At 37.0% G+C, this 144,179-nt stretch overlaps 1 protein-coding gene across 1 annotated transcript; it reads left to right on the top strand.

Annotated features, from left to right (window-relative positions):
* Nucleotides 1-23,558: 23,558 nt before the first annotated feature.
* Nucleotides 23,559-106,981, top strand: CDH7 (cadherin 7). Its single transcript, XM_063165583.1, has 12 exons — nucleotides 23,559-23,623; nucleotides 32,357-32,763; nucleotides 63,013-63,307; nucleotides 70,628-70,747; nucleotides 73,032-73,199; nucleotides 74,560-74,747; nucleotides 85,739-85,992; nucleotides 89,677-89,813; nucleotides 91,699-91,820; nucleotides 93,173-93,290; nucleotides 95,361-95,612; nucleotides 102,861-106,981. Exons 2-12 carry the CDS (start codon nucleotides 32,554-32,556, stop codon nucleotides 103,352-103,354), a joined length of 2,358 nt encoding a protein of 785 aa, XP_063021653.1. The 5' UTR covers nucleotides 23,559-23,623; nucleotides 32,357-32,553; the 3' UTR covers nucleotides 103,355-106,981.
* Nucleotides 106,982-144,179: the final 37,198 nt, after the last annotated feature.

Here is a 144,179-nt window from a genome sequence, read left to right as displayed (position 1 = left end):
ATTCCCTGTTCATCAGGCATACCAATCAGCAAAAACCATTAGAACAGATGTTACTATGTTTAAGTGGCTTTAAGAGAGAAGACACTGAAGAGCTGAACTACCTTGCAGAAATTTCCAGATGTGAAAGGGTCTAATGCACATCACTTTCTTGACGTTCCTAGCCTGTGTATAAATGAATTTTATTGTCTGCTCTTGCCAGCTTTGCATTTTTAAAAAAATTAAAAAATAACTTGAGGGAAAGCAAGCATAGTAACAGATAACAGTACTCAAACTGTTTGGACTGTTTCAGGGGATAACAACAGGGCAAACAAAAAAACCTATGCTAATGTCTCAAAATACCATTTAATTGTCCTGTTATGGTTGTGCTAAACATAGAAACAGAAAAATTAATCTCAACAAGTTATGTAGTTTTGCAGAAAGGGCATTTACTGAAATGTGAAGACACTACATCTGGCTTGCTAAGTAAGTGTATAAATAAATAAACCTGGATATTGGATATCGAACTCATAACTCCTGTCTTGTAACAACAAGATCATCTCTCTACTCTGCTTTGCACTGCAAAGCTTATATAGTAATGTTTTTTAATAGTGTCATTACTGATAGTACTTATTACTCAAAAGATTACCCTGTGTTGTAGTACAACTGCCAGTCAAACTGTATCTGCTTATACCAGAACTGAATCTGTTTTGTACGGCATTAGAGAATCTGAAGCACTTCAAGCATGCAGGCAGCCCTGACCAAATACAAATTAGGAGATTGAAATACAAGTTTTGGGTTTTTCTCCAGGTAACTCTCCCTATCCTCCCCAAGAGTAAAAAGCAGTCTTTCAAATTATTTCATTTTGAGGGCCTACTATTGGCTTGAGCATCCTCTAACAAGGTCTTCTAAGGTATCTCCTTCCAAGAATTGAAAGGTTATGGCTTACTACTCTTTCAAAAATCAGCCATCATCCCAGTCTAAAGAAGTTATAGCTTTCCAGCCTATGCAGAGAGTACACTGCAGATTTCTATTTATATTTATACCTCCTGAATTTCTATCCTTGTCTTTGACCATAGAGAAACTCCTCTTTTTCATTATTGTGTCGAGAATTAAAACGTGGCAATACATTCAATGTGGGTTCCATAGTCAATAAACAATTATCAATAGCAACTTGAAATATTCATTTAGGGCCTAAAGTAAATTTAATAAAAACTGCATAAGAATTAATTAACATAAAACACCCAAATGCAAAATGGATTAAATAAACTAAAATAAAGTTCATGTTTTAATCAGCAAAGCCTTGTTGCTTAACAGCTCCTCCAGGCTTAATGTTCAGCTTAGTTTCTGGATCACACTCTTTTAAATTGCTCCACAGAGACATAAATCTGACTGCAGCTACTGTATACTCTTGTGAGAGTGAGTACATGTGTATATGTCTGAGTGGGAATGTGAAATATAGTGTGCTGATGCATTGCATGTGAATTAGTCCTTTCTGTATTAGGGAAAATACATTGCAGTACTACTCTTAAAGAACACTGCCAAATATTTTAAGCTTTCTTTTGTTTCGGGATATACCAGATAAATTCAAGAATAACATTGGACTCAATTAGATAGTATGAACAAAGAATAATGTTATTGACTTCATTGGAATTTTCCAGAATAGACACCAACATGTTTCACCAACATGTTTGAAATCTTACATTAGCACAAAGTTCCCTCCTTTGGCATGCCTTCACAGCAGTATTTCTCTTTCTTGAGGCAAAATAAAAAAAAAAAACCAAACATTTCACAATCTGTTAATCCATAGATTTAGGACACATGTGTTTCAAAATAATGTCCAAACTTAAAGCCATGCAACTAGATAAGTTGTCTGGATTATGTCACGTGTTAGCCTGCTCTGATCTACTCTGGCTCATCATGCAATCCTCTGAATATGAGTGAAAATGCAGCCTGAGATATCTTTTCCTCCTCTGCTTATTTATTAAGGTTCAGCAAAACTTGACCACATCACGCTCTAAACATTACGGCTACTGTTGCTTGACAACATTGAGCAACAAAGCAACCAACACACTAGCCAGAGATTTCTTGGATCTAAAGCAAGTGGGAACTCCCAGCAGATGCCCACTGGCCCTCCTGGGACCCTGCTCTCACTTCTGGGAACATGAAGAGAGAAATGTTTCGTACTATTATCTGTGACACTGGGTCCGGGATGTATCAGACAAGTATTCTTTTTGTATGCTCAAAGACATGTCTAAATTTTCCTGACAAACATAAAAAACCTGTAGGTTTTGTTAATAACTACATGGAAATTAACTTGCATGGTCCTAGCTTATATGTTTATTAATAATTTACTCCATCGTCCAGTGTGTATTCTGCTAAGGACTTCTAGCTTATAAATTATCAAAGATTTTTTTTCCCTAAATTTCTCCATCTGTAAATCATAACAATGTTATTCTGTATTGCAAAGCTTGTGAAATAAAAGTATCAGGAAGTATTTTCTGAGCCTCAGGTAGAAAGTTTCACACAAGTGGAAAGCATCTTTTTTATTTTCTGAAGTCTATAAATGAATCTGCAGCTCAGAGCAGAGTTGTGAAAAGCAATTCTTTGTGGCAAAATAGTTCACATGGTCCCACATAAGACAAGCAAGTTCTTTTGAGAAAGTTGTGTTCTTCAAGTACAGCTAATTGAATTCTAGAAATTTTTATGTGGGAGGAATTACTGAAAGAAATCCTGTTAATATTCATCATTAACATTAAACACAGCTTGTTGGGGTTTTTTAAGCAGTACTGATTTTCAAGTGTCTTGCTAAATGACTAAAGATCACTATTAAAGAGTCCCTCTGACAGGCCCGTGGCCACTCTATCTCAAAAAGAACACTTGTGGAAAAAAGGATAGTCATTCTTTCACTATTTAGATGACTTAGAGAGTCACTGCATGACAGTTCTAGGGTTAATCACAAATTCAATAGAAAATGTTTTTAAGGGTGAAATATTGCAACGTGTTGGACAGCCCAGAAAGGACAAGCCCTCAGGTACACTCTTGATATAAAACAAACTTGTTAAAATGCAAAGTTTTGATGTTTCTATGTTGGAATTCTTTCTCTGGAATAAAGGACTGCATCCATATCTCACTCCTAGACCCACAGAGTTAAACTGATTTGATTTTGATGATGTGAAGAAAGTTGCTCAGTCTTCTTCAGATATTACTTCTTAAAACTTTTCTTTGGTAAAACTTTTAAAACTTTTTAAAAAAAGTTTTAAAAATGAGACCTAAATGGTTGCCAAATGGGTCTAAAGGCATCACAAACCAGAGGAAGATCATGAACTTCCAAAGTAACTATTAAAACAGAGCTGGGGTTTCCCTGCTGCAGAGGGTTTGCCCTGCCTGAATGCTGGAAACCCAGCAAAGCTTCTCTATCAGTCCCCTTTCTAAGTGGAGCTGGGGAAAGAACTGTAACTGAGGGTTTATAGATTGAGATAAGAACTAGGAAAAATCACTCACCAAACACCATCATGGACAAAACAGACCTGAATTAGAGATGTTAATTGAATTTATTACTAACAAAATCAGAGCAGGAGAATGAGAAGTAAAATAAGACCTAAAAACCACCCTTCTCCTATTGTATTTGGATTGCCCCCAGATGGAGGAAGGAAGGAACGATGAATCTGACTCCATGTTCTCAGAAGGCTAATTTATTATTTTATGATACTATATTATATTAAAGAATACTAAACTAAACTATACTAATGAATACAGAAAGGATACTCACAGAAGGCTAAAAAGGTAATGATGAAAACTTGTGACTCTTTCCAAAGCCTTGACACAGCTTGACCCTGATTGGCCATTGAGTCCGAACAATTCACATGAAACCAATGAAACCACCACCTTTTGCTAAACAATCTCCAAACACATTCCAAAGGAGCAAAATACAGGAGAAGCAAATCAGACAATTATTGTTTTCCTTTTCTCTGAGGCTTCTCAGCTTCCCAGGAGAAAAATCCTGGGCAAAGGGATTTTTCAGAAAATGTGAATGTGACATTCTTGCATCCTACCTTACTTCCCATCTCTCCCTCCTCCCCCAAGAAGTGCATGGAGACAGGGAATGGGGGTCATAGTCACTTCATGACGCGTTGTTTCTGCCTCAGCTCAGGGAGAGGAATGTTTCTGCTGCTCCAGCGTGGGGTCCCTCCCGTGGGATATAGTTCTTCATGAATTCCAACATGAATTTATCCTGTGGACAACCATTCTCCATGAACTGCTGCAATGCAAGTCAATGGGGTGCAGTCCCTCAGGCACGGGCTGCTCTGCTCTGGGTCCCCCACAGCGTCACAATTACTACCAGGAAACCTGATCCAGTGTGGGCTCTTCTTTCCACAGGTCTGTGGGTCTCTGCCAGAAGCTTGCTCCAACACGGGTTCAAAGCCTCCCCTCAGGTTTCCAGTGCTCCAGCGTGGCTGTCCTTCAGGGGCTTCAGGCAAATCTCTGCATCCTCATGGTCCTCCATGACCTGCAGGGGCTCAGCTGCTATACCATGGTCTGTTCCACAGGCTGCAGAGGAATCTCAGCTCCTGCCCTTCCTTTTCCACTGACCTTGGTGTCTACAGAGTTGTTCCTTTCACATATTCTTACTCCCCTCTTCTCTGGCCACAGCTATATCTGTGCAATAACTTTTTTTTTTTTTCTTAAATATGTTATCATGGAGGCATTACCACCATTTCTAATAGTCCCTGTCTTGGCCAGTGGCACGTCCATCTTGCAGCCAGCTGGCGTTGTCCCTGCTGGACGTGGAGGAAGCTTCTGGCAGCTTCTCACAGATGCTGCCCTGTATTCCCGCCCCCATTACGAAAACCTGGCCATGCAAATTCACTACACCTGCCTTGTGCCCTGTGATGCAAATCTCTTTTGATGGTACAGTGAAAACTAAGATGAGTAATATTCTACAAAAGCTAGTATTTTTTTGGGGAGATTTTAGTGACACTTTTTCTGGGGGGGCTTGTGTTCCTCTTTTTTGACACTTCTTTTTGTTGCCATTTATCACATAAGCAAGGGTGGTCCTGGTTAATGTGCCCAAGAAATTGTGGCATGGGCTTTAAATCTATTTCAAGGTTGTTTAGATGCACTTTAAAAGGGCAAGAATATCCACCCCATACCTTGTGCTTTCTCTCCACTGAGTTCAGCTACAGGGCAAGCTGCTGCAAAGAAAGTGTTGCTGCACATTTGTCAGTAAAATGCCCCCAAATCAACATGAAATAGAGGTCAAAACAAAAGTGAAGGGCAAATCAGTTATTGAGCATTCTCTAAAGAAAACCAAGGCCAGGGTAAATGCAGCTTATGTAAAAAGAGGAGATTCAATAAATTTATGGAGCTAAAATCCTGATTCTCAGGTTCAAGCAAATGAGAGCTGAGTGGAGAATACATTTTATTGGTATCAGTCTTCAGTGCTGTGCCACAGACAACCGACCCCATGCATGACTTGAAACACAGTTCTATTAGTCATTGGATCCTTCAGTTCCTGTGATTCCTTACGTGGGATCTCTGCCCAGAAGAGCATTTTATGTTTTGAAAGATTGTTCATCAGTTATACGAACAACTACCCGGAGTGAAGTAGAGGATCTCTCTAGATAAGAAAAGGAAGCTAATATTAAAAAATATAAAAAGAAATTTGAAACTCTAAATGACTAAATTTAGATGCTCTACAATTAAAAATAGCATGATTTCAGAGGACTTGCATTGTTTGCAGAATTATTTCAACATACAAACTGCATACTACTCATTCATTTGAGAAGCTATATGTGCAGACTAGTTAATGCATTTAGATATCTATATTGTATTGCAATTTAACCCTTTTACACTCATTTTACAAAGCCGTGTGTTGATTCAGCATCTACATTAATTCTGAAGTGTAGAGTTATTGATTTAACTTGTAACATCCAAGCAGATCGGTTTGATGCATTTCTTCTTCTAAACTAAGTAAACTGACTTGAAAAGTGACTCTGCATGTTGGTTTCCGATTACATCTCAGAACTACTGGTGATGAACCAAGCAACTAACTGAATTTTTCATTTTCTTACTCTCCTAATTTTCAATGTGTATTTGCATTCCAAAATTTGATAGCAAAGTGTGCAATGTATTCCCCAGATGTATAGAATCCACTGTAAGAACTAAAAGTAGAATGAATGAGGTATTTTTATTTTAAGAAATGAAGTATCATCTACACTTCATGAGTCTGTAAATCTTACAGTATTGGCATTCTTACTGTAAACAAGCTCACCTAAGTATGAACAGGTTTGCTAGGGACAGAGTTAGGTTCAGGTTTAACAAATCAGTACAGTGTTTCACATAGTTAAAATGAGTTTTAAAAATCAGGATTGTAGCACACATTTACAGCTGTAATACTGTAATGCTCATTCCATCCAGCCCCAATGCTGAGGTCTTTGTATTCATAGTTTACAAAGATTATCATTTTATACCCAGGGAATTAAAAATTCACTGTGGATATTAAATTACTTTATTGCTACATAATAGAGAATCCTTCCTTCCTTCCTTCCTTCCTTCCTTCCTTCCTTCCTTCCTTCCTTCCTTCCTTCCTTCCTTCCTTCCTTCCTTCCTTCCTTCCTTCCTTCCTTCCTTCCTTCCTTCCTTCCTTCCTTCCTTCCTTCCTTCCTTCCTTCCTTCCTTCCTTCCTTCCTTCCTTCCTTCCTTCCTTCCTTCCTTCCTTCCTTCCTTCCTTCCTTCCTTCCTTCCTTCCTTCCTTCCTTCCTTCCTTCCTTCCTTCCTTCCTTCCTTCCTTCCTTCCTTCCTTCCTTCCGCCACTTCCTTCCGCCACTTCCTTCCGCCACTTCCTTCCTTCCTTCCGCCACTTCCTTCCTTCCTTCCGCCACTTCCTTCCTTCCTTCCGCCACTTCCTTCCTTCCTTCCGCCACTTCCTTCCGCCACTTCCTTCCGCCACTTCCTTCCGCCACTTCCTTCCTTCCTTCCGCCACTTCCTTCCGCCACTTCCTTCCTTCCTTCCTTCCTTCCTTCCTTCCTTCCTTCCTTCCTTCCTTCCTTCCTTCCTTCCTTCCTTCCTTCCTTCCTTCCTTCCTTCCTTCCTTCCTTCCTTCCTTCCTTCCTTCCTTCCTTCCTTCCTTCCTTCCTTCCTTCCTTCCTTCCTTCCTTCCTTCCTTCCGCCACTTCCTTCCTTCCTTCCTTCCGCCACTTCCTTCCGCCACTTCCTTCCGCCACTTCCTTCCTTCCTTCCGCCACTTCCTTCCGCCACTTCCTTCCGCCACTTCCTTCCTTCCTTCCTTCCTTCCTTCCTTCCTTCCTTCCTTCCTTCCTTCCTTCCTTCCTTCCTTCCTTCCTTCCTTCCTTCCTTCCTTCCTTCCTTCCTTCCTTCCTTCCTTCCTTCCTTCCTTCCTTCCTTCCTTCCTTCCTTCCTTCCTTCCTTCCTTCCTTCCTTCCTTCCTTCCTTCCTTCCTTCCTTCCTCCCTTCCTCCCTTCCTCCCTTCCTCCCTTCCTCCCTTCCTCCTACCCTTCCTTCCCTTCCTTCCTTCCACACAGATTTCTTTTGGATGTTTGTATAATGTATTAAGATATTCTTTTATTTCTTCAAGATAGTACAATGTATTTTTACTCAAGGTTTCTTCATTCCACATTACAGGAATATAGATGAGTGATTTAATTGTTTTTATACATTTCATTGTCTGATAGATAACTATAATTTTTGAAAATATAGAGGACATTGGATATCCAGTTCAATTCCTTCATGCTTCTAAGAAAGTAGTAACCTCCCCAGACATCAGTTTTTTTGCATCATTCTTCTTTTCATTTGAGAATAAATGCTGTTTTGAAACATTTTTTTTAAAGCATTGTGACAAGCAGTAGTGGTATGCTCTTTGCCATAATCTCTTTAATTACAAATCATGCCTGGGACAAAGGGGCTCTGTGTAGCCATGATATTTCTTAAGAATAAATTTAGTTTGTGTGCTCTTTGGGTCCTTTTCTGTATTTACTGCTGCATTTACTGGACATAAAACAACTAGAAAAATAATGCTCATGCTTTTTCAAGGGGGATACTTTTATCAATTGAAAATACCAATTGAAATTAAAAAACTCTAAAAATATTTTCTCTTCCTCCACTTCATACAAATAAGTTTTCTTAATCTCTCTCTATATAAAGATTTCAGGATGCCATAAATATTATTTGGGTGATCAAAGCCAAATTCAGAATTTAGTTTCAAGAAAAACTCAAAACTCACTCTAAATGAATTTAATTGGATATGCAAGTTTTCACGGCTTATTCTTTATATGTTAAGACTTTTAAAGGCTGCATCATAATTGAACTATGACTTACTCCTGTTCTTCTTTTATAGGTTCATTCTGTTAAGTTATAGCGCTCTTTTCATTTAATTTTCTACTTTTCTTTTTTTTTTTTTCAAAATCTAAGGACTGCTGTTGGATCAAATAATTCAACTGCTAAGGGCCAAATATATTTGGATGGGAATCTATAGAAAATTTCTTCTACAGTTATTCTGTGAGTGCATTGTGCCTGATGAGAAGGTCAGCCAACCTGTGTATTCCTCAGCTATTCTACAGTGGCAAAATTATAAAGTGACAAATTTTATCAGATTTATTTTGTTACATCAGAGTACTGATATATTTATTAAATAACACTTCATATATCTTGTACTGTAGGGTTTTTTTTGGGAATTGCCTTTTAAAGTGGAATTTCTCTAAAAATTTGTCATTTGAAACAATATTCAAAAACTTTTGTATACTCTAGGTAAGAGCACAAAATAGTTTGGAGGTTTCTAAGCTGATAAGTAGTTACATCCCTTTTGTAATTGCCTCCTTATATAAAAGTATCCAAATATCCAAATTATACTTTCAGTCTAATCAAACTCAGAACAGTGTTTTACTCTGAACTGAAAATAGCAAAAAGGGGTCCAAAACCACAGTTCAAGCATTTTAAGAAGTGTGTTATCTCAGGGTGACTTAGTCTCACATTATTCTACAGCTTGTTGTGGGGGTTTTGTTACTTACACCTCTTTTGTCTTTTTTCTTTTTTTTTTTTTTTTTTTGTTTTTTTACTTGAAAAACACTAATATTTCATAAGGTATGGAGTGAAGTCAAATTTTAATGACTGTAAATTAGTATAATAATGAAAATTTCTGGAACGGAAGTGAGCTTGTTCTTGTTTTTTTGTGATATGGTTATTTTGTGATATTCAACTCAGTGACATTTTCAAGCTATGCAGCCTGGGGAAGTTGAGGAATATTACATTATGAAACAATTCATCTTGGGGAGAAATCTGCATACTAGTCTTCAGCTATAGCTAATAAAATTCTTTTTGACTCTATAGTGAGAGCTTTGATTAAATAGCAAAGGAACTATCCATATTTATATATATATATACACACATGCACATACACACATAGATACAAAACCATACATATGGAATCATAAATATAGATTAGGCAAATCTCAAAATATGATAAATAAAAGGGAAGAAGGATAATAAAAAAAAATAACATGACTGTCAGATTTTAGAACTTATGAGGGTACCATTTTGGCTGCCAAGAACTACATTTAAATTCAACAACAGTGAAATGCTTTTATTTTAAGATGTTCGTGGTGTGATCCCATCAAAAAGGAAGGTGAAGACTTTAAAAGAGTTTTATAGGAAATTATAAGCATTGTTCTTTTCTTGTCTGTTCAAGTAAAATAGTTAAGAGTAATTTACAAATAGAAAATTATATTAAAGTATATTCTATTAAGTATTAGTTAGTTCATGCTTACAAAATGCTTTGAGAATGCACAGCATTACATAATATCAGACTTATTTTTACCATAATATCATGCAACTCCTTTAGCTGTTTCCCACTTTCAAAATATATCACTTAAAACTGTTCAGTAATAGATACAGCCTTCCATCCTGGGTAACACTTGTGTGAAAGGTGCATCATTGAATTGTTCTAGAAAGGTAAAGACAGGAACTCTATGTTCACACTATATACACTTAGAAGTGTTCCTGCAAAATTGTGACTAGTTCTGTGACCATCTTACATTATTATTACACCGGAATTGTGATATTGATTCAGATCCAAAGCCTGTCTTGAGCAGAATAACTATCTGAGAAAGTGGCCAGTGTCAGGTGCTTTGAAGTTCTGGAGCCCTCTCCACAGGCACTTCATATCACATAGTCTGCCTCCACTTTTGATATTTTTTGGTTGCAACCAGAGATTCAACCCTGAATCATGAAGCACTTCAGTATGTCTCTATGTACAAAAATATTTTACTTTATGTATTGTGTGCAAAAAAAGCTAAGTTCTCCAAGTAGATGTGGGTGAAGAAAGGTTTTTGGCAGTTGAGCAAGGAAGGAATTGAGTGAACCAGTGGGCTGCCCTAACTCTTACAATTGTGCAAGGGTTTCTCAGATAAAAATGCTGTGTGCAAACAAACTCCAACCCTTAGCTCCTTTCCATCTCCTAAAACCTTCATTATCTCTGTTATTCATGATCTTATTTTCAGTCAACTCTTTTTCATCCATGTTCTGACTCTATTTCTCTGATGTTTTATTTCTATATCAGGGGATTAGTGTGCAGTGCAACTTTGTGTTTATGCTAATCCTCTCACCCATAAATCATTTCTTTATTCTGGGTTTAAAACTAAATCAAGATAAAAACTCTTCATAATATTTTGTTTTGTCTTTCATTTGGATAATTTTTGATAGACCTTAAAGATACTGGCAAGAGACTAAAATGATACTGCACAAACCAGAATGAATGAAAACATGGCTGAAGTGATTGCAAAATCCTTGATTATGCTCCTTATTTGTTAACATTTCAGTCCATATTCACTGTATCTCTTATCAGGTTCTGTTCAGTTTTAAAAAGAAGGAGGATAGCAGATCCCTGTTCAGTAAAAAGCTTCTTACTCTGTAGAGAAGTTCCTTACCTTAGGCTCCTCACTTTATTAGGCACCTACCTGCAGTTTGTGGCCTCAAGGACCAAGCAGAGTGAGGCTTGTGAACTAAACTGAGGTAATGAGTTGTTGCTAGGGCATCCTCTGCAGCCAGCGTGGCATTATGAGGATCAGCCTTCCCTTCAGCATGGCCATATGCTATTGGGTGCCAGGGGTCCTGGTTAGCAAATAATCACTACTGAAGGGAGTGCCATGAAGGACTAGAAAGGGACAAAATGGGCATCATTTGCCCTGAACTGTTCCTGAGGATACATAGTGGGAGAAATCTCTGAACTGCTGCCTAGTCTTCTTGACAGCCCTGGAATTGCCAACATGCCAAATGTTGGTACTGCATGTAAACAAGAAATTAGTCAGGTCGTCATCTTGCATGCCAACTACCACCAGTGTAGTTCTCTGCAGAGAAAGAAGCCACTCCAGAGCTGAACACTTCCCTTCAGTTTTCACCAGTTTTCTTCAGGTAGAAAAAGAAACGCTATGCCAGTCTTGAGATTTCCTTTTTACTTCTTTCTTCCAGTAAACTATTTAAAAACAAAACTAAAATTCATGATATTCTTTGGAAGTTGAAGATCACTCTATGTCAGTTGCAGTGAAAAAGGAAAGGAAGTTTTGAAATAGTGTTTTGATTTATTTTTTCTTTAAATTATAAGGATACTGGAGAACAATGAGTGCAGTTTTGTGCAAATAAGGTTTGCTCTGGCACTGCTGTGTAAAAACAATCACTCACTTCTGGGTTGTGAGCTGGAATATATTCCTACTCTGTGTTCTGTCTTCTAATTAGTTTTTTAATCCATGACATGACTGTGCATCATTCCCTCTCATTGCTTAATATCCTCAAAAGAAGAAATCTTTCAAAAGGCTCTTGAAATTCTAAATCAGTTATATTGCCTGCTTCTATTATGTATTTTGTTAACTATTCCAAGTAGTACTAACCCTTTACGAATGTAAAAATCTCTGTAACAATAAGCTTTGTAGGATTTTTTCCTTTTCATGTCGTAATTATCAGAGACTCTTAGAGACCTTTGGTCAGTGCTACCAATTAGGAGGGATACACATACAGGAACTCAGACTTAGATCTGTATGGTTCTTGCCAGTTCCTTTCAGTACTGAAAGTGCCAGGAGAACAACTAATATGATAAGGATGGTAACTTTATTAAAACTTGGCATAGCAATAACCATTCATGATTTCTCTCTAATGAGGAGGTCTTTAAAATTTCTTTTCTCCAGTAGCTTATCTGTTTAAATTCCGAGGGCTTGAATATTTTAGGTTTAGGTTACATTCTGCTGAAGCATACATACACACACACACATGTGTGTATATAACTCTTTCGTATGTCACCAAAACAATGTGCACACCTGAATACTGACACCTGTACCCTCAAAATTAATGAACTGATATTATTTTTTTAAATAGGGTGTGTTGTCCAGAAAGGCCAGGCACAAGCACTTGCACACTCACTATTATTTTATTTTCTTTTATGCACAAGAAGAAAATGTGTAGAAGCCCAAATGAGAATTTGCTTCTATCAAACACGAATCTAGTCCATTTCTATACCCTGGTGCCTCTCTTATAAAAGCCAGTATCACATCAGACTGACAACTGGCAAATGCCCATACCCTTTCTACTGCTCTCCTCAGCAGTGCTTGACACTGTCAGTCATACATTCCTGCTCACATGCTGTATAAATCTGGCAAGTGTAGGCAGAAGCATGCTGAAGTGACTCTGATCTTTCTTGTCAGATTAATCCCAGAAGGCTCCACTTCCATCTCCAGAACTTGGCACTGAAGACCTTGGTAAGGTTCAATTCCTTCCCCATTCTCATTTGATATCTGTATGTCAGGAAACTCTGACTTGGCAGTGGCTTGGAAACAGACCAGAAGGGAAGACCAGAAGAGCATATACTCAACCAGAAGAATGAGATCAAATCCAGACAATAAAACAGCAGATATGCTCAAATACCTTTTACATTATGCTTCCCAAAGAAGGAACCTTTGAAAAGTTTCTAAAGGAAACTGGAAGTGTAAGTTTAATTTGCTTGTTCCTGCCCTCTTGTCCCTACTCTTTGTTCTGCACAGTTACATATGGATTTAAGCTGTGAAGCTGATCAGGGAAACAATACATGTTAAACAAAATTAATTGAAAAATTCTCTTTTTTTTATAGCTTGATTTAACTTGAATAATTGAGCTGATCTATTTTGTAGGCTTACTCTCTGTTCAGCTGGGGTGACATCACATGTGTGAATGCCAGCGCCGGGGGTAGGAAGGAATGAGAAGAGGAATGTCTCAGCTGGCTTTGTTATCAGTGGCACTGAAACACACAAATCCACCCCTTGCCTAGCTGAAAACCACATATTACAGTTGGGAATGAGTTTTCAGATGCAGCTATTTAAAGCTCATACACTCATTATATGTAATGCCTCAAAGAAAAGAAAATTTTAAGAAGTGGTATGAAGATTTCATTATATATATATATATATATATATATATATATATTCACGTACTTAATGTTTTTAACAGGAATAAAGTAAGTGAATTTTCTGTTGAAGCTACAACTCCTCCCGATCTTCTTTCAAAACTTTTCTTTGAACATGCAGCTCTCTTTTTTTCTATTTTTTTAATTGATAACAGTGGCAAGTAATAGGATGAAATTCTAATAAAGGAAGATTGAAATGTATCTCAGTTTTTGGTCCATAAGTCAAGTAGTTTAAAGATATTTTAAATTTCATTTTTGTTTTTGTGCAGTCCTCTATCACAGATTCTAGTATACCATTTGGACACTTTTCTACATCTCAATTTTTTTGAGTTAGAAGGCAGGGGTTTTGCATATATTTTCCCTTAAATTCTGTTTCTATATCTGCTAATTAAGTAAATAGTAAGATCTTTCTTCTTCAGCTTACTAAGCTACCTCTTGGATAACTCTACTTCAAAGGCCGTGTGCTATACCCAGCCATTCCATCTAAATGCAGAGCCAGACTAAATGCTGTAATTCCTAATTTCCCCTGATCTTAAATCCACAGTTTTATGAATTAACATTAGCAGTCATTTTTTTTGACCAGTCTGGTAAAATTACCTATCTGTAGAGATTTTGCTTTCATTTCAGAGGCATCAAAGCATGCTTTCTTTTGAAGTGATAAGTGCTTGATGTTGTGCCTTAATGCAGGACTGAATTGTTTTGCTTGGCCTCAGACTCGAAAAGCTGCTGGCCTGATCCTTCACACAGCAGAAAATATTGTGATCTGATAGCTGAGACTGAAGCAAGTAATGCAGGAGCTTGCCTGCATAAGGCAGAGGGAGAGGGTTTTGCCTTCACCTTTCCCTGCTAGTGCCTGTTTTGTGCTATTATCTCCTTTCACAGATGGGAAAGAATTTTAAAAGAGGTAAATAACAAACCTTTTTTTTTTGCTCTGTTTTATTTTTTTCTTTTTTCCCCCTTTTGGTAGCAGCTATGTAGCCACTTCCAGTCACTGAAACAGGTTTATAATTATGGTATTAAATAGCGCTGTTGATTATTCTTCTCTTTAAACTGATCACAGAAACAGTTTAGAGAACTTGCATTTAATGTTTCAAACAATATTGTGAGTGGGATGATGGTGCAACCGATCTTGAATCCTACTTACGTCAAGAATATTCTGCCAGGGGTTAAACAGCAAGTCATTCCCAAGCCTGAACTGCCAGTATTACCATTTTAAATGTTCCCCAATTAAATAATTAGGTGTAACTTAATAAATGTTTGAACACCACTTTGTTCCCTCTTCTTTCAGTCCAACTGTCTTGTAGTTTCTGTCACTATGGCCGACTTTTCAGCAAGAGCATGTCTTAATATTGACTGTATCAAATTAATCCTACGGTTTATTGTGGGCAGCCCCAGTTGGTCCTGTTCTAAGGCTTTCCCTCCCTTTCTGGTGGAAAAGCACTTGTACCGTGGCCCTGCTGGTGGGCTGAATCACCTCAATTTGTTCTAGCAATCAGAGGCAGCTGCTCCCAGTGAAAGGAGCGTGGACCACTGAACAGAGCATTAGGGCTGACCTCAGGCTGAATGCAAAAGGCTCAGCCTTTTCGGCGAGGCCAGTCGAGCATGTGCAAACAGATTTGCTGAAGTACAAAATGGTCCAGTGATTTAATGCAAGTTTTCTTCTCCCTTTCTCTCTCTTTCCCTTTCAGAAGTGAGACAGGATAGAGGATAGCCTGGGTACAATCTTAGCAACATCTGTTGCCTTTCACTAGGGTCTTGGCCAAGGCCAATAGCTATTCAAAGAGATACTGACACTTTACTGAAAGAGAAGAAAGGCTTAAATGGAGAAGTGTTTGGACATGTTTCCCAACACATACAGTTGGATCTTTTTGTGGGTCAGAATGCTTTTGGAGAAATACTTCTCCACTCCCTCCCCCACTCCCCCCTTTTCGGGTGAAAGTGTCAGAAAACAAATCTTCAGCAAATTACAGAGCTCAGTGGGCCTACAACACTGAAGAACAGTTAAATTTTCCATTCTTTGCTTTTATTGTCTGAAATAAAGGGTGTTTGATGACCAAAATCCTAACCACAGTTAATAGAAGTGTGAAGGAATTTATGCTTAAGATTGCTTCACATCTGTTACTTTCTAATTTCCACATCAATTTATCTTTTAAAGTAACTAGTAATAGCAGTGGAGCAACTGCAGCATTTTAGCTCTATTGAGATGACTGATATTGTATGAAGAGATATTTTACAAAGTTATTTCTTATGTTTGTTTTCCTGTGTGCTCTCCCCCCCTCCCTCATAAACATTAATTTCATCCAGCACTTAGGAAGAGGCAGTTACCTGTTTCTCTCTCCCTTTTTTCCTCACATAGCTTTTCACAGGCAATTTTGCTCTGTCCATCCATGACATGCCTCCATAAAAATGACAGATGAAGCAGCAGAGTAACTGGTGGGTATATTATCCTCCTGCAGGCATCTGCTGCTCAAAAGGCACCTATTCTTTTGTTTGCCTTGAGACAGAGGATGTATATTGCATCTCATACATGAAGTCATTCTTATCAGCCTTCCCTTATTTTGAGGATAATCACAGTAAATTAAATAAAAGCTACTCAGAGGAAGTCTCGTAGAGTTATTCAATTACAAATATTTGCAATGAAGCTTGATGTAAGTACATGTCTGTAGACACAAAAGATATTGCTAGAATCCTCAAGGAGAAATACTGTGGAGCTTCCAGTTTTACTGAATTTTTGTTTTGATCAGGCCATGCTCATTAAATTCAAAGCAAGATGAATATCTGTGGATGAGCACAAGCTTCATGATATGGGATGTCTTAGAGCAGCTGACTCATGTGTATTATACTCACGTGTGTAGTAAACTATCCGTATGGTAGTACTTCACACTGAGATAAAGGTGCTTGTGCTCTGTGTCTCTTGACTGACCTAAAAAACCCCTTGTCCCAGAAAGTTTCCAACAGAAATATATATGACAAACTTCAGTGACTCAGAGGAAAATAAAAGCAGTACTTTTGAAATAGCAAGGCTTGCAGGGCTGGCAACACCAAGGTCAGTGTTGCTGAATGACTAGGCACAGCATCCCAGTGACCAGCACTGATGTCTCCAAAGGGCAGATTGGAGGAAATATGATAAAAGAGGGAAGGGGATTGAATGAATTGCTTGTGGTGCTTGGGCATTACTAACCTGCTAAGTGTGGGAGGAAACAAGTTCCACAGAACTGCTATTTTCTTTCATCTGCCCTTGGCAGTTTTTCTCCTTCACACATATAGCCGTGGGAAGAAGTAAAAGGAAAATAAGGATTGATCAGGCTCTGGTTTTGTTCTTGCAGCACAGCCATTGCTGTAATGCTTTGGGACTTGCATCTTCATCTCCACCATTTGGGACTTTTAAAGATTTCCACCACTTTCTGCAGGAGTGGTACAAAATGTTGTGCTTCATATTCTGAGCTAGTTTTCAAACCAACAATGACATAGGTTTTTCATAAAACTTATTTTTGTCTCATTGACTAAACAATGTTTTCCCACTGATTTTAATGAATGCAGAATCTATCCCAAGGAAAGGTAGAAGTTGGATAGGATTAAGGGATGTATAAGCTTTTAACATTTTAAGGATAAAAGTAATGTCTAAGTTGTCATTTCTAAGGAATAAAAAATTTGATGGATACATTAGCTGGGTGGAAAATTGACATATGAAATTACGTCTCCTTCAGCACTCACACCAAGTAATTTTGAGAGTGGGCAGTTCAGGATGATGAAGATAGTGACATTTTTTTTCTTTAACTCTCTTAGAAGACATTTCCATCTGCTTCCTATACAACTGCTTACATGCTGGTGTAGAATTCTTTCTACATAAATATTCAGGTATAGCAGATTAGCATTTTGTTTAACATCCAGACTTGAAAAGTTGGATTGCTTGAAGGGGAAAAGGGAGGGTCATCATCATGCTCCTCACTTTTAGTGCTTCTTGTGCTTATAATACTCTACATTTTGAAAATGTGTTTTGTGGTTGTTAGGGACTTTTAGCCTTTTTTTTGTCTCCAGTCTTGGGAGGGTTTTTCTGAAAGAGAGACTGCTTGTCCAATTTTTGCTGTGGTCAGGGGAAAAACCTACAAATAATAATAAAAAAAGTTGCTTACTAAGCTGAAGTTTTCACACAGGGAAGGTTATGAGCATCTTGAATACCAGTTATGATGCAGAAGTATACATAATTCAGGCCATTTATTCAAAAAAGACTTCAAAATTGTAGCTGTAATGGATGATTTTGTTTGTGCAAGTGTTCAAGCTTGTCTTGACAAATCACAATGGAATACTGAAACCCGGTTTGGGTTTAGAGGTCAGTGGAGGAATTATTCATACTAATTTTGTATAGTTGATGTAGAGTATAGGGTCTGACCTAAAGACAGATATCCTTCTATGTATGGGAAGTTACTGGTTTAATTGTGTATATATTGGCATTTTTCACAAGTAATTTAGCTGCAGATTTTCTGATGGATGCCACACAGTAGCAATCTCCCTGAAGCATGCAAAACTCCCTGAAGTCAATTGGACTCCCTATGTATAGCTTTTCATAGAATCAGACAAATTGTGATTCTCTATCACAATTCCTCTGAAAAAATGACATCAGTTGTACCACAGTATGAATGCCTGGCAGAATTTGTCTTAATATACAGCAGAAATGCATCTAACCTATTTTTTTCAGCTTATATCAAAAAAGAGAGGAATGCTGATTCTAAGCAGTGATGCTTCTTCTCCACCAGCAGGATCTTTCCGTCATGACACATCAATCTGACACTCATGTGATTTTTTGTACACAATTTGAATGATTTTTGCTATCAAGACATGCTTGTAAAAGCAGCTACATGACATCTGATAGTGAGTTACTGTTTAACTTAGCACCATTTCAATGTTAGTGCAGGTCCAAGGATACAAAAGTAGTTGGCATTTTGCATGCTCTTCTCCATCCAGACAATCCAGAAACTGAATTCTCTTCTGCTCCTGCCCTGACTGCATTTTTGATCATTTTTTGTTTGGACAACATTCTTGAATGAAATAGAATAAAATAATATTTTAATGATTCTGCCTCCCTTTTAATCCTCTCATTTCCTATCTCTTATTCTTAGCCCTCCCCTCCCCTTTTTTACTTAATTCTAATATTTTAAAATCATATTCACCCTTTTATTATTAACATCTTTCTTTGTCTGCTGCTGAGTTCTTTTTTATTCCTCTATTGGTAATCCATACTTGCAGAGCACTCACTGCACCACACTGCCAGCTTTGTCACTCTGTATTGTATCTCAGTGCTGGCCAGCTTGGTACATCCACTTATAATATGATGAATAGCATCTGGAGCCTGGCCACACAGCCTCCATTCTGGTCCTAGTGCTTTTTTAAGCCATCTATCCTTGCTCGTACAAATAGCCCATTCCTGTGTGGCCATAATGAAATTCTCAGTTTTTCTTTTCAGTCTTCTGACAGCCTACCTGCCATTTGCCATCGTCCTTTGACATTTGCAAATTTTTTCCATGTTTTTGTTCTTTAATTGGTTTATTCTTGTGCTGTTCTTACTGGTGCATGACTAATAAATTACTCTCAATAGTAGAATCTTTTAATTTTGCGGCTTCCTTATGATTAAACAAACTTTAAGTTCAGAGTTTTTTAACTTTACAAGTTCCCTTCCTACAACTCCCTTTGTTGCTATTCTCTGTTATACCTGACAACATTTTTAATTGCATTCACTTTTATTACCTCAGGCAACTTTGACTTCCTCTTACTTGTACAGTTTCATTGCAGATTAACCAGATTTACTTTTAAAGAATACCACTCTTGCAAATATATCAGGTACTCAGATTTGCCAGTATATGTGGACCAAAAACGTCATCAAAAGAGTGTGGAAACTCAAGGGAGGATAGAGAGGAGCCAAAGGGGGACAGATGGAGCCATGACAGTAATGTTTAATTGATAAGGTAACACTTCCTAAGCAGAATGGGTGGTTGTGGATACCCAAAGTGACCTCATAAATTCCCCAATCGAATCACCACTACTAATTACTATAATTTAGTTCATATTATGATATCATTTTGACTGACACATTTTTAGAGGATATTCTGCAAAATATATTCTAAAGAACATGTTGAAGAACTTGCTATTGTTAGGCATGTCCCCTGTGGTTCTACATTGGGTTGAAAACACTCTTAGAATATAGAAACATTGTAATTGTCTCAAAAATGTCAAACTTTAAATAGGAAAATAAACCTGTGAGGACACAGAAAGACAGAGACATCCCTCTGTTAAATGACTTGTCAAAGGCTGTGAGTGTCTTCAATTTCAACAGGCTTTTTTTTTTTTTTTGCCTTCTGCTATTTACAGAAAAAGGTACTAAACTGCAAGCTCTCCTGCTTGCTTTATGAAAGACCAATATCCACATAAATTTTTAGGAAAAAGAAAAGTTAGCATTTTGCATCTTAGCATACTACATATTCATATTGAAGGAACTCTACAAGCTATTGCTAAGTGCATAATGGAACTTGCTTCTTCCCACACAGTGAATTACCAGGACCCAGGTAGCAGTTACCTGACACTGCTCTTTTTCAGAAGGTGTATAATGAGTGTACAGATAGACATGTTAATATAGAGAGACAGTCAGAGGCTCAGGGGACTGAATACAACCACTAAACAAATTTGTTTTGCGTTTCTGGTCAAAATCCTCCATAAGCAGAGGCCACCAAAGCTCTCACAGTCTAAGAAGTATTTAAGAACATGCTTCAGGACATGCAGTTTCAGGTTTTGTGGTCCTAAATCTGCCTATGGATCCACTCTACAAAACAGCAACGTGACTTGTAATGTGAAGAGGCATCCTTGATAGTTCCAGAAGTGAACAGACGGGAAGGGTGCCAGTACCAATGTGTTTTGATGCCTGCAGTTACTCTTTACAGCACGTACCTAAGACACAGTCTAGCATGGTCCAAGGTTTGTTCTGTAGACTTTCCTCTGGAAGTGCTAACACTTCCACTGGAAGTGCATAGAAAGAAATGCAACAGTGCTGTAGGTGTGCATTGCTGCCAAAATGATCCATTCAGTGCTTTGGAATGGACTGAGTCATTGGCAAAAACCCACAATCAAGACAGTCGAGAACAAAATGTATTAAAAAACATACATTTGCTTATGTTACTAAAAATGGTAGATTGCCAAAAGTGACTAAGAATAATTGCTTCTTTATATTTCATTCTGCCTGTGCAATGAAATTAAATTGGTCTGCTTAGTCACATATTTTGCTTGGAGTCACTGTTTTACTCCCATGAAAGTCAAAGGGTTTCATACATTTTATTTTGATACGACAACATAAGCATTTAGAAAAAATAATAAGACAAAAATATCTATCCTATTTTCAACAGTGTAAAAATAAGTTCAGATGTTTTCACTGACACACAGTTTAATGAAAGGTTTTGCTTGAGGGACTAGATTTTTGGAACATAAAGCACATCCTTGAGAGAGGTCTGTTAGGAAGAAAGTCGTGAAATACTCCGTGAAGCTACACATGAAAGGTTTTTAATTGGGTGATAATTGACTATTCTATTTTTCCATTAGTAATATCTGGATCAGAATCAAAATGAATAAGAAAGAATCCTTCCTTTATAATGATTTTAGGTGACTGTAAAACTATTTAGTCCCTATTTTGAACCTGAAGAGCAAATAATAAGTTTGAGGATATTTGCTGAAGTTTATGAAGCTCAGGACCTCTTCTAGATTCTTTTTTTATGCCATCCTATTTGCAAAGATTTTTTTTTTTCTCTGTTTTTAACTGTTCTGTTTTCATCATTGAAGTGGTGGCTACTGAATTAAGTGGTAAAAAGATAAATTTTCATGGTTACATCTCTGAATTAATTTGAAAGAAGATAAAGCAGAGGTATTTATGATATTTCATGATAGAAAAAAGATAATCTGTCCTTGAACCTTGTCCTCTAAGGATCAGTGCAGAGAGTCTTATTTTGATTAACTTGTAAAAGATGAATTAGGGATTGGGGGAAGGAGAACAAAGGAAAGGCGAATCCTTAATTACAATCTTAAGCAACTGTGTGCAATCATGTTTCAGGATTTTCTTGCCTGAATACATCTTATTAAGTTGGAACCATGCACTCAGACACTCCACAACTTGGAGAATGTAGATTGCTTCTAGTTGCTCTCTTTAAACCACTACTTCAGTTCACAAATGCCATGTTGAATTGCCTCCCTCTGATTAGAAGGGTGACATTGGAAATCACGTCTGAAAGTGAAGCTTAAAGACAAGAAAGACATAGCAAGTAGATATTACATTTATTAAAAGAGTTATGCATGCTGCATTTGTGTATTCAAAGACTAGAAACTAATTCAGAAATGAAAATTATTTTTACAAAACCTTTGTGATCCAAACCAATTGTTTTATAGCTGCTTTTTTTCTCATTGAAGTGACTTTATCCGCACATTACTTTATTAGTGTTGACAGCACACTTCATAGTATAATGTATAGTAGGAATGAAAAGTAATTATATATTCACATGGTTAGTTTGTTTATATCATGTCGAGAATGCTTTTCTGGTAAATATAAACCAAAAGTCATTGGCCAAGGTGCATCTCTTACAGTTGCCCTTGGTACAGTCCATTGTTCTAAAAACAGTAGGTGTTAAAAATATTTTTGTCCGTGAAAAATGTCAGTTCAGCAGCTCTGCCAACATTTGGAACCTCTGCTTTTTTTTTTTTTTTTTTTTTTTTTTTTTTTTTTTTTTTTTTTTTTCTTCAGGAGGCGTGCTGACTCCTGGCTGATCACGTTTCAGCTGTGGATCTGTTTCGTTCTGCAGACCCAAACGGCTTCAGCAGTACTGGAAGGAGGCAGAAAGTTAGTGCTGCCGCTTTCCCAGCCGGACCACGTCCGAACAAAGCAGGTACTCATCCCCCAGCGCGGCTGCCCCGAGCAGCTCCGGGGCTGCGGGGCTCTGCTCCAGCCCCAGCGTGACACCGAGCCTTCTCCTGCTGCCGGCGCGCACACTCCGCTCTCTCCACCCTTTATTCTGGGAAAGAACCCGGTTCAGTTATTCATCGTGTTTTTTACTTTTTTAAAATCCTCCTCTCCCTGCTCACCACCACCCCGCGGTATAAAGAGCGGGCAGGGAGGCGTGACAGCAGCTCTAGGGAGACACAGGGCAGCAGGGCTGCGAGGTTTTAAGTGCCCCGAGCAGATCGGTGGCGGCTCCGTGCCCTGCCCGGCGACCAGGAGAGGGACGGGGACCCCTGCCCAGCCCCGCGGCTGCCCCACGCCGGGCAGGAAGGGGCAGGGAGCGTGGGCTTCACAAGCTGCAGGCTGAAAGGGCAAAGCTTTGAGGCAGGGACTCCGCAAGTTCGGTTTAGTTTTGCGACTTTGTCTTCACGCCTCGAAAGCTCAGTCGAAGCTTGTAGGACAAATTGCGTGGTGGGTTGTGGGGTGGGGGGAGAAGTAAAAAAAAAAAAAAAAAAAATTAAAAAAAAATCTTGAAGTCTCTCCTTCAACTCTCTGTCTCAAATGCAAATAGGGAGAGAGATTGGTTCCCGCCCCACCCCCTAGCCCGGCTCCTGATTTTTATCCAAAGGACTCCATCTGTATATCCTGTCAAGGAGGAGGAGGAGAAGAGGCGGGGGGTGGGGGGGTAGTGGGGCCGGGCAGGCTGCTGGCTCCCTGGATCCCGCTTCAATAGCCACCGCTGGGTCTCCGGGAGCTACAAAGAGTCCCTGTGCCGCCTCCGCGCGCCCTCGGACGGAGCCGGCAGCCGGCTCCAGCCACCGAGCCGTGATATCCCCTGCCCAGAGCACCATCCCCACCTCCTCTGCTTTCTCCCTCCCACCCCGCTCCTTCCCTCCCTCCTCTTCCCCCTCCTCCCGCAGCCACGATCCGCACCCAGTCGGAGCTGGGCTTGGCACCGGCACCCACTTCTCCCATCGTGTGCCCGGCGGCTGCCTGTGCAGTGCCGCGCCGTGCCGTGGAGGAGGAGGAGCGGAGCAGCGGCCGCGCTCCCATCCCCGTCTCCGCGGGCGCGGGCGAGTGCGCGGGCGGGCGCGCAGCCCCCATGCCCGGTGGGCGCCCCGCCGCCCGCAGCCCGGCCCCCCCTGCTTGGGAGCATCCCGCCTGCACTTCGCCGCGGAGGCACCTCCGGCCCTTGGAATTAAAATACTCACCACGCTGGGCAGCCGAGGGAGAGTGGGAGCAGGTAAGTGCCGGCTGCACCTGTGCCTTTCCTCGCTTTCCTTCCCCTCCCCGTTCCCCTCCCGTGTGGGCAGAGGGCGGTGGGAGCAGTGGCAGGAAAGGGCTGCGCGCTGCTCCTCCGCGCCCGCTCGCCCGGAGCGGCTGTGCCCGGAGCGGAGCCGCCGCTCTGCGGAGCCGGCGGGGGCGGCGCGGCCGCGGCCGCAAGTTTGGCGTTCTCCGGGCTGGGGGCGGCCGGGACCGGCCGCGGGAGCGCCCAGCGCCAGGTGTGGCGGGGAAACCGTGGAAAGTGAGAGCACTGGGACTATAGGCGCGTGTGCACCTTCTGAGAAATAAGAGAACAATAGCATCACTCTTGACTCTTTGGAGAAGTCTCACAGACAAGTGGGGACGAGGGGTGGGGGAAGGGAGTACCACAGACTTTACAAAATGTAGGCAGCCCAAAGTCCTGACTGTCTCAGTCCTTTCTGCCAAGCCAAAGCGGCTGTCTTGCTTGGGCTCGAAGTCTGGCGGTGATGCTACAGTGCAAAATATTATAGAGACAATGAAATTTCCTGAGTTGTTTCCCAGAGCTTTTGTCCTTCTATGTCAAAGATGTTCTAGAGTTTGCAAATGTAGAAATTATGGGAGCTGTTTCTTTGATTAGTATTCAGCTGGTAAGGCTAGCTCTGCAGTGCTTGGCTGATGCTGACCCTTCCCCCTCCGCCCTGTCCCCCAATCCATCCACATATCCACACACGGGCATGTCCTGCTTTCCTACAATAGGCTGTGTACACCAGTAGCGAGAGGTTTGTCATCTGGATTCTCAGACTTCTAGTTGCTAATGGAGGCAAAAATACCCCTTGTTGAGATACGGTTTAGCTTTTATACTGCTTTCAAAAGGTGAAGTAGTTCAGGTGAGCCAAGATTCTACAAACGATGCCTTCCCCAGGATGTGGGAAAGGATAGGAGATGGATAATTGTGATGTGCTCTGAATCTGGGAACTGAAATGCTGATACTTTAATCTTCCCCCCTTGCAAGGATAAAATCTTGTGTTCTGATAGATAACTTGCTCAAGCCAAACCAGAGACTTGAAAGGGCAGAGTATACTTCATAGTCTCTCTAACAAGACATACTGACTTGCAGTTTTTCAGCTAAAACATAGGTGTTTGTGCAGCTTTGCAGAAAATAAATTGCTTTTCCGGGACAAATAAATTAATACATAAAAGAGCCAAACTCTTGAGCATGCCTGTTTCATAAGCAGTCTCTCCTTGGCTTTGATGCGTGACTTTACTTCTCTATCTTTATTATATCTACTAATTGTTTCTGTGTTGCATTATTTGAGTTTGCTGGGAATTGTTACTGGTGAAAGCTATGTACTTTGTTTCTGAGAAAGGTGGGTCTACACAACCCCAGGTGCAGAGCTGTTCAGATGGGCAGCAGCATGGAAGTTGCATAACTAAATTAAGTTTGCTTACCCTGTAGCTTCTGAAGGTACAACAGGTCAACAGATAAAGATCAGCTACAAAGTGATGCTGATTTTTTTCTCAGTAATATTGTATCAGTTTTAACAATGCAAAAGTGAAGTGAGTATATTTGGAAATGGTACGATTGTGCCTCAATAGAGCTAGTTCAGTGCAAAGGGTGTGTTACCACCTTTGGAGGAAAAAAAGAACACAAAAACCACTTAACAAACCCAGAACAACTATCCAAGGACTAAATGTGCTATTATTTTTAAGTCCTTTTGTACAATTTTATAGCTTTTCAGTCTGCAGCTACCAGGGGATCTAATCTAGACATCTAGACACACATTTACTTTATTATATTTATTATTTATTTATATGTAAAATTCAAAAAACAATTGCAGGAAAATCCACAGTAAGGGAGGGCCTAGCTCTGACAGCTTTTAATATTAAGTATGTGCAATATCTAGGGTTTGAGTACTGAATAAAGGTTTAAAACTACCAGGAATATTAGGAATATATCAAAGGTAATATTCTGAGCTACCACTGCATGTTAGAAATGTGTGTCAGTTAATGTGAGTGAAAATACAAACATCAGTAATATAGCCTATTTTCTTGCAAAAAGCCATTAAAGATTACAATTTTAATCAAGGAACATTTCACCCTTATAATGGGAGAATTTACTGTAATTAAAGGCTGATGTGGGTCATTAGAACAGTGTTAAAAGTCAGATGACAGCCTCACAACTCTCCTTAGTCTACTTTCATTGATTTAATAGCAAGGCACTATTGATTATTTGCTACTGATTTAGTAGGAAAATATTTTTAAGTTTTCATGTAAAAGTGTAATTGTAAAGCATTTGTACAGCAGCAGAATTTTCTGATGAGAAGAATGGATATAATATCCACATAGATTTTCGCCTATCCTTTTCACGTATGACTGTGTATACGTACACATTCCCACATTTTTCTGTGTTTCTTCAGCAGTGAGAGACTTGACTGAAGAAAATCATTACTAATGAAAGACCCTATATTGTTCTACTCCAACTTAAATTCCTACTTTGCTATAAACCTGGCTAAGCCTTTTCTCAAAGGGATTCAACTCACAAATTGACTCCCATGTGTGATGAAAATAGAAAATATTTTAAACTTCAGCTGGTTTACAGATGAAGATAGTGCTTGGGAGTCAGTCCTAGTGATGTCTAGTAAGTTTTTGTGAGTGTTTTCAGTCTATTGACTTCAGTATCTGATGTGTTCAGCGGTTCTTCAATGAAGGCCTTTCTTGAGCCATTCCTTTTCCTTTAGTTTATCACACACATTTTTTTTTCATGTACGCTTTCATGCTGCTACTGGGTATTGTTTTCTCGTGGCTATAAAAATCATTAAATTCTGTCTGAGGCAGGGTGCATAAAATAGATGGTTACTTCAGTTCTTCCTGTCAAACCAGGCTTAACTCTAAGCAGTAATGCAGGAGTGCCTCCTCTGGGAATTCAGCAGTTCTGCAAGAAAGTCATCCCTAGGCATTGTGTGACGTTCTTCAGCTGAAATGAGGCTGCAAAAATAAGGCTCGTGGAAATTTAAATATTTGCCTTGATTGGTCCCAGATCCAAAAATACTGCTGGTGTTTCTTTTCAATAACTGATCAAATTAGCATAATCCTTCCCATCCGCTTAGATCTTTCAAATGCACCATGGCAAGGTGAAAAACCAATAAAACCCTTTCACATGGAGAAAATGATCTTAGAAAAAAGATCTTTCTTCTGCTAATTTGTATGGGGAAGAAAACAAACTTACCAAGAACCCAAACAATTTAGCACTCTAGACACGTGCAATCTTATGATCAACTGCAGAGCAGTGTAAAAGACCAAAAGCTGTTGCCTGGTTTTCTTTACGAAATTTTTTAAAGCCATATAATTTATTGCAGTGTACCTCGTGTTTTTCTATCATCTCATCAGGTCCTTTCACCTGAGTCAGAGGGTATTGGAGCCAGTTTAGTGTAACAGTGCCATATGTTTGGAGCAGTGATAGTTTTTTGCTAGATAACCAGATGCAGACTGCAGGATGTGCACTACATTTACAGATCTCCCATGTGAATATTTAGGCCAGTTAGCGGCAGGAGGTTGTGGTCTGTAGTTGTAATGTCATCTGGCACAGGGAGTTAATAGGTTTCATCGTACTGCCTTGACTTGCAGAGCTTCATTTCATCACAGGGTCCCCACCTCTCTTGCTCCAAGGCACCCTCCTTTCCTTTTTTTCTTTCTCCGAAAAAAGTGATAACCAGACACTGCAATTTACACCGTAATTAGACGTGTTATCTTCTCAAAACCTTTTTGTCTCAAGGATCACATTCCTGTTCATGTGCCTGTGGAGGAGTCCCCTGTAATATTTAAGATGTGTGACATGGAGGAGCTGCAGACTTGTAACAAAGGGGAATTTTCTCTGCCACTAAATGTAACACCCTGTCCAATGGGCATTGTAAAATTGAATGTCAAAGCATAAATATTACAGTGAGGGCAGTCCAGCTGTCAGGGGGCTCACCTGCTGGTTCTACTTTGTTTAAGGGATCATGGTTCAAGATCCAGTGGCAACAGTCACCCTTGGAATTATTTCAACACCCTGGCTCAGATTTTACTGAATGACTAAAGTAGAGAAAAAACAAAAAGCCCCATGGAATAACTATGCATTGTTGACCAAGCTAATGCAAAATTTACTTGCAGGTGGTGGCTGCTCAGTCAGTGAGGTCCATATTTTGGACCTCAGTAAATTTTGCAGTGGTATCAAAAAATTAAGAAATTCGATGAAAGGAGAATAATGGGGCCGGGGGGACGACAAGGGAAGAGAAGGCAATAAAATAGGAGTGGTAAATTCTTCAGTTACAACTCCAATGCATGGCTGACAGTGAGATTTCAAACTAGAGTAATGCAATCCAGACTGGTGGAGTTTAGTAATGGAAAAGGGTTTGGATTTCCACTTCTTCCTGAAGCATTTTACACATTAGAAACACTCGAGGACAAAATATGCTGAAGGACAAAATCCTTAGTTGGGTTGAAGAGGTTGACAGGAAAATGATATGGTTCATAGATTAGGCTGGCACTGTGACACTGGTAGCAATGTGTGAGCAGAAGTCTGCAGCAATTTGCATTTTGGCTGCAAAGGTTAGGTGGTGCAAAGATGATCTCAAGAGCATTCAGCAAATTGCCCTACAGGGCTGGGGAAATCTCAGATGTGGGGAAGGAGGGCTTCCATGATACTTCTGAGACTGAAAACTTGTCCTTATCTGCTGGTGCTCATTGTGACACGCAAACAACGAACACTAGACTTGATGAGCTGTTTTAGAAATTATGGAGTGAAGCAAAATATTCAGAGAGATTTTCAGTGGGTGTAAATTACCCTTAATTGCTTGCAGTGAGGGGGACTATTCCTTTAAGTTGAGGATCTTATTCATGATCTGATTGTTTTCAACAAATCAAGATTGCCCCTTGGAGACAGTGCATAATAGTGTCTTTTTGACATTAGCAGATTGTTTTGGAAAAGTAGAGTAGTAACATTTTTCAGTTTAGCAGTGTATATCAATACACTGTGGCTTAAATATAGGGTTTGTTTTTTTTTTTTTTTACAGCAGATGGGAGAAAATGTAAGGTTTATGATGTATATTGAATGAAAAGGTTATTATGTTTTTTCAAACGTGTATTATTCAGTCTGAGATTTTATATATCAGCCATCTATTTAAGAACATAAGCAATTTTTTTTTGTTTAGTTTTTTGGGTTTTTTTGGGTTTTTTTGATTCTTACAGCTGTTCACTTGGACAACATGTTACTGCTTAGTTGAGACATGCTACCTGCACTGTCCAGATCACATAACATACTCTCCAAATTACACACCAGTTCTATTACTTTGTATTTTTCATATTTGTTATTTCCAGGACTACATATAAAGCAAATAGGGAAAACAAACTTAGATATGAAAGCTAGAGCTTAATGCTTTAAATGCACTAGCAGACAATTTTAATTTTAAAGGCCTAAGTTACTTTTTATGTTGGCAAGTGTGAATGGGGAGATATGATTTGGTTTACCCCTATTTGGGAGGGCAGTAGCATTTGGGAGATCAGAAACAAGATGTAAAGGTACACTTTTATTCTAGGGTAGTTATTATATCAAAAGTGTAAATATTTCTCAGGTTCTTTTTATATTCTGAATCTTATTTGTGCAGAAAGAGATAGCATTTCCTAAAAGATCATCTTTAAACAAAAAGTACTGAGTGGTTGCAGGTCAGTTTTGCCATCACACTCAAGTCAGTAAACACAGATGACAGTGAAGACACTGGAATCAGAGCTCTGTCACAGTCAGTGTTAGTTTTATCCACTGCTGCAAGTGCAACCCTGAAATCTCAAGCTGTGACTTAATGAAGAAAAAAACACCAACAGTACCTCTTAGTTTTCAATTTTATGAATGCTGTGACGTTGCTTACGTGGTCTTGTGGACTTGATACTTATGGACATCATAGAACAGGTGATGTTGAAGGGCTAGTTATGCTTGGACAAAAAATCTGTATAAAATTATCTGTCTATCTATGTATCTATCTATCCATCTATCCATGCATCTAAGTAAGAAGGGTAATGAAATGCAATTTAATAAATAATTCTTCCCAAAACAGAAATTATTTTTAAATATAAAAGGGCTTATGCTCTTGGAGGTATCACATATAAAAGGCAATGTGCTGGAAGAACTATAAATAAAAACCTTTAAAAAAAGGGCTTTGAGAGGAATAGGAAGACTTATCCTGAGGAAGAGAAAAAAGGGAGGGAAGAGTGTTTCAGAGCAGAAAGTGCTGCCACACAGCTGAATAAAAATAATTGGAATTTTGGAGTCTGTGTGGTGAAAGTATTTGAGAATGAGTAAACCACAACAACATTTTTTTTCCAGGAGGTGTGAGTATTCTGCTTTTCATCAGATTGTGCTGTCTAGCATATGGACTGTTTTTCAGTTGGTATTTTGGGTGCGTTTTTCAGTTCTGTGCTGTGGTGTGTGGCTGGGGACCATGGCACTCCATATGGTGGCTTTCATACTTTCCTGCAGGTGTAAAAGAAAGGATATAAGAGAACACTGTTCGAGATAAAGGTTAGAGCAATTCTAGGTTTGAAATGTCTGTTCTGAGCAAGAACAAGACATTTCAAACTGCTTAGTGAAAAGACTCTAACATATTGTAAATGTTTTACTGACATTTCTTAAGAAAATCCATTTTGTATTTTTATCTCTGTTAAATAACAATCTGCTGCCTCTTTGAAATAAACTGACAGTTTATCAATATCAGATGTCTTTAACATGATGTAACTTAGACACAGAGAGGGGAAATCAAGGATGCATAAACAGCCTCTACTACAAACAACACTTAATGTAGCTGAGCAGAGCAGTAGGAAGTGAACATATCACAGGGAAAGCGCAGCTACTTCCTTAACACTCATTGGCAGCCCTCTCAGTAATTACTGTCATATGGTCATGATTTACCCAAAGGGCCAGATCAAAACTGAGTTATGACTAGTTGGGATTAATCATTTCAACCTAGGCTCTTCTAACGAGGATGACACCCGCTTGTTAATCCTGCTGTGAAAAGAATTTTGGTCCATGTTGAAGTGACATCTTATAACTGTAGCATCATGTTTTCAAAATTAGTGTCTTTAGGTAAGGCTTGCTTATTCTTTTCATTTTGCCTGTAGGGAGACACTGGATTTTCCTATTTGGAAGCTTTCAAATTGCTTCTGCTTAGCAAACACGCTCAGTGGGTTTGTGGTTTATCCCACCAGCCTCTAAGCAAAGCCTTTCTGGTGCAGGGCAGTACCACAGAAGGGATTACAATAAAAAGGCTTTACATACAGTCTGTAATCAGAAGAGCTTTTTATTTGTTTCATGTTTCTGCCCTCTAGGTACCTTTGGCAGCACAATGCACAGGCGTTCTGCAGCTGAAAGGGCCTGACATACTGAAAACAGATAGTGGATATCGCATTTCACTCAGTTTTAGTAGTAATGGGTAGGACTATGATAATCAGTCGAGAGTGTTTAATGTGTATGCGATTTAATGTCTAGCCTTTTTAGATTAATTAAAAGTATAAAGGATGAAATCTTCTTTCTTCCGTGGCTTCCTAAGTAGCAGCAGTTCACTCCAAATTAATGCCGTTATCTATTTTAATTTCATCCTTATTTCCACTTCATGTTTGGCACTTCATGAATGCTTCTTGTCTCCCTTATTGCTCACTTGGACAAGGAGGATGTCTGTTTAGAAGACAGCTTTGCTTATCTGGTGATTCTTCTAAAAGGCAAAGCAATGTTTGGTTCTGACTGACAGAATTTATACTTTTAAAAACATTATACTAAGTATATATTTTTACATGGGCAGAGGAGGCTCACAGTCATAAAAAGCAGAAAACAGTCTTGTTTAAGTATTGAAGTTTCTCTTTCTAAAAAAATAAATGGTTTTTTATTAGTAATTCCTATTAGTTATGAAATGATTAAATTTTTAAATAAAAACTGATTTAAATTTGTTAATTCTGGAAAATCATTTATAATTAAATCAAGGTTTCAGAGAAAATACAAAATGACATTATCTTCTGATCTTTCTGGGCATATTTCTGTATAAATATATAAAGTAGTCTAACATGTTTCTTACAGTGCCTGACATTTGCTTTAGGAATGTAGTGAAATTGAGTGGGGAGACTCAGGGCCTTTTACCAGGTCAGATTCAGATAAGAACACATCATAGCATCTGGTGTACTGTGACTAAGAATCAATCAAATTGTTCCGATTCATCTTATGCACCTTCGTTTTACTTTTGAGTTATATGGAAGAGAGTTAATCTAGGATGTATCCCTGCCATTTTTACAACTTGGTGCCTCTAGCTGGTTTGTAATTATATCATAGTAATGTCAAGTAAAGGAGACCATAGCAGACAGAAGAGAAAATATCAAACCAAATGACTGTAAATAATAACTACACTTACTTTGATTGTTTTAAAGAGGAACAATTTTAGCATTTATACTGGAAAAAAAAAAACAAAACCCTGGTGTATTATGAGAACATTTAGGAGAAAACTTTATGGCTATAAATAGAGTTGTATCAGCAGTAGTAATGCCATCCAAGAAGTTCGCTATAAACTTGGAGAGATTTATGTAAACTCATTGGTGTTGATGAGGAGAAAAGTAATGAATAAACAGTTTCCATGCGTGATGTGAAAACTGCAAAGAATTTGCATTCTCTAAAAAAAAAAATTAAAATTCTGACTACAGTTCTTGTCTTTTTCCTGGATAGGTACCCATTACACCATTTCTTTGGTGAAGGCTGTTCAGCAGTGGTGACATCTTCCAATCGGCCACTCTGCAGATTATTATCTCTGGACTCCCAGCTGACACCCTGCCGGAGGCTAGAGCTACTGAGACAACTGGAATTGTGCCTGCTTTGGTCAAGGCTTTTTCTTTCACCGAGGAGAAAAAAAAAAAAAAAAAAAGATGAAGTTGGGAAAAGTGGAGTTTTGCAATTTTCTTCAGATACTCTCTCTTTTCCTGTGTCTTTCTGGGATGAATCAAGCAGAGATCACAAGGTCCAGGTCAAAGCCCTATTTTCAATCAGGGAGGACGAGAACCAAACGCAGCTGGGTGTGGAATCAGTTCTTTGTGCTGGAAGAATACATGGGTACAGACCCACTCTATGTAGGAAAGGTAGGGGATTTAAATAAACTTTGGAGGGTGCAGATGCTTGCTTGTTGATGTGTTTATATGATGCAATCTAAAAATTGTAATTCTGTTAGCTCAGAACAGCAACACATTGCATTCTCGTAAGAATTCAAGGTTCCTGTTGCAATTTTCTTTAAGACCTCTGTATATTAGCACTGCTTGTTTAACAGAGTACAGTAATGAAACTATTTCACCACCACTGATAGGAAGAAAATATTTATTCCTTATACTAGGTTTTAAAACAGAGGAACATAACAATGAATATTCTTTTTTAAGAGTTAGCAGGTAGTCCCAGAAAAGAAGTTCTGTATGTTACGTTGTTTGCTCCCTAAAACTCAGCACTACTGAAAGCAAGAGAGAAAGAATCAGGCCTCTGTGGGTGTGATGAGTGAAAAGGAGGGCATGTCTGCATTACTGCTTTTCTTTGACATTGCCTGGCTGGCAGATTGTCACCTTGGGGGCCTCGCTGTCCTCTGTGCACAGCACAGCCTTGTGGCTTCACCTCGCCTGTGGTGGGCACGGGTCCAGTAGAGAGCCAGCCCTTTTACATCAAGGCATCCCAAATGGTTCTCTCTGAGCGCCCGTCGCTGCACATGGAGCACACTGAGCACAGCTGTGAATCCGGGACTTAGCTCATTTGCTGCCTTGTGCTAGTGGGTAATGCGCTGCCTTCAGCAATTATGCAGGGGAAAAAAAAGCCCACAAAACAAAACCCCCTCTTGTGTTTCTCTGTAACATTTATGTGTAATCATCTTATTGAAAGGAAAACCCATTTTCTCGGTAATATCAGAATCAATAAATAGACTTTCTCATTAAAATACAGCAAATGCATAGAAAACAAGGGAGTGACAGCTTTTGGCACAACAGCACGCTTACAGAAAAAGAGATGAAGTAATCTGAAATCCACTGCTTCAAATATACCAGTGCAATGAATTTCAGCTTACTTAATTCATCCTACTGAGACAAAACCTTCATGTTTGTGTTAATGCAGTTAAGCACTTAGAATTTAATCATGCCAACGGAATAATCAAGTTAAATAGGGAACTGCTTTCATGATTGCAGCTGTCTTTGTGGTTAGGTGCTTTTCTGAATTGGGACTGGTACTTTGCATTATTGAACCCTTAAGAAAGGTGAACTGGAATCATAAATGTCATCTTGTGGTGACGTTACAGTGGTCTTGAAAGTTTTGGTAAAGTTTTACATTAAGTAGCAGTATCCATTCTGATGCCACACAGTTGCTGGTTGCCTGTGTGGGTTTGTCTTTTAGGCAAATTTGTCCTCAGGTTGGAGTTTGTCTTGTGGCTCTGGAAATGGCCTATTTGGCATCCTTTCCTATAGATAAAAAAAGAAGTGTGGCTTGCAAATTTGAATTTCTCTCCTGGAAAGGAAGTGTCTTGAAATACATGAGTGAAGACTAGTTTTGATCTGTAGTAATTCTCATATTCAGTCGATTGCTATATTATGGCAAAAAAATGCTGTGGTAGTGCTGTAGTACATGATATTTGCATGCATGTGGTTATTTTTATCTTCACAGTCTGCTCTTTCCTGTCCTTTGCAAGAGTCCTAGGATTCACAAGCAGATATCTTCCAAAACACAACCTTTTTTTTTTTCCCCTGAAACATTCTGTGCCCAGTCTGCTTTTGTATCAGCAGTATGAATTGTTGGCTCAGGAATTTGTACCAGCAATCCATTTTGTAGGAAAAGCAGATAAAAATTTTCACTTACAAAAAGAAGCCCATCTTCCTGGAAACATAGTCCTTGCTGAGCATCTTGTAAGATAAGATGTGCCCAGTTCCTAACCTTTTCACTGTAGAGGCTTTTCACTGTGTGGCTCCTGAGGTGCAGTCATGACCGAAGCCACATTCCCACACAGGGGAGCAAAAAGGTGAATAAGTGAATTTCTTTCTGTGTCTTAACGTATTATGTGTAGCACCACTACAAGCGTGGCTGAAGTGAGCAGCAGTCGCCTTCCTCCCCTCTTCTCTTAAAAACATTGTTGCTCTTGATTCAAATCCTTTGCAGGCAGGTAGGGACAGAGGAAACCGAGATTTGGATAGGAAGGATGGATTTTTTTTCCTCTCTTTTTTTTTTTTTTCCCTTGGTAGGGAAGCTGCAGCAAGCAAAAAGCTCTCATAACTCACTTTTCTCATCAAATGAAGTGGAAGCAGGAACCAAACTCTGCAGAGTGCTCTGCTTCTGGGGAGGCCAGCCCTGCCCTGCCTTACGTTCAGGATGCTTTGCAGGGTGCCAATCTTAGTGCACATCCAGGAAGGAGGGACCTTTCTCCAGCTTTTAAGGGCTGTGAGATAAAAAGGCTTCAGAAACACTCCAGCAAATGGAGCTGTAATGGGAAATGCTGTCTCCTTGCCACTATTCAATTTTACAAAGCCCTAGGCAATTCTGGTTGGATGGCAGCATTTGGGGGATGTTAGGGTTACATGGCAAATCATTCAAGAGTTGTGAAATACCAATGTTAATTCCGTGTTCAGCACTAGCTCTGTCCTCCTGGGTGTCTGCCTGCTGACACTTTAATTACATGATCATGCTGGGTAAAATCCTATTCCTTGTAAATAATGTAGTAGGATTCCTATTCATCTCAGTAAAACAAGTCCTTCCCTTAATTTTTCAGCGTTTTCATGTTTGTTTAACAAGGCTTCATATCTATACCTGAGCATCTCTACTGCAGCCTTCCTTCCTGATAGCCTTTTTTCGCTTTCCTAAATGCATATGTATTTTTTTTACTAAGGCAGCAGGGCCTGTTTCTCACGTGACTCTGGAGAAACCTCTGGAGGAGTTCCATTAATTTCACTCTAATAGGAGTCAGAGGTGACAGAAGTTTGGTGCCTTTTTTTATTCACTTCTTTTAAAATTTAGGTCCTTCCTCTCTATGATATGAATTTGAATCATCTTGGATGTAATTTCGAGCACTTCTTGGGAGGTGCTTAACATGTAATCAGACTGTGGACTGAAGCATATACAGTTCTTTTCTGTCGGTCAGCACAACACGTGTTATGCTCACTCGAAGGGCTGAAGCATTTAACTGTTTAACACATTAAACTGTTTGGATAGGCACTGTTCTTCTCCAGACATGCCACGTAGGAGGTGAGGCAGTTAACTGTGATGCTTATTGAGCTAGAAGCATAGCTGGCTTCTGTTTTCTGGAAAATGTTTACTACTGCTTGGTAATATGTTTTTGTAAAATGCCTTACTCTATATTTTCCTTGTAAATTATGGTAATGGAGAATCTATTTCGAAAAAAAATAGTATAGAGCAGTTTTAAGTGAAACATAAACACCTAAAATTAGGAAAAATTTTTTTGAATATGCTATTATGTTGAATATTTGAAAAGTTGCATACAGTCTTGCGATTGAAGTTTCCATGGGTACACATTGGCAAAAAGGGGTATAGTAAAAGTAGAACTTGAACATTTTGTTGGTCCTTTTTTGGTTTTGTTACATAACTATCAGACATCCAGGGTTTGGAGGTTTTTTGGTCTGATGGGTTGGGGTTTTTTTATTATTATTTGTTTTAATCTGTTTTCTGCTGCAAGAGTATCAGTCTCATCAAAGGCATTATAATGACACAAAATCTCTGCCAGTAATAATTTCATTTTTCTTATTAGAAAGTTTAGAAAATCCCAAACAAACAAAAGAAGCCACAGACATACCTGAAGAAGCGAAAAAGATCTTTGAACTCCATGTGAGATGCTGACTGATAGCTGGCTTCACTGTTTTCTTTAGGATCCAAACCAACTCTCCTTTTCCAATGGCTCTAAATTTAGGTATAGGTAAAGGGCCATTTCAAGCTTTTTGCGGAATTGAACTCTTCCCTTGAGATCTTGCTAACATATGAACGATGAAAAATAAAACCTAGAGACTTTTGACCGAGCACAAACCCAATAAATTAGTATGTAACTTTGAGAGGCTCATTGGCAATTCTCAAAAATAATGCTTTGAACTCATAAGATGCCCTGAGTGTTGTTTTTTATTTAGAATGTAAGAGAAAGTAAAGCGTAAGTCCTAACCTGCATTTTCTATATTGTAAAAGCAAGAAAAGGTTAAATGAGTGAACTAAGAGCCCATAGTTTCCTAGATCTCAGAGTCATTGCCTTTGAACACAATTTTACCTGCCTCTTCTGACTGTTTTAAGGTAAATAAACCTGTTGGATTCTATTTGGACAAAAGTGCATAAAAGCTAATATTTGCATTATTATTTCCCAGAGTAGTACAGAATGAGGTGCATGTGAAATAAGAAATGAAGTTAAGCTTTTCTTAAAAAAATATGTCATATAAGAGAATTTGCAAGTTCTACAAGTTTTAAGAGAACTTAAAGGAAGGATGGGTTTTTAAAGCACCCATATAACAAGTTCATGTTATTATTAGCATAGAGAGTGGGTAGTTTTTTTTCCAGTCTCCTCATTTTGGAGGGAAGGAGGCTGCATAGGAGAGGATACTGGGGTTTTAGATTAATGCTTTGTTTTTCAAAGGTGCTGGTGAATATTTCAATAAGGTGACAGAATTACTCACATACTATATTTATCTGTGGTGTGACCTTGTCTCAGGCCATACAGATGCAGTCAGCAGTAGGGCTCTTTTCATAGAATCATAGCCTGACGATTTCAGATGTGGCTGATGAATTTTGACTGAGTTGGATAATAAGTGTCTTTGCTAAAATACTTTAAAGCAGTGAGTACTGTGGAGGTGCTGCCCCCTCAGTCAAACTAGACTGAACAGTGGGAATATTACTGGCATTTAGGGAAATGGAGAGGACATGGGGTGATATTACAAAGGCTGAATATAGGTAAAAAGGACTGGGCTGCCTCACTTGCTCATAGTGAAGAAGGAGATTAGTCAGGTGCAATTCCCTGGAGGGATCTGACCCTCCTGCTGCTTCTAGAGGCATCCAGAGGGACTAAGGCTCTCTGCTCAGCTTCAGTCTGCTTTGATTTTTTTCTCTAAGCATCCTGTGCAATGTAAATGTTCATGCCTGTTCTGCAAGTAAGCTCCTGGTTGAGAGTACCCATAGCTCTGCAGATTTTTGTTCATTTTCCACCCCAAGAAGTTTTGGAAAAAAACCCTATTCAAACACACCAAACTCAGAGCAGCTATTTTTCATCTTTGTGGCCTCTGTGTGGAAAACAGACAGCATAATAACTCAGAAAGAAACTTCCACTTTGTAATATTTTTTTCTCACTTTCTATTTGTGTTATCTTTACTTTTATCATAATCTTTGAAGCACTGTTGTTTTATATACTCCCAGAAGACCATTTACGGAAGGGAAAAAGAAAATCTGCTGTATTTCTGATATTTATCCATCTCAGGAACTCTTTGCTTTTCTGTGCTGTGAAAATTGATAACAGTTGACCTTTTAAGTAAAATGGGACAAACCATTCTTGTCAAGTATTTTCCTACCACAAGTGCTCCAAGTGGAATGAATGAACAGACAAAATAATTAAGTCCTGCTTACTTGCTTTATGTACTGAATAGGTCTTGGGGAAGTGATGCTTCAGTTTTACTGCACATGTATGACTTTACTATCTCAACTTGTTCTGTCCAGTCCCAGTACCACACCCTTTTCTTCACTGGGTAGTCAGTGTGGGCTTTGTGTGCTATTTCCGTGCTATAATTTATGTGGATTACCCTGAATAACTGAGAGATGACTGACAATCCAAATGTTCCCTCCTTAGCATGCAGGGCTAAAGTGTCTCTGGGGACAATGGTGAGATTAAGGCACACAGGAAGAATTATCCAAAAGGATAACCTAAAATCTGCTGCCTTTTCCTGGTTGATTTTATCAGCCTGAACAGCTGCAGTACAATTTCTTCTCTCCCTTTTTACTGGAAGTCCTCTTCTCTCATAGCTGAATGGATACTAGAGAAGTTTTTATGTCAGGGATTTAAAGTGATGACAATTTCACAAGCCCAAGCACTAAAAGACAATTTAAATGTAATTTCATTATTAAAAGTTATAATAGAGTTGAGAGACTTATGGTTGGATACTGAACCAGAACATGTAGCTTTTTGATCTTTCTATAATGTGGAACATTGATCCTTAACATGTGCCATTACAGAAGAGGAAGGTTAGTGAAGGTGATGACAACATCAGTAAATTAGGTAGCCCTCATGGCAATTTTTCGTTCAATGGCACAGCCATGCTATTTATGTAATCCTGTAATACCATTCCTGTATTTCAGCAGAGTGAGAGGCTCTACCTGCAGTGCAGTGCTCTGGATGTCTTTTGGGCATTGTTTAAAACTAAATTTTATGAGTCTCTGACAAAATAGAAAAGCAATGGTAAAAGCTAATTTTGCAATTATATGTAGATGAGAGGCTCCTGTATGCTTGGCTGGTTATCAGAAAATGCCTTATCTTCAGGAAAGAATGAGATTTGAAGCTCTGATGTCAGTCAAGCTGACGCTGCTTCAGCTGACGTTCCTTCTCCTTTTTGTCTTCAGAGAATGTACTTGGTCCCTTAGTTCTTGTTGTTGGCTGTCATCCAGCATCCAGTTTTATGTCCGTCCTCGTGTCTCACAGTTCTGTGTTAATGGCATTAGAAATACAGCGCTGTAAAACCGTGGCTATCTGGGACTGTGAGTATTTGCATTGTTCTAAGACAAAGGATTCCATTCATGAATTATTTTCCTATCTAAAATGCAAGCAAACACAACCCCTGCTCTGAGGCAGTGGTCTTGTAAGGTGAGAACTAATAGCAGATTAAGAAGCAGTGACAGAATTCAGAGAACTACAGTGTTAATCAACATCTGAAAATAGTTTGAGAACAGTGGGTCACTAGTGTTCTTTTTGATGAAGATAGAATATTTCTTTTCTGAAAATGAGACTCATGAAACATTTTAAAACATTATGAACATATAATTGAGAGCTCTTTCCTGCCTTTACTTCCCAGTATTTATAGATGACAAGTTTTTTGAAACTTTTAAGTGCAGATCTGTTTAATATCTATGTTAGTACAAGGCTACATCTTCTTTCAGACCAGAAAAGATAAAGGATGTTTTCCAATTGCTTTCAAAATATCAGACTGCATATGCTTTATAGTTTTACATCTTGTAGCCTGCTGTCACACTACCTTTTTCATGTTGCCTTTTTTCACGTATACATCTTCTGTTAGCCATAAGTGTCTGTCTGCAGACTCATTGGGCATTCATTTCATATATTAAGTATTTTCCACGTGTCACCATCTAAAAGTGCTGCCAGGACTGTTACTGCCTTGCCATAACTCTACTGCTGAATTTCTTCTTTGCTTCACATTTGTTTTGAAATATTATACTGCATTTCTTAATTATCTGGCTCCTCTTTCCCCCCCCCCAATAATCATGTAATAAAACAGCACCTGTGTACATACGTCAAAGTTTCAGTGCTAACTTCAACCACTTAAAGGGATAACCTGGGACAAATATATTAAAGGATTCTAAAAAAAATCAGAGAATGCAATAAGCTGGCTTTTACATAAATGCACTGATGATAAGTGCTGGAAATCTCTTTAGTGTTATCTTATTATCTCAACACGATGCATCTCCTTGGAAGAGGTAACTGAGCAAAGTGCTAATGGTGGAGCTGCTGAGAGAGGAAAGATGTTAATACACTAAGTTGCTCAGTTCTTTTAGAATAACTATTAGCTACCTTATGCTATCAGCATCTTCTCTGTCACTTTTGCACTGGAAGAGATACTTACTGTCATGTAAATTAGAGACGAGTAGCTCTTAGAAAAGGCAGTGCAGTGTGTGCTCTAGGAGAACTCTAATTCTGTCCCAACTGTTCAAACCATGGTCATGGTATGAGTACCAGCCTATACCAAGAGCAGAAGTTTGAGGATGTCATAATGCTTTATCTTTCATAATTTCAAGGTTATAAGAAGGAGAATTAGCCAGTTAAAAATAGGCATGGGGGTTGTTTACTTGATATATAAATAAATGTTATGAACACCTAACTATAATTAATTTGAGCTCAATGTATAAATGGGAACCCTTTTAACCTTTCCAGGCAAGTGTAAACTTAGCCAATGAAGAAGCTCATTGGCAACAGATACCTATCACCAAAATCAGTAAACAGGTTCATAAAGTTGAAGAATATATTTAATATTATTTCTTCCAGATGTTCTTGAAAAAAAAAATACTACCATTAACAGTTCTGTCGGTGTAAAAATATTTGGTGATGTTACAGCCCTGTGCTGTTGCAAAAGTAATATTGTTATTTATGTAGGTGTAAGGCACATAGTATGGTAGTAGCACACTACAAGTCATAAACATAGCAAAGAATAAGCCTTATTTTTTCTTCCAGATAAATAGGAATGCCAAGAGAGATACAGCTCTTTTGCATACAGAAGTTCATGCGCCATTACTCATGTACCAGGAAACACAAAATATGCCTTGCTGACTTGGTCTCAAGCTGTCTTTTTCAGAGTCCTCCCCTGGGAGAAGAAGCTAATTCTAAACATTCAAGAAGAAGGCTAAAATTTTTTTAATATGTTTTGATTATTAAATTATACTGTTCATAGAGCAACTGAAGATTTAGTCCAAAATCTTCAGATCAGTTTTATTCACACTTGGAGACCATTTGAGAGTATTAATGTTGTAATACAAATGTCTGGTCATTTCACAATTGAATATTTAACTGATATTTTATTCTGTAAGTTAGTGAAAGAGGAATACTGAAGATTGATTTGCAACATACATGAACATGTTCCACATTTTGTGAGTGAAGAAATAGTGGCTTCCATTCATATAGTACTCTAATGTTCCTATAGCAGCAAAGGGGTTTATTGTGACATTGTGTGTGGGTCAAAAGGTATATGCTAAGAATAACAAAGGACACTTACATAGTAAATGTTTTACCTACAACACAGAAAATTCTTAGTCCCTCTCTGACTAGAAAGAAAGAAATTTAATGTAATTTTCTAGGTGATGTAAGATTTTTCTGCATGATTTCCACAAAACATTGCCAGAGTCACACTGTTTCATTTAGTTTTCCTGTTTCTGTAAATCATGAGAAATTACCTTAGGGTTTAACAAGACATGCAATTCTGTTGCTGTGGAGTATGTGTGAGAAGAATTGAACCCAGAAAGTTGTTTTTCATTTGAAATGCTTCCAAAATATGGAAAATCTGGTAGTTGGATTGTTCATGTGTAAGGATGATAAGCTGCTTAAGCACTTCATACTGAGGTACCAAATTGTTACCCTGCTGACTAGGCAATCAGGCAATTCATTTTCCTTACAAGGTAGGCAGGTGCTGTATTACGTGAATTTTACCTTGTTATCCTGTAACAATGAAAAGTTTCCAGACACAGCTGGGAAAAGCAGATGGTCATTTCTTAAGTTTCCATAATCATGGTATAAACGTAATGCCATAAATTAGCAAAATACTTAACTTGTCTTTCTTTCACAATCTATACACATTATATGGGCAGAGCAGGCATTTCGAAAAGTGCTTGGCATGTTTTTATGTTTCTTTTTAAACTGGCAGGGCTGTAATTCTACATAGTCTACATATTAAAAACTGCTTAAATAATTCCACTTGCTCCTGGATGTTCATATCCTTATTGTATATGCAGAATGTTATCCTTCCCACCATCTTTCACCCTTTAGCACTTAGCTGTTGCTTAACCAAACAATACTTCTAAAAGGTTTTCCTTTTGAGTCTACACTGTAGTCTTGTGTTCATCCATACTGCTCTTTCATTCATCCCCTCCTTTTTTGAATATGTTTTTGACAGTGAAAAGCTGTTAACAAAAGCACTCTATTGTTGCTTCATCTAAACAGGAAATAAGCCAAGTGAGACTGTTACTTCCTTTCTCATTGTAAGATTCAAATTGCACTATTCATGTTTGTTTCTTTCTTTACAAATTCATGCCCACTACCATGCTGAGAATCTTAAAGCCTTATTGCTTTTCTGGGTTTTTTTATCTTTATGCTGAATCAAGCATGCTTCTGAGCAAGTATCAGTCCCAAAGCAATGGAAATAATAGTTGTTTGAAACATGAACCATGTTAAACAAGGTTTTATGGAGCAAACATGCAGGAATTAGAATAATAGCACTGATGAAGCATATACACAAGTGAGTATCTATGTCTAGGAAGCAATGAAGGGACCTCACATTGAGGAATAGTTCCTGCTTATACTGACACATTTATTTAATTTATATTTATCTTAAGATTCAAGGAAAAGATAAAAATTCTAGCCTATATTGGTTTTAGTTTGGGAACATACAGATTGAAAAAGTTAAAGAGAAGAAAAAGTAGGCCAAAGATTAAGTGTGAGATGGGAAGGGACATGATGAAGCATTTTACTTGGTTTTTATCACTCTAGAGCCTGATATAAAACTGAAATCAATGAGAAAATAAATTTAGATTAAGGTGTAACAGTCTAATCACAGAATGGCTCAGGTTAGGAGAGAACACAGTGGGTTGTCTGGTCCAACCTCCCTGGTCAAGCAGGATCATCTCAGAGCACATGTCATAGGATTGTGTCCAGACAGCTCTTGAATATTTTCAGTGAGGGAGATTCTACAACTCCTGTGGGTAGCCCATTCCAGTGTGTGGTCACCTGCACAATAAAAAAATTCTTCCTTGTGTTCAGATGGACCTTTCTGTGCATCCGTCTCTGCCTGTTATGTCTTGTTCTATTGCTTGGTAAAGAGTCTGGCTCCATCTTCTTGGCATCTCTCTTCAAAATCTTCTAGACATTGGTGGGGACCCCTTTCAGTCGTCTCTGCTTGAGGCTGAACGGGCCCAGTTCCCTCAGCCTGTCCTTGTAAGAAAGAAGCTCCAGTCCCCTAGGCATCTTTGTTGCCTTCTCTTCGACCTGTTCCAGGAGCTCCATGGAGCTCTCTCTTGTACAGAGGAGTCCAGAACTGGACCCAGCACTCCAGATGTGCCTCACCTGGGCTAAGTAAAGGGGCAGGATCACCTTCCTTGACCATCTGGCAGTGCTGTTCCTAATGCACCCCGGGATCCCACTGGCTTTCTTGGCCACAAGAGCACACTGGCCCTTGGACATTTTGCTGTCTACCACAACACCCGGGTCCTTCTCCAAAGAGCTGCCTTCCAGCAGGTCACCCTCTGTCTATCCTGGTCCATGGGGTTATTCTTCTCCAGGGGCAGGACCCTGCACTTGTCTTTGTTGAATTGCAGACAGTTCCTCTCTGTTCATCTCTCCCACCTGTCGAGGTCCCTCAGAAGGGCTGTCCAGCCTTCTAGGATATTGGCCAGTCCTCCAGGCTTTGTGTCATCACTGGACTTACTGAGGAGACAGCTGCCCTTCCATCCAAGCCATTGATCAACAAGTTAAATACTGGGCATAGTTTTGAACCTTGGGAGACACCACTATGACAGGCCTCCAGGTACACCCTGTGCCACTGACTGCAGCCCTCTGGTTCAGCCAGTTCTCAGTCATCCTCACTGTGCACTCATTCAACCCCCACCTCCTGAATTTGCCTGTCAAGATGTTGAGAGATACAGTGCTGAAAACCTTGCTGAAGTCAAAGTAGAAAATACCTACTGCCCCCATCCCTCCAAGCAGTTTCATTACAGAAGGCAATCAGGTTGGTCCAGTGTGAATTAGCATTAATGAATCCATGCTGACTACTCCTGATCGCCTTGTTGTCATCCACATGGATAGAGATGACAGAGGTCTTTTGAATGAGGACAGGGATTGAGGTGAGGATCACCTTAAGTGTAGGTCTTGATTCCCTGTGCTCTTTGCTGAAGAAGCTACATGTGTCTGTATGAATCACACATTGGTTTAGGTCGCCTCAATCCACCCCATGGGTTCTAGAAAGCAGACCTGACTTGGTTATGTTAGCACAGATGGAGAAGGAGGGCAGGTGGCCAGGTTTTAGAAATATACAGGGGAGTAGGTCTGTTAACTAGTAGATGTATTTGAAAGAGATAAAAAAGGTAAGTAAAGTTCATTTTTAATCAAAAGAGGAAAACTCTGTGTGAAGCAAGGTAATCTGTGATGCAAGACATCAAAAGCAAATATCATCAAGACAAAAACCTAGTAGAACAAGTTTTTATGCTTCTTTAATGAGACTAAGGAAGCAATGAATAGAAAATGAGAGATGTAAATATTTCTTATAAAACATTACAGAAAGGGCTGGAGAATTTGGAATTTGTTAAAAAAAAAAGCCTAAAACATGAACAGCAGAGTGCCAAACAGCCCAGGACAAGACAGAATAGCATTCTATACATAGAAGTTCCAAGAATTACTGGGTCAAGATAAAGCATGGGTAAGTAAAAACCAACATGAAGATCTGGAGGAGTCCAAGCAAGTCTGAGCTCTCAGCAGACGGATGGAAGGATGCAAATATGTGCAGCTGTCAGGGAAGTAACTGGACCATGTCCAGACTGTTTCCAAATTAAGAGCCAAAAATCAAAATGATGAGTTCTCTGGTCTACCATTTAAGAAGGCAGCTCACACCTTACAAAGCAATTTTTTCTTGGGTGCTAAAGGGATGTAATAATGTCATCCATGGTTTTCAGAACTCTAGTAGGCACCTTTCCTTCTAGACTGGTATTTTGACATTGATCATTTCATGTAACTATATTTCCTCCCATCTGTTTTCAGGCTGCATGAGATTTTTTCATGCAGACTAATTTCAGTGACCTGTCAAAATTCGATGCTGTTCCACACTATCTAAGTCACAGTATCACATTCAACAATTGCCATTCATCTCTTATTTTAGTAAGCAGAGATGGGTAGACAATGATGGTCCATTCTGCTAGTCTACTGACAAAGTCATCTTTCTGGATTTTTGGGTTTTTTTGGCAATTTTACTTCTAGTAGCACAAAGTGAAGTCAATGAGTGCTTTGAGTGTGGGATGATACAGACTGAGGGCCCAGGTGCTTTGTCAGGCTTCCAAAATACCTGCCAAGCAGAAAATTAGACTGTGAGGAAGATGGAAAGATTAAGACGTCCACCCTGATGACAGATCCTTCTGATTTAAAGATATAAAGGTCTGTATCTATATACCATATTAAAAAGGGAAGATATTTACCTTTGCTTCTGAAATTATGTTGTCATATGTGTTTTAGACAGTGGCCAGTCTTCCAGCTCTGATTCTTTGATGAATGCTTTGTATTATACTTAAAATGCAAATACCGTTTTGTAACACAGTTTGAGGCTTTAGCAGGATGTGCTAACAATTTTTGTCTCAGATTATATTTTTTGGAAAATTACTTGTAAAATAATTAGCAGGATAACGGGGAGACTTTCACCTTCAGGGTTAGAAGAGTTAAATTTATTAGTGACCAAAATGATCTGCAGTATCACAAATTTCCCTGGAATCAAACATTCCTGTACATGTAAATGACTTTTACTGATAAGAGAACTTCAGCAGAAATTATATGTGTGACATTGTAGAGAGTCATGGAGTGAAACCAGATGCTTTTTCTTCCATAGTAACTTGAATCTGGTGAAAATACGGATACAACTGAGGATGAGCACTACGTTCAGTGTATGCTCAAGATCAAAATGCATCTTTGGTTTACAATAGAACTAGTGCAATAAAATAAGGTAGATTTTCTTAAACATTAAAGGTACTATTTAATGTTTGGTAGAAGATAACATCACCTTATAAATGATGTCTTGTAAGGCAAGGTAAGAGTTTTTCTTTATGTGTTACTGAAGTAGTATGTCTCTGTAATCAATAGGCCCTCCCTGATATTTTCCTGTAAGTTTGGGCTCAACAAAAGCATTGATAAATCTTTTATCTCAGTATTTAAATACCTTCAGGGTGGAGTGTCAGAAAAAGCAGTAGGTTGTCACATGGCAATGGCTACTCAGGGCCCTGAGTCTTCACATAGGCTTGGAAACTCATACAAACAATATGATGGTTTAATATGTGTCTGATGGTTTACAGACTAGCAGAAAATTTGCTCTTAAAAGAGACTGCATAAAATTATACTGTGTTACTCAGTAGATGAATTCTATATGTGAGTCACACCCGCCTGTTCCAGTGGTAATTTTTTTCTCACTTATTATTGCCATTAGTCCCGCTGAGCTAACACAGCTGAGAGACAGCAAACTGAGTGTCATCCTCAGACTTGTTTATTATGTTTCACTGACTTGCACCTGCAAAATCCTATTGTAAACTATGGGGCCCTACATTTTTAAAATTAGAACAGAATCTGAAGATAGCAGGGGCTTTACTTGCTTTTGTAATCAGGGCAAAGACTCTACCAAGAGTGCAGTATGAACAGCTTGCATGTGACCCGTCCACTGGGTATGAAATGCAAGACAAGGAATGGAATTGCTGGTTTAATGCTATTACTTTTTATCATGATGCATACTAATAGAAGGTCTTTTACTGTCCCAATGCATTTTTTAAATTATTAAATTGGCTTGGTTGATTAATTAGTTTTGATTTTTACCAGTTAATATTGAATTCACTAGATTTGCTGGTGCGCTACCATCCTTCCACTTGTACCACTATTTTTGTGTATATATGGACACAAAAGCATGGTTTTATAAGTGAACTGGCATGCTTTACCTTTGCTAAAATTTATTACAGAATTTAATAATGTATTCTAATTTCTTTAGTCTTTTATGTAGGCACTGGTTTTACCTTCTAGTCTTCCACAAGTTTTAAAAGTAGCTGCAGAGCAAACTGAGGGGTATTCCTTATCATGAGTGTCATGAACACTGACCACCAGTGATTGATGACTTCTGTGAACAACAAGCTTTAGAGTTTCTCATGTATTCTTCACTGAAAACAAATTTTCAAAAATCTCTGAACAATTTCTTTGCCTTCTCATGAATTTTATTGGGCAAATATGAATAGAGATTAATGGAGAGCAGAAAAGTGGAAGAAGTGATGAAAAGGATGTATGTAAGAAAAAAATATGCCCGCTACAAACTCTCAGAAGAGCAGGGGGTACTATTGGACAATGAATTCAACAGATTGGAATATGTGGTGAGAGTGTGGCTGAAGAAACACAGCGACCTTTGAACTTGTGCATAAACTAGAGACAGGCAGAGAATATAAATTCTATTAGTGAATCACTAGTGAGATTAGGAAATAGAACTTTCTGTCCACTTCAGAAAGTTTGATTTTAGTGATTTGAAGTGTGTAGATATTTCATTAATTTGACTAATCTGCTTGTGACTTTTCTTTGCAGAAGCTCTTATTTGTTATTTTGTTATTTGTTATTTTTACAAGGTAACTTTCAGCTATTTGTAAACAACATAACTATTTACTAAAATGCTGTTGTGTTTATATGACAACTTGTGTAGTTTTGAAGGGACAATTTACAGCAAAATAGCATAAATAAGATATTTTCATGTGCAGAAACAATTAATATTAATTAATATTTACTGAAAATACCATTTTTCTTTTAACAAGTATAAAAGTTTGGCATTATCTATTAGTGTAGAAGGCTCAGAGGCCAATTAATAGGGATATAATTAATTATTTTTCCCCTTAAAGCTACGGGATCCTCAATTAATAGAAACTGTACCTTTCTTTCAGTGCACGGAGCTGTGCTGATTTACACCAAGCTTTATAGAGCTTCCCTAAGGGGACTTTCTTAAATGAAATGCTCATTTTAATGGACCACACAGAAGGTATGAGACAAGAGTGGAAATGCCTTGAGTATAAAGTTCTGAACATTACAATTGGTGACAGAAGGCCTATCAATGAGACAGTAATCCTATAAAAATACAAAAAGATCAGATTGTTTGTCGAATTAGACTTGCTTTAATATGGATGCATGGAAGGGAGCTGGAAACTTTGCATCTGTTTTGTATACAAAGTGATTAGATTGTGATCACTTAGTCCAAGAGGATAGAAATGATGCACAATTTTGCCAGGATGAGACATGCAAATTGGATCAATTAAGCTTTGAGAGCGCTCAGACAATCTGGTAGAGAAGTTTACATGCTGTGTCAAGTGAAACTTAGCAAAGATCAGTCCTGGATGCTGGGGGCAAGTATTATAGTGATTTAAACTCTAATCTCTAAGAGTAATACATTGTTTTCAGATTTAGTTATAAAATGGATCATATACTATAATGAAACAATCAGATACTGTAATAAGAGATCCCTTATGGAGATGCTTGGTGGTACACCAGAAGTATGACAGAGAAAATAGTAGCAGTCATTTGAGTTGCAACATTTGAGGTAGAGGTGAGTAAATTCAGATGACTGATCTTGTTTGCAGAAAACAGAATGCACAAATCTAGTAACTCCTGTACCTTCGTGTTCACCACAATGTTTCAGAAGCAGGGAGTATTCTCATAAGTAGCTCACTGTGTGCATTATTTTCGTTGAACCAAAGCCCTCTCAGAAGGGGGTCAAGAAGAAAATGATCATTAGGTAAGAGTGCTGTAATTTCTTCAGAGACCATGTAAGAATTTTAATTATGCACCTTTTTCAATGTCCTTTACAGTGTTCAAAGGACATGTTGTTTTAGATAATCAGAGGGGTCTCTATGGAAATTGAAAATTCTCTATATATGTAAAATACTAAAAGCCTCAGAAATCAATTTTGAAAGAAGACACTAAAATTTTCAGTAGAATCCAAATAGCTTACAGAATTAGAAACAGGTGTGCATAATTTGAATTTTAAGGTAGATTCAGCAAGTATATATGAACAGTGTAAAATAACACCTTCCATTTCACTATTTTCTCAGAATTTGTTTATTAGTGGCACATACATTGCCTGTATCACCAGCATTTAATGGCAATGAGTAAGAAATACAGTAAGAATATGTAATGGTGAAAACAGATGAAAAAAAATCTCAGCATCATCATTGTATATGGCATATCTCATATCCTTGTTTGTTTGGTTTTTTTAAATACAAGTGAAGTTCAGTTTTACCTCATAAATATCTTCTCTCATCATCTGAAACGGCAACATATGATTTAAGGAAACAAGGTATAATGACTGCAGAGAAATTTGGTGAGATTTTCTTTGTTAAAAGCTTGTTGTAAACACCAGCATAAAAAAGGCACTAGGAGAGCACTGCCTTTTACATAGAACTGTTAAAATCCTTCTAAGCTGGGAGGATTTACAATTAACCTAGTATTGTTCATGTTAAGGCAGTTTTTATGGGTTTGAATAAGGCATTATCCTCCCCCTCAAATATTTTCTGAAAAACAAGTAGAAAACCTGGGCATTAAAAGCATTTATTTCCCAGCACTTAATCCTGTGAAGTTTAAATGCCTATCAAGATATGAATTAGTATCTTGAGATCAGCTGAAAATCCTTGCAGGCCTGCAAGTTTGAATGGTTAAAAAAAAAAAAAAAAGCTAGGGAGAAATCAAAGTTCTTAAAGTATCTATCCACAAAAGATCACTTTAAATGATCTGAACAGTTTCAAGCAGACTTTCAAGTGTCCATATTTACTGAGCATACTCTGCTTCAGCTTGTTCTGAATACTGAGAAGCTACTGTGTGAATTTATGTAAGGAAATCTCTTAATCTTTCAGTTCTGCTTCTTATAATTAGGCATATGTGACACACATGTTCATTAAAGCAACCTTCCTCTTAGAGCAGGGGTTAAGGGGTTGTTTCAGAAAGATACTTAGACATATGCTTAGTACCAGCTTTCATGACTGTTAAGCAAGTCCTGACATGATCCACGTGGATAAGGATGATTTCCTAAGTTAGAAAATTCTAAACCAGGTTTAATGTGGTGTTAGCACCAGGTTAAATTTCCCCAGGTTTTGAAGCGAATTTTAAACAATGAGCTGTGAATTACAGGCCAGTATATATATGGGTGGATGGATGGACTTGAGAAATATTTTTGGGTAAAATTCAATATGATAAGCTACCTTCAGTGAAATACATAATAGTAGGGGAAAGAAAATAAAAATTTTCCTCTAGTCTGCTGAAAAAGAGAGCGCTTTATTTGTCATTCAGTGTTTTACCTTTACTTTTATATTTACTGCAGAGTTAGAAATGGGTCACAGCAGTTAATGGAAAGTATTAACAGAAATATTATGGTGTTTATCAAGTCAGACTCTAAAAGAGATTGTAAATGAAATGTAAACACATAGCAACAGTAACCTGTGGTTTATGATTACAAATTAACCAAGAGATTATTTTGCTCTTTTTTACCTGAACTCATTTTACAACATAAGTGTCTACATGAAGGTATCTAATACTCTCCACTTTATTTGGCCATGTACTGGTTTTTCATCTTACATTGTCATACTAGCAGGGAAACAATAATGCTTTACTATAGATATTCATTCCTACTCTTTACATATGCAACAATTCACTCATTTTAAAATGCTATAGTAAAATTTTGTGTTTAAATTCTCTGTTACTGACTTTTCTCCTTGACCCACTGTCAGCTCTGGGCACTTGTGACTTTCTCCACAAAGTACCTTCCAAGGTACTAATTATATCCAATGTGGGCATTGTGTCAAAATTCTAATTTTGCTCTTTGGGTCTAAGAGTAGTCCCTTTGATTTTAGTGAGAAGATCTATGGATTAATTTGTGAAAATGCTTTGGGAAATACCTGGATGGTGTGAAATATTTTATAACATATAACCAATTTGTTCATATGGAGAATTGTCAACTTAAATTGGACTATATATCTTCCTGAAAGTCAGCATCAAGTATTGCATTCGAACATACAGAATTTTATAAAGAAAGACAATGGGAATTTAGTTTTTTAAGAAGAAAACTCAATAACAAGCACTGTTACTCTGACATTTGTACTATCATTTTTGTTAAAAATTAAAATTTTTACTTAGACCAACATGTAAATTCTGTTTTGTTCCGACAGGTTCTTTAAATATTGATTAACAAGTCCATAGTTGTTTTCAGGAAATTAAAGATTAGTGAGTATGTGGACCGAGTTAACTACATTTTTTCTGTACTGCAAGTCTTTAATCACTAAAATGATCAGATCATACTCTCTTATGTAGTCCAGTACGTTATAAACTTCTCCAGACACTTAATCCTAGTTACTGACACTGTTTTACAGTTAGGTATTTTACCATTGTCTTCCAGTCTCTCAGTGTGTCAGCACTTCCAGCTAACACACAAGGTAAGATTATGAGTCGATCTTTAGTAGCATTAAACTTTCAAAAGCAAATTAAATGTGAGGAATTGATACAACATAAAACCAAAACAAAAGCAAATGAAGAAAGCTCTGCACCCTCTGGGTGTCTATTCCTTGGTACTAATGTTCTTTGGAAGCAGGTTCCTATGAGAAAAATCATTATCAACAAAGCAATGCTGCAAGCTATTTTGGATAGTTGAAGCAGAAAGAGGATAATCACTCTAAACTATAGATCAGTAGTTTGACAAAGAAGAGACAGTATGGGAGGTATAATTTCCAAGCTAAAATAAATACATTCAGTATAAGTACATAGCTCAGAAAATACTGTAATAGCAAATGAATTTTTGTTTGTAAATTTGGTATTATTGATATGATAGTCAAACAAGAAGTGTGTATGATTATTTTTCCTGTGCAGTGCTGTTACAGATGATTCTATAGATTACTGAGTTAGAGATGAAAAAATAGATCCTCTAATGTGCTCTCATTTTCCATGGTTGAAATCCTAGTCCCAAATTATTATGGCTGAGTAGAAAAAGCATTATGGGAGAAACAACTTTCCAATTACCATATTTGTATTCTAATGTCTTATTTCTGTTTTCAAGGAGAGATAAAAAAGTAAAAGCATTAATTTTTCATTATTGAAGGTACATAAATTCTGTTACTGCTTTTCTTGTTTCATTTACTCTCTTTCCCTTCTTTCTGTGATATAAGGGACAGTGCATGCATGCATTGTCTGGTTATAATAACTAACTAACTTACTAAAAAAATAAACTGTACTGAAATAACTAACAGAAGTATGTACAGTGGTATAAGAAGGAAAAATATACATATTCCTATAAATTTACATATTTGTGCACCTATGTATGTGTTTCGTTCCTGAAAAATACATGCTCAAGAAACAGTACTTCACTGTATGTGTGCTAATACTGTGCAAACAGAAATTATTGCACATAGAGTGAGGAAGTAATTTGAGAAGAAGAATGAGAGAAGTTTCTTGAAGGTTCTGTTTCTGCAAGCTGCTACACATACATAAACTTTTCAAGCCCATGAACATCTGCTAGCCCAGAGATAATCTTCTATGAAGTATGCTGAGAACTTTGGTATTTGTTTGCCATGCTACATTTTTAAATCTTGAACACATTTGTAGAAGCCATATGTGGAGAAGGCAGGAAGGAAGCATCCTTGAAGCAAGTTTATTATACTGCTGAAATAGAGTGTAGTGACTTTAAGGGAATTTTGTCTTACAGCTTCAGTGATTCTTGGCAACAAAATAAATCAAACCACTGGACCAGCAAATCTGTCGCTTTAGTATATAACAGCAAGTTGTTTGGTGCACTATGAATAGATATGGATCATGTGGAAATTCTGTTGGCATCTATGGAAGTGAACTTAGGCCCTTCCCTGGAGAAGAAGCAAGACCCAAAATAGAGCTAGTAAGAGCAAAGATTCAGAGTTTCACTGCAGTGTTTTTTTTCACATGATTTAATTGTATTAGGCAGTTGTATAAATGAGGTTTGAGTCATTAGTTTCTTTAAGCAAAAATTAAGTCTATTTGCCTAAAACCAGCTGGTTTTATAAAAAAAAGTAAGTCAGATGGTAAATCCATTCTATGTTGGTTTGTCAATGATGCTGATTTTTTTACTGATGTGTGTAGAATGAGTACTCCTAGGAATAAATACTGATAGACTGAGAGTAGTGTGGGGAAGAAAACAAACATCACCACCACCAGCACCACCAAAAAAAAAAAAAAAAAAGAGAAAACAACTGAACCAAAAACCCCACGCAATGCTGAATATTGAAAAGCTCTGTAAGGATTCCAGTGTGCATGTTGTCTGCAAACAGCATGGTCTGTTTCCATTCTAGGAAGCCGATTTCTGAAAAGTTTGAAGCCTGAGTATGAGGGGAAAGCAGGTCTCCTTTTTTGTACTTCGTGTTATGAACGTGTTATGTTATCTATAGGCTCTTGGTGGTGCTACAATACAGTATTGCTGTCCCCCCACCCCCAATAAATATTATGCAATTAGCACGTGATGATGCACAGTATGCAGATGGTTTCTACCTCCCAAAGCTGCCAAACTGTCTTTTTACGAGAGTGAATGACAAACAGTCATTTTGGGGAGTGACATGTCATGATGATGGCCCATTAAAACTCCTCAAGAATACTCAGCCAGCTACATATGCCCACTCAGCTCCCTCCACAGCAGCAGCTGCTTCTGAGTTCCTCCTGTAGCTGCAGTAAACTTAATGGGCTGGCTGCACAATTCCCTGTCGCCACAGGGCATTTTGTGCTCTTATTAAAACTGGGGAGCGGAAAAAGCACAGATTTGTGACTACAGCAGCTGCAGAGACTGGAAAAGGACAGAAAAGGAAAGGGTACATCTGTTTGTATACACATGTGTACATGTACATATACACACTTAAACGTATGTATAGATATACAATCTCTGTCTATATAAAGACCTACATTATGTGAGTATACACGAGGAGAGACAATGCTACAGACACAGTTGAGTATTATTAAGAGAAAAAATATCATAGAAATGTGATATGGATGGTCTTATCACATCAAGTTTTCAGTATTTCCTATTAATTATTCAATTCAATAGCCTTTAGATGACAGTATCAGTTATTCCAAGGGGGACTATTCTTCTGAACTTTGTCTTCAACCTAGAAGCCTTGAGGGCTTACTTAGATGCTAACTGGAATATTATGAAGTGAAAGATTTCGAATTTTAGTACTTCTAATTTGAATTTTGTTTGAACAGTAGCCATCAAGGAAATGAAGTTTCTCACTGTTCCTTTTCCTCTTTAATCCCCATTTTCGAAAGGTTGGCAAAATTAAATATTCACTTCACTTCATGTTGCTGAGGTGATAAGATTATTATCCTCCTGGAGCACTGACCTACCACTTAAAAGAATAAGGACTGTATAAAGACTTTAACTGAACTCTGAAATTTTATTTGGAAACAATACAGAGGACGGAGGGAATAGTAAAACCTAACTGCTTATTCCAAGTGTGATGATGGAAGAGCATAAGTAAATTAATACAAATTCTTACTATTTTAGTTTCTTAGGCAAGAAACATTCATTCTGTAACAGAGAAGCAGTTTTAACAGAAAACAGCAGTTTTTAACAGCAGTTTTTACAGAAAACTGTATTAACAGCGGAATTAAGGATTGTTTGAGGATTGTTTTTCTAAAGAAAAATACCTAGTTCACTCAAAGTTAGCTGACAGTTATAATACTCTCCCAGCCCATTAATCATGTTTATTTTGTTTTCTCCTCTGATCTCAGGACTTTGAAACCAATGGCAATTTAAATTTCAACTTCTTCCTTTTTTTTTACCTCCTTTTTTTTTTGTTTTTGTTTTTTTCTGTACACTTGGAGTAGTGGTATTGCACATCCTCAATAAAATGACACTTGACCAGTTTCAGGTAATCATTTTTTTAAATTGCTGTTGCATTAAGCAGTGTATGAAAAGAAGATGATGGTAAAGTTATACAACATTTCTCTGAAGTACTATTCTTGCACTTCAGATATATCCATGTTCACTTTGGCTTTTGGTTTGTGAATATTTTTACCTTTTATTTGTTTATTTATTTATTTTTTTCTCTTTCTTGTTAAACATTTGTATTTATTTTGCGTCATCCTCTGCTTTCTTAAAAATGACTGGATACCTTGATTGTAGACAAAGCTTTATTCTCACTGGTTTTATATACTGTTGAATTATGAAGGTCTTGAAGGTTCAAATTACACCAAATGTCATACATTTTGCCTGCAGGAGGACTTTTGAGGACAATCTGTGGGATGAAAACTGATACTCCCAAAGGGATGTACCTTGGTTTTACCTTGAATCTGAAATGTGTTCATTTGATAGGTAGTTTTTGATGACCTCATTGCATATGTGGTGATCCTGGGCAGATATATATCTGCCTTGTGGTCCTTCATAGGACTCTAGTATTACCTGTGTCAAAACAAAATATGATTCAGAGGCAGTCTGAGTTCAGGCAGTCTGTAAGGTCAGTGCTGAATGTGAGGAGATCTCTGAAATGTCCTGGACCTCAATTATCTCAGAAGTTCTTAGGTCTTTGGTCAGCTCTGAGCACTCCAGACACTGTTTTGGATATTTTAAATCAAGTCAGAAGAGAGGTCTTGTCTGGGCTGACCAGATTTTTAGCAACCCTGTCACCAACTCCTTGTGTTAGATAAATATAACGTGGTTATACTGTGGTCTGCAGCATGAGACCTTGTTGCATTCCCTTGTGACTGTCTCTGCACTTGCCTGACAAAGAGCAAGTCTGAAGGCAACAGAACAGTGCATGAAATTGCCAGTATGTCAACATGGCAAATTGTGCCACAGTGACGCCGTTGTCTGTGCTGGTTCCCCACTATGCTGACAACATTGCTGAGACACGGAAACTCTGGCAGCATTACAAGCAGATTCCTTCTGTTCAAACTCTAATTAAATGTGTTGGAGTTTTGGGTATAGCCGATTATATTGACTTGATCTCTTGTCCTCAGTATTATCTGTTGTGCTGAAAGCACAGAATGGAGACCAGAGTATTTCTTTCTGAGCCTAGGCTTATACTATAGTTTTACATAAATTAATAAAACCAAAAGCAAACAAAAGCCCTCCAGGAGCTCCTTTATCACTTTCTCAACGTTTCTTGGGGAATAGACTTTTATAAGAAAATCATTACCTACTGAATAATACTTTCACTGGTGCCTGGGTATAAAGTCAATTATATGAATCACAGGCCTTTGCTGACATCAATAAAATGTTGAGGAATCTTTTTCTTTCCCTCATGACTTCCGTAAACAGACTGAAAGATAAATTAAAAAAAATGTCTTAGGCTGTTGTTACTGAAATATGGTTTCAGTTTACAAGAATGATAGTTTCATGGCTCCCTCTGAAAACAGTGATCCTATTAGTAGCTAATGGGTTTGTGAAGCCCTTAGACATTGCAGAAACGTGGTATGTGTGCACATTAGATTTTAATGAAATGTTAACTACATCATCTAGGTTAAATTTTAAGTATTAGCTATTATTTGCATTGAAATTGTTCCAAAGCACCAGCACTGAACCCTTAGTTATCCTGATAGTTAATAAATATATTGTTACATTAAAAGAAAAGAAAAAGAAAAGGAGGTAAAACCCCTATAAATATCTAGTACTTTATGAGTCATCACAAAACACATACTAATCTGAGGGGAAAAGGGATTTGAAAACTTTGTATGTGTAACCATAATAAATATTGACTTCAAGAAAATCCGAGAACGGCAGTTTTAAGAACATGGCTGTTGTGATGACCAAAATTAATAGAAGTGGAAAAATGGTGGTTTTGTTTCAAATCACCAGCTTTCTTTAGCCTTTTAGAAATTACATACTTAATCTTTATATACTCTTTTTAAGTCTTCCCAGAAGGATGAGGGGGAGAAGGTGGCATGAAGAAAAGTTTATTCTTCCCACAATCTGGTCTCAGTTGTTTTGTGATAGTAAATTGTGGTTATAAAATGGACTAAAAGATTGCTTCTAGTTTGGAGTTTTTTTTCTTTTTCATCGTTGTTTTTGATTCTTAGTGCCTCCTTGCATTTTGTGAGGAGGTAGGAATAAAGTCCTGACAGTTCCATATCACAAATAATGATGGATGCTGCATAGGGCATGAGGAGGAGGCAGTTTTCATTCCTCTCCTCCCTTTCTAGTTACTTTCATAGAGAGAAAGGAAGGGGTGCAGACAAGGCAAATCCTCCTTGAGGAAACATTTCAGTTCTGCAAAGGAGAGCACATTTCCTTTGGTCTTAGAGAGCAATGAATCTAGATTGTATTGAAGCATCTGATGTTTCTCCTGTCCATCTCTTTATCTCCATTGCTTCTGTCATTCTGCTAGTGTCAAAAAACGATCAGCTCCTCATGTTCTCCCTTCGATTTTCTTCTTCACCAATAATCTATAACCTCTGTAATGAATCATTAACCATGCTGGCACAGATAGAAGCAAAAGCAAAGATAGATCTTTAAGAAAGATAAATCAGAAAAGAGAGGCATATGAACATTGCACCTGCTTTAAAGGAGCCTGAACTGAAAATCAGAAAAAGAGCAAGCCTCCCATTCAGACATACAAGAGATGAGTAGCGGCCAGATAAGGTGCTTTTAGTACTTTAAATGCTTTTAATACTTCAGTGCAGTATCTCTGCTTACTCAGAAAAATTATTCTCCTTCTCTATTGGAAATACTGCTTTATTACTTCAATGGCAAGTGATACTAAAATATATAATTTTTAGTTGTACAGATTTTAAAATAGGCAATATCTAGAAACTGTTGAGTATTGGGAATTTTGAAAAAAACCTTTTATTTTGAATTCCCTAGAATAATTACCAACCTAAAAGTCCACATAGACATAAATGCATTAGGGGAGACACTAGAGTAAGCTATATTGCTGTAGGGCCAAAAAAGTCTGAGAGAAAATTTGGTTTATTAAAAGAGTTACGGTAATAACACCTTTGCTCTTTAGTGAAGCTGACTGCTTCCAGCTCTCACACATATCCAGCAAGTATTTTCTAAAACTGAGAACCTAAAGAGATTAAGTGCTTTTTTAGCTTGAGTTCACAGTCAACAATAAATTATCTTCTAAAGAACAAAAAAAAGTTAACTTTTTATGTACATTGTCCCTCTGCCTCAACAAGGCTTATGTGGCTTTTATTATTAGATCTGTTAGCTCTCTGCTAACCTTCCTAGCACATCAAAAGTTATCCTCCTGGTAAAAAGTACATCATCTCTCTCTAGAGGATTGTTGCTTCCCTTTCCTGTTCTCATGTACTCTTGTATATGCAGGGATCACCCAAATCCAGAACTCTTAGAATCTTCACATTAAATATATGCAGTATGCAACAAAAAAGCTGTAGGATCAGCATACAAGAACTGGATCATGAATCTTGTACTGAAAATAAGCCAAGTGAAAGGCAAGGCAAACTGGAGAGCCACAATCATGGATATTGTGTAGAGGTGGCAATGGATGAAATGGATTGGAAGCATACACCTGCTCTGTCTCTATCATCCCTCTTTCTGAAAACAGGGTGTTTTATTTACAATACCCATGGCAAACTGATTCTGAAAGAGGAATTGTCTGGAATGACCCAGAATGGAACCAGATGAGATTTACTGAATGAATCCTTGAATCCTCCATGTCTCTTGAAGCAACAATTTTAAAGTGACTTTGTCTTGAGCCTCTTTACTTCTAAAGTCATAGTCCCCCATGTGCATATACAGATTGAACATAGTTCTGGTTCCTACCAGAACGGCCCTGTAGAAAGTGGGAGGAGTGAAAGACAAGCTGGCAGATGGCATAGCCAGAGATGCTTTGTGGAATCTTCCTGCAAAGTACTACTGTCCGGAGGATTTCTTGTTGCCAAATTAATAACAAGAATAAATAAAAATCTTAGGTCTTATTATTTAATGTATTTCTTCTATAAAAAGGGGGAAAAGAATACCTGAACACAACAACAAAATAACAAAAAAGCCTGACAACAATTAAAAATCTACAAAATGTTTTCTAAAGCCAATGTTATATGGGAAATTGTACTTCTCACTTCCTATGATGTTAAATTAAGTATCTGGAATCACAGGTAGTTTGCAGTCGTGTTTGGTAGTAGCAGAGCTGTGAATATCATACAGAGCATCAGAATTCAAAGATTTTGTTCATAGTTGCAGAGCATTGATGCCTTTGCATTAATGACTTTGAAGATCACCATATGGAAGAATTATGTTGTGTGAAACTGGAATATAGTTTCTCTATATGAAAACTGAATCAAAATTCTCAATATTTTCAGCAAAGTACTTTTTTTCTTTTTTGCGTTGTTCTCTTGTACTGTACTTTTAAGTTTTCTCAGATCTCCTCTAAAAAGCATATAAAAGTGTTGAAAAAAATCTCTTTAGAGTGCTTTACACTGAATTGATTGTTGCATAGTGCCAAAGATAAACTAAATCTTGAGCTATATCACCTTCCTGGGGTTAAGTAGGTAGAGAATGGTACATTACTAATTTGAGCATGGACCAGCACAGTTTTTAAATGCTTAGTAGAGCAAAGTTTTAATAAAAGGTGCAAAGAAGTTTGCTGTTCCAGAGCCTTAACCTTGGAATAACAAAGGTCCTCACTAATCACTTTACTAATCCATGTGGTAGCAGTTTTCTTACCAAGGCATCGTTCCAAAAAGTGGCTTCTGCTCAGCATTTCACTCCAGGTCACCAGCCACTGTAGTGCAATCCATGAGGAGATTTATGGACCTCAAAGAGGAACTCCTTAAAGAACAATGTGTTGTTAATCAGTAACCCACTGAGTGAGCAAATGGGAAATGCTGAAGCTACAGTATTTCTCCTTTCCCTGGGATGTGAAAGTCTTGCTCAGTGCATCTTCAAGGATTTACTGGCCTCTCCCCCGAAGGTCTCTTTTAAATTTTTTTTCAAAGCAGTGCTGGTTAGTTATTTGGAATAGGGCTGGATGTAGATACAAGGTGAAAGGTAGGCTGTGCAGCCCTGCAGTTTGAGAGCACTGTGGTGTGCTGATGGGCTCAGCTCCAGCCCCATAGGACAGCACTGTGCTGCTCTCAGCAACTGAGATGTGGAAACTTTCCTTTCTCTGCTTGAAGAGATTTACTTGTACATCTCTAATGTTCAGAAAACTGCTCTACCTGATGAAATGCTGGGTATGCTGGTGTCCTCTGCTTTTCTCTCATCCAGCATCCATCCTAAAGTATGCCAGAAAAGGTGGAACAGCCTTTACAGGGATAATGTGAGAGTCTCAGCCACCCCAGAAAGACCAGCAAGAATATGGGGTATGAAGAAAACAGAATCACTTAAGAAAGATAGAGGCATGGAATTCTTGTATCCCATAACCTCAGTTCTTGTGAAATGTGATACTCATCATGTCAGTCTAGACTGTAGGATTCTGGCTATGCAGGGAAACACAGAAAGTTCCTCTGTAGCACACAGGAGACATATGCACCCTGAAGTAGATATTAGAGAAAGAAAGAAGAAGGAAAAAAAGGTCAAACAAAATCAAAGACAAGTTAGACAGGATCTTACTTGCACAGGCCACTGCTCCTCTGTAGGGAAGATGGATACTTCTTCCAGTCAAGTTTGAAAAAGCATTGAAAGCCCCAGCTGTCAGATGTGTGAGTTGAACAGAGGTATGGTTTGTTCAATAAACCCCAGCCACTGGGACTGAGGAATACTCTGCTGTGGATCTCAAAAGAGCCTGAATGTGAGATACATTATACCATGGCCTGCTCACAGTGTTAGCACGGTTTATTCCTGTGTGTGCAGAGAAGTTGGGCTTTAAATGTTCGGGGAACTCCACAAAAGAAATCTTAGGCTTGTTTACGTGTCTCTGGATTTAGGTAGCAGGAGAATAAGGGTAAATCATATTTCAAAATAATGAAAGCTAATCTGATTTAGATACCCTAGTTCTGTTTATCTGATCCAGTCCAAAGCTCGGATTCCATTTCTGTCTTAAAAGAGAGAAGTGCACTGTAATTGCATAAGTATGAGATGTCCAAACATTGTAAGGGAAATAATGTGTAAAAAAATAGGCAGCTTTTTATCCAGCTGAAAAATTCAAAACTGAGCATGAATACTTCCCTGCTGAAATAGGAAAATATTTTGCAGCTGTGCTAAGTCATGCCCAAGATAACAATTTTCTGCATGTATTTGGGAAGTGAATACTGTCACAGTGATACTCGTAACAGAAAGAAAAAAAAATTAATGATGGAAATTGTGATGATGATGGTGATGACAGTGGATGTACCTCCAAACTCAAGACAACATGGAATTAGGGCAGGTACAAAGAAGATATGAGATAGAAAAACCCAAGCTGTTTAACACTGTCTTCAGCTACAAATTAATCCACTTTTAACAAGCAAGAAAGTACTTTAAATTTTACTGGAATTCTTTTCACTTGTACAGTATTAAATATATCATATGTGCATGTTACTATAACATGATATCCAGATCAATTACAGTCTTGATGCAAGTTTGAGAAGTATGTAATAGGTGTTTGAGTCTGTGTTCTGTAACAGGAAGATGAAAAAAAGCTAGAAAACCTGTGGAATCCTTCTCTGTAAGTTAAAATACCTTGAGTGATGAGGAAAAAAAATTTTGTGTAAGCCTATCTTGCCTTTCTAATGGGAGATACATTTTGACCTGCTGAAGTGTGTTTCTTGTGTGCCTACTACAAGTAGTCCCAGGGAAACCGCACCTGACTTTCCATGCTGTGTGCTTCCAAAAAGTGCCAGGACACCTTGGTCTTTCTCAGAGTCTGCATTTTTCTGTAATTAGATAATGAAAAGGAAGATATGGAAGTGAGGAATTGAAGTTACAGGCCCATCAGATAGTAGTGAGCAATTTATCAACCAGTACATTTTTCTTCATTTTATAGAATCATAGAATATGCTGAACTGGAAGGGAGTTTTCAAGATAATCAAGTCCAGCCCATGGTCTTGCACAGGAAACCACAAGAGTCCCACCACGTGCCTGGGAGTTTTGGACTACCATTGCCCAAACGCTTCTTGAACTCTGTCAGGCTTGGTGCTGCGACCACTTCCCTGGAGAGCCTGCTCCAGTGCCCAATCACCCTCTTATTGAAAAACTTTCCTGCTATCCAACCTAAACCTCCCCTAACTTAGCTTCGTGCCATTCTCTTGAATGCTGTCACTGGTCATGAGAGTGAAAGATCAGTACCTGCTGCTTTCCCTCGTGAGCAATATTGACATATTTTACTGCTCTCTGCAGTAAACACGGAGAAAATACATAAATACACACAAGAACAAACACACACTGACATGAAGTTTATACTGCCATTTGTTTGAAGTCTCACCCTTCAGAAGGATTATAAACTGAAGTGAACAATGTGGTTTAATTCAGATAGGAGTGAAGTCATGGTTATGATCATATGTGTGCATGTGTTTGCCTGTGTAAAAATCTGGCATAAGAAGAGTGAGTTTTTTTGCAGGAAAGAATGAAGTTTTTGTGCTTAAAGGAGCAAATTTACAGATTATAATGGTCACACACATCCTGTGTCTGATAAACATTCAGCTTATATTTCCAGGAACAATAAAATTTCATGTACTACTGCTCAACACAGGAATTATTTTTTTTACATATCTCCATGCCACTGACTCTCTTGTAAGTTAATCTCATCTCTCATCAATTTTTCACCAGCTTCACTCTGATGTTGATAAAGGAGATGGTTCCATCAAATACATCTTGTCAGGCGAAGGGGCAAGTTCCATTTTCATTATTGATGAGAACACGGGGGATATTCATGCTACAAAGAGGCTGGACCGAGAGGAGCAGGCCTACTACACGCTCCGAGCACAAGCTCTAGATAGGCTGACTAATAAACCCGTGGAGCCAGAGTCTGAGTTCGTCATTAAGATTCAGGACATCAATGACAATGAGCCAAAATTTCTGGATGGTCCCTACACTGCTGGAGTTCCTGAGATGTCTCCTGTGGGTAAGTGCAAAGTACACTGTTGGTGTTGTGGGAAATTTGTTCCTATTGCCTTTTTAAAAGTTTCATTATTTTTTTACTGTTTCGCACTAAGCTACTTAATTATCTATGAGGCACCTGCAACAGTTAGATATTTCAAGACTAAACTGGAAATAACATGCTAGATTAAGTATTTACCCTTTCAAAAATGTTGTGAAACTCAAATAGCTCTGCAAGGATTCAGATAACCATTTTATGGTGCATTTCTCATTCCAGGGCCCAGAGGCTTTGTTTTATCATTCCCATTAGCAGTAACAGGTTTCACACCTATCTTACGGTACTCAGAGGTTGTAATTTAGAATTTCATTCAGATAAGGTCTTTTCATAACCAGCTCCTCAAGTTCCTAATAGTGAATAGCATAATTTTTTTTGAAATTTTGCACATTTTAGTAATAGTTTGTTAGATATTTCTTTCTTACACTGAAATTCCATTTTCTGGGGAATGTAGGCAAGCAGCAGGAACTGGGGTACAACTTGAGATAGTTCGAAGTTCTACTGAAATCAGAGAAGAATGGGTCTTGGAGGCTTCAGACCCTTTGCTGGAAACTAAGAACGGCTGATTTTTCCTGAATTTGAATTAGGGAAGAATTTCAAAATCAAATCCACTGTCTCTTCCTTATAAAGTGACCAAATGTTCATCCATTGTCAGGTGCCGCTGTTCCTTTGAAAGCTGACTCTTTCAGACCAGATTAAGGCTTGGCCCTGAGATGTTTCAGTAAATGTCACTTTAAGATGAAATCATAAATGCAAGCACAAAAAAACCTGACCAATCAAACAAACAAAAACAAGAAGAAAAAAACCCAAACAAAACAAACCAACTCTACTTTACTACAAGTATGTGTATGGGAAGGCCCACTTCCACCTGAGAGAGTTCTGTGATGATTGAAATAAAGATTTTCTTTGTTTAACTGATTTTAAACCGTATTAAAATGTAGTACTCTTACAGTATGGCTGGACATAAAATTTGCTATAGTTTCCTCAGTATGATCTCCTGTGTTTTTGAATGTTAAACAATGCATCTAAATTGGAGCTAGAGAGAAAAAAATCTTCCCTACCTAAGTGCCCTGCAGCAATCAGTTGCAAACATTGCTTATATATTTGAAATTCAGCTTAGTCAATAGAAGATAAGTAAAACATTGCTAATGAGTTTTCTATAAATTTATTTTCCTAAGTAATGAGCATAGACACTATTTCTCATTGATACTTGGCATTTGCTCATTGTCACTTGAGCACTATGTGGATGGCTGAAGAGGCAGTACTAGCCTTGGAAGAAAGACACCACAGCTTTTGCAGAGTAACAGGGAGGAGATGAAGTTGTGATATGATGCTAGGAACTTTTTACTTCTGAACTTTGAAAAAATCTAGACAAGAGATAATCTAAGAGTGTAAAACCTAAATAATACACCTGAAAATATGTTGCATTAAAATAAATTTGTTTTTTCTTAATCAAGATGCTCTTTTACTTTAGAATAAGATTATTTAAGAAAGGTATAGCATGCAGCAACTATTAGAATTTTTTTCACTTTTGTCTTATGACCTGAAAAGAAATTATCTCCATATTTCACTTTTGCATTTCTCACCCCTGTCTTTTCTTGCACTGGCATATTGATGTACAGACAACTTCTACAGATATATGAGGTTTACTTACACATACAAATCCATGCCTCTACTCCTACCTATGCTCCATTTGTTTCAAAAATATATTGGAAATCAATCTGTGGGGAGTGCACAGTGTGCAGTGGAGAACATAAGGACAATTTTTCAAAATGAGGTGCTTTGCATATTTTGTTGAATCTTTAAATCACAAAGGAGTAAAAGATATTTTCTCCCACATGGACTGTGCAACACCAAATGTATTTTCGAATCGGGTAAGTATTATGCCAAGTTATTAACTGAGACTAGTGCACTCTCTGAAGTTTGTGTCAACTAAGGGTGGTTTCAGATTCATGAACTTCCCGAAACTGCACATTTTAAACATCTTCATGTTAGTATCAGACACCTAGCAAATACTGCATTGTTACAGAGTTAAGGATTAACATGAAATTCCTTTGTCACACTTTGTCGCACTTTGTCGCATTTTTGCCTTACATAGTTACAGCAATTCATACTTTATTCACATAACATAATTTTTAATTAATCACCTAGAGCATCCATGAAATATTAAGGAGATACAAAGTATCTCTCTCCTATTTTGTTTAAAATTGTATCCATGACAAGGATTTTTAATTGGGTATTAAAGGAAATGAAAGAGATCACAGGATTATAAACCCAAATTAACTATAAAGCTAGGAAAACTATAACCTTTAACCTACAGACTGGTTATGCAAGTATAATTGTTCTGTATTTTATTTGACAAATATTTTTGGACATTATCTAAGCCTAATTGAAGTCAATCTCTTCTTTTATTTGAAATGACTTCAGGTCAGGTTTAAATTATATTTGGGTCAGGCCCAATTATATTGATTATCCTGAACAAAGTAAATATCTTGATGGCTTATAAATCTATTCGTGGCAAAACCCCCAAAGATATGGCTTATCTGAAAATCATAAGGATTTGTTTTTGTCATGTTCTTTTGAAGTGTGTCTGATACTTAAAAAACTGAGTAGCATTATATTTCAAACAAAAGGATACTGATCTGTTTGAGTTATAACCAAGGGAAGTAGGGATGAGAATTCCAATGCCCATCATAGTTTTGTTTTGTTTAATCTTCTTTGCTCTCCAGCCATATCAACAGCTTTGCTTGTTACCCAGCACAACAAATATCTCTCTTGCCATTTATTACCCCTGACTGTGATGGATAGAAATATTTGATTTTTATAACAACGTAAAGCACGCAAAAGCACTGTATCAGGCTTACATCCTTGATACAGTGTGTAGTGGGCTTTGAGAACCTGCATGAAGTGTCTCTCCAGGCACAAGCCACCTCTCCTTCCCTTTGTCTGACCTTGCTGATTATCTGAGACCATTCTTGAGATTTTTCTCCGAGTGAAGGCAACCTAATGAGGCTGTGGGAGGGGAGGGAGGAGCTGAAGAGGGTTCTGACTCTCCCCTTTCACACTCCTGGAGGGGAAAGGCTGTGGAAGCATTGCTGCATCAGCTGTGGGTGAGACCTGGTGGTGGAAGCATAGAAATACCAGAAGGAACCAAGCAGAACCAGTCTGGATTGTTGTACATAAGGATCATGCAGAAATTCTGGATAACTTGATAGTAAAGGTGTTTAATGTTTTTAGTAGCAGCTGATACCACGTAGAGATGTCATGCCATCATGGAATGGTTTTGTATGTTAGACATAGTGAACATCATTGATTGATATAAATTAATACTTTTAATAACTGACTGCCTTAAAGGTCTATTTTCAATTTGTTTACGTGGCTACAATTCAATTGATAAGAGTTTGTGCAGTTTAAAAATTATGCATTTGGTAAATTATTCTAGTTTTAGAAACCAGTTTTATTTTGAATGATCTCACCAATATTAAAACAGAAGTCAGAGAATCATTTCTCATAAAACATTATTTCAAAATTTGCATAAAATATCCTGCAAGTTACTTGCAAGCTTTCTAAAAAGCTCTGTAGAGGTTTCTAATATAATGCACTTATAGATTCAAAATGGATCCATTAGATTTCCCAATGGAAATTGAGCTGAAGGATCTCCAACTCAATTTTTAGCAACCAGTTTAGCTTTTTCTCTTCCTATCACAGAAAAGGTTAATCTCTGCAGTGTCAGGAACATTGTTGAGCCTTGACTTGGCTAAATTTAAGTACAAATAGCATTCTAAATATAAGATCCTCTCTGCAAATATCCTCCCATCCTTTTACCTTAATATCAGAGTTAATAGGTCAAGTTCTGAGATTACTGTAATTTAGTAATCTCTATCAATATCTAGTAAACATTATGTTACAAATTATCTTAAAAAATATTGAAAATAAAACCAGGAATCTGTACCAGTCACACATAATTAAGTCTGTAACTACTATCAAGAAAAGAATTGTGTGGAGCATTTTAATAAGCAGCACGGATTTTTTTCTCAGTATTTGCTACAATTGTTGAAAAGGTTTATGATGTTGCTACATGTAGAATTCCTTTTAATGAACTGATATCCAAGTTTTGTTAAAAAGACATAACTGTAGAGAAAATATTTTTTGAGGAATCCATACTTACAAATGAAAGCCATTTTTAAAATAAATAACGCATGCTTATTTTTTTAACTCATACAAAATACACAAATATTTTGTAAGTAATATCTCTAACTAATATTTTAAGTTATAGTTGCAAAGCACAGTTGATATTAAGACACTAATGAAAGTTGGGGGTAGGGTCAGTGTCCTGTCTACACTTGCACTCCAGGGCTCTGAACAAATTGACTAAATTAGATCTACTGGAACACTCATTTTGTTGGGTGGAGTAAAGGTGTGGTACCATTTGTTGACTGTCCCTGTTACCTGTCAGTCCTAGCCTTGGATGCAGGTATGGCAGCTGATTGTATCCCCAAAACTTTATGATTTGGGTTTTTTTTAAAGGGAAGTAAGTATTTTAGTTTGACATCAATCCGTTGCAGAAAGATTAGAACAGCAGTACATGGCAGTTATCCTACTCTGAAGGAATTCCTGTTCTTCAAGAGCAATCTGCTTCTTCTGGAAAAAATCACAGGAAATCCACAAATACAGATCTTTCTGTGCATTTGTTTCCTTGGAACAGATTTCCTACACATAGGACTTTTCACATAATTAGAATACCTTCTGTTATCTTGCATATTCTTGAAAAAAGTGGTGTGCAGAAATCTCCCTCTCAGCATGGGGCTTCAAAAGCTCTTTTTTTTTTTTTTAATTTTTTTGGTGTGTGTGTGCAATTAACAAAGAAGTAATGACAATATAATGGGTTTTAGTTTTAGATCTTTCCCCCACTGATGTTTAGAAGAAGTTGATTAGCACAGAGGGCCTGGAAAAGTACCATTGCTTTTTAGTTACTGATTACATTTAAATGGAATTATCACAGAAAGATTTGATGTTAGAATTTCTACTTAAAACCCACCCTTTTCTGAAGGATTCCTGTGTTTTAGGAGAGACACAATCAAATTCAGATAATGACTTTATTCATTTCCTGAAATGTAGAGGGTTTGTTTGCTACATCAATAGATTTTTACAGCAAACAAGCACTTCTAAACTTGCAGTATTTTGAAAATGTCCGTGCTGAGATTGCAGAGCTTGTAATTTCTTTGATCTTGTATTGGTCTGGGGCCCTTGAAAGCAGCAAGAGCAGGGGGAAAGACATAACTGCGTGAGAGGTTTATAAGCACTTTTGCCAATATTTGCGGACATTGTAATCTTCATTGGCAGGGCTTAGTGACTTTGTAAATGTGGTAAGCCTGGCTTTCACAAAGAACACAGGATGTCAAACAGTCATTACTGTACCCTTGTTCTCAAAAGCTGGATAGACTTTGGCAAGTTTAAAATAGGTCCCTGTATGAAATTACATCATAGAGTAATCTGTAAAATCACTTTGACATAGTGAATCAAAGCTCTTAGTTACTGGTGAACAGAAAATGGATGTATTTTTAGGTCCCAAAACTTATAAAAGACTTGATGAATTAACTAGCAATCTTCTTTTTAAAATTTCTATCTACTTAATAGTTGCATGTGAAATTTCAGGTTGGGAAGAACCTCTTCCCTGTCCAAAAATATTAGACCGGTCACAAGACAGAAAAACTGCATTTAAATGGAATTGCAACGCTACTACTTTGTCATGGATACTTCGGGAATAGAGATCAGGAATGTTGGCTAATTAGGCCATAACCCCAATAAATTTGTTTTACGAATGATCATTTCTGGTCAGAATTCTTTCAAGCAGGACCCATCCTTTGCAGTCTGTTCCATTTTATGGAGGGCTGCACTTAATCCTTGCTCCAAAGTTTGAGTCCTAGGTTCCATTTATGATGTCCTACTTAACTCAGAATGGAAAAGATGAGGAAAATGGATGAGTGATATACTATAAAAGGTAAAAAGAATTTCAGAGCTTTCTCCCATTTCCTGAACATTCCAAGTAAAACTGACCAGAATACTATTTATGTTAAGTTCAACATGGACACTTGCTATTGCAGTTTATTCTTAAAAAGTCATTTCAAGGCTTGCTGGTCTCATTTTCAGATGTCAAAAGCTTGTCCTTTCAGAAAATGAACGTTGTGTTTAAAAAATGCTTCTCTCTAATTGTGTGAATAAATAAAGTCTATGAAGCAATCTGATCCTCTCTTGAAGATTTTTACTGAGCATCTGCCAAATTGATACAATATTAATTTGCAGTCTCACCTCCAAATGGATCCCTGTGCTGGTCAACAGGTTGTCTGAATGTTACAGACAACCTGCCAGTGAGAAAAAATAATCTTTTCTGTCTATCAAAGGATGGTGACCATGGCCAAGGCCCTGGCTCCAAGTGTTATTTTATTCTGCTCTCAGCATACACCATGAAAGCTGTTGTCTAGAACAAAACAAATGGGAACTGACATGCAGAACATAATGAATAGGAGATGGATGCAGAATGAGATCCTCACAAAACATAACCTTCTTGTTAGCCAGTTAGAAATTTTTCTTTCTTATTTCTGTTAAAATAGAGACATTTTTTGCTTGAGGGATCTTTACACAATAGATAACCACCACAATTGATATTGCAGATATATTGAAGGAAATCAGTATTGCAAATTATTGAGTGAAATTATTGCTTTTTAAAGGAATTTAGAGATGACTTTCACCAGATTTTCTCTGAGCTGAGACAGAAACTCTTCAGCCATCTCTTTATGAAGCAGTAAACAATTCTATAGACTAACAATAATTCTGTGTACATTAATCAAAATTTGTAAAACATATATGTATGTATATTTGAATTTCTTATGAGTTATTACAATTTCAGCAAGCAGACTTCTCTTAAAAGGAAAACTACTACTACTGTATTTCATACTCAAAAAAACTTCAGGCTTCACCATCATTACTGAAATTTTGCTGACACATCCTCCACCAAAGGCAGAGATAGAGAGGAGGAGCTAATGAGTGAGATGATTTTACTGCTGTGAATCAATGCTTGTGACTACTTGGGAAGATGGAATTCTGTAGTAGCTGATACTACCGGTTTACAAATAAAACCTGATTCAGTAAACACAGTCAGCATGGAAATGATGAGCAGTTGTGAGAAGCCACCTCACACTGTTCCAGATATGTACTGGCACAGCATATAGAGTAAGTGTAGTTCAGATTTTTCTCTCTTTCGTGTGCAACAGTCCCTCAAACATTTTACAGGTACCTCTGTGGTTCAAGTGACAGCCACTGATGCAGATGATCCTACTTACGGCAACAGTGCTCGAGTGGTTTACAGCATATTGCAAGGACAGCCTTACTTCTCTGTGGAGCCCAAAACAGGTAAATGTACATAAACCCTTTGCAGTAATGTTGAGAAAAAGAGGAAAGTGTTCATTATAACTTGCTAGGAACTTACTGATATGACCACATTGTTAATTGAATGCATTTGTGTTTTGTTGATATTTAATCTCTTATTATTTAGAATGCATTATGAAAGCCATACGGCTGAGCTATGTAATAAAGACACTTTGCTGGAATGGAATTTATTATCTTTTCAATCTACCAGCTAATTGGTGTGCTGCCCATTGTCATCTCTCTTTTCAGTGAAAATTTCAAAATTCATTGAACATTTTTGCAGATTTCAGAAATACCTAAATGTCACACAGTCAGGTTCCATAAGAATATATTTAAGGCTCAATTACTCTCCATTCTACTTTTCAAAGTGAAGTTTAGTTGTGGAAAATGAATCCCTTCTTTATTAATTTGAAGAAGGACACACTGTGCTTCTTATGCTTGTCAGATATAATATTTTGCGGGCACTTTCAAAACATATTGCTAGTGAAGCTTTGTTTTTATAATTTTCTTGAAATGTGAATATTTTTAAGCCACAACCAAATGCAACCTTTAATCTTCTGTTGTTTTTATAAATATTACCCATTCTGCTGGACTTTTCATAATGCAGGAAAGTAGGTTTTTGCTCATTTCAGTTTAGTGCTTGAGCCTTCACTTACACCTACCAAGAGAGGAGTTATAATCTTCATTTTGGATATAACCAAGCTGAGACAAAAGAGAAAAAATATCACCCTTTTAATTATAAACAATCCATGATATGAATCAGACCTGAGTCCCAATATTGTGACCAAAAAAGTCACACTCTATTTAGCAGCATCTAAATTTGCAGAAATAACTACTATAATTATCTCCATATTGCAGCAGATCCATGCTCAGCAGGGATATATAGCACTGTCCTTTTCCCTCCAATGAGTATTATTCATAGGTTTTCTCTCTTTTTCTCCCTCTCCACGTGTGCTTATATACCATGTATGTTGTGATGATGGCTATAGGCAACCAGTGAAAAATAATATGGTAGTTTCTGTTAAATAAAAATATTGAAGAATTCAGACTGAAATGTTTGCATACGTTTTCATCACTTTGATGTGATACTCAAATTTCCTGTGTGCATGACAGTTTGCTTCCAAATGACTGGGTAACTTTACCTGGTAATTTAACTATGACAGAAAAACAAGCATGCCAGGCAAAGCAAAGTAGAAACAATAACACTATTAAATTGTATATTAATTGCATTTTCACACATCTTGAAAAATGGGTGAAATAGTGCCAGGCAGTCCGTTGGTGAAATAAATGTTTCAATCCAAAGGTGATTAATGGCAAGTCCAACATTCATAGGGGAAAAAAGAAATAAAACTCTAAGCTAACATTCAACAAATAGCAGATGAAGAGATACGTGTCCCCATGTGCCTCTTCTTTATTTAGTTTGTTTATGTTTCTTTACTGCTGACACTAAGTGCTGGAGTAGCAAACGGCTGCCTCTCTGGAAATCAGGGTTAGCAGCTGTATTATGTACTGGGCATGAAATATTCATAAAATCATCATATTTTGAAAAGGCATATTTATTTTTTGATGCATATCAGCAGACCTGAAAGAATAAAACATGGAAATTTCTTCTAGTTTTCATTTCATGTCAATTAATTACATATTGTTAATTGTGCAGATCATCAAATGGACATAACAAAAAATACTTCAGGTATTTAAGTATTTTATTACTAAATAAAAAAATTTCTTTATTGTGCCAGTGTTTTAGAAGTGGACATTGGTAAACCCAATATATGGCAAAATAAGGTCATTTCATGTATCTGCAAAGTGTGGCATGTTATCAGTATTGGTAAGAGTTAATGTCTTGAATGGGTATCCAAAAGATAGTGAAATGAATCTTGACCTTAGAATTTTAAAGAATGAATGCTGAATATTCTGTTTTTCCTAGCTCTAAAAGAGTGGGAAATCAAATACAGAAAATTACATCTTGCAGGGAAGGAAGTGTTACCCTAGACATTTTGAAGACCAGGTCAGGGAGAAGACACTTGAAAAACACAATCATGCACTGTGTTACCAAGTAAAGAAAAATTGATGGGTTTGGTGACTATTTAAAACAAGCTTATGGTATGTCAGTGCAACTCCTAGTCAAACCCTGTTATATTAGTGTTGGAATTAATTCATTCCACTCTTGCCGCAATCACGGATCTGCTGTTACCTTTTAAAGGCAAACTCAGCTTTTACAGCAGCATATTTTTGCTTGTGTGATCCTTGACACCTTGTCTTTCTGCAGGTGTTATCAAGACTGCCCTTCCGAATATGGACAGAGAAGCCAAGGACCAGTACCTGTTAGTTATCCAAGCAAAGGACATGGTTGGGCAGAATGGGGGATTGTCAGGGACTACATCTGTGACTGTCACCCTGACTGATGTAAATGACAACCCGCCCCGCTTCCCACGCAGTAAGTTCCTTTGTCAATATGTGACTTGTAATATTATTCCTAAACACTGCTATTTTCCTTACACACTGCTATTTCTAAACAAAAAAGTGCTTATTTTCCATGTTAAGTTCTTTGTTAAACACTGACTGAAAAACTACATCATCATCATCATCATCATCATCATCATCATCATCATCATCATCATCATCATCATCACCATTATTATTATTATTATTATTATTATTATTATTATTATTATTGCATTGTTTTTCTTTGTCTCATGCGTACCAGATCATTTGAAATGGCTTACAGCAGTAGGAACATTTGTTAATTTATTTTACTTCCTCTCTGTGAATAAATAGACAAAAAAAAAATAAATATCCTAATAGGTATTTCGGTCTTTCCAGTTAGGCTTCAGGATTCTTTAATTTGACCCTTGATCCTTTGTATTCCTTTGGCATGGACACATGCTTACAGTGTTTCCTTAAGAGTTAAATACCAAAGAGCTGGGAAGTCACCTTCCCTCCATTTCATGTTTTTGACCAAGGTGGCTCTCATCCTAACCTAAGGAAAGGAGCACAGAGTTGTATGCTCAAACCAGAAGTGCTCAGTTTATTCAAAGTGTTCTGTTTGGGGTCATTTTTATTAATAAAAAAAAAAAGCATGGTAACATAGAAAGTAATATGAAGGATATATTCATGTCAGCTCCAGCTTCACCTCCAACGATGGAAAAAATAGATCTGTACATAATAGATTTCCTGTTATTTCAAGCCACCAACTGCTTGAAATAATAATGGAATAACTGAAGTTTCTTTTGAAGGTGAGGGTGTTATTGGCTACAGAATGCGCTCTGATACCCTTTTGACAACATATATATCATTTTCTGCTTGAATAAAAAGAGCTAGAATTGTCAAGATGGTGTATTTACTGATAAAGAAATTAATATATATTAGTTTCTAGTGATATTCAGATTGTGAACTGCCTAATCAAGATATAAACTATAGAATAATACGTTTTTATATTGATATTATTTTACTTATTTGCTTTTCTTTCCTCTTTTCCGGTAAACAAAGTAAAACTGCATTTTCAGGGACTCACATTATGATTTGCATTTAAGTTTGGAATTTTATTTTTGCCTCTTTGCCTTATACTTCTAATGTCATATGAAGAAGTTATGCCTTTTGTACTTGGAGTCTATCATAAAGAAAGCTTAGCAAAAAGTGCAATTCTGTTTCAAAACTGAATAATATTTTCTTGTAGCCTGAGTAGATGTCCAGGCACATGATTTAAAGGAATGTAGATTTAAGAAAGCTAGATTTTAATTTTTTTTAGCTTTCAGTCCCAGAAGACTCTGAATTCATCAATTTTTTAAATTTTACAGGATCTTATCAGTATAATGTCCCAGAGTCTTTGCCAGTGGCTTCTGTGGTGGCCAGAATAAAAGCTGCAGATGCAGATGTTGGACCTAATGCTGAAATGGAGTACAAGATTGTGGATGGTGATGGCTTGGGAGTATTCAAAGTTTCTGTTGACAAAGACACCCAGGAGGGAATCATAACTATTCAGAAGGTGAGTCTGATTTTACCCTCTGGTTCTGTTTGGAACTCTTCAAGATGGGGGCAGGTAATGAGAATATGAGCTTTTGTTTTTTAGAGCTTTGTCCGCTGTAAATGTTTCCATTGGTATATTTCATCTTGACTTGTGTGATTTTGAGGTTTTTAATGACTTACGCTGAAAAATATTCTGCATTTTCTTTGACAAGACCTGTATTTTTTGAGGTGTGCATTTTAAAGAACCGCATTTGAATGAGAATCTAAATTTTAGTCTCATTTATCTTTGTATTAGATAGTAGAAAGTGTGAAAATGTATCTTGCAGCAAAAATGAAAGCTCCAAATAAAAAATGGATCCTGAAATTAACTTTAAAAAGTTAATGCAAAGGGTGGTATTTCATGGCCTGGGCTTCCCACCCAGAGCTCAGCCTGCAGCTCCTACTGCAGCTGCTTACCCAGCTATCTACACTGAATGGATTCCTCAACAATTTCATATCCTTAAAGTGTAGGAATAACTTGGCATTTTGGAATACATGTACCTATGTTTCCAAACAAGGACCTATGTTTGTACTTAGTGTTATTTCATAACAGATTTTTTTCCCTAAATAGCCTTTAATCTTTGTAAACTTCACCTATCAGCTGGGGTGCTTTTTTGTCTTGTTGTGTTGGGGTTTTTTTCCCTTCTCTGGTGTGTCAATTTCTTCTAGCAATATAAATCTTCAGTTATATTTCTCTTTGAAAGAATTTAAGAGTGTAAGATGTTGCAAAGCAATGGGCTAACTCTCTGATGCCCTTAACACCTATTGAGAGCTGGTAATCATCCATAGATGTCACAACAAATGAAGTATGTTCACCCTTGAAAGATCATAATATGTGTAATGTGAATCTTTTTTTCAAGGGAAAAACATCCATCTTAGGCTTCTTACAAAATGTACTTCTGCTTAGCACATTTGAAATACAAATGGTGAAAAGTTAGTAGTCTTTTTGTTCAACAGCCAAATTCAGTGTGGCTCCTTCAGCTTGCTCATTTAAAGTTTTGGGCAAGGATTTGGGAGAAATGTGCTTATCCTAGAGGGAGAACATTTACCAGTGCCACAATGAGCAGCACTGAATCAGTCAGGGCCTTCAGTGATCTAATATGAGAACTGGTGAGCTCATTTCCATTTTTTTAATTTTTTTTTTAGTATGGTTTTGTGGTCATGGTATTTGTTCCTGGAGTATCCTGATTTCAGTGCTATACAGTGGACCAAATAATTGCCATTTGTTATTTCTATAATCATTTTAACTAGGGAGCTGAACTGGACTTTTCACTACTGAGTGTTTGTCCAGAGAAGAGCTCTATGAAACAGCTGTTAGAATACATCAAAAGGGTACGAATTTTTGACCTGATCAAATGATCTAATCTGCTAATAATTTTTATGCCTACATTCTGCTATATTTTGACACAAGAATTAAGACTACTTTCTCTGCAGCGTTTGACTTTTCTCTAATTTTCCTACTATTTTTGACTTCTTTTCCTCTGTGTGGTAGGTAGTCCTTGGCTAGTGCAAGGTGCCCACCAAGCCAGTCTATTACTCTCTCTTCAGCAGGACAGTGTGTGAAAATAAGATGGAGAAGACCTTGTGGTTCAAGCAGTTTATGAAAGCAAAACTAAGGGTCACATGCATGCCAAGCAAAGCGAAAAACCAGAAGATCTTATTCCTTATGGAGATGCCCGGCTGCTTCCTGGAAAGGAGGGCTTCAATTCAAATAGCAATTGCTTCAGAAGGCAAAGGTTGTAAATAAGAAATGCCCACTCCCCCACTCCAACCTCCACCTTCTCTTAGGTTTTATATCAGATGTCCTACGGCATGGAATATCTCTTTGGTCCTTTTGGGTCCACTGTTCTGGCTGTGCTTCCTCCCAAGATCTTGCCCATCTGTGTGGGAAATGTTGGAGAGACAGCGCTGATGCTGTGCCAGTACTGCTTGGCAGTAGCCAAAAGCTGGCGTGTCGTCAATACCTTTCCAGCTACCAAAGCAAAGCACAATGCTGTGGGGAAAATTGACTGCCTTCACCCAAACCCTCACATACCCAAAGGTGATTTCCCACACTGAGGGCCACCTCCCGAACCTCAAGATGTCCTTAGCTTTTCATTTTGACTCCAGGGAACCTTGTGCTTTGCTGAAAGACCCTCCCTGCCAGCCTTGTAGAGAGCAGCGTCTAGAAATGAGGAACTGAAGCACAGTGACTGTCAGGCAACTGCACTCTCTTCTGGACAATAAATTGAATTGAGACCATTATTTATAACTGTGTATGGAGGTTAAGTAGGTTTCAATCACTGAGCCTTATCTGCCAGATCACTATGGAGTCAGGTTATCACTGCATGATAATTGTGCTTATTAGTTGGAAATCAGGGAAGAAATTAAGTTTGTAGCTTGAAATCTGCCTAAAAATTTTACTGTCCAGCACATGATGTTCTGTACTCCTCTGAGTGCAATTAACTTTCTCTTTTTCATGCCCTAAAATCAGCTGAGGTATTGAGAAACAGCTCAGCCTCAAAATGCATGCCTATCCTTTTCAACTTCTGATTATTGATATGCTCAGATATCACATTTGCGTACACATTAGGCAGTAGAATGCCAAGGCAAAGACTTATGAAAAGGCACTCTTGGGTTCTGAATGCAAATGGGTGCTTTAGTTTTGTGCACTTCTGCTGCAATTGTACATAAAGCTCAGCAGGCTGGGCATGAAAATCACCGGCAGTAACTGAGCAGCTGAAGGCACTTCTCCATTCATTTTTGTGCTGGGTGTTGTTGGAGAAAGTTTGGCACCTGGTTATCCGAGTTCCACACACAAGCTGAGGATTTTGCATTCTGTTTTTAGAAGGATAACCACTTCAAGACAACTTTGAAAGTTGACTTCCTCACTCAACACTAACACTTCTTTTAACACATAAATTTAAGCATTAAATTTAAAAAAAGAGTTTTTGTAAGAAAGAAAAGAAAACTGCAGGAAGAGTACTGAGATTTAAGAACTCACCATGTAAAGATGGATTTTTATGTTCCTTTTTATTTTTATTTCACAGCATTCCTTTTATGGAATATTAAAGAAAAATGCCCAGTGAATGAGCAAAAATTGCAGGGAAATGATCTTGTTTGAAGCAGAGAGACACCAAGTACCATGATATTAGAATGAGAAAAGTGTTACATGGTTAGGTGTATCTCAAGATTATTGGTGAACAGATTTGAGTGTGTTTAATTTTTTGTTTTGGATTGTTTTCCATTCCTGTTTGAACACATTTTTTTCTCTGTACCCTGCAACAAAGAGATTTCATAACATCACGAGCCAGTGGGGAAAAAAAAATGTTTTTACTATTAATAGTGATTTTCTTTGAAATTTATGCAGTGTATTCCTTCCTTTATAACTCTTCTGCCTTGTTATAAACCCAGATATCTCTCTGGCTTGCACAGTTTATTCAGGATTTTTCTCCTAACACTTTGAGAACAGTGCTATTTTCTGAATAATAGTGGTAGTTCTGCTCATAGTTCTTGCAGCCATGGCAGGACTAGGGATTACATGTTCCTGAACATGCTAGTGCTGTTGCTACCTAGTGCCTAATGTCAGTGTGGATTGACTATTAGACTAAACCTCAGCTCAAAATCACATTTTGGCAATAGTCTGGCACTCCTGTAATTACTCCCTTGACCATATGGAAAGAGACAAGGGAAGAATGCTTTCTCTGTGTCATTATCCACTTGGTCTTTGTCCTTTTCAAGAGTAAAGAGCAGGACTGGACTACACCTTATGCAGCACAACTAAGAAGCATGTGTGCTTCTATCTCTGTAGAGTTTTTGCAGCCCTATGGGCTTTCACATACTCATCACACCTTATTTTATTTTATCTCAGTTAAGATACTTTAATCAAAATTGAATGAATGAGATGAGTAGTTCACGTATTTCAGGAAGTTGCTTAATTTCCTTCAAAACAAAAAAACACTACCCCCGAACAAAAAACCCAAACCCAAATAAACCAATCAAACAAAAATGAATAAACAAAAAACCTCACACACAGAATTTTAAAAATATTTGGGACAAGGACTAATTTTGTTCATTATTTATGGCTTACGTAGTGACAGCAGATTGTGTTTGGGTAGAATTGGTTTCTGTAAGATTAGAGAAGCTCAAATTTCATCTAATGCCAAAAGCTAGTAAAACAGTATTGAAGCATTTACTTGGTTATTGGCACTAAAAAAAAAAAATCTACTCTCTTCTGCAATACATTAACCAATTCATATGCAAAACATGTATCCAGCATGTGTCTACAATGGTGTATAAAAGTGGGTGAATCGTTTTTAGGCTATTTCCAGCTATTTCATTACCTGAAATAGGATATGAAAAATTCTAGAAGACAAATTTTAACTTTCTTTTTCTTTGTCTTTCCTCTTTCTTCAGAAGTTGTAAATAACATGTAAATGAGACCTGTAAGTAAAATTCTCTGCTTAAACAAAGGGTGGGAAATTGGTAGGAAAGCTAATAAGGGTCTTTTCCTGTAACCTACTATATTCATACAATTTGTTGCCTAGCAGTTTCAAATCCCTGTGGAAATCTTCCTACTTCTTTATTTACTCACTTTCTCTTTTGTTAAATAATACTAACAAATAAATGAAAAGTTCTCACTTGTCAAATGAAACAGAAGAAATTTTTCTTATTTTTATCCTTTTTGGAGCAGTTCATGCTACAATTCTGATGTTGCAAATAATATGAGTTTGGCTAATCTCTGCACTGTAGCGCAGTCTTTTGGTAATTCATAAAATGGAGCAGAATAGAAGAGAATAGAATCATAAGATAGCATAATTAAGGTTGGAAGAGACTTCCAAATTCATCAAATCCAGTCTTTGATCAAATACCACCATGTCAGTTAAACTATAGTGGCACATCCAGTCATTTCTTGAACACTTCCAGGGATGATGATTCCCTGGGCAATCTGTTTCTAGGCTTAAGTCCCCTTCCAGTGAAAAACAATCTTTGTAATGTCCAGCCTGAACCTTTACCTGTCACATCTTGTATCTGTGTTGTCTTGTACTATCCCTAGTTACCTGGGAGAAGAGGTTGACCCCCACCTCTTTTTAGGCAGTTGTAGAAAATAATGTCCCCTCTGAGCCTCCTTTTTTCCAGGCTAAACAACCCCAGTTCCTTCAGCCACTCCTTACCCGACTTATTGTCTAGACCATTCATCAAGACACTGCAACCCTCACTCTGCAGAATATTTTGCAATATCCATTGCCCTTCTCCCTGCACTCCAAACCTCCTGAATGGGGGCCCAAAACTGGACACAGGACTCAAGGTGTGATCTCACCTGTGCCAAGTACAGGAGGGCACTGCCCTTTTCCCCCTAGACACGTTGGTTTTGATATCAGCCTCTGAGGCATGTGGGCACATGCTGGCTCGCGATGAGGATTCCCGAGTTCTTTTCTGATGGGCAGATTTCCAGCCACTCTGTCCCCAGCCTGTAGCACTGCTGAGGTTGTTGTCACTCAGGTACAGAACCCTGCACTTTCGTTGTTGAACCTCACACAACTGACCTCAGCCCATCGATCCAGCTGGTCCAGATGCCTCTGCAGAGCCTTCCTGCCCTCCAGCAGATCAAGGCTCCCACCCAGCTTGGTGTTGTCTGTAACTTACTGAGGTGCACTCAATCCCCCTATCCAAATTATTTATAGATATTCAGCAGGACTGGACTGAACGCTGAGCCCTGGGGAACACCAGTGATTGGATGGCAACTGAAGGAAACTCCAGTCACTACCAACTCTCTGAGCCTGGCCAGTTTTTAACTCAGTGAAGAGTGCACAGGTCAAAGCTATGGGCTGCCAATTTCAAAGTAAAACTAAACTAGATGTGTAAGTTGCATTTAAGCTGGGTTTAGGAAAACATCCATCTTATGCGATCTTTTCAGAAAAATTAGAGTTGTAGAGTTTATGAAAAGGAATCAGGCATTTATATTTCTTAGAAGTATCTCAAATTTTTTTCTTCGTTCACACTGTGACTCAGTTCTCCATCTGTAGAGTAGGATCAATTCCTTCCTGTGGTTTCATTTGTAATTTGCATACTGCTATCAATGCTCCGTTAGTAAGGACTCTGATCATTTGCATAACTCAATTTCACAGTAGTGAGGGTGTTTGGAGAAAAAGCATAATTTTTCTGCATATATTGGAGTTTGAAAAAATGTGTCAGATTTTCCTCTGCAGTAGAAATCTTAGAATTGAAGAAACATTTATGGAAGCAAATGATGATTCAGTCAATTCATACAACAGATTCTGAAGTGTCCATGCTAAGCTATGTACAATTTTGAAGTGAATTCGTGTTGATTTTTGACAGAATCAAATTGCAATACACATGAATGGAGTCTTGCCTTTGCTTTCTAAGCAAAGTACATACACAAACCCTTATTTCTTGTGGGTTCCAAAGCACTATTCCTAGAAATAGTGTACTAAAAAAAGCATCATTTAAGTACAGATCTCACTTTATCCACCAAGTAGCAGGCTCAAATTGGACTTCAGTAATATTAATAGTTTAGTAGCAAAATATCTAAAGATAAAAACATGATGCTCTGTATCCACCTACACTTTTATCAAATATTTGGTAAAGTAGTTATGGTAATTTAATATTAAAAAAGCCTGCAAGGTATATTTATGTACCATATGTGACTTTTTGAAATGTTATGAGATATGATTCAAGCCCTTTGGAACTCTGTGGAGAGATTTTAGTGGATTAAAGGGAGGGGGAAAAAAGACCGAAGACCCCTAAATATTCTGCAGAGTGAGGGTTGCAGTGTCCTATTGCAGAAAGTGACAAGCATTAAGATTTCCCAAGGCAGAGTTCTTGCTCACTTTGCCTTCATTTCTGCCCTCAGTACACAGCCCCAACACAATATCACTGACTGGTAGGCATGTTAAAGGGAAAAATATTGTTGTAGCATACTTTCTCATAGAAATTGACTGCTAAGAGATTATTTTAAAACCTGAGTTCATTCTAAAAGCAATATTGGCAATTACAAAATGGGGGAGGGGAAAGGAGAGGGTTTATGCATAAGCTTTTGAGTGAAAAGCTATCTTTCCATTACTGTTAACATTTCTTTTATTTTTTTTTTTAGCTAGAAATTTTTCTTTCAATTCTATATCAGAGTTTACAATGTAAGAGCTTGAAGCTTCCCTGGTTCCTTTGAGAGATTGTGTGCATTTGTTTGATGTACTGCAGTTTTCAATATAAAACCTCAACTGGGCTTAAAAATGGGATTTTCACCTCTGAAAAGTACATTATTACAAAGTTACCATGCAATAAAAGTTAGCATTATAAAAATGGGCTTTCTGTGAGTTATAACTTGATATTCAGCCTCTCTAAAATAGAAGACTTGTTTTCCTTCAAAGAGGATAAAATTCTTACTCTTTAAAAGGAAAAGAAGAAAAAAAGAGACAGACCTCACAAAAGGAAAGATATGGATCCTGCAAGGGATCTAATCAGATAAGACTAATGCACAGATATTAATGAAGTTGTTAAGCTCTATTCACTGTACTGAAGGACTGAAGTATATGTTGTCCATTTAACCTTCACCATTGCTGTAGTAATTTGCAGTCTCTTAAGTTGGTGTTCCATCACTGAAATCTTGTGCTTTTGTTATAGCAGAAAATAATGAAGGCATGATCCAAAAGCCATTTAAATAATGTCTGTATAATAGACACCAATGATAATTAGATAAGAAGAAATAACAAAAAAAAAATCTTTTCAGGTCACTTTCTCTGTCTCTCATGGGTGTGTGTGGCATGCAATTTCTTCATTATGTTATCTAAAAAATGTTAAAATATTTATGCCAGGTTAAGAGCTCTTGCACATTAATTATATCTTAGATATTTTGTTTGCTTTTCCCAGATTATATTCTGCCTCAAACTCTGATTGATACCTCTGTATTCCCCACAGGACCTGAGGTTGTATATCTCAGAGCAACAGATTGAAGATGTTGACTGTAGCTTTTGTAGACATTGTCACACCTCACAGAAGACAGGCTCTGCTAGAAAGAACTGGAAATAACATTATTGCCACTGCAATAAAATCACAGATTACTGTAAAATGCATTTGTCCATCCATAATTACCCTCTTCTAAACACCATCTCCACTGTGTATGTACATAGATTCAATTAAAAAAAAAAATATTTCTTTATTTTTCATTACCAAGGATCTTTATCTATCTTGAATGCTGCCAGCAGCATTGGGCACCAGAATATATCTGAGGGAATCCTACAGAAGGATTCATGTTGCTAAGAGCAGATGTTTACTTCTTTCAGTTACTGAGATTCCCTTACTCGTGAGTGACTGGTGAAAAGCAGGCATCACCAGCTGATAGCTTTCCTGGAAGAATTTCACTACAATCACACTGAGGACCATATGGTGGTTTTCTCAGATGTACATAGCTATGTTAGAGAAGGTTGAACATACACTTAGTAAGACTGTTTAGAATACATATCTACACCTCTGTTAGTTTTTCATCCTTTTCTATGAGGAAATACTTTACTCATGAGTGTGTATTTTTGGTGAATTCCCTACTAACCTAACACTCCTTCATAATAAAAATTCATATGAAAATACGCTTCTTTATGATTTCAGTTAATAAAGATCTAAAGTAGTTTTCTTTAATCAATATAGAGATATGTGAGTGTCTTAAAATTAATTTGAAGAGTATTTATTTTTTCTTGTACTAGTCTATTAAAACAAAACTAAAATTTATATAATTTTTCCAATTACATATATGGTACAAATTTTGTCTATTAAATCAGAAATTTCATAATTCTTTTTACTTTAAAGGACTGTGCTGTTGACATTGGTATGTTAGAAGAAGCTATCTTTTCTGCAGCCTCATGACAAATTTTCCTGTGTTTGATTAGGTATCACTGTAATCACAGTCACCCAATTTCAACAGATACCATGAGGATAAATTAGCTTTCTTTTCTCCACTACATACTTTTGTATGTTCTGATTTAAAATATACTGTTTATGAAAGGGTCAGCGCTTTTGTTTTTTGAGGGGGAGTTTTGGTTTTAGTGGGTTTTTTTGGGGTTTTTTGTTTTTTTTTTTAATTCAACAAATGTTAGCCTTTTGCCTTTCACATTTTTTGGATTATCATTTCTTTATTTATTATGCTGTTTTTCAGGTCATAATTTTTTAATTAGTTTGATTATATTAGATAATGTAATGCCTTAAGATGTCTTAGGAGTTTGTCCACTCTTTAACCTTGCTGCTCATCTGATCATATCACTTGCCTAGTTGTTATCACCACAGAATGAAGTTTCTGAGGCATTTTCATCATTCCAACATCACGTTGCATTTGCATTATGGCTATGATGGCTACATTTATAACACATGTATTGTCCTTTAAATATAAAACCAAAGTGAAAATAAAAAAACTATTATACATGCTTTATTAATGAATGCTGACCAGTTGTATCTAGTACAGGGAGGAGTATCCAGACAAACTTTCTATTTCAGCATATCTGTTTTCCAAGAGCTGTGGATACTGCAGCTTTTATTCAGTGCAAGAAGTGCTTGCATAATATGAGGATCACAAGTATTCCTATTTGGAGAAGCCTTTTGCTGCCACACAGAGTTTGTAAAAGTTCAGTGCCTTTCTGAGTGTGATGTGCTGCAGTTCATTTTTCATGTTTGACTCTAGACGGTTTGCAGCTGCATTATCGCATCAACATAATCACCGACTTTAAGATGCTCATTTGGGATTTATCCGACTGTAACTAGATGGAGAACTTAGGCCCTTGTAGGTCAACAGATGTGTGTTTCACCTCTGCTGCTCCTCTGAGCGAATACTGGAATGTTTCGCAGATGCTGGAGAATTAATTTGCAAGCACATCTCAGATCCCTGTGATGTATTCAGTAGCAGAACTGCAGAAAAACATTTTTAATCTGTTTTATACACTTGGAATTATAGTTTGAAGGCATAGTTGAGTAACCAGACTGTCGCTTTAGAAGTGCTTCAGTATTTTGCTGCTGGTTTACAATGATTAAATTTGGAATTACAAAGGAATATTTAGTTGGTTGTTTGGTGCAAGCTGTCAAACTAAGACTATAGATAGAGGGTAAAAGGTTCTAATATTAACTTGATGTTTTCTTTCAGTAATGGCCTCTGTGCTAAAATTATTCTTTTCTCAAATAAAATTTTCTTCTTTCTGAAGACCTCAGATCACAGATGTCTCATTTTTATGGGGGGTAGTTTTTGATTCTAATGCAGTATTTATTTGAAAAGAAACTTCCATTGAAGAAAATTAAAACAGAAGGAAGGTATAAAAAATTACATGTATTTTGCTTAATAAGTAAAACAAACAAAAGCAATCTCCACACTTCATCTCAGTACAAAATATTGTGATATAAGCAGTGTAATTTAGGTCATTGCCACATTTTCTACTCAAATTTATAACATATTGGAGAAAATATTGTTTATTCAATCCAAATACTATACAAAACCCAATAAATTCAAAAGAAACTCAAGACAGAAAAGAATCTCACTTACAATTTTATGAATGAGGTTACCTGTAAGTAACCTGTAAAGATTATATTGATTTCTTATATCTGGGTAGTATGTCACATGTTATTTGCCATAAGCTTAGGTAAAATATTAATATGACAAAAAAAAGTATTAATTCACAATAGTGAAATAATCAGTGAGAATCTTGTCCTCACAGAAGTTACAGAAATTTTTGCAATTATCTTATAAATTTGTTTCACTCACAAGGTAGAACTATCTTTATAACTTAAGTCATTGCGGAATATTCACTAGTGAGACACTGCAAATAGTTTTTTGAGAAAGCTGAAAAATTAACCATGAACTATGGTCTGTCATCAAAAGTGATAGTTGCATACAAATGGCAAAGGTATTTTCATTTTATACTTACTGAAATTTTTAAGCAAAACAGTTTTGCGTCAACATCACTGAATGATAAATTTTCCAAATAACTTTTTTTTCCTGTGTAGGAGCTGGATTTTGAAGCTAAGACAAGCTATACCTTGAGGATAGAAGCAGCCAATATGCATGTTGACCCTCGTTTCCTGAGTCTGGGGCCCTTCAGTGATATGACAACAGTGAAGATAATTGTGGAGGACGTTGATGAGCCACCTGTGTTTACCTCCCGTCTGTACTCCATGGTGGTGTCCGAAGCAGCAAAGGTTGGCACAATCATTGGAACTGTAGCAGCCCATGATCCCGATGCCTCAAACAGTCCTGTCAGGTAATTGCAAGAGTTCCTAATTATTTATGCAACCTTTGCATTGAAATTGTTCATCTTGTGGTGGGAGGGGATTTGGTTACACTGCAAGTCGTTAATAAGCTTTATTCCTTTGCAGAGGGAGATTCAGATGTTCTGTGAATTTGCATAACTTTTATAACCTGAACTACAGAATCTCTGAAAACAAAAAGTTGAAATCTCTGTGAAACAAAGAGAAGATGTCGCTTCAGAATCCCAAAGGGAAGAAATCGCGTGAAAAATCGCTCATATTTATTACTCTCTAAGCTTAGGAAGAGTTTATTATTATCTATAGCAAGTTATCGACCAGGATAAAAAAATCATATCTATATTATACACATATGCTTGAATAATGATTCATAGTCTGTGTGCACTAGGAATGAGAATGTAATAGGACATAAATTGGAAACATTCATAAAAACTTTTTACATGAGGAAAGTGGACAGGATGAGATGCATCCTGTTCTACTCAGGGTGGTTAGAGGCTTTTGGTTTTGTAAATTTTGCTGCAGGCAAATATCTTCCATTTGAATGGGAAGAGATATGATCAGTAGAAATTCATATACTGTCAAGGCCCTCTTCCTTTGTCATCAGTGTCTGAAAAACCTGCAAGTCTTCCACAATATAATGTCCAACATCATTGAGAAACCATAGGAGAACACAAATTATCAATCTTATGCTTGCCTGTATCTAAGGTCAGAGCTCAAGGGCAAAGACTCACCACCTTAGCTACACCAGTAATGAGCTACTTGTTATTTTTCTTACGCAGAATAGTAATATTCATTCTCAAAGGAGCATGCAAAGGATCTAGAGAGTAATGGTTATAACTTAGAAACTCTGTGAATTTAAACACCTGCAGGGGGAGGAACTCCTACACAATTAAAAGTTAGTACTGTTTCATTTGTTTTTATTGCTCACTTAGGGCATACATAGGAAAGATCATTGTGGGTATTTGTTTTCGTAATGTTAAGTCTTTCCTTTCATGCATTGAAAATGAACTTGGGAATCAAGTGAAATTTCTAAAGCAGAGATCTTTTGCAAAATTAAAGCATATGTTTCACTCCTAGAGGTGATGCAAGTGTTCTATCTCTTTCATTATATATTTGCAACTTATTCAAAGTAGATGATTCCTATCATGTATAAACAAGTCCTAGATGAATGTTTGGCACTTGTGAAATTTATCTTTGCTGTGTCAGTATTTTCTGGCACTAATGTTAGCATCTGGTGTATAATATCTGGTTACCAGAAACATTTAGAATAGGCTTAAACACAGTTCCATTAATGTAGGCCATGCTCAGAATGCTTAGACTCCTTTGTAAACATAAAGATGACTTTATTGGCCTTGATCTGGTTAATTTTTACAATTCCAGCATAAAAAATAATAATATCACCCTCTAATACCTTGAAGATTCTTTCTGCTTCAAAGTTTCTTGGAATTTGAGGAAGAGGAAAAAAGAAAAGTAGTGAGGATTTATCAGTGTGCTTGTGAACCTGCTATGTACATGGTCAAAGGTACTGAAAGATAATATAATTTAAAGCTGTTCTACATATGCTCTGATACATCAGAGACAGATTCACCTAAAATTGGAATGTGCTAAGGAGGATTAATGTATAAAACTTTTCGTGATCTGTTTAAGGAGTTTAAACTATTAATCTATAAATAAGTATTCCAACTTCCAAACATTGGATTATATTTATACTGATTAAAATCTAGATTTGTTACAACTCAGAAAATGTTGAAATTACAAGATCAGACACAGAACCTTGACAATACCAAGGACTAGGGAAAATAATAAATGTTTTGAAAATAAGAGGCTATCTCATAAGAACCAAGAACTATTGATGTTTGAACTAGCTTAAATAAAGGATTTAAAACCCCTGCAGCTGAAAGATTTTCAAGGACTATGGCTGTGAGGAATTAAAGGATTAAATATATTTAAAATATTTTTTTAGAATTTGAGTATGGATACAAATCTTATAAATAAGGGAAACTGCTTCCTATGCATAGAATTATTTTTCTCCTTGTTTCATAAGGAGATCATCCAATTTATATAACTTGTTTGCTTTTCTGCCCTCCTTCCCTGTCTCCCTCCTTGTCTCCCTCATTTACTGCTTTCTTCCTTTTTGTATTTCTCACCTCTCCATCTCCTCCTTTTCCTTCTCTTTCTCCTCCTTCTCCTTTGACTCTTCAAGTTGCATAATGACAGCCTTAATAACTGGGAAATCTAAGGATTTCTAAGGGAAATCTGGCAGGAGATTGAATCTCAGCTGTGAGGCCTGCCAAGATTGACTACATAGCAGAGGTGACAGGTATGGTCTCATGGGAAAACTTGCCAGCCTCAAAGCAGCTGTAGAACACTGCTGACCAAATAAACAACAGTGCTGGCAAGAAATAAAGTGAAAAATGGCCTACAGTTAAGACAAAATGAAAAAAGAAAAGAGAAAGTGAAAGAGGGAAAGCAGTAATCCACAAAAACTGCTATTGCTGTTGTTGCTACAACTCATTATTCTCTCTCTCACTGTGACAGAATACAGGTAAACAATTCTAATTATGTAACAAGGCTCTTCACTTAGATTATACAGTTAGGAGGCAAAGATAAAAACACAGTAAAGCAGTAAAGAAGATGTATAGTAGGACATAGAACAAAAAAAAAAATAGTTTCATAAGCCCATTGTGTCTAGGAAGTCACATTTTTTAATTGTCTTGCATAATTCTTTCTTTCCATGTTGTTAAAAGAATTTGTTTTGTATTATATCAATAATCTAATATATCATCAGTGTGTCAGTAATTGCAATGATCACACTTGATCTGGTTCAGACATTTTAATCCATCCTGAGTGTAGGGAAGTGCTCTGGAGTACATACTCGACCTAAATGAGAGTGCAAGAATCTGACCCATTTATAAATCTAATGTCAAAAATACTCCAGTTGTAAATCTAAATCTGCCCAATGAGCTGTCCCTTACTCTCAAAAGGGATATAAGAATATCACCCACAGCTGTTTTGACCTTTTCTCTTATGGTATTTTCAGTTTGCTAAGAAGCTCCTGAGGAGCTCCCCTTCCTAAAACAAATTGGGAGGTAAAGATGTGTTAAACCAAAGAGTTCAGGGCATGAGCCTGTGTTTGTTTAATGACAGTAAAGCACTGTGAGCTAACAGTGATGACATGCAATCCCTTGACCCAAGGCTGCATCATCTTCCCTTTTCCACTCTTCCCCTGCAGCTCTGGGTGACTCAGGGGTTCTTGTGCTGGTGATAGAAAGCTCTGTGCTCAGACTGCCAGCCCCATGGGATCGGTGCCCGGCTGGTACAGCCTTGTAGCAGATTCCATCTCATCTTCTCCTTAGCTGGCTCTCAGGAGGATGCTATTTGATTAATTCCTGAGTTTGTTTTACAGCATAGAGGAAGAAAGAAAAGACAGAGGCATACCTGTAACCTCACTTGAGATGACACTCTGGGAGTGTAGCCTGCCACTTTCAGCACAAGTCACTGTGTAATTCTCTCACCTTTGCAAGTGCCCTTGCTTCTCTCAATGTCCCAGGGAAACTGGACTGAGCAATGCTCAAACTAAGGAAACAGTGGAAGTGCTTTTCTCCTAATAAGAAATCAGTGAAATATTTTTACAAGCAGTAAATGAGCATAAATAAAATTTTCCTTCATCCTTTACCTAGATATTCGATAGATCGAAACACGGATCTGGAGAGGTATTTCAATATTGATGCCAACAGTGGAGTCATTACAACTGCCAAATCTTTGGACAGGGAAACTAATGCTGTTCATAATATCACAGTTTTGGCCATGGAAAGTCGTAAGTATCCATAGAAAGATTTTTATCGACAGTTTGTGTGTAAAGCTTCAGGCTTGGTTTTGATGAGCTTCACTAAGAGAATTTCTGGCAGCTGCAAACTGTGGCAGATAAAAATAACATATTGCTTAATGCAAAAGAAATCTATATGATCAAAGTATAAAAATACAACAGTTTAGGTGTTTCTTCTTTCATTTGGTTCACACCTTGTGTATTCTTTTGTCTTCTGAAAGACAAATACAAAGGAAGATGAAATATGTTCAGTCAGCAGTCTCACAGTAAGTGTCATTACAGGAAAGCTGATATGGAAGATAGGGGAGAGTGGTTACCCCATCTCAGTGAGGGTGCTCACAGTTGATTGGTGTTGGTCAGCCACAGCATTCTTAAAAGCTGTAAAGAAAAGGGGATGTGAATGCTAATGTGGTTTCATTTTCCTGACTCTAAGATACCACTGTAGAAGTTATTTTGTATTTGGTATCTTTTTCTGGTGTAAGATAAAAAGTGTTAAAAAAATGTAATGTTTCAAATCAATACAAGAATTCCTCTAAAGCAGGTTCAAACATAAACTCGTTCTCCTTTGAATACATTTTGTAAAGTACTTTTATATTTGAAGAATTTATATCTTCAAATTTCATCTTTATTACTACTCTGTTGAGCTGTGATAATAAAAACTTATCAGTTATCTGGCTTGCTATTGCAAAAATCATCACTTCTTGATTTCAGCGTGCTCAATATCGCATTCAACCTGAAAGTTAAGATTTATCGTTTAGTGTCTCTATGAATCTATCTTCTATTATCACAAGTAGTATTTTGGTCTAAAACCACAAAACAGAAAACAAAATTTTTCCTGGGTGGTAGCAAAACTGATGAGGTAGACAAGGGGCATACCTGAAATGAATGAAGGTCTAGGAGCAGAAGTAAAAACTTGTACTGCTTTAATTCATATTTATGTCTGCAGAGGAGAAATTTGGTGTCAAAAAGGCTTGCTTCTCTGGCATTTCACATGTGATATAAAAAACAGCCAAAAAACTCCCACCTTGTAATTGACATTTGGATGCTTAAAATATTTATTAAAAGGAGGCTGCAATACATTATAAAAAAAAAATACATGTTTGAAATTTTGTGTAGGTTTTTTTTTTGTCCTGCTGTAACATTAATATAATAATTTTTGGTGAAAAAGGATTATAACAACTCTTTTGCCTGCTCTGAAAGAGAAGCAAAATAAGTATTGCACTCACTGATGTCCCTATGCTTAGTCCAAAATATAATTATTGTTTAAGGTTAAAGTATGACATTGGACAATGAACATACAGTTTAGCTAGAGATGTGTACCAGTTTAGGGTGTGATTCATATTTAAGGTGTTCAAAATGCTAATGACAGTATTGAAATACTTAGTGTGTGTACACTTTAAATACTTTGAGATTTGCTTTAGAATGCAGCCTTCTCTTCTTTTCTCTTATACATAACTGATAAAATTCTGGTTTTGACTTCTCAATAGATGGATCCATCTAAAGTTCAGGAAAATAAAAAGTTTAACCTCTAATAATGGTGCTATTCTCCATATGAATAGTGATATTCTGGCTAGCTTGGTGATGATTTTGCATCATCTTGCTTTTATCCTTCTATGTGATTTGATTCAGTGCTGTGATTAGTGAGTAAGATTTCCAGTTTATCCTGAGAGTAAAATCTTAGATTAATTGAAGCAGCTGGAGTACAGAAATGTTGGTCCAGAAGATCAAGACAAGAGCTTCCTTTGTATTTGAGGAAGGGATTATAATTGATTTGACATGCATATCCAAAAGAAGAATGCAAATAAAAAAGATAATGACCTTCAGAATAACTTGCAAGGATCTCCTCTTAATTGTTTTATTGGACTTTTTCCTGTAGAGAATCCAGCGCAGATTGGGAGAGGCTATGTAGCCATCACAATCCTTGACATCAATGACAATGCCCCTGAGTTTGCCATGGAGTATGAGACAACTGTCTGTGAAAATGCTCAGCCGGGTCAGGTATGTCTTGATAGGTTTTATGGGTTTTTTTTACCAGATAATCAGCCATTCCTTATGAAAGCCTTCCAGATTTAAGAAAAATCCTCTTATAACAGTAAGAATGAGGCTCTGATGAACAGTACAAGCAAACAGTAGGAAAGATCCAGGTATAAAAAACATTGGTTGAAAGTTGTGTTAAAATCTCTGGCTTTCTTTTGTATAACTGATAAATTTTACTTAATTCACCTAATTTTGAATAATACTGAGAACACATACTTTCTCCTAATTTTTGTGAGAAGTGGGAAGCAGTAACACGAAGGTCATTCTGAGACTAAATGTCCACCATTCTGAAAATGAGTACACACTTTTAATCTGCCTAGGAAGTATGGACACAGTTTCACAATGGGAATATATTCCTATTTTTTATTCCTGTATTTTCAACTACACAAATAACTTCCAAGTAGTCCGAGACTTAACTAAATCTATTGCTTTGTGTCCCTCATTTTTGGCCTTTTCCCCTCTACTTTGGAAGACCTCACAAAATACCTGTACTTTCTCAGTCTCTCCTCCCACTTCCAGAAAACTTGTAGATGTTGCACCTGCAAAGATCCTGCACATTTTCAGGAAGACTTTGTGCTTTTGTTCCTCTCCCAGTGTATTGTCCTTCCTGTGGTAGATGTTTATTGCACATTTCAAAATCACCTCATAATTTAAATTCTGACAAAAACCCACTATGATTGTGTTCATGAGAAACACAGACTATGCACGCTCTTATTGTTGTACCTTTCTGTTTTCCCTGTGCTCTGATCAGAACTAGGCCAGAAAGCTGGAGTTTCCAATTTTTGTGGATTTTAAGTAGTGGTGACAATTTCTTTAGAGGTAGATTTTGACAGAATTTTAGAAAATTAATTAAAAAAACTATTAGGAATGAAATTTGAGAAAACAATAATAATATAATGTACCTTTCTGTTTTCCATTATATTAAAAAAAATATATGCATTTGAATGCTCAGAAACATCACGGTTCCCTTGTGAAGGTTTACAACATTGATTACAGCCACTGAGAACTACACTAAGAGCCATCCAGAAGACACACTTCTGGCACTGCTATGTAGTTTATTACTCCAAGCTCTGGCAAATGACAGGACCCAACTTTCTCCCAGAGCCTGCAGATCATTGCTTTGGCCAATAAATTTGGTACAGGTAAAGAGTTGAGTCACACATTAACAGTCTCTACGTGCTCGGGAGATTAGAAAACCAAAATTCAAGATGATTAGAACTTGAGGGAGGGTTGATATTTTGGTAGGTAACAGAGGGGTTAAGTAATGTACATGTACATATGCTTCAATGAAACCCTGATGTATCTCAAAACAGGTGATCCAAAAAATTAGTGCAATTGATAAGGATGACCCACCAAATGGCCATCAGTTCTACTTCAGTTTAACAGCAGAGGCAGCAAATAACCACAATTTTACATTGCAGGACAACAAAGGTAAGAAAACTTTATTTGGTAAATATTCATCAATAGCACCTTCCATTTTCAATGCAGCATGCTTTCTATGACCTATATAAACTTTTGTTGTGGTAAAGAAATAAACTACAATCAGCTTGCCAAATAATTTTATCTGTAGACTATTTGTCAAAGGAATTAAGCTGTTGCTTGAATCATTTAAAGCCTTGAGCCAAGCAGAGTAGCATCAAATCTAAATCTTTTTTTTTTTTTTTTTTCTATCAGTCACTCTTCACATTTTTTGCATGTATTTATGGGTTTTTATCTAAATTATATTTAACCTTGGGGCAGTTACTGAGAAATGTCCAGGAATTCATGTCTTATTAATATAACTCAGGGCATAAAAAATGAGTGCACAATAGATGGAGATCTTTTGGGATTTGTGGGGTTTTCATTTGGTTTAGAAAAAACACGTCTTTTCAGTAACTGAGTATGTCCCCTTTTGAAGAATGCTTTTGATAAAGAAAGCTGCCTATAATATTTACACAGACTTCTTATGACTGTTTCCTCAAAGACTCACACTGACATCCCATTTCTGTTAGTTAAAATATCTGAGAACACACTCTAATTACTGCCCTCATTAGTTGCACTGCACAGTACAGCAGCTGGGCACGTGTCAGGCTGTTTAGCTATTAGCTGTAGCAAACAGAACTAAATAGACAGGGCATTGCTCTTGCACTGCTCTTTTATGGATCAGTACTTAGCCAGAGCTACAAAGTCATCCTATTAGTAAAACAAGAAAAACAAACATATGGACACTGAAGGACACTGTTTGCACAGGCACACTTTGAATAATATTCAGTAAGTGTAATGTGTGACCTAATAAAATTCTTTCATGCAGATCTTCCTTGCCTTACCTTACATGTAGTTAATGAAATGCCTAATTTTCTTCATGTGAACAGCTTGCAGTTTAAAACTGAAGATTCTAACAGTAACACAGTCAAAATAATAAAAGTGCATTAGAATAGGACTGTTCATAAATCTGACATTATGAAAACTGTAACATAGTTAATGAAGAGACCCTCTTTCCTAAGAACTTATAACTTAATAAAAGTAATACTAGACTTTTGTAATGCCTGTAAAATCAGTGGAGGTTCAAGACCCAGCAGGAGCTGCCTCATTCAACATTGGTTAATTTTATGCATCTCTCATGTGATGTTATATCAAGAGGTGTTTGCATATTTTGCCAGATAGATCATAATAGATTACACAATAAGATAACTTTGCTGACTACCAACATGTCTGTCTATGGATAGATAGGTAAGTAGATAGATAGATAGATAGATAGATAGATAGATAGATAGATAGATAGATAGATAGATAGATAGATAGATAAACTGAATTAACATTTCTATACATGCTGGGAGATGTAACTCAGTGAGTACACAGTGAGTTTTGCACATATCTTCTTGAACACATGGGCTTTTTAATCACACAACTCAGACCACGGTCAATCTATACATTTTAGTCTGATTATAATAGCCATCTTGAATCTCAGAAGAGTCTGAGAACAACAGCATTTCTTTGTTGCATGCACAATTACCTTGTTTGTGCATGGATGGGAATTTTTTTGCATTTTAAAAATATTTCATTGATCTTCAGAACCTATTCTCCTATTAATATGGTCATTGCTTCCATAATTATGATATCTATAGCTGTAAATAGTTGAAATAGATGCTTGTAAATTAACTGGAAACATGTATTTAGATACCTAATCTAAATCACTGAAGGGTAATTTTTTTCTTTTTACATTTATCTCATCTTCACCTATCTGTCCAGGTTGTGAAAATGTGAGCTTACCTAAAAGCAAATGGACCTCTGCATTTTTGAAATATTCTTTTGTTGAAATTAAAAATCTTCTTGTTTAGTTGTATGTGATTTCTCAGTTGATCTTACCTCTGCAGCTTCAAAAGTATATGACTGGGAAAGGTAAACTTGTTGAAATAATTTTAATATTTTTATAAAGTCTTTATTTAGAAAGCTATAGTATTTATAAGCTTGTGTTTCAGAAAAGACATATTTTATAATTTGTCTTTTTATTCCTTTATCTAGATAATACTGCGACAGTATTAACCAAAAGGAATGGGTTTCGAAGACAGGAACAGTCTGTTTTCTACTTGCCAATATTCATAGTGGACAGTGGATCACCTTCACTTAGTAGCACTAATACTCTCACCATCAGGGTCTGTGATTGTGATGCAGATGGTATTGCTCAGACATGCAATGCAGAAGCATACATCTTGCCTGCAGGACTCAGCACTGGAGCCCTGATAGCAATATTGGCTTGTGTCTTGACACTGCTAGGTATGTCTTCTTTCTCTTACCCTTCTTTTCCCTTCAATGCATCATGGCAAAAGATACATGCATATAAACTTCAACATTCCCCTCCACCCTGATTTCTGTGGACAGACACAGATAGTATTCAAGAAAGAACAGCATTTTGTATCATTAGCACAAAAAACCCTTTAGATTGGGATTATCATTTTAGATTATTTGTTTCTATATCGAATTGCCTCCAGACAGATGTAAGAAATTACAGTAGAAGAAAAAAAAGTTTGGCATGTATCAAATGCAATATTTAAGAAATAGACAGTACAGTTTATGGAAGCATCTGGTTTGACATACTCACCATTAACCAGTATCAGTGTGTCCCTTCTCCACAGGCATAACTGTTTTTAAACATTTACTGATTTGCAGAGAACAAAAGATATTCAGAAAATAAAACAGATGCAATTTACTCATGAGAATCATAATTTATTGGCATCATTTGCAGAGTGATCTTTTCTCACTTCTGCAAATGGTAGCACAGCTGGATTTTATGTTGAGAAGGGAAACTGCAACTACATAAAAGGCAGTAGAAAAGCGGGGAAGAGTGTTAACATCCTAGTTTGCCTAGCATTTCTCATGTAATACCTAGTCATTAAGCAGTACATGGGAAAATAAAGGGTCAAATCAAGAAATAAAGATGAAGAATAAGTTGAGAAAAAGTGAAGTTTTGGGTTCTGTCTGAAAATTCCTATGTTAACAGGGTACCCGGTTCAGCACAAAAGAATTTTCATCAGTTTTCCTATCAATTAAGAGATTTTTCTATTCCCTGTCTGTACATACCGGTCTAAGGAAAGGGAGAAGACCACAATCTTCTTATGTTGGTATAATCGCAGTGGTGTTTTATCTGCCATTGTTATCAAAGCAATTTGCATAGGTCAAAACAAGAGACTTGTGTCCAAACTTCTGTCCATGGCAGTATTTCTACCATGTACAGATTTGTCTCCTTTCACACTCTGATTCATGTCACTGGAAACTATTAGAAAGAAAAGTTCCTTCTGCAAAAATGTTTCTAAAACACTCCAAAATGAAAAACCTGTTGCATACTTTTTTTACAGAGTAATAAAAATCACTACCTCTGCAACCAACTTACTCAGTAGCTATATATATATGTATATATATAGGAGGTGGCATTTCTAAAGTTTTCCATCTACGTGACATAAAAAAATCTAACACCATAAGACTTTATTCTCACTCAACACATGGTTAGGCCTAAGTTTAAGAAATGGAAGGGAATTATTGCCAGAATGCCAGAAGTTTTAATGAACATTTTTAAATACCATTTTTCTAGTAGCATTTCTAGCCAATTTATGTACACAAATGAACTTTATTTGGACATGAAGCTAAATGTTAGAGTTCAAAAAGATACAAAAATATTCTCTTATATCAACTGGCATTACTAGCAGTGAAAAAACACCCACTTTAAACTTCAAGTCCAATATACTTAGGAATAAAAGTCCTGTAACCATAGCAATTCATTTGATCCAAAAAGTAAATCTCACCATTTGTGTTATACATGAAAAGCTGGTTTCTGAAGATTACATAGGAAACTGCTTTAGATACCATGCAGCTTGGTCTGGTCATACACTTTTCTTAAATAGAAGCAGTAGGATTTCAAGAAGACCATTGAGTGGAGACAAAGCATGTTGGCACCAAATAACTTGCTTATTCTACTTGGTACACCAGGGGTCAAATACAACAAATAAACCAACAAATGAGCTTTTTTCCCAGTTATTCTGAACAAGAGTTTGGTAAAAAAAGTTTGCATATTACCACCACATCACTGATTTTATTTGTCAAAGACTTTGGTTTTCCAAAGTCATCTGTCTGAAGGCATCAACATTGTTTATCTAAAAAGACGTTTGTATGTGCCACCATCCCTTCCAGTCTAAACTGTTCCTTTTGAGTACAGTTCAAAGCTGCAGGAACAGGTTAGGCTGTGTTTGTATGATAACCCTGGCTTTGAGTACTGCATTTGGGTACTGCCTCCCATTTTAGCAGAATGCCAGTGTCCATAAAGAAGAGGTACCTAAGCATCCCTGATGCCCAATGAAACCCAGCAGCTTGTCTGGTCCCGGAGATTTTCTTCTTCTCTCATTTGCTCCTAGAATATTTTTTCTGGGACCAGCTGCATGGTGGTATTGCTAGGAATTTACTTTTGCTCTTTGAATTCCCTGAGAAAAATGCTGAAGATCTACTAGAATAGCATGAAAAACAGGCTTCAACTGCTGGCAAATGGTTCCAGGACTGGAACAAGGGATGCACATTTTGTGTAAGACTTTATCAGTGAAAAGAGAATACAGTCTACTGGATCAATATCTTTTCCTAACCCAAGATTAACACGCAGTACAAATCCAGTCACATTAATCAATGTCATCCTAATGTGGATGCCAGTTGTAAAGCAGAGAAAGCATGAAATTTGCATAGATGGAATGAATACATGCTTTCTGGCACCAGGGTCCTAAATTCTCAACCAGGTCTTACTTTCTTATAGTATGACAAACTTTTTGATCTTGCACCATATCTCCCTATGGCTCATACATAACCATTTGTCTTTACTAAGACCTGGAATGTCTCAGTGGGATTTCTTAGTGTTACTACTTTTACTTAAGCAAGTAACCAATTTTAGATAAGGCCAATGTTTTCACTGACTCTAAGAAGGAAGAAAGAACGTTATTAAATTGCACTCTTTATACAATAATTGCATATAACACGATATAGGCTAATTTTTCAAACTAAAATATTTTTAAAAGCTAAAAATATGTAAAACCAAAATCTCTATCTTCATACTGACTGATGGAGTTCAAATTTTAAATTTTATTTCACAAGAAAATTCCAGCATTTTTTAATTACTCAAAACAGATTTCCAATTATGCAGTAAGGCTAAGTTTTGCAGAAAGAAAAAAAATCATAAAAAGCATACAAAAAAGGTAGTTTGATTCAATTTGGACTACACATAATTTTGAGGCAAGCAAGTAGAATTTTTTTAACTTTTTCTGAAAATTATACAGTAATTTAATTAAAGACAATTTGTTTTTCAGTTAGCATCTTCTAGAAAAAATAACTGCTTTTGCAACAACTGTTTAGCATAAAATGTTTACATAAAATCACACAAACAGAATATTCACCTGTAGATAACCTAATCACATTTGAGAAGTTAAGTGTTTTCTTTGTATGGAAAGCTATATTATCACAATACTTTTTCATAATTATTGTCTTTTATACTTCTGAATGTAATCTATTAGTGTCACCTATTTTCTTAGGAAGACTGAAGAAAGTTTCCTATTGGTGTGGCACTAGAGTTTACAAGGGTAATACATTAATAAAATTTGAAAATACAGCTTTGAATCATTTTTTTACAGTTGAAAGACATCAAATTTGTTATCATTATCAAAATACCCAAATTAAATCAGAACACAAAACTGTGATTTGTAAACAAGAAGAAGAAGCAGTTCTAGTGATAAGAATCCTATTCTCTTAATAAGTACAACATGTACAGAAGGTGACTATGTAATATGTGTAGGGTTTGGCCTTGCAGTTTTAAAAGTGATAAATGTGTAACTGGGGGAAAACATTTAACTAGGGTTACCCAAAGCAACACTTCCAGAAAGTGGTTGAATATGAAATGCAGCAGCTGTTTTCTGAAAGTTAGTGAGTTGATTAGGGTCACTCAGTATGGGCATTTAAAGGTCACAGTCACTTTGCAAATATCAGTCCAAACTGATTAAACAACAGGTATAGGTGAAGTTTGTTAAGTGGGAATTAAATTCAAGTTTCCTGAGTCTTGGCCTCTGTAATCCCCAAACCGTGTCTGACTGTACTGGCAACTGCAAGGTATAACTAAATAGGTTATTAGTGTTCTGCTTAGATGGCTGGGGATCTCCAATCACCAGCTTTATGAATCATGACACACCTAAGGCATAAAGCAGTGTGCAGATCTGCTCGCAGCTGATGTGGCTTATTGCTATAGTAAATTCCTGGCTTAGGGGTGTAGTGTATACAAATCATGGTAATGCTTGTGATTTAGCTCTGTGCCTTTCCGTATAGCTCTGCATGCAGTCTTCCCCCTCAGGGCCTCTCACGACTTTTATGGCTTCCTTACAATTATGCTGCAGTTGCCTTGAGTACAAAAGGAAAAATTAATACTAAACCAGAGAAATATGTGCGGGTGAACTAAACCTGACTTATTACCAGGTCATACCAAAATGGAAATTTCATGGTAATTCCAGAAAGCACACTGAAAAGTGGCAAAGCAAAAATCCACTCTTGCATTCGAAGGTGTTTTTTTAAAGACTGATTTGGGTGTATTGAAACCTCAAACATTTAATGTATACTAGATACAAGGATAAAACTGTGCATTACCACAGCTATTATAAAGACAAACAATTTTTTATTTTTTGCTTGGCTATTGTACCTATTAAAGGAAATCAATATTTCTAAAAAATTTAGGTAAGTCAGAAGAATTAAAAGGTTAGTTTAAATCAGTCTTTGTTAATTCTGGTTATTAAGACTTTATAATTAGCAGATTAAAATATCAATTGACTTTTTTATTTGTTACATCACATACAAAATCTGTATTGTCATTTCATCTCCTTAGTATGAGTTGGATGTATGGAGCCAATCTAGTGCCCTCATTTGTGCCTGAAGGTTTTCCACTGTATTATTTCTTTTCTAACAATCATGAAATTAGGTTTATAGAAGTTCAGACGGTCCCTAATTACTGACTTAATGTCTGCTTTTGTCATAAATGTAGGAAATAAAAGCCCACCATTACTTAATGAGAAATGAAAAAAACTTCGAAACAATTTGCATTTGATTTAAATAGCAGTGAAAATTGTTTAGGGCTTGTATTCATTTCTGCAGCTCCTGCAATGCAGCTAAAGCTTTGTTCATTTAGAGGTTAAACTTTATTGTTCATGGCTGCTGGAAAGGTTAGAAATTAATAATCTTATAAAGTTATCTAAATGCTAAAATATTTAACCTTTAGAAAGACTCCATATTTTTCTTGGCTTCAAGCAAGTGTGAGAGATAGAAGGAACACTATATAAAACATTCACTGTATCTTGATTTTTATTGTACCTTTAGGCAGACCTTCCTACTAAGTTTCCTCTTTTACACTTATTAGCATGTCTTTAACTTTCAACATGAAGTATGTTAAGAGGGACAGTAGAGTAAAAATACATTCATTGAGTAAAGTAAATTATTAGCTGCTTACTTATATGACAATAAAAATGTGGCAATAAATGTTAAAAACAGTAATTAAGGAGTTATGTCAATAGAAATCTTGTTTGAAATATCTATTTGTACTGTCAGCAAAGTAATTTCACTTTAAAATATCTTTTACAATAAGGGAAAACATTAAAAGTGGAGTGCAATTGTATCTAATGACAATTTTATGTTCTCCGCCGTATAATTTACAGCTTATTATACAAATATCAGAATGCTTTGAAATTTCACAAATGTCACTTTAAAGGTCAACATTTCATATTGTTAAACTGCTTATGTAAATATTGTTCAAAGGAAAATGCCCCCAAACTGGTGGCTTCTGAATTCAATACATAGAGGATGAATCAGGTAGATGCCAGGGGCAAAAAATGTGAAAGGGTGATGTTGATTATGTAGTAATATAGTCATGAGGTAGCTATTAGTAGATGGATTATTGGATATGCATTTGGTAGCTGCTGAGAAAAGAGGAAAGAATTGTTGCCTAATATATTTGTCAAAAATTTTAGGGGAAAAAATATATAGTTGCAGCTTTATTTTTAGACATGTGTGGCTCCAAAGGGAAATAAAAATAGTGCAGAAAGGCATCTCTGGCTTTAACCAATTCCAATTAGTACCATAACATCTGTAGACATACACAGCTTTCTTGCATGTACAATTTACTGGTTTATTCTAGCCAAGTGGTCCTAATATTAAGTAATTTCTCACAATGACTTAATTGATACTCATTTTAAGATCACTCCATGAAAAGGCTTTCAAGAATAGTAGTCTCACATCATGCAATTTGTGGAGGCCACTTTTGAGACTGCCTAGGGAACCTCAAGCTTAATTTTATCTCTATCACCTTTTAGCTTTTGCTTTTCCATGTGTTTCTACAGCATTTAATTGGCATTGTAAGTAAAGACTGAAAATGTTATGGATGCATATAACCACATAATCTTAACATTAAAAATAATCATAAAATCAGAAGAGATTAATTAAATGTGGAATGACACTTTTCAACGTAATGTTATTTTTTCAGCCATAGTGATGCCTGTGATTTCTTAGGAGTGTCATTAACTCAGCAAATGTTATCCAGATGCTACAGTATAGTATTAATTATTTTCTAGGAGGATGATTCACACTCCATCATGTCCCACAGATGGATGCAATATTCACAGTATTTGTTCCATATTTTGTGTGTCACCAGTGATGTTTCTCTACCAAAACTGCATTAGAAAAAGAGGAGAATTGAGCTAGTTTCTTTCAGTGCTTTTGGCTGCCCCTGCAGTTTAGTATTAGCTTTCAAGCTGAAAGAAAATTTAAGGGTTAAAATTGAATAACCAATTTACTGAACCAATTTACTGGTTCATCTAGTAAACTGTAGGCATAGCAGTTGTCATTAGATGTAAGGCATAAATCTCAAGTGCAGCACTTTGCACTTTTCAGGAAAGTGAGATCTTATACAGAAGTGGTTTTATTCCATGAACTAAGACAGTCCTATTTTATACATTGCTTAAAAATTCGATGTTCTCCAAGATAAAATTTTTAAACTTTATTTTTATTTAGCACATATTGATCATACACTTTAATGCCATCACTTTCCAAACTATGTTTTTTAAATATTGTTCTGTCAATTTATGAATGTGCTTTTATCACTTGGGCATTTAAGAGTTCAGGAAAAGCTTTTTGTTTTTTTAAAAAATTATTATAATTTCTTGGCTGTGAGATTTTCATAGACTGAACTAAAATTTATGCTTAGCAGACAATATAGGATATTAGAATTAGAAATGAAAACTCTAATCCTGAATGATTTGGAAAATAGATTCTTAGGGTCTAAAAAGCTTATAGTTTAAAAGCTATTTCATAATCTGCTAGGTTTTACATCTAACTGCACAAATTTCTTGCATCTAACTGTATAAATTCCTTGGGTCTTTTTCGTATAAATTAATGGGTACTTCCTACATTAGAAAAAAGATGAGAAAACTTTGGCACTGCTAAAACTCTAGCTTTTCTTTGTTCCAGTTCTTGTCTTGCTGATTGTCACCATGAGGCGACGGAAAAAAGAGCCCCTCATTTTTGATGAAGAGAGAGATATCAGAGAAAACATTGTCCGGTACGATGATGAGGGTGGTGGAGAGGAAGACACAGAGGCTTTTGACATGGCTGCCTTGAGGAACCTCAACATCATGCGAGACACCAAGACCAGAAGGGACGTGACACCTGAGATTCAGTTCTTGAGCAGACCGACTTTTAAAAGTATCCCAGATAATGTCATTTTTAGGGAATTTATCTGGGAAAGACTAAAAGAAGCTGACGTGGACCCCTGCGCGCCGCCCTACGACTCCCTGCAGACGTACGCATTTGAGGGGAACGGCTCGGTGGCGGAGTCGCTCAGTTCTTTAGATTCCATCAGCTCAAACTCTGACCAGAACTACGATTACCTCAGTGACTGGGGCCCTCGTTTTAAAAGGCTTGCAGATATGTATGGGACCGGACCAGAATGCTTATACTCCTAGCCTTGGAACCTTTCTCTGAAAATGCACTGAAGAATCTTAAAACAGAAAACTCAACCTAAAAGACTGAGGAAAGTTGTAAATATTTTCCCATTTTTTAAATTTTAGGTTGGTTTTGGTTTTTTTTTGTTTTTGCCTTGGTGGAACATATCTTCATCAGACTTGTCCTAGGGACTGCACTGACCACACAGAATATGAGCATTTGGTGGCATTTTTGATAAAATGAAATGCTCAGCCACGTTCAAATAGATAGCAACCCTGAAATACCTGCAGAGGCAACTCACTTTCAAGAGTATGTTACACAGTCACCTCAGTGAGCTGGCATCTGTAGATGCCTTCACAGTATTGCTATATTGAGAATACAGAGTCCCTGTTTTAAGAAGAAACAAATTTTCAAATATATAACTCAATACAATATTACAGTACATTGTATTTACACAGGCAAGGTTTTTTTAGCCAATTTTCTTTACTTTGTGCATACAGCTTACTAGAACAAAAGCAGAAGGACTGATGAAAACAAACAAAAACCCAGGAAATATTTTTTGTGTTTCTTCTGAGCTATTTAATCAGAAATTTCTGTAATTTTCTGGGTTGTTTTCAAGAAATTATTGTTTGTACTAAGAAATTCCACAATGTATTGTCAACTTACAAAGTAGTTTAAAATTCACATAAAACTATAAATATGGAGGTGTAGTCCTATGGATGGGAAGTTTTGTGATGCCCATATAGGTATAGAAAAGGTGTTGCTATCTATTTGCTATTTTTTATTCTCTCTTCTGATTTGTACAGGAGAATTTATCCTTTTTTATTATTGTTTGACATAAAGTGTTATATTTATTTTGGAACTCCAATCTCCGCTAAATTCAGGTCCATTTTACTGCCTCATGGTTTTAGACTTGTCAGAACATGCTGATTTTTCTCCAGTCTCAGATAAATGTAGGAAATGAAGCATGGAAGTGGAAAAATTACAGTAAACAAGGCCACCCACCATTCATGCCACAGAAAGGAGAGCAGCTCCAAGGATGTGCAGTTGTTCTTCTGAGCCATTACAAAGTCTGAGACATTTAAAGAAGATATTTGTACATTGAATTTTTTGAAAGAAGACTGCAGAGGTAGCTGGGAGTGTCTTAATGCAAGATTTAATTTTCAAGGTTAAACACGCTATATGCTTCAAAGACTGTAAACACCTCACTCTTCTTCTTCCCTTCTCTTTTGCTGCTGATGAATCACAGTAAAAGATTTTTCTATTTCTTTCTTATGTTAAACAATGTAAAACTATTAACTTCAGAGGTCATCTTTAGATCCTGCTGCACATAAGTATTATTTCCCCAAGGTGTTAACTCACTACACATAATTTCTATGCTGGTTCAGGAGTGCCAAAACAGAAGGACAACTATTATTGGTTAATATACTGTATGATTTTGAAGTAGGATTTCTTAGAATAAGACAACTTTTTTATGATTCCGACAATATTTATACTTCATCTTTCATGATTTATTACTAGATAATAGGATATATATTCAAGTAAAATAGTGGGTTTAGGTATTATTTCAGATTTTTTTTTTGTTTTAGATATAATGTAGATGAGTTCCTAAATTAGAATCTGTTCCTGCAAATTTTTTGCTTGTACCTAACTGGAAATGACTTGACCTGCCTGCAATTACTGAGGTACACTGCATTGTTTACAGAACTGTGTTTGTGAACAGAAGGTGCTCCACAGAGAATGATGCTCACTCTAAAAGTACTTCTTTCTGAGAGAGAAGGATCCTTGTACTGAAATCTTAATGTATGAGTGATGTGAGGCTGGGGGATGGGAAATTATCATTAAGGCTCTTTAAATTTTGCAGCCCAGCGTTATCAATTAATTATGTGAAAGTGGCCTTCAGCTCCAACAGAAAAGAAGAATAATTTTAATCATCTACAACATTCTTAATTTGAGTTACATGTTAATAGACAATCATTGTTTCATAATTCAGTAGATTTGCTTCTAGTTGTATGAAATATATATATATAGGCATATATATATATATATATATATATATGACAGATTTTGTAATGGAACTGAAAGATATCGTCCACGACTTTTAGTCATACATGTAAGATTTTCAATAAAAGTATTAAAAAATAGGAAAAAAAAGAACCAATGTGTATACAGTTTAATGAGAGCAAGATATGCTGCAGAATATAAGCAGGTATTAAATCAGAGAGGTTCTGAAAGAACAGTTTTCATTAATCTCTTTTTTCTTTGCAGGAAGATAATTCATGCATCTGAATTAAGATGTCAAAAATGTTGATTTTACCACATAACATTCACAGGAGATTTAAATGTGGTTTAGAGTAAACAGCCCAATTTCCTTGGTTTTCTACCTTCTGTATCTGTAAAAAACCCCAAAACCTCCACTGTTAGGAAACTATGTTAGGATGGGGTTTCTTTGATGTGCTTTCTACAGAAAAAAAAATGCTTTATTCTGATACCATGAAAGTTCTGCATGTTTTCTGTTGCACAGTTCTAATTTAAGTTTGCTGTTGCATTCTACATGCTTCCCTGCTGATTGTATTGTTGCATTTAGAAGGGAAGGTGAAAATCCCCTATATTTGGTGACAGATATTACTATAGCATACACACAAGGGTGTGTGTAATATGCATGCTACATAATGCTCACCAAAACTTACCACGACTACAGGTTTTTACAGTTTGTAATCTGATTCCAATTCTTTTGTTGAGTCTTACTTATGGTGCATAGCTGGATGGCATAAAGTATATTCTACTGACTAAATACTAAAAAATGTAAAAAACATTTTTTCTGTCCTGGAAAGGTGATGAAATTATTTGGGCAAATTAATTAGAACAGGCCTTTAAAAATACTTCCAATCATATTTATTTATTTATTTAACTTTCTGAAGAGCTTCAGTATCTAACTAGAAGCCACAAATCATAGATAAAAACATTGCAGTCTCTCCCGTCTTTCAGCGGAATAACATGTCTTTCCTTCTGCCATATGCCAATGGAATAAGCTTATTTTAGATTGAGATTTCCAAGAATCTTGAAAAGTGCACAGTTTTAAGAGTGCTACTAAAATACTCCTGAATAAAATTAAGCTGTTTGAAGAAGACTTAAGGGGAAGACTTCTTACTCTGTTTTGACCAGTATGAAATCTACTGAATTCAACAGAGTCAAACAATGGACATTCTGACTAATATTCCCTATTCAAAAGAATAAACTTAGCATACTTACTCTAGGTTATATTCCCACTAAGATATAACACGGGCCTTCCTAAGCCTCCTAGTTCTGATGGCTGCTTAATATAATCACTGCAGGACTCATGAACTTTGATGTTACAAACTGAAATTTCTCCTACTCTCAAAGAATTAAGGGAGAAAAAAAACCTCAAAAAACAAAACTAGTTCATTTTTACTCTTTTATTTGTTGTTTTGAAAGGGAGAAGGAGGATTCATCAAAATGTCCTTTTTCAGTTAAAGTCTTCTCTAAATTTTTTTTTTCCTCTTTACACTTCAGGTGTTAGCAATAATTAATAAAAAAATCCTATCTTTTTTATTTTAGAAGTTTTGGATGAAAGCATGTCATGAAATATAAAATTGCAGCATCTTATTTTTATGGACAAATACTCTTGTATGATATAAAGAAAAGTCATAGTTTGTCATTCTGAAAAGGAAATAAATATAAATAAAGCATACAATTTTATTGGCTTTTAAGATCCTTAAAGAGTTGAAAAGTGAACACAATTACCTATATCAAATCTAGTATTAAATTCTTGGTTGCAGTCCATCATGTGACTGGTTTTAATTTTTTTAATACAGATATTTTGTCTACTTTAGAATCTATATAGAGTAATACTGCTTTGGGGCATCGTTGTCTTCACTTCATTAGTGGTAGAAGAGGTCAAGTATATTTTTACTGGTCTGTGACTCTAAAATGGAATTGCTAAAGATAGAAATGTCACTTTATTTGACAGAAACAGGAAAGTCTACAAGACCTCTAAAAATTGCTTTTTTAACTATGCCATCCTTAAGTCTGACAGATCTACATCTAAATTTTTCAGATGAATCCTAAGATCTATTTTCACCCAGGAATGATTCCTTCCACACCAAAAATTATTCTTCAGTTCATTTTTAATGCAGCTAAAAATGCATTTTATTGGTCACTGATTTTTGAAAATAGATTTCTTCCCTAATTTTTGTTCTTTGAACTAGGGGAATCTCAGTACACAATATAATCTATTTTCTACATGAAGGGAATGAAAAAAAATCTACATAACATAGGCTCTACTTTGTTACTATAATTTTCCTTTTCTCAGAAAAGAAAGAAATAATATTTTCCAATGGTACATAAAATCCATGAAACCTTAGACTATACGATTGCCTACAAAAATAGAACAATTGAGAAAACTTGATTTTTCTCATCATTATATGACACGAGATTGTAATGGAATGTTTATGTGAAGCCTTATATATCTGATCAAACACAATGAAAGAAGAAATCAGCATAAGAATTTTCTGGAAATCAGAAGAAGATCTCATTTGAAGCCACAGTGGTGTGTTGCAAACACTCCTCATATGTGAACACATATTTTCTAAAATTATGTATATGTTTAAACATTCCACTCTCAAAACATTTATTTTAAAATACTTTTTTTCATCAGAGAGTATCTGGAAAAAAGTAATCCTACTCTCAAAAACTTTGTTTATCCCCGTCAATGACTGAGAATGAAAAATATAATTTAGATTCAGACAAAATTTTTAATATTCCCCCCACAATGAAAGCAAATTGGTGTCATGTTTTGACCCAAAATAGTTTAAATGAAGTGTTGCAAGGACTGTAATTTCTGTTCATTTTTCAAAAAGATTGTATCAGATTGAAATTCCTATTCCTAGAAATAATGTGAGGTTTAACTGGAGTTTAATATTTGGATGATTAACTAAGGTCATAAACCTGTTGTGATGGATGCTGAACCATTACTAGGGAAAAAATCAAGGATTTTACTTTCTTCTTCTCTTCACCAGGATCTCCGTCAAAGTCAGAATTTCAGTTTCCACCAAAGCAACATCATGACAAATCTAAGTTGAACACAGCAGGCAGTTACATGTTGTCTCTTCCTCACAAAGGCTAAAAGACATTTACCTTATTCTATTCACATATTCCTTTCTGATTATGTCTTGACTGCCTAGGTCATTCTACCTGAGACCTGTGAAGTTGTTGTGGTTGGAGGGTTTTGGGGGGTGACGTTTGTTTGCTTGTGTTTTGTTAATGTTAAAATTTGTATTCTTGCTGAAATGTTTATGTTTCAATGAGCTGAGCTTTTTCATCAACTTTTTGGGGTTTGTTTTTCTTTAGTCAAAACCATACTGGCCATGTATATCCTGACTTTTCTTCTATTTTGTCTCCAAACTCACCTTCTTCTGTACTGTTAATAGCAAAAGAAAAGTCCTGAGGTGTTCCCTCTCTTTGATGTGAAGAAGCTATGAAGAAAAAGATAAACAGAGGATCAACAGACTGCAGTGAAACTAATCTGTCATTTTCTTGAAACACAAACTCACAAATTCCCTAGTTAAGCTGCCATTAACACCATTCAAATAATGACATGGATCTAATCTTAAAACCTTAAAATATTCTGGCATTACTATCAGCAATTTTTACACATTGAATGAAATCATATTTTAGAATTGTCAAGGTTTGTTACCTGTAAATCAGTTTCATCATAGTTATTTATATCACGATCTTGATGCACAGAAAAAGAAGGAAAAATGGCAAAGTAAAACAGCCCAAGTACAAAATACCCCTATGTGCACTGACATTCAATGCAGTGTTTTAATTACTGCTGTGCCTTAGTATTCCTCATACACTGACAGCTTTTCCTCTCTTTGAGACTAACTACTAATGAATTAAGATAGTGTGATATCGAGCCAGATATTCAAGCCACATTAGACCATTTGAGTTTGACAAGAATATTCAGTCTGAATTTTAATGTTCTTCTATTTCCTTAATGATCAGAACATCCTTTATTATTGTCATCAGTCTGTTGAAATTTTATGGAGAAAGAAGTGTTTACTGATTCATCTACGAAATGCTAGGCAAAATCTGGATCATGTTGAAGTACTTGGCAGATCTCCCTATGGCTTTTAAGTGGTGTCAAGATTTGTCCATTGTTAGGGGAGGCAGATAAATGATCACTTAGATTATCAGGATAAAAGATTTTTGCTGTGAGTTGGATACCTTTTTTTTTGCACAAACTCTTTTACTAACCTTCCCATTTTGGAAGGCACAATCTCAGAATGGTAATGCAAGTAGCTAAATAGGATGTTTTTAATGGCATAAGCTACTTACTATCAGCATGGTACACATAACCTTACTGTACTGAACAGTACCCCTGCTCATAAAGAGAATTTCTCTGCACATGCTAAATGCAGACAGTGTTAGGAAAGGTTTACATTTGATGAGGTACCAATATTAAAATATTGCCTGGAGAACAAAACCAAACCAAAGCAAACACAAACAACAGTTTTTCATTAAAGTAAATAACACACAGAATTTTCAGGCTATCTAAATTAAGTTATCATATTTTTCTCAGACTGTGGGACCATCTGTAGCCTTACTGACTTCAGTGACTGCAGGTACAATCCAAATTAACCATAATCTTGTTTGGACATATTTTGTTTTGCTGATACTTCAGATTTTGTTAAATCAAAGAAAAGGGCTGTAGCAAAAAAAAAAAAAAAAAAAAGTGACAGAGAGGTTTAAAGTATCAAGCTTTTTTTGGTGTTTGTAATGTTTCATAGATGATATAATGATGTGAAAAATAATGTTTTACCAGTTCCTACTGGAATACAATTTTCTTTCAGGTAATAATATTTCCATCCTGTGGAACACTGTTTTCCATCAGTCTGCCGTGCTTGGCCTGGCCTCATCTTCTTATTCAAATATTTTTAAAAAAGAGTTATTAAGGGGAGAAATTAAATACATAATGACAAGCTTAATAAAAATTTTTCAATTGGTCGAGACATTAAGTTTTCCTGTTCCAGGTGTGAGGAACATATGAATAAAGCTCTCACAGGACATACAACCTGTTGATGCAGCTATTGATTCTGTCTGGATATTTGTTCATGTTTCTTCCCATTCCATTTCTAGTAATTTGTGACTTGATTTATCTTTCAGTGGAAGTTAGTATGCGATAACAAAATAAAACAACATGAAAAAATGATATTTAGTAGCAGCTGATAATGAAAAATAGGTTAATTATGTATGACTTTTTTTTTCTGTAGCTTAGCACAGTCCCAATATACTTTATTGGGACTCAGAGATTAATGTCAACCAACTTGCCTCACGTGCAAAGCAGCCCCACAAAGGAATTTTAATTCAAATAGCTACTACAAAATGTGGAGTTATTAAAATATACAGAAGCCAGTGTTCCTTGGAAATAAACAGAGGTAACCAACAATCCATACTCCTTGTCTTTCTGGGAACAGGTAGATATATACAGAGAAGTCAGAAAGGGCAAACTCTTCAAATTTAACAACTGTAGTGAATATGGATGAAAATCCAATTGACTACAATTAAAAGCAAGGTAGAAACCCAGGAGATGTCTGTCAATGAGAATCATTCTAATCAGTCTAATTTAGCCAGTTAGGGTCATCTGTATTAAGAGTTGTCTTACTTTAGTTGTAGTTGTAGTTTTGTGTACTACAAAAAACATCAGAAACTGAAAAAATTTATATTGTCTTCTGATCTATTTTGCATTCATGAAGAGGCAAAGCAAATACAGACCAAAGCTGTGGCTGACTGTCAGTCTGCAAGTTCAGCCTCACCTACAAGACAGATAAGACTGATGGTATGGGGAGGCCATTCTGAACGAAAGGGAAGATTTCCTCAAATCCCTTGTGCTTGATTTATGTGTCAGGACCAGACCTCAGGAGAGCCAAGATCCTTGTGCCCAACAGTTTGTCAGGATCCCATTATGGGGGCTCCACTGGGCAGCTCACTGGAATGGCCAGCAGTTCAACTAACTTGTTCAAGGACACATAGCAAGAGCATAAGAGAGACCCCCTCCCAGGTCCCTGCAGTCCACAGTGTTACCCACAGCCAGTGACTGTGAGCACCCTTGAAGGACTCACATGAACAATTTACAGAACAATATGATTAGTATAATAGAAAATTCTGACAGGTTAAGGTCCAAAGGTTGCTGGTGATAGTATTTGACTGCAAAAACTTATTCAAAGCAACATATGGATAAGCTCTAATCCCTAAAAATGTTAGCTAGACATAATTATTCAGTCTGTATGGAGTATGATTCTTACCCAATAGACATCCTCATGGGGGAGGAGACATGCTCAGCTTATCAGTTGATCCTGGCAGTTATGGAGTCTGCCTTAACTTCTCCCAGTTATTAACTTACTTTTACAATATTTCTTGGTGTCTAAGTGAAGCTTTAGTGACTAGGCATGTGTCATGCTCAGAGAGAGGTGCTCATATCCCAAAGACATGTAGCTTTGGGATGGAGGTGAGGATCAGTATTACATCAGAGGTAACCTTGGGATGGAGATAGGTGTCAGTATTGTATATGAAAAGAGTGATTTCATCCTGGTTTCTGGTTCAACAGTACATCTCTTTTTATCTCCCTTGGTAAGCAGCTAATATGTGGCTTATCATCTAAAAAAATATCACTGAGTTCCCTCTTCTGCAAGGATTTCAGCAGAGCTTGGTCACCATTTCTCCACTCTGCTCCACTGTCAACTTCATCCCTCCCTTATCATATATTGTGTGTGGGAAGTCAGGCATGTCAACCACATTCCATCCAAGGAACAACAACTGCATTCCCCCCCTGCCCCCCCATTCTTTCCGTACTCTTAAAACTTCCCAGTTTTCTTTAATTTTTGCCTCAGTCTTCCCGACAGTGAATGACAATGCTGCCTCACTCTTCATCCTTCCACAGCTCATCTTTCTCTAGCTGGTATTTCCTAGAGGAGAGTTGTAACTTTGTGAATTCCCTGGTGGTTCATACCACTGATCCCAGATGTTGGTTAAGCCATAAAAACAGAACAATACTGATGTTACTCTTACTACCAATAACAGTGATACTGTCAAAAAGAGACACTGTTAGTCTTGGAATTGGAATATCACATTATTATCAGATATTAGTTATCTGCCCAACTTTGCCAGTGATCTGTGTCACTGGTTGCTCCATCTTTGTCACCTGTTGACAAAAGGACCTGGAGAGGAACAAAGCACTTGCAATATTTTGCAGAATTAATATAATATGGCAACATTCATGTAACTGTTTGTTTGGTTTTTGTTAATTTATTTCATTCCTGGCATAAGTCTGGAGTAAACTGTTCCCTAGCCAATGTCGGCAGCAATGAAATTTCAATGCTGTATGTAGGATGGCAAGGAAGCTTGAGAAAAAAAAACCAAGAGGTCCTGAAAGTTATTTGGCATTAAGATGCCATACAAATGCAATGTGATAGTCATACCAATGGGATGGAATGCTGTAGGGAAAAAAAAAAAAAGGCAAAAAGTCTCCAAACAAAATGTCTTCCAATACTTAAATTTAATACATTTTAAGATTCATAGAGTTTAAAATAAAGAAACATTAAATTAATGTGCTTAGTCATTCTGTCATTGAAGAAAGCATTCTCTCAAATCCACAATGAAACAGTGGCATACAAATATTTTGGAGGGGTAGTATACTTTGTAGTATACTACAAAGTATAAGTAAAAGGAAGCTACATAGCCTTCTGTTGAGTATCCAAGGAAGTAAAGGCAAATACTTGATTGATGTTTTAATATGAAAGAAGACAGATTTACAAGTAACCAAAAAGGGTTTTTCCTCTGTATTTTCTCCTCAGCTAACTTATTTCAACAGCTGAAGCTTGTTAATACCCAATCCTAAAGTAAAACATCTATATTTAAAACCTTATGGTTTAGCTAATATGAGACTAAAAAATAAAAACTTTATTGAAATGGAAGCTCCATCTGAGGAGGAATGATTAATTAATCTTGCTTGCCATTTAATCATAAGGAAACCTAATGGCTTTGTAAATTTGAAAATCAGTCCTCTCTTTGGAAATCAGAAATTAAACAAGTTAAAGGCTTCCTCACTAGCAAGTTATATTGGCAAAGCAATATGTGAGAAAAGCTAACGGCCTTGAACAGACTACCTCACCAAATGACATCTCTAAGATTAACCTGCCATGTGCCTAAGGAATCACCAGGTTATAAAAGCAAAATCACACTGTTAGAAAACCAAAGTTGAAGCAGTTCAGGTAAGCTCTTACTAACTTCAGTAGAAAAATGGGTTTTGGTCTATCACTTTATTTCTGTAATTTTTTGGTGAATGGAAATTATATAAACCATCTGATACAGAAGAAATTAACACATTATTAAATTTAAAGGTGACCATGCTGTCCAAAAATAATGTGTGAAATAATTCATCAAGATTCAGGCCAATAAATCTGGACTGCTTATGTTTTTTTCTGAGTGAAAAGGATGCCAATATTCTGACAGCAAAATTATTTTCTGAACTAAATGGGATCTCACAGAACATGTGTTCTACTGTTTGCCTTCAACATGCTTAAGAGAAAAAAAACCAAACAAAACAATACCCAGAGAAGCATAAGACATGAGTTCAAAGTTCTCAAAGAGGATTTTTTGTAACTACTGTAGTTGTTTTATTTGCCTTCTGGTAGCTCAGATTTTGTCCAATATAGTGGCAATTATTTGGTCCCATATTTGCTACTGGAGCAGCTGTGAACTGACCTAGAGAACAATATGGTTTTCAGCATATTCAGCCTCAGAATTTTAGAGGTATTTAGTCACATGACCAATAACAGTGGGGCAGCCTATGACCTCTTAAGGGCCATGATCAGAACTGAACCCTCATCTTCCAAATTCCCCAGAAACCAGACATCTGAGGACAATATTCTTTAGATAGCAGGATGCGACAAATTAGGAAATCTAGTTATAGGAGAAAAATGGTCCTATATAAGCTTCATCTTAGGAAGTTTTCTTATTGTGTTGAAAGTGATCTTACCAGTGGTTTATCTACAAATAACCAAAGCACTGTATTAACCTTTATCAGCACAATCCACACTAAAAATATTTAAGCTAAATTCTTTTAAAAGTCTTCTTAATTATTCTTGGCAATCTTCAGTATTTAAAAGGGAAGTATTTTACATTTTCTAATTATCTATACCTTCTTTCCCTATGTATTGGGTTTGCTTGGCCAGGTTTTAGAGGACCTACAGGGGTTGCTTTCGTGAGAAGCTGACAGAATCTTCCTCTAAGTCCACCAAAGGCAAAGCCAGCTGGCTCCAAGATGGATGTGCCATTGGCTAAGGTCAGGCCAATCAGAAATAGTCTCCTCTGTAATAACGTATTTAGAGGGGGAAAAAAGTTATTGTGCAGATAGAGTTGTGGCCAGAGAGGACTGGAGTGAAAAAATGTGAGAGGAACAACTATGTAGACACCTAAGATCGTCGGAGAAAGAGGAGCTGTTCCAGGTGCTGAAGCTGAGATTGCCCGGCAGCCTGTGGTGAAGACCATAGTGAAGCAGCTGTCTCCCTGCAGTCCATGAAATAGGAGATTTCCTGGAAGGACTTGTGACCTGTGAGGAATACATGCTGGAGCAGGGTGTGCCTGAAGGACTGCACCCTGTGGAAAGTACCCACTCTTGATCAGTTCATGATGAGCTGTAGCCTGTGAGAAGGATTTACACTGAAGAAGCTTATGGAGAAAGATTCCTCTACCCAAGCAGTGGCAGAAACAATGTGTGATGAACTGACCACAACCTCCATTACCTGTTTCCTTGCACCACTGGGTCAGAGGAAGTAGAGCTAGGAAGGAGGGACAGGTGGGCAAAGGTGTTTTTAGGATTTGTTTTACTTGTTATTATCCTGCTCTGATTTTGTAGGCAATAAATTCCATTAATATCCCAAGCTGATTCTTTGTCCATGACTGTAACCAGTGAGTGAATCCTAGTCCTTAACTCATGAACGTTTTCCTATATTTTCTCTGTCCAGTTTTGGAGGTGAGTGGTAGAGCAGCTTTGGTTGGCACTCAGCATCCAGACAGCATTAAACCAATCCACTCCGTGTGCTGGATGAAGAACCATACATCAATAAGTTTTTATTTAATATTTAGTCTTCTATAAAATCTAATTTTTGACAACATGAAAAGAAGTAAGAATCAGAGTATCTTGTGTTTAGAAGATGAGCAAACTACCTAGGCTTAAGATAAAACTGTAAGAGCTCCTGAAACACCTTGTTATTTTTATTTTTTACATGCTTTTTCTCTAAGTGAGATCCTACTGACTTTTGCTTTACAAGACAAACAGGAAATGTTACGGGTTTTATACATATTGTCCAAGGACATAGAGAAGTGTTGTTTACAGCTAACAAGCAGAAGACTGAGTGTGTACAAGATGACATGATGTTAGGTTAAAAGGATGCAACTTTAACCAGCTTAGAAACAGCACATCTTGCTTACAACTGAGTGTATTCATCAGAGAGCTGTTAAGTATGAATTATTAAACTTAGAGCACTTCATAAAATGTAATTGAACATGGAAGAATAAATATATAAATTATAGTCTCCAAGAAAATAAATTTAACCTTCTCCTATTTCTAAAATATACATAAAATACAGTATTAGCATACAATTTAAAGGTTAATTAGCAGCGATAGTAAACTGGTTTTATGGAGGTTAACCGTGTAGGAAACTTGAAAATAAATGACTTTTCACACGATTTTGCAGACTTCTGTTAAAACCATACCCCTTCACTTTTTTTTTTTCTGTTATTTCTCATCTCCCAATTCCCCTTCACGTCTTTTCTCCTTTAATAAATCTTTTTTGTTGTACAACTTCTCAGTCTCTAAAAGGATAAGATTTATGTTGCATTCTCTCAATTTGAGTTGCAAAATTAGATTTCAGGGACAGGTTTTGTAAATAGTACTTCTGGTAGTGCTGCCTTCTAGATCCAACTTCAACAAATTTCTCTACCACTATTTGCGTGTGGTCAGAATTTTCCTCCTTTTATAAAAGGCAGGCAAAAGACATAAAACCAATACACTGCCCTATGTTTTCTTCCTCTGCATGTGCATTCTAGGAATATAACATTTTCATATTCTATGAATTCTAAAAGAAAAGTTTTTCTAGAAGATGTGACACCATATAGCATAAGGATGGAGTGAGACAGAGGACTCTGTGCCACAGGAAGTTAATAGTGAGTTAGGAAGGACAATCTCATACCTGTAGGAACTCAACTACCTGTGTTGAGTAGGAAGGAGTTGCTAGTCAACAACATTTGAAAGACATTACATTGCACTCAGGTGACGATCAGGGAGCCTATATCAAATACCTTTTGTTATTTGAAACTAGGTGATAGAGTCTAAGTCCTCACATAACTGCTGACAATTAACAACTTTTTCAGCAATCTCAATCAAGACAAAAAGAACTACAACAACACACTGAGTAAAATACCCTCTCTCTGTCCATCTGATTACCAAAAGTTTCCTTCAGGCCATTTTTTAAAGTCACCCAAGCTGTATTAGCCATCAAAAAGCAAGAATAAGAAAGCTTTAGATGTTAATGAACTGTTAATTCAGCATTTTTCTTATGGCATTGGAAGCAAAAGAAGATTGTTGACTAAGCAAAGAAAATTCAAGTTAAGGTCAGTCATAAAACCTTTCTGATATTTAGTTTGCTATCATGCTCAACTTTCAAAACATCTATCAATTATGTTCAAATCATGTCAAAAGTAATTATTAAATGAGATATGTGTTTAGATAGACTTTAAATCCAGGTTTTGATAAAGTTCCAGAGTCTCCCTTTTTCCTCGCTTTCTTTTTTTTCCCTTTCACCTATAAGAAATTGCATAAGCTCACTGCAATAAGCTCAGTAAAATTCTGGAAGTAACAAGTAAAACATGTCTGAAACATTTTAATTTTCTAGGCACATATTTAAAAATAGATGTCATAATAACTTTAGGGACAAAATGTTCTTCCACATGGAGAGGGCAGATATTGCTACCAAGTGCTGAAATGAAGTAGAGGAATAAATTCTTTTAGATCAGAAAGCATATTTATAACAGAGTTAGCCACAGAAAGTAATCTGATATATTGAAATGTAAGAAAAAATTAGCCTCTGACTTTTTTTATTTCTAATTGATGATGTTGATTGGCTTGAATGATGAACACAAGTATTGGAATGGAATGAGCAAAGAATTATTTTCTGTAAAAAGGGCAAATTTGAGTATGATCTTTCATTCAAAGCAGGAGGGCACTGATATGGAAGTACAAGCCTTACTGAATAAAAAGAAAATCCACGCAAAACAACATAGCATTTGTCCAAACAATTATTAGGAAAACAATGACAAACTATGGAAAAAGACTCTCCAATAAATTTTCCTATGACAAAATTGTAAGGAAGTACAGAACAAAAAAAAGAAAATAGCCAAAATACAGTTAAGCTGAGTCTTTTAAAGAAAATTACATCTGTCAGTGACAAAGATAAAAATAGAAAAGGGTCAGCAGGAAAAGGAAACAGAAGCAAAGTGATACTAATGCACGCTCAGAAAGGAGAAAAGATCAATGTTAATCTATTCCAATTGCCAAAGGAATAATTTTGCCTCAGACTTTCTTTTTTTCAATGTAACTTCTATACAGGAAAAAAATAGTAACCACACCAAAGAAATGACAACAGAAAAGAATTTTGTGGCAAAAGTAAAAATATCTGAAAGGGAATAAAAACTTAGATTTCAAATTATAAAAAAAATTAGAATAGTCCCTTAGTTTCTGTCTTGAAGAATATAGTCCTTTAAAGAATCATCATTTGAAATTGAGAGTCCAGTAATGTAAATGAATGATGGAAATGTTTTCTGAATGATGAGAAGGAAACACAGCACTGTAAACATATCAGAAATATGCACATAGCAGGCCTTGGTGCTGCATAATGGCCAAGACCTTATTTTTGAGAAAAAAAAATTGCCAAATCCATGTAACTCTGTGGATCCTTGAGTAAATTATAAAATTACCCAGCACAGTAGATACACTCCATATATATTCTTTGGAAATACACATATATGTATATTTTCTGTCAGCTGATCTATTAGATCATCATAGTCAAGTCATCCCAATCTGTCTAGAGCTACAAAGCACTTCATGCAGTTCCCGATAGAGGAGTGGACTTATATTCATTAGAAATTATGAATAGCCAGGCAACAGGAATGAGGCAAAAGTTGCGTTGAACAGATCAGACTAGGAAGAAATTGGACAATGATTTCCCTCAGTCATTCTTCCTGTGGTAGATATGTTTAATATTTCCATTGGAGACTTTCATGCAGGAACTAAGTGGACACCCTGAAATGTGGAAGTGTTAGAAAGCAGAAAGTGTCATCCAGACCTAATCAGTAAGTGGAAGAGTTGGATGAACTTGGGAGCTAGAAAAATGGAAATTATATTAAATTAAAGAATAAAAATTATAAAGATAAATGCTTTAAGATTAATGAGAATTTGAGCCTATAAATGTAATTGTATGCAAGAAAGGAAAGAAAAACTTGAATACATTGGTGAGTAACAGGATGGCTGTGACATGGTTGAGAAAATAATAATAATATCCCAGAGTGCATCAAACAAGGAATTCTCATTACAGACAGGAAAATAGTACTCCCATTTTGGAACATATTGTCATGATCTTACTCAAAATATTGTACACAATATGACTCAGCTGATAAGCATAAAATTTACCTGAATTTGATACAGAAAAAGGTGGTAAGGATGACTGTGAAAATGGAAAAATCCCTACAAATTCATGTTAGAAGAGACAGCAAACCACATGTAGAGTGAAAATTACTTCTTTATAAGTGTGAAGATGTAAAAATGATCTGCCTTAGAAGACAAGGCCTGTGCATGACCAGAGGGATATGAGGTGGTCATGAATAATGTCATCACAATCAGAAAAGCATTTCTAAGCAAGGTCTTGGGATAGTATTTCTAATGATTTTGACTCTAACACTGTAATTGAAAAGATTACAGAAAAAAGGATTACATAAAAATCCAAATTCTCATGATGAAAGACTATATGTATTCAACTCATTTAAATTTTCAAAGGTTGTTGAAATAAACACAAGGGCTTCATTGATCAAAAATGCCAACCCTGCTTTTTAGTACTACACCCAATTTATATGTCACCATGACTGCATCCTAGACAAATAAATTTGCTTTTGTTTTGGTGTTCCATCTTTCATTCTTCTTCCCAAAAAGCGTTTGGAGACTGATCACTGACTACAGTACAGGTTCAAAAGTAGCTCTAGCAATACTGATAATTTTTCAAGTGTCTACGTGGTATTTCATACTTAGATACTGAAGTGATCATCATATATCATTAGAGGAATAATCAGGAAGTAATCAAAGACTGACTGTCAGAAAACACTGGAAATTTGTTTCAATTTGTTTTCAGTCTCCTTACCTAGATAGTTTCATCTGACAAATGCTCATATTCTTCCTGTAATCTAGGACAGTGTCAATGTCCTTAATATTCTCAGCTGTATTTCTGTGCATTTTTGTAGCTTTTGATCTGATGTTGAAATACTGAAATCTTCAGTTGGTTGAAAGAAAACACTATTATGACTTTTAAGTTTAGGTCTCCCAGTGCCTGTCCAAGAAGATGCCATTCAATCTACAACTGACAAACACTGACCTCCATTGCTATAGAGCTTTTTTTCCCCCTTCAATATCTCTTTCCTTACTTATTTGCATTTATTTATGCATTTAAGCTATGTTATTGACTTTTTTCCCTATATGATTACAGAAGTAATACCCCATTTTGTGTAACCGTTGTTTGTTGGGGTCTTAAAGAAACATTCTGTAATTTACAATTTTGACATTGCAAGGAGCAAAATTCTAGAAGTTGGAACGCCTTAAACACTGCAAGTGTACATATCTCTAAAATCATTAGTTTTAGTTAAGCTGATCTAAATTTTCTTTCTTTTTATTTTTTTTTTCTCTTGACTGAAATTTATCTCACCTTTTCCAGTTTCTCTCATTTCTGGCTGAATATCTAAAGCTACCTGTTATCATTCCTCTGCTGTATGCCACTCAAGATCGCTTTCCCAGGAGTTAATTGGGAACAAACAGCTCAGGCTGGCAGCAAAAGCCTCATATTTGCATGCAGGAATATTCATCACTAAGTTTTCATGACTGATGCTGCTCTATTTATATATACTGAACAGAAAAGAGCAAGAAATCCAGAAGACATGTGCAGTATTTCTCTTTACAGGAATCTAACTAAGAAAAAAGAAAAAGAGGTTTTGTTAGATAAAAATAAAAAGGTAAATTGAGATTAAGGAAGGAGAAAATCATGTGTTTTGATACTGAAAGAATAAATACAATTTCAATCAACAGTTTTACTATATTTATATGCAAAATAAATACAGACTAGTCTGGAAACAGACTTGTATGATAATATTAATTTTTATTAATATTTTTATTCTCCACTACTTTTTCTTCTCTATCATGACAAGAGAGTAGCAGGAAATTGCTGGATCTATTTTCTCAGTTCTTTTGTTATCTGTTTTAAAGCATTAATTTTTACAAATCAGCTTTATGAAATACATATTTTTGAAGTAAATATCATTCATATACAGAAAGCAGAATGACTTAAAGTATTAGATTCACTCATAGCCAAATCACGCTGCATTTAAATCAGTAATGCATTTGTTTCGCCTAATTAGGGAAAGGTCATTGTAGAATAAAAATAATAATTAAAGTGAAAATATTTCAGATATATATTATGTGCTGTGTGTGAAGAATTCAAAGTATTTTTGAAGCTCAGTAGCATTTAGCCAGCTATTAAAACCCTGTTGACACGGGAAGCTAAGAATCAGGGCACAGACAATTTAAATGACTTACCCAAGGCCACACAACCATTCAATTCCAGTAACAAAAATAAGATTCCATAATTCCAGTCTCCTCTGTACCTAGCTATACTTCATTCCTGCCAAGCATCTGTCTTACAGACAAGTACCCTTGTTCTCAATTGTGAAGTGAAATGAAAGGAAATGAAGTCACCTTGTGTGATTTTATTAGATGACCTGTCTTAATGAAATATTGAATCCTGTAAAGATGGTACATAGAATTTATCTTTCTGGTCCTAAATATGTTAATAACATTCTTTTACTCTTTCTTCTGTAGAAATTTTGGAAATAACAGAAATGCGGAACTGTCAGCAGAGGTATATACTTACAAGGCCATCTTTTACAGCAGGGTAGATTTAAGACTAAAAGAAAGCAGATGTGATAGCAAAGGACTGACGGCATTAACAGCTTAAATACAAAATAAATGGCATATCAGACAGAAATGTGAAGGAAGTGAAATACCTTCTATCTAAATATACACATGCAGTTGCAGCTGTTTCCGAGGTAACACAATGTGCCTTTCTGAACAGTAATTCCCCAAAGCAGGTGTAACTTTCAAGGGATGAGTAGAGCAAAGAGACATTCAGAACCATAGCTTTTCTAACAGCAGCAGTTAGCTATTTCAGGTGATTTTTTTCCTTGACATAGGCTTTTTTAATTATTGCTAGCATAAGTTTGCCAGGAAAATAAGTTCAGTCTTCTGACAAACTCGGTGTAGGCTTTCTGTAGGGTGATTTGTGGTTCTGTATGTTAGCAAAAACAAGAACAAAAATAAGTTGGCAAGAAACCAAGAGGAGCAAGAGGAAGTACAGTTTTAAAGTTTCACTGCCTGACAGAACAGCTGTCTATAAATCTTCTGTACATCTTTTACCTTTGCAAAACTGGATGCTAGCCAGCAGTGCACAATCCAACACAGGCAGGGAATCCAAATTTTTTACTGCCTGAAGTTTCTGTAATTTCTTATAGCTTTTCAGTTTGCATGTACAATGCTACTATTCTGATCATACCCACACTTCTTTGCACACAAGATAGTGATTACCTAAGGCAGTGTGGAATCAGACCAAGAAAGGCAGGGAAGAGGACTCTTTCCTTATGATCAATATTGAAGTGAGAAAATACAGAATAAGAAGTAACACATGCATTTTCATGAGTACTCACTTTTTTTTTCCCTACTGTTTTCAATAGCATTAAGCATTTTTTATTATGAATTCAGAAAGGTGGTAAAATATTCAAATACATAAAATTTTCCAATGGATTATCAATGCATTCAAATCCATTTAAAATTACATTTTTGTAGCATACCTGTAAAAAATGCTGCTTGCTCATCTCTGCAGAAGTCCTACTTAAAACCTATACACATATTTAGAAAATGAAACTCTTTCTGTATGATTTTGGGGTGCTACAGCATACCTCTCAGTACTTTGTTCAGAGTGCTAGGTAACTAAAATATCTAGCGATGCCAGGAATGATTATACAACATCTAATTAAAAGATCTGTTAATCTTTTTGGTCTTTGATTAGGGTGCAGCAAGATGCACTCAATTTGTCACATGCTCAAAGGGATGTTTGCGGTGAAGGACTGCAAGTTTGCAATTTCAACAGCGTTTGTATGCTTGTTATTGCATATGATCCCCCACAAAATGTTTTACAAGATGTGATCAACTGTGTGTTTCTCATTCATCCTTAGATTTTTTATTCAAAGATTGAAAGTAGAGGTCTAAAGCAAAGAAGGATGTAACTGGTGGCTTTTCAGCAGTGTAATGGAGAGCAATCATGCATCATTTATGTTCTCCTTCTCCCTCACACAGTCTTATACATATGAGGTAATAACTGCAGTTTGGATGAAACTGCAGCAAATATAAAATATCCAGGTTCTGCTGTAATTTTGATAAATTTGACAAAAATATATTTATGTGATAGTTTCTAATACTGCATCAGTATTTTAGATAAGAAGATGATGTCATTCAAGGAAACCTTGAAAATCTGGAGAGGTCTGTTAAGACATAGATAAGATAATGTTCCACAAATGTGTTAAGAATGGCTATAGTTCAGACTAAAGGCCCTGTAATCAAAAGTGAAAAATTGGTTTAGAAGAAATTTAGCAAGTAGAGGATATGCTGAAAGGTTCTCAAAAAAGTTTCCTAGGCTTGAGTTGGGAATTGTATTTCCAGGACGCAAGGCAGATGGTATGTCCTAGTCTGTACGACCCAGCTGAAAGACGAGGATGGAAAGTGCTTTCGCATCTCCAGGCATATATGTTCTTCCTGCCTTTTATCCCACTCATACTTTGCTTTCCTCAAAACAAACTGCCCATTGCTGTATCAACATACTTCACTTCAGAGACTTGATATTTTTTGGTAATGATAAGTTTACGTGTCAGAGAACCAAGGACCATTATGCGTTCATGCATATTCCTCAGCTGCCACATCTGACCAGGCAATATTGCTTACTTGTCGGCACAGTCTGCTTACAATCTGTGCAAAAAACAGGCTATTTCATTTTGAGAGGTGATTTTAATCTATTAGTTGACGCTATTAGTTTAGAGGAAATTGGTTCTGCAACTTTCATTTCTATGGAACTGCAGTAAAATCATTAAGATTGGTGTGAATGAAGAATTAACAGGAATTTTCTGCTATAGAAGCAATGGAAGAAACAGCAGAACACTAAGCCTATAAGAGTAGCATGTGCTGACAGCATGTAGCATTGATTTTCAAAACATCTGATTCAATAGACAAAAAACTGAGTAAATTCTGAAGGACTGCAGAGGTTGAACAAGATGGAGAGATTAATCTCTGAAGAGTCCAACAGACACATGAAAAATGGACAAGTAAGTCACTCACCTAAGAAAAACTGAGGAGGTGATGAGCTGATGTTCTTTGGAACCTGCATCATCCTGAGGCCAACTACTATTGCACATGAACCTTGGTCACTGCACACTGAAGAGAATGCTAAACTACAAAAGTCTTGGTGCCTGTAAGTATATGAGCATGGGTGTCAATGTGAGCCAATGTAGTGGGGTTTATTTATTTATTTCCACTTTGTTTCATTTTTAATAAAATTATCTTTCTTTTCTACAGGACCTGCACTAAGTTTTGCTACAATTTTTCTACTAAGTTGTGACATCACATCCTACCTTCTCTGTTTTTGTTTCATTTTTATTTTCTATTTCATCACATATTTTCTTCCTGCATGAGCTAAAAACAAAACAAGACAAAATAAACACCCCTCACCAAGAAACCCAAATAACTAATCAGTATGCAGACCCTAAAATTTGTTTCACAGATAATACTTTACAGACACAGAGGTTTAGAAGAAAGATTGCCAGAAGCTGAAGTACAGTCAGACAATGAACAAGTTGCAAAAATTATTCCTTTAACAGAAATTGAACAAATACCTTCTGTCAAGAGTATGCAATTTGCTCTGGCTTTTTGTGCTTCACAGATCTTGAATGCCTAAAAATTCTGTGGAATTCAGTAAAGGTCCAGTGGTTAGGTTGACTTGGCAGTTACATGATTTCTCTATCAATGTAATTTGCAAAAAATTAAAACTGTATCAAAGGCACAGATTCATAAAGTAGTATTTACTTCTTGGTTTTAAAACCAGAAAAGCATGAGGAATTAAATGCATCTACAATGGCTTTCACAGCTTGAAATGCAGTTGTCATCTGCATTGCCAGCCAGCTCAGAAGGCCAATGCAAAGGGGCAGCAAAGGACACTGTTCAAATCAGCTTTTGGGGACACCTTGTTTCCAAAAGCAAATGCACAGAAAATGTAAATTCTATGGTAAGAATAATTGTATCAGGTCATGGAGGATGCACTCAAAAAACAGGCTGTCTGGCACTCTTACATTGGAAGTAGACAAAAACAGCTCCACATTGGTTCCAGGAATACAAAGTGAGAGTAAGTGAAAAGAAATACCTCAATTAAATGCCTATTTTCTTAAAAAAACCAAGAAATAACTGCAATTTCTACCAAGTCAGGTAGTTCAAGATCTACAAGCTATAAATTTAGTCTGTATGTGAAAGTCTCACATTTAATTAGCAAGTGGCAGTTTGGAATGTTAGGAACCAGGTGCCTGTGTGTCTAGATAATTTCAAGGTAGTTAGAGCCTTCTGAATATTAGTTCAGTTTAGTTATCACTGCACAGTTAGCATTCTTCCATACTGGCCATTAGTTTAAACCCAGCCAGTCTTCGATTACTCAACAAAAAACAGGGAAGGAGAAAAGGAAAGAGACAAAGGTAGGAAGAAAGCATGAAAGGGTTAAGAGATAATTCCAGAGTTTTTTAACAACTAGGAAATTCACAACGGAGGAGGGTAGAGGGTGGAAAGGGAGTCAAGTGCTGTTGTTTTTAGTTTCATCTTTTGCCTAGATATATTAGTGATTCAGTTCTGAATGATGTCTGTCTCTTGACCAGTCATAATAACTCCATTTTCACTGCCTTGGAAGATGCCACTGACAACCAGATCTACAGACCAGGCACAGGTTTAAGTCTGATATGCTGAAGCTGTTTTATGCCATGTAGAATAAAAAAAACAGATGAAAACTAGAAAGAATCTGTAAGCCTGAAATTTGTAGCCAAAGAAACAACTGCAGCAGCATTCCCCAGCTGAGCCTATTACTGCTGCACAACAGTGATAATTACTAAATTTTTATATTTATAGAAAACTGGGACCTCATAAAAATCCAGCTGCACCTTTATCTAAGTACAATATGTAACCATTTTCTATAAATATGGACATTTGGTGGAAGCATATTTTAATTACTAAAACGCAGGATTAAGGTAGAGGAATTTTTAATTATTTATTCGTAATGCATAAAAATTCTGCCTTTCAGGAAAATCAATCTGACTCATTCCCATTGTCACTGAACACATCCACTGATCATTTAGTGATTTTTGACCATGAGGGCTACAGAACGATTTTTTTTTGGCAGTATGTCTTGACAGGAAACAAGCAGATTATCAAAGTTTTCGATCATAATGGCTAATGTGCATAAGAAATGACTATGCAGGCTATAATGCTGGAAACACTGGCACCAAGAAGTCTGTCAGTGGTGTGGAGCTGCACAGGTAGAATAAGACAGAGACATTGATTCATATGAGATAGGTGGAACGCTTCAATTATTTATCTGCAAACAACTGCAGCAGCAGCAAACCCCTGACATAGCATAAGATGGTTAACTTTGAACTTGGAATAGATCTTACAGTCGCTAAGGTACCTCAGAAGCAGAAGGCAAGTTGTCAGTAATTAATGGCTTGTGGATTTAAGAGAAGAGCAAGGTGTCAGCATTTACACAGTAAAGGAGAGGAAAGTATGAGGGACAAATCTAGCTGACAACTGCAGGGAGTTTTGCAAGTGTTTGCAAGCAGCATCTTAAGAAATATTAATCTGAAAAATGACTTTACTTATAAATAGATTATGGCATCTAAAACTCCACATGCCTTTTATTGTCACTTTGGGCTGCTGGTCTTCTTCCATCTTGTTTAATAAGCTTTACCTTAAAATGTTTGTCCTATTTTACCAACAGCAGCACCAGCCAAAGTGAAGAAAAAACAACCAACCCCATATTGATGTCAGAAAAACCTCTCTCTTTTTATCAGTCCAAATGGTTCCAAAGGTGGTTTTTGTATAGTGCATGATGTGTGTGCGGCAGCAGTGGCTATATATAGCACAAATACACAAAACTGGTGAGGTGGATTTCAGTCTACTGCTGACGTGCTGCCTCCTTTTATCCCTTTTCCCTCCTTGAAATAAACTGCTAAGATTTCAAATGCTGTCCTATCTCCATGAAGTCACTTGACCTAAAGGGATTATAAACTTCTCACCTGTTAAAACTCTTCTTTTTTAAACAACTCAGAGAACCCAAAGCAATAAAAACTAGCAGAAGTCACAATGTCATCCAGAGACAGGGAAGGGAAGAACTCTGGTCTCTAAATTGCTGCTTAAAATGTCAGCAATGAAAAAATAAATGGAAAATAATTAAGAACCTCTCATTTTCTCTTTCCTATTCGGTATTTATTTAATTTCTATAACACTACTATATTAAGTTCATGCACAGGCTGAACACATGTGGAAAACGATCTGCAGTTTCATTCCTGATTATTTGGCAGGGGGGTGTTGGGGCTCTGTGGCAGCTGGGGTCATGAAACAGCAGAGCCTGGCAGCAGGGCTCACCCCAGCACCCCAGCCAGGAGAAGGCAGCCAGGAGGGCACTGGGGCAGCCCCAGCCCCTGGCACTGGGCACCTCTGTCTTGGGGCTCTGGGGACAAATGCAGACAGAACAAGGACAGCGCTGCTTCTGATCATCATCTCAGCCTGGCCATCCTCACTTCCAGAAAAATCACACATAGAAAAACAGAAGCTTTCTGAGAAGGTATGTGCCATGAAGTTTTGATAGCAAACATGATTTTATCTCAAGAATACAAGCAAAAAACAAAAAGAAAAAAGAAATCTGTCCTCCTTGCTTTCAGAAACCATTGTTCATTTCTTCTGTTTCCCAGATAGGATTTTAGCAACTGAAAATCAAAATATTTATTCTGAAATTAAAACATATAAAGAGAACCCAGAACAAAAAACACTTAGTGGAAGAAATTAAAACAAGGCTGTCGTGACAAGTAATACTCTTATCTAGAAAAAATAGTGTATTCGTGCAAACTAAACTTTTGAATCCACCACCATTCTTTGCATCTGAATTCAAACTAAGACCAGGCTGGTAGTGACTGCCAGAGGTCATACACCCTCCCCTGGCTTCTTATATCCCTGGCTTTTTCTTCTGAGTGGTCCCTCACACAAGTTTTGGGGGCCTCAGCTGTTACAGTAAATGCTTGTAGGCCACTGGTATATGCAAGATGAGTAAAATTATCTGGGATAATGACAATCCTCGGAACTACCAAATGTGTAAAGACCTACATCAAAATGCACCCTGAATTTAACTTTTGCTTATTGGTTTTAGGGCATTTGGACTTGATTTCTCCCAAGCAGAAAAAAGCGTTAGGCATGGGAGAAGTAAGAAAGGTATTTTAGTCTGCAGAACAGGGAAGAGTGATTTTCACCTAAGAAATGTTAAGAACTGCCCTAGGGAACAATGGGGCAAAATACATGGAGCATGAAAAGAATAGACCTATTGAGCCTTTTAGTTTTAATACTACTACTACTACTAATAATAATAATACTAATAATAATAATAATTTCCTTTCTATACACAATATCTTCCCCAGCTGCTGCTAATGTTAAAATTATTCCTGTGTTGGAATCAGAATATGGAACATTCCTTAGCAATGCCTTATCCTCTATGTCTTGCTTTTTTTGAGATATTTGAGCAATGAATTTTCTCTAGTGGATATTTGCTGCCTCATCAAGTCTTCCTCACTTTTAAAATGTAAACTACTTTCTGCTCTCTTTTGATTCCTTTAATTTATTTCTGAAACTTCCTTCTGAGTCAGAGCATTTCTTCCAATCATCTGGTATGCTGCCGGGCTTTTATTTCTTTTGTATTTTGTGTCAGGTACAGACACACTTAAAGTTGCCCTCGTCAGCATAACTCTGAGCATTACAAGCCCAAGTTGTACGGCACAAGACTTTTTATTTCACAGTACAGGCTGGAGCTAACCTAATCTCTTTTAAAGATGATTTACAGCATAGCAGACTGGTGAATATGGGCTAAGCACTCAACCTTCCTCAATTCAGAAAAAAATATGAATATATATAAGTACATAAGACTTGCCAAAAGATTGACTTTTTAGCTCAAGCTGTTAAATTCATGTTTATAGGTTTGGAATCTCCCAGTCCCTCAGCTATCATTATTGATAGTTATTCAAAATTCAGGTGGTCAAGACTATAAGCAATTTGATCTCAGTTTGAATTTAACCCTGCTTTCAGTAGAAAGCGTGGCTCAGTGAGCTTCAGAGTTTTGTTTGAACCAAACGTTATCTGTGCTTCTCTGAATTACAATGAACTTGATACAGACAGGCCTCTGTTCAGTAGTGAATTTAATGTTGATTCTAAAAGCCTCATGACCCTTCATAATTTTAAATTTATTTTTATCTCAAAATTTTAATGATTCAATTGAATTCTACTTGGTATTTAATCTGATACCTTGCTTCATTTTGTTGATAAAGTAACATAAGAATATAAAATCTGAACAATAAGTATATTTAGCACCCTTTTCTTCTTCTGATTGCCAAGTATTATATTACTTGGACATTTTGTCACACTTCTTCCTTTGCCCCTCATCTTGTTATTACTATTCTGTGAGCAGTCACCTCCATTTCATGTTACTGGTGAGAGGAACAGCTGTCATTCACAAAATCCTTCACAAAGAAATATCCTTTTGTGAGCTGTCATCCCAAAAATTTTCTTAACAAGCTATTGATTTTTTTTTTTGTTCATTGCTCTTCACATCATACATAGAAACTTCATACTTTTGAAGGTGCTGTAACTAGGAAGAAAATGTAGCAGATATGTTTTGCACCAAGTTTCCTCTTTTATATCTTGAGCTTCATGCTTCTGCAAGTTTTTTAAGTCCTTTCTATCATTATCTTCGCCAAGCAATAAAATCTCTCTTGAATGCATGTTGTAGTGTGTTTTGTTAGTTTATTTAATTACTCCCCCATTTTCTGTATCACTCCCCATTTTCTGTAATGGTTCTGCCCTTACCAGTTCTTCCCACCATTGTATTGTCTATCATTTGGTTACCTTGGTTACCCACAGTTTATGTCAATCCTCTCTGTTATATGATTTCCCCTCCCCTGTGTTTCCTTATATGTGAATTTGTTCTTCTCCCTGGGCCCAGTCAATCACTTCCCACTCCTCCCAAACTTCCAGAATCTTCTTCTACCTGGGAGTTATGATTGGCTGTGGCTCTGGGGCCCCTCCCTTATAATGTAACTATTGGTTTCTCCCCAGGGCCTATTATGTTAAGTCCACTCCCTTACCTTCTCCTATTGGTCCTTTGTAAACCCCTCCCTGAGATCCCTCCTCCCCTTTATAACCCTGTTGCACTCCTTGTTCCGGGTAACTCACTGGCTGACGCCTGTTGGATACCAGCCTGGCTGTCACTCCCTGGTTGTCACGTTGGGTTCTACAATAAATCTGACAAGTCCCAGTGAGTGTCCGGACTCTACTCTCGTCGGCCAGCAGCGATTCCATCCGCTGTGAGCACAGCCCGAAGCCTTCTGACGCCGAGGGGTGCTCACACATTTGCGGCTGGGTGTTGGCCGCCTCCTGCTAGCCAGACACCTGACTTTAAGGCCACACCTCGCTGCAAATGCATAAGTCTTTAGAAGCCTTAGAGATACTCAAAAAACATTATTTACTGCTTTGGGGACCAAACTATAAATCACAGTCTAGCATTACTTTTTAAAATTAATTAAAATTCCAGCAAGAAATATTTATACAAGTGACTACTGACCAAAACCACTAACCTTAAGCATTAACAGAGGTAGGTCTGGAGCAGAACGTTTTACAGATTTCCTATCAAATCTCACCTAATTAACAAGTGTTCAGAATTATTTTTAAAAAACCAAAACATTTTCAAGAGACATTTTGAACAGGGTGGGTAGTAGTCTTAAGCCAAGATAAGTTGATAGTTGTGACTGAATCCCTCCTTTAGTCAATCTCTGAACCCATAACCCTTCCCTTTTTAAAATATTCTCCTCTGGTATCAGTTACACAGATCTAGTCATAAATTTTTGACTCTTCAATTCAGTGCTCTTAAAAAGATTTAAAAAAATTAAAATAATTTAATTGTTGAATGCATACTTGGTTTTATACATTTCAACTAATCCATACATACGCTAACACAAAGCAGAGAGTTTCTTATCTCCAGGTGCTCCGTGCAATCTACTGTTAAAAAAGGAATCACAGAGGAGAGGAGACCTCAGGAAACAGACACTTTGATCACTCCTGTTTCAAAACACATTTTATAGCCATTTTTCTTTCAATCACCCCACACAGCTGCAGCAGAGACTCTCTTCCTTCCTATTCTTATTTCTCCTCATTCATATTGAGTAAGAAATTTTACACATGTCAAAACTGAGATTCTTCTTAATTACATCTACTGTAGAAAATTTAATTTTACTTGCCTCTTTTGAATAACTACATTTTTCAAAGACTATGAAGTATATATACAATATAGGTCAAGAGTTTATGATTCTCCAAAGGCAGAGAGGCTGAAATTATTAAATGAAATAGAGAAAATAAAAATTGAAAACAACTAACATTTTCGTCAGAGAATGTTCCAATACATCTTCTGAATCATTAAAGTATTTCAAAATGAAGAAAAGAGGAAAAATGGAATATATACACATGCACACAAACACACATACCTGCAAAATCTCAAAAACACCAACCAAAAAAACAAACTGAAAAAAAACCCCACAAAAACAACAAAAAGCCCTACTAAAATACCTGCTGAATAGAGAAAGGATAATGATAACTTCTGTCTGGACAGAGAATCACAGAATATTCTGAGTTGGAAGGGGCCAACAAAGGTCATTGAGTCCAGCTTTGAAGTGAGTGGCCCATACATGTATTGAATCAACAACTGTGGCATTATTAACACCATACTCCAATAAACTTATTTAGAAGAATTAAAAAACGTTTTTAAGAAAGTTTTAAAAGCTTTCCCCAAAGACCACAGACAGAAATATTTTGGAGTTAGTGACCCCAATACAAAATATTCTTTGAATAATGTGATAGCACAATATGGTGATAGGGTATTTTTGAAGCCTGTGATTAAAAAGTGAAAATAAGCTGCTTCTGTGACTGCTGGTTGCAGCTATGTATATGTGTCTATGGTTTGAAAGAACAGAAGCAACTCTCCTGCCGTGGGGACATTTTTGAAGGCTAAAGGTTAGTATCAGGTAAGGTACCTCCTAGAGGTCTCTCATCAGTCAGTTCTTCTTGCTTTTCTCATTATGAAATGCAACATCCCCAAAGTTCCCAAAATCACAGACTTCACAAACTTCCCAGTAGAAATCAGAGAATTGTAAAACAGTCTCTTTGGGAGCAGAAGAAACTTTAGATTTTTTTTTTGTTCAGGAAAATGTCAGGCTGGGAAGATTCTTAATTTTTCTGCCAATTATTGAAATATCCTTTTTCATTTAATTTATAAAATTATTTCACTTATAAAATTTCATTAAAACCCCTACAGTTTTACTTTGAAAACTTAACCAAATTGGATTCAGTCAGTAGGAGAGAAATCCAGCAATAAGGAAGGGATTGTCCCACTCTGCACTAGTGCAGCCTTGCCTTGAATATTGTGTGCAGTTTTTGGCCCTGAGATACAAGAAAAATATCAAACGATTAGAGAATATCTGAAGGAGAGCCATGAGGATGGTGAAGGGCCTGGATGGGAAGCCATAGGAGGAGTAGTTGAGGTCACTTAGTCTGTTACGCCTGAAGAAGTGAAGACTGAACAGAGACCTCAGTGCCATCTACAGCTTCCTCATGAGGGGAAGAGGAGGAGGGAGAGACATCTCTTCTCTGTGGTGGCCAGTGACAGGACCTGAGGGAATGGCCTGAAGCTGTGTCAGGGCACGTTTAGGTTGGATATCAAGAAAAGGTTTTGCACCCATAGGGTGGTTGGGCACTGGAGCAGGCTCCCCATAGAAGTGGTCCCAGCACCAGCCTGACAACACTCTTGGGGACATGGTGTGACTCTTGAAGATGGCGCTGTGCAGGGCCAGGAGTTGGACTCGATCAAACTTGTAGGTCCCTCCCTAATCTGCATATTCTGTGATTCAGTGAACCCAGGTCCTGCATCACAGCATGAGATTAGTGCTCATCCTCAAAGCTTCAAGTGACATAAGATTGTGTGGCCCCTTCCTCCATTAGGGCATGATGAGCTCTAAGAATGATCCTCTCAGCACCTCTTCAGAGAAGACATACAGATCTCTATATTATCTCTAAAGTTACATTTGTTCTGTTTCTGAATGATTTTTTTTTTTTAGGATACCAAGTGCTATCTATTTTTGCACAGCTCCTTCTTCCCCTTTCTGTCTCTGGTGGTATCTTCCAAAGCCGCTATATCCCTTTGTATTTAGCCCACACTGATTTTAATTCCTCTGCCATGTTCGAGGTCAGCATGTTCACTTAAATGGAACAGTCACCTGTCCTTACCACTAAGAGACACCCTGTTAAAAAAGATCTTAAAGTCCAAAGAGCAGCATATCAAAAAGGTTAACGGCAAATGAAATGGTGCATTTCAGTGTTTCTTAGGAACTCCATTAAAATTTAGTACCCATTATTGGTCTTTTTAAGATCTTAGCTTCCATTGAATCATCTGATTTTGTCCTTGTAGTTTCATTAATAATTCAAAAACTTTTGTTTCAAACACTTCATGTCAGCATCTTTGTCAGTGTCATGCTAATAGCTCGAACTTCACCTGTGTATAAAAGGAAGGAGATCAGCACAGAGAGAGAATGAAACCTGAATTCCAGGCTTGCAGTAGCAATCAATCAGAAGAAATGTATTTTACACTGAGTGATAATAGCAAAAAAGAAAGTTTTTTAAAATTAATATTTTACTGTATGATAAATAGAATCACATGGTTTTACTGCAGGGAATATCCATAGAAAGATAAGCTATAAAATATGAACTACAGATTATATCATAGAGGCATCTCATAGTGACTCATTGCCTACTATTAGCATAATATTGCCAAACACTTTCATTCCAATTATGAGAAATGGAGAGGAGACTTGAAAATAAGTTCCTACATACTCCTTTATATTTATAAAATTCCTCTATACATTGTATCTCTGCAGAAATGCCATCCTTGGCACCACAAATAATTTCTGAATAGATACACTTAAATACTGAACATGGCATGGCTGAATGCATTATGATAATAGCTGAGCAAAAACAGATTTCTGACCCCACATTATTTTGACCCTTGTCAATGGCCTAGAATAAATAAGGTCACAGTCAATAACTTAAAAGACAACAAAGATTCTGTAATTGGTTAAATAATGAGCACTACAAATCTTTGCCACAAGAAGATATGCTTCACTTCTTGTTCTGGTAAACTAGGACAAGAAAAATATTCCTTTCTAAACAAAACAATGTAAGCTATGCATACAGAAAGACTGTTTTAAGAATAACTATACCAGAAAGCAAATACTCTAAAAGACTAAGTAGATAATTAAATAGGAATTTGCAATAGTCTCCAATTGCATAGCTACAACAGGTAATTAATGAACTAGGAAAGGGGAGTAAAGAGGTGCCTGTTACAGAGATCCAAACCTTGAGAAGGGTCCTAAAACACTCAAGCGATTTTAAAACAGAAACAAAGCCATAGAATATGCTGGTTTGGAAGAGATGCATCAGGATCCCAGACTCCAGCACTTGGCACTCCACAAGACACCCCAAGAGTCATACCAGGAGTCTAAGAACATTGTCCAAACACCTGTTGAACTCAGGCACACATGGTGCTGTGATGACTTCCCTGGGAGCCTGTTCCAGAAATCAAACATCCCATGGGCAAAAAAACCTCTTGCTGAAATCTAACTTAAACCTCCTCTAACACAGATTCACGCTGTTTCCTTGAGTCCTGTAATTGGTCATAAGAATGAAGAGATCAGTGCCTGCCCCTTCTCTTCCCCTCATGCAGATGTTGAAGACTGCAATGAAGTCTTCCCCCGGTCTCACCTTCTCCAAACTGAACAGACCAAGAAACCTCAACTCTCCCTTGCCCAGCTGGTGATGCTGTGCCTGATGGCCCTCCTCAGGACATGCTTGGCCCTCCTGGCTGCATTCCATTTGCCATTGACCAAGACCCCCGGGTTCCTTTCCACAGTGCTGATCTCCATCCTTACATTCCTTATACACACAACCACGACTGACTTGGCCCAGGCACAGTATCTGGCACTTGCCCTTGTAAAACTTTGTACAGTTGGTGATTGCCCATTTCTCTTAATTGTCTCGCTCTGTCTGCAAGGCCTCTCTGCCCTCAAAAGAGTCAACCACTCCCACCAATCCAGGGCTGTCAGCAGACTTAGCATTGCTTTGAGCCTCACATACAGGTGGGCAATGAACCTGCTAAAGAGAGCTGGGCTGGGCGAGAGCCCTGCAGAGCCCAGCTAGTGACAGATCACTGGTCTGATGTCACCCCATTCACCGTAACCCTTCTTATCTGACCCATGAGACAGTGGCACACACATCACTTAACACAGTTATCCAGCAAAGCTTTTGGTACTGTCTCTCACAGGTTCCTTCTGGACATTTTATCCAGAAGAAACCTGTGAGAGACAGCATCAAAATCTTCACAGAAGTCCAAGAAAAATCCATCTGCTGGCTTTCCTAGATCAACTAGGTGAGTTAGCCTGTTGTAAAAGGAAACCAGGCTCTGTTGTCATTATATTGCAAAGGTTCCGTACTCTTGTCTCCTTATTGCAAGAGTTTTCTACCGCCTTGATGTTTCCCACAGTCAGCTCCTCTAAGCACCAACTCTTCCTTCTTCTTGCAGCAGCCAAGCGACTCCAGTTTCCCTCTCAACCAACAAACCCACTCTTTTATAGCATTCTTCTCATTGGCTACAGCTGTGGCCTGTTAAAGTCAGGCCTGTAACTAATGGTCTAGCAATTGGCTCAGCTGCAACTCCTTAGGGGTAAGATTACTTTCTACACTACCTTTAATTTCTTTTATTCTATCCCCCTACAAGGTTTGACAAGCAGGACTTTACCCTAATGAGCCCATGCTGGCTGTGACCTGGCCTTAAAATAATAATTCCATGTGTAGTTTAAGAAAATGTATACAAGCTCTCACAAAAATCCTTCGAGTTTTTAACTTGAGGCAACTTGAAAGAGTAATTTGGTCATACCCTTTAAGTATTTGCACAGCTGTACTTAAATCTTAGGTGTACTTGTATGCCTTTGTAGTGATTTTCATTCTAGTAAAGGAGAAAGTTGTGTCACTATTCACTAGACAGTCTGCTGGATGTGTTAACTTTATTTAATTATTTTAATGCTCTGGCATTTAAATGACAGGATCAAGTTTTTGAAAAGGACATTGAGAATGGCCTGCCATGTGTAGAGGCCTGAACTAACTGCTGGCCATCCCAAAGGAGTACCAGCATAGCAACCGGTTTTGAAGATGTGGAACCTCTTTTCCATACTGGAGAAGGAGAGGAGAGAAACTGCAGCTTGGATGAGGATCACGGTTGCCTGCTTTTGTGATTGTGACAGGAGCTGGTTCAGAGAAACAAACCAAAGCAAGATGACACCCAGAGTTCCAAAGGCAGAAAAGAATTTTTAGTGTGCAACAGTTCTGTGGGTCCTGACTCAGGAAGAGGTCAATTGCCATTTGGTCTGAAGAGGACGTAGACAAAAACCTGAGTAACTGGAACATGATGAAGACTTAAAATTTGTATTTGAGGCAAGAGAACTATCAAATTTGCAGATCACGAAGAAAATCTAGTTCATCCCAAGTCTAACTTAACAAAAAAAAAATAGCATTACTTTGTTGGAAGCGAAGGGAGACAACCCATCCTTGTTGATCAGCATCGAACTCCAGATTTATTGATCCAAAAGGCATGTTTTTATAACCGTGTTAATTAAGATCATACATACTGCAAAACGTGAGCTCACGATAGGCTACAGAGCAAACACTAGCCCCTCCCTTTGTTTTCAATACCTGTGGTTTGTTTATTGAAGCCAAGATTTGTGTTCTCACCCTGATATGAAAGTTCTCAAGGCCTCCATGTTATTGAAGACAGGCTTGAGAACTTAGCTGTTTACAGAAGCAGGCTGTGAGAATTTGCTCCTCACAGCAGCCTTTAAGGCCAATTCTGAGCAGAATTCTCCAACATTACTTTTAAATTATTATAATTCAAAATTACATTTTTAATGGAGAATGTTGTCAATATTTGTATTTAAACATCTCACTGTAGCCTTCAGGAAATAATGTGTAATTTTTTAAATGTTTGGGATAATTTTCAATCTCTTCCATATTGACTGAAGCAGTTCTTAAGCAAATGTTTGCATATGCAATTAGAAAACTGTATGCCTGAATATGTGCAGCAATTATATTTGCAGCACTGTACATTTTTGGACATTTATGCCATTGAGATTAGTTGCCTCAAATATTTACACTTATTATTTCATTTTAAAATGTTATCAGAGACACTTCAGTTATACTAGAAATCTATGCTATGTTATTAGTTCATACACATATACTATGACCTTTCCTTTTTTTATCCATCTGCTTTTACTTCATTTTACTCTGAAGACAGGGTAATTAAAATTTCATAATATTTCATTTTACAACAGATTTTTTGTAAGTGTGTGGGATGATGAGGAAAAACTTCATTGCTTTGAGTGACATATCTTTTATTTCTGTTTCAAAAAGCACTCTAATCACATGTTCAAAAACCAATCTGAATTCCAGGAATGTTTTAACTTCAAGATGTGCACAACTGTCTTCCATGTCAGGACTAATAATGTTTATGGAAAAGTATATTGATATAAAACTTGGACAACATTTGTTAGTTTCTCAATCTAACCAAAGACTCTCTTTTATTTTCAAAAGTTCTATGGAATTCTTTTGTGTTTCTCAATGAATTACTGGAAATTTGAAACATACAGTTTTGGAAGTATAGCCTTGGTTATATTGTAAACTATGACATTTTTGAAGTTTTTCAAATTTGTGCATCTGATGAACTGAAAGGTTACTTTGATGAAGTAATGATTTCTGGTCTGATCCCATATTCATTAAAAATAAAATATGAGAGTTCTTCATGCTGAACTGTTTTTTGTTTTACTGGCTGAAGTACCTTCGGTTGTTTAGCAGGGCTCATGGGGCATATTTTCTGTTTGCACTTTGACCACTCAAGCTTCAAACACAACTGCTAAAATTTATAACAGATCCCAAATCAATGACAAAGTTACCCTTTCCATGAACCCTAATTGGACTCACAAATATTTTTAAAGTTTTATTTTTAATGTGCCATTTATTGACTCAATCAGTTATTAGCTTTTCTCTTGTAATAGGAAAGTGGTTCTAAAATCTGTATTTTGATAGTGTGATTCTATGCCAAATATGGCTATAACTGAGAATTTTCTAAGACAAAACTCAGCATTGCTTAGGTGGTGACTCAATATGAGTGAAATATTAAAGGAACACAAGGTCAATGTCTCTTCACTTTGATAAGTGCTTTGATGAAAAACTCAGACAAATATATGTGTGGATGTATTTGTGCTTTCAAAGCAAATGAATTGAACAGAGTGAAAAAGAAAATTTTCTTCCCAAGGAAAAGAAGACTATCTGCACATCTGCAGTTTGAGATGAAAGGTAGCACAAGGACAATAGTGCTTTCATTGGTGGTGCTCTTCTCCCATTATAGCTTGGTCCCACAATGCTTCATTTATCAGGAATGTATTATGGGAGACAGTTTAAAAATATCCAAGTGATAGATATTCTTTTCCTGTTGTATTTAGAATAAATGGCCTTACTGTAATACTGGAATTGTAGAAGAATTTAGTTCAGAACTTCTGGGAAAATGAACTTAATGAGCCCTTAAAGCATTCATCTATTTCTAAGCCTTTGCAGTATTTTTGTTAAAAGACTAAGCGCATTTCAAAAATCATCGTCCATATTTTTCTAACATTTTTGTGATATGAGTGACAAATGCACATTTTCCTCACTGCTGGTCCATTTTTCAGATCTTTGTGTATATCACAAATCTCATTTCTGGAATAGGAAGTCTATAGTTTTATCTGCTGAACACAAGTATTTGCAGACTGAGTCTCATTAATTATACATCATGAAAAAAGTTTAGTTTTACAAATTACTTGTGATACCTTTATAATGATTTCTGCTGCATTTACAAGCATGCTTTCTCAGTTAAACCATACCAACTAAGATACATGTACCAACACAGCAGTGTAGGAATATTCTGGAGAGAAATCAGCTGTAATATTTAACAGTATGAACCTTTGTGAGGACATATATCTCTCTGCCCCTTCAAATTTTACTGTGTATCTCATTTGAAAGTGAAATCATGAGAGAGAGACTGACATTAAAGGTACACACTGTAGTGCTGGGAGCTGAGGGTGCCCTGTTAAGGCTGGTTCCACAACAGCAGGCTCAGGCTGAAGGGTGCCAACAAGGCTTGGCCTGTCAGCCACAAGGCTTGACTTCAGACATAAGCAAAGGGCAGCTCAGACCAGACAGCAAAAGCAGTCTGTTTTCCTTCAGATCGCCCATCAATCCCTTGGGGATGAGTCCATCGAAAAGAATGGGTAAGGCTCTTTAAAGACAGGGATTCCCTATGCACATTTCTCAGTGTCCCTTTCTGAAAGCCAGCCCACCATACCTCCTGGACTGGAGAGTTACTGAAATTTCTATCTTAATGCAATTCTCTGGGCCTAGTTTCAATGCAGAGCAAGGACCAGCTCATTTACTGTGTTCCTGAAGAACCTATGCACTTTGCTACCCTGCCAAAAGGATTTAAGCTTCTTTACTGAGCAGACAACCAAAGCACTGGGAGCTATGAGTCAAAATGCACAGCAGCTGCAGGGATCTGAACATGGTAGGACTAGGTCTCTGCTGGACAGAGATTGGACATTGTGGGACAAAATGTCAGGGAAGGAGGCAGGCTGAAGACAACAGAAACACTAAAGACGCTGATGGCCAAGGCAGCACAAAAATCAGAGAAAATTTTTAGCATGACTTAAAGGCAGAGTTTGTAGGGAGAGTGTTGTCAGGGGAAAAGCATGGAGATGTTAGAATTCAGCAGCATGAGGGGCAAAGAGTTGGTCTCCCTTCTCCATTAAGTAACAATCCTTGGCCAGAGGTAGCTGAGGTTCAAGATCCATGGAAATGCTGGTGATTGATCACCTCAGGACCCAGTGAGATGCAACAGCTCAGCCTAGAGAAGGTCTTATATTTATGACATATCAGCTCATCTGACTTGCTTTTATTGAAGCAGAGAGCACCTGACTGAATAGTTGTGCCAGCAGGTCCACAAGTCAGTGGCCCCAGTAAATAGTGCAGATAAACAGCTGGGAACAGGGCAGGGCTGGCAGTGTCTTCACTTGGCTCTGCTGCAGGAAGGTCGGGATGCGTGACCACAGCCCCAGTATGGTGGTCAGCCACTCTGGTCAAAATTACCGTCGGAGATGCTTTGTTATTTTGGTACCCATGTGCTAAATTGTGAGAAAGCAGCACAGCAGGTTGTTTTCCTTTACTTGATTCTTGGGAAAGAAGGGGACTCTTCATAATTTTTCTGTGATTACAATGTTCAAAAATAATCTTCACTTCTCTTTATTAAGAAGATCCATCATAAATTATTGAAAACTTCCTGTAGTTTTTCTAAATAAGCCTGAAGTTTGCTGAATGTCCATCATCATCATCACCTGCTATAAGCTTTCACCTCCCTTTCGATGAAAGTTTGTCCTCTCTGGTTAATCTTCTCCATGGTGGGGAAGGTGATGACCTCTCCACGTGAATGTTGTGCTCCCTCTGTCACACTCAAGGCTCTGCATTGCTACTCTGGAGGGACACAGGACAATTTTTCCTTTGCTCAGCTTTCTGGGTGTGTCATGATTTTGCTCAGTGACCACACTTACCACTTCCCTACCACTTTGGCTTCCCTTTTCTTTTGGCGTGTGTGCATTTCCCCCTGCAGCCTCAACTTGTTCTGTTCACATCCCGTTCAGGATTATGTGGTGCTGAAACTGCAATGACTCAGAGAGTCACTCTGGGCAGCTGCTGGAATTGCAGCAGAGCTGAGCACTACAGGGGGAGGACAGAGGGCTCAGGCAAGGCATGATGCTGAGCTCTGGAGTTGGGAGAATTCCTGGCAGCCTTACAAGCCACCAGGGCAGCTCTGGGACTGCTGTCTCCGTTTTGATTCTGGCTGATCAGTTTCTCCCAGTCAAGTAATCTCTGATGGCTTTCTGCAGTCATCAGAGAAAAAAAAAACTGAGGTTTTTTTTTTTCATTTGGAAGAAGAAGAAAAAAAAGACAAAAGGAGGTAGATTGAGGCATATTTTCACCAAATTACATAATTCCCCAAAGAAGGCTCTAGGAAATTGTTATCTATAATGATGAAAAATAGGAAAAGAAAGACTTGTGGTGAGCTGACTGTGAACTCTTTGTTGGTTACAGTGGTACCCTATAGATTTCTGCGTGAGAGGAAATTTACCCTCCCAGAGAGAAACAAGGGGAGTTCCAAAGAAGCTTGTATTTTTTTGCTACTCGCTGCAAGTTATATGTGATGATACTCAGAAGGAACTGGTTGGTGGCCAAATAAAGGTTTAGATATATAAAGCTAATGCAATATGGTTCAGATATATAAAGATTCTGAAAAATAAACTATCAGTCTCATCTCCCATGGCTTTTTTGAAGGTAAAAAAACTTCAATATGTGAAAAAGTTTGATTTCCAAACTTTTATGACTTGCAGTTTTGATCATAGCACTGTAATACTTCTTATGTGGGTTTGTTTTAATAATGTCTGAAGCAGGCACACTGAAATTGTGGCTCTTCTGTAGGAATGAGGCTGTTTCTCCCTTTTATTACAAGGCTTCTGTTGGTTCCAGATTTATGAATCAGTGTTGTTTTCTTGTGTCAGATTTGTGCAGTCTGGCTACTTGTCTGAACTTCTTTTCTTATCAATGGAAGGTAATACAATTTGCTCAAGTATGAGTCATCTCGTCCTTCAGCAGATTTCTAAGGCAGGTCAGATGAATCATTTTCCTTGGTACCTACTTCTCCCTGCTGACAATAAAGGGAATCTAACAGAGCAGCTCTGATATATCCCATACATGTTGTAAGTGTCTAAAGCTACCTGAGATGAAACCCACTTCCAGTGTTTGTGGAAAATGTACACAATCTATCAACATCAATTGGCTTCTGGGTGAAATGGAAGCTATGGGTACCAAACCTTCCAGCAGAGGTCTGTCCTTCAGTGAGGGAGTCCACGTAATCACGTTGCCTACACTCGTGACTTTTGTCTCTTCAATAGGCTTGTTGTGTACCAACCAATGCCCTAATGCAGAAAGGCTTCCTGCTGTGTTTCAGGGGAAATAAAAAAGAGTATTTAGTCTGATGAATTTCACCAAGTGTATGGCACTTTTCCAGCAAAATCTCTCATGCCTATTTTATTTAGTTGGAAAATCCTGGCCTGTTTTATTTGAGGTATTTGCCAACATATAGGAGCAGTAGCAGTAACATGTGACTTAGATGTCCACATCTTTGAATAGCTGAACTCGAGGCACCTGCATGGTACGTAATCAATGCAAAGAATTATGCTGTGGGCTTAATTAACAGTAACAGACCATTCAGTAATGTTAGTGCACACACACAAGGTCAAAAAGAGTAATTAATCTGACCTACAGTTTCCTCTATCATTTATTATTAAACATTTGAGAATATAGAAAAAATCATAATGGTCTAATAAGATATAGCCCCTTAAAATGAAAATATAGACTACATTAACTGAAGACCAAAACTGTAGGACTTGGACCATTCCTCTTTGATTCTTAATCAGAATTGGCTCCTAAAGAAAATGTGAACTAACTCTCAAAAGAGCCAGATATTTTCTAAAAGTCACAGTCTTAAATGTTCCAAGCAATCAAGACATTCTGTTACCAACTCCATTCACTGTTACCATTTTGCAGTCAGAATTGTTACATTTTTTCCCAGCTTATAATTCATAATACTTTTCATAGATTTGTTCTGCACTTAGACATTCCTTAAGAAAATAAGAATATATTCAGTGGCTTGCAACCTAAAGGTAATCATGAGAGAATTTGGAAGGTGGTCTTCAATGGTATCTCTCAGATTGGAAGTGCTCTAACATCCTGCTCAGAGTTAATAGTGAATTCAGCATTTAGACCAGGTTGTTTGGGGCTTTGTTGGGTCAGCTGTCTAAAGCCTCCATGACAAAAATGCCACAACTTCCTGGGCAGCCTGTCCCAGTGCTTTGCTGTCCTCAGAGTGATTCCAGGACAATTTGTTCCAGTTGGAACCTCTCCTCTTTTAGTCTGGGACTCCTGTTTCTCATTCATCTACCATGCCCCAACATAAGAGGAATTTACATTCTTGCTAAGTTCCCTGTGGATATGGGCAGACTGCTGTAAGGTGTTGCCAAAGCCATTTTGTCTGTGGGTTAACAACCTGTTTCTTACAGCTTCTGCTCAGAGGGCAGGTGTGCCAGCCCTGACCATTCTGCTAGCCTCAACTCACTCCAGTTTACCAATGTCTTGAACTGGAAACCAAAACTAAGAATATTCAAAATGTGATCTAACGAATGTCAGATAAAGGTGAGTAATCATTTTCCTTTGCCAATTGGCTGCAATTTTGTTAACAAAGCCCAGTTTGTCGGGACATGGTGACACATGCTTAGACACAAACATGCATTGATGTAGTACCAGACTATTTTGCTGTACCTCAAGGATTTGCAGGTAAACACTAGTTTTGAGCCAAAAATAGCATCGTTGCCTAGACAATCTTGGATTTTTTTTTCTGAAAATATATGTCAAACCTACCAGGTTATCTGACTTCAGCCCCAATAAATCACATGGTCTCACAGCAAGCAAATTTAGTGTATAGCACACTAGCCAAGTTTATGTTTCCTATGCAAGTATAAAATGAAGTTGATGCCTCCACTTTTTCTGTGGCTAAAGGCCTATACTCAAGAAAAACTCTCAGAAACAAAAAAAACCCCAAACCTTTTCCAAAGGTTTGAACCTTATTGATGGAAATGGGCTAGAAGACTGTTTAAAAGTAGAAACCCAGAAAATACTGGATGGGCTACAATTACCTTAACAGGTGACCTGGCTCCTGATAAGCCACAGGTGTACTAATTACCAAAGCAGAGGAATACCCTTGCCCTTAATGGGTTGCAGCTGTAAGTAATTAAAGTAAAGGTGATAAAAAAGTAGAATGGATGGTAAGGGAAAAC

The sequence above is a fragment of the Melospiza melodia genome, chromosome 1 (assembly GCF_035770615.1).
Source record: "Melospiza melodia melodia isolate bMelMel2 chromosome 1, bMelMel2.pri, whole genome shotgun sequence".
Taxonomy (NCBI): domain Eukaryota; kingdom Metazoa; phylum Chordata; class Aves; order Passeriformes; family Passerellidae; genus Melospiza; species Melospiza melodia.
This window is presented reverse-complemented; position numbering and strand designations above follow the sequence as displayed.

What these genes read in the sequence shown, in the direction of transcription:
- CDH7 (XM_063165583.1), top strand. Translation starts at nt 32,554, where the DNA reads ATGAAGTTGGGAAAAGTGGAGTTTTGCAATTTTCTTCAGATACTCTCT. An exon ending in AAAATGCTCAGCCGGGTCAG is followed by an intron (nt 91,821 to 93,172) that starts GTATGTCTTGAT and finishes ATCTCAAAACAG; the next exon opens with GTGATCCAAAAAATTAGTGC. An exon ending in TACATTGCAGGACAACAAAG is followed by an intron (nt 93,291 to 95,360) that starts GTAAGAAAACTT and finishes TCCTTTATCTAG; the next exon opens with ATAATACTGCGACAGTATTA.